The sequence below is a fragment of the Watersipora subatra genome, chromosome 3 (assembly GCF_963576615.1).
Source record: "Watersipora subatra chromosome 3, tzWatSuba1.1, whole genome shotgun sequence".
NCBI classification, from domain to species: domain Eukaryota; kingdom Metazoa; phylum Bryozoa; class Gymnolaemata; order Cheilostomatida; family Watersiporidae; genus Watersipora; species Watersipora subatra.
In genome coordinates this window covers 50,009,236-50,148,735 of record NC_088710.1, presented here as the reverse complement: position 1 = coordinate 50,148,735, position 139,500 = coordinate 50,009,236, and the positions used below count along the sequence as shown (strand labels likewise).

At 35.4% G+C, this 139,500-nt stretch overlaps 4 protein-coding genes and 1 long non-coding RNA gene across 10 annotated transcripts; 4 read left to right on the top strand and 1 right to left on the bottom strand.

The window, feature by feature from the left end:
- The first annotated feature begins 11,679 nt into the window (after positions 1 to 11,679).
- LOC137392305 (serine-rich adhesin for platelets-like) lies at positions 11,680 to 21,396 on the top strand. The gene is made up of 4 exons (XM_068078976.1): positions 11,680 to 11,815; positions 11,912 to 14,443; positions 16,412 to 17,810; positions 20,431 to 21,396. Exons 2-4 carry the CDS (start codon positions 12,109 to 12,111, stop codon positions 20,798 to 20,800), a joined length of 4,104 nt encoding a protein of 1,367 aa, XP_067935077.1. The 5' UTR covers positions 11,680 to 11,815; positions 11,912 to 12,108; the 3' UTR covers positions 20,801 to 21,396.
- Positions 21,397 to 25,203: 3,807 nt separating this feature from the next.
- Positions 25,204 to 28,045, bottom strand: LOC137389628 (uncharacterized). Its single transcript, XR_010978075.1, has 3 exons — positions 27,781 to 28,045; positions 27,170 to 27,328; positions 25,204 to 26,370 (listed from the first exon to the last, which is right to left on the bottom strand). It is a non-coding gene; the product is annotated as an uncharacterized lncRNA (long non-coding RNA).
- Positions 28,046 to 28,080: 35 nt separating this feature from the next.
- On the top strand, positions 28,081 to 54,390 carry LOC137391662 (diacylglycerol O-acyltransferase 1-like). Of its 4 annotated transcripts, none has more exons than XM_068078177.1 (14): positions 28,081 to 28,303; positions 29,110 to 29,197; positions 29,358 to 29,398; positions 30,426 to 30,514; positions 38,385 to 38,437; positions 41,397 to 41,499; positions 42,593 to 42,736; positions 43,892 to 43,915; positions 44,222 to 44,281; positions 45,385 to 45,488; positions 45,757 to 45,882; positions 47,126 to 47,238; positions 51,888 to 52,041; positions 53,721 to 54,390. In XM_068078177.1, the coding sequence occupies exons 1-14, from the start codon at positions 28,197 to 28,199 to the stop codon at positions 53,943 to 53,945; spliced, it is 1,431 nt and encodes a 476-aa protein (XP_067934278.1). In that variant the 5' UTR covers positions 28,081 to 28,196; the 3' UTR covers positions 53,946 to 54,390. The 4 variants fall into 4 exon arrangements, with proteins under 4 accessions (XP_067934278.1, XP_067934276.1, XP_067934279.1 ...); XM_068078175.1 differs by lacking the exon at positions 28,081 to 28,303 and adding an exon at positions 28,564 to 29,026 and having other exon boundaries at positions 43,895 to 43,915; XM_068078178.1 differs by lacking the exon at positions 28,081 to 28,303 and adding an exon at positions 28,564 to 29,026.
- Positions 54,391 to 66,557: 12,167 nt separating this feature from the next.
- Positions 66,558 to 98,211, top strand: LOC137391533 (splicing factor 3B subunit 3-like). Its single transcript, XM_068078037.1, has 22 exons — positions 66,558 to 66,668; positions 69,238 to 69,521; positions 69,909 to 69,985; positions 72,173 to 72,439; positions 73,761 to 73,902; positions 74,695 to 74,945; positions 75,140 to 75,243; positions 75,328 to 75,493; positions 75,676 to 75,771; positions 76,186 to 76,258; positions 77,661 to 77,812; positions 79,430 to 79,741; positions 81,327 to 81,458; positions 82,480 to 82,757; positions 85,975 to 86,155; positions 91,706 to 91,905; positions 93,370 to 93,646; positions 93,795 to 94,007; positions 94,934 to 95,176; positions 95,426 to 95,530; positions 97,053 to 97,148; positions 97,822 to 98,211. The coding sequence occupies exons 2-22, from the start codon at positions 69,296 to 69,298 to the stop codon at positions 97,864 to 97,866; spliced, it is 3,636 nt and encodes a 1,211-aa protein (XP_067934138.1). The 5' UTR covers positions 66,558 to 66,668; positions 69,238 to 69,295; the 3' UTR covers positions 97,867 to 98,211.
- Positions 98,212 to 99,165: 954 nt separating this feature from the next.
- On the top strand, positions 99,166 to 120,761 carry LOC137389552 (SNF-related serine/threonine-protein kinase-like). 3 transcript variants are annotated; one of them, XM_068075592.1, is made up of 9 exons: positions 99,166 to 99,300; positions 99,614 to 100,319; positions 103,225 to 103,366; positions 103,709 to 103,924; positions 104,695 to 104,835; positions 113,481 to 113,618; positions 116,463 to 116,571; positions 119,062 to 119,343; positions 119,611 to 120,761. In XM_068075592.1, exons 2-9 carry the CDS (start codon positions 99,725 to 99,727, stop codon positions 120,403 to 120,405), a joined length of 2,418 nt encoding a protein of 805 aa, XP_067931693.1. In that variant the 5' UTR covers positions 99,166 to 99,300; positions 99,614 to 99,724; the 3' UTR covers positions 120,406 to 120,761. The 3 variants fall into 3 exon arrangements, with proteins under 3 accessions (XP_067931693.1, XP_067931692.1, XP_067931694.1); XM_068075591.1 differs by having other exon boundaries at positions 104,695 to 104,883; XM_068075593.1 differs by lacking the exon at positions 119,062 to 119,343 and having other exon boundaries at positions 104,695 to 104,883.
- Positions 120,762 to 139,500: the final 18,739 nt, after the last annotated feature.

Here is a 139,500-nt window from a genome sequence, read left to right as displayed (position 1 = left end):
AAATATTTTTATTTTACTTTATACTAGAGATATACAGTTTTTTTTTGCATCATCGATCTTGCTGTATGGAAAAAATGAAGCAGTCGATTTTAATTAATATTGACGGTGTGCGGTCCCTTTACTTTAATGTAAAATCAATGTAATCATAAACCCTAAACCAAGTGAAAGTGATAAGAGAAAAGTGGAAAGTTGTAAAACTAAACCTATAATGCCACAGTTATTGTACAGTTCTTTTTAACGAGTTTTTTCCTTTTTGAAGAGCCAAAGAATGGATTATACAATTTACATGTGTTTCACTGTTCGTATAATGTAAAATCCCTATAATGTAAGCATTCTCAGAATGAATTATTTACGTTATGGAAGTTCTATTGTATATCATTTTATGTGAGTCAATAATAGGTATGCAGTTTTACAAATCACATGCTACTAACAACACTGTTTTCTAAAAATACGATAAAACTGCTAACTAGGACTGTAGAACTAAAGGAATCTAACTGCCCAAAACGCATTACTGGTGTTCAACACTTAGCCAACCGTTTTCAGTTCAACTGGTCATTGTAGCCGTCATTACTCCTCTGCACCACACGCATGTTCTATTCTCAGTTCTCAAATTGACAAATGTGTTTAACATTTCATACCTAGTTTAAAAATTATGTCAAGTATTGATTATATGATCTTATTGATTATATTGATCTTGAATTTATAATTGGATGAGTGAATCTTTGGCGAGTTATTCAATCTGTAAGTACAACAATATGAATTTCTTAGCTTGATACCGAACCTGATTAAAAGTCAACATTTCACTGAATGTGACAGTAATGTGACCTTTGCAGTCAAACTAATGGAGTTATGCCTAAGAATCCTAAAAAAATCAAACTTTTAAAGTTATATGCATATGTTTGAGCTGAGATACGCGATGTTTTATTCCACCGTATCAGTAAAAATATTCAGGCGCAATAGACATTCATGGTGAGTTTTAACCGAATTTGGTATATGGCTAGCCAATAACTTCAAACCGCTTTCATTGATAGGTGACTAGAATAGCTAATTGGAAAGAGCAGAACTGTAAGTTATTGCAAAAAGCTGCTGTATGAATCAAGAGAATAAGCTAGCCTGTCGCTCGAAAAAAATTTCTCGTTTCTGTTTGAGTTGTTTTTGAGCGGTCCAAGTAACAATGGTATTTCACTGTTATACTGTTAATAATTGCATAAGAGTTGAGTATCAGAACATCACTATGCTTTTAGTAGCTGCATACACATGTAAGATATAGTCAAACTAGGATTATGAGAATCTATTCAGTATCGAACAAAAATGTCTTCTGTTAAGTCAAGACTTTTGAGTGAATGAAAAAATATGCAGCCCAGAGCTGTTCTGGTCAACACTTGTGACTCTACTCAAAATGGTTAACTTCTTAGATCATTAAAAAATAAATTTGTGACACATTTTTTATAACCGCATTGGCCTAGTTCATTGTGTTTGAGAGGTATTGATTTATCACTTGCAAGTTGTCTGATGACAGTCGGCATGGTAAATAATGATATTCATATTTATGCAATGTGTGAAATGTCAAATGCAGACCCAAAATGCTAATTGATATACAGATGTCAAAGTGTAAAGGTACATGTATGTCAAAGTGTAAAGGTACCCCAGTTATAGTATAAAGTTATAGTGGTAAATTTTTAGTAAGGATAAATTCGTTTCACCGATCATCTGAACTCACGGGATGCAAATCCCAAGTCAACAAACAAGCACGCATAACCACTAGGCTAAGCCATTCCTTATCGTTCTCAAACCTTTATCTGTCCTTATCACGATTCTAAATATATACTTCTTTATTATTAACTAGTAATACCTTTTGCGCTTGTTTTTCTTTTGAATCTTTTTTAAAAGCCATTCTCAAGTCCATTACCTATTTTTTTAATTTGTAACTTTCAATTGTGCCATTTAAATTTCAAATGTGCTGTCAGTGTACGGCAACACGTAACGATATTTTCGTTGATTTTGACCGAATTGAACGAAAACAGAATTATTCGGCCGAAATGCACAGAATTGTCAGAGCTGTGCATGCACACCAAAACTGTCGACGAAACGCTTTTAATTGGCTAAACAAATTATTAGCGTGCACGATTCTAGCAGCTTTTACAATTTATATAGTCCAAGACGTGTATGACGACACACAATAAAAATACCAGTGCAATTCGACATAGTACATATGTTGCAACTGCTTAGGTTGTACTATTGCTGATTCTTTATTGTTTGGACACCATAGCTAGAAATCGTTTCTTTTTTAATATTAACAATTTCTTTTTAGAAGCAAAAGTTCCGTTGTAGAAAGAGTTGCCATCTTTAGTGCAATCAAGTCAGTTGCATCGTATTTACTGTGGCAAATAGCGTTAGTATTTTTCTTGCGTGTCGCATCATCTGCCTCGGACTATAAAATTGCTAAAGCTGCTAGAAACGTGCTCGCTAACAATTTGTTTAGCCAATTCAAAGCGTTTCGTCGACGATTTCGGTGTGCACGCACAGCTCTGACAATTCTGTGAATTTCGACCAAATAATTCTGTGTTTTTCATTCATTTTGTGATTTCAGTCGGAATCAACGAAAAAATCGATATGTTTGGCCATACCTTTACAAACCCATTTCCAGCATTTCCTTAAACCGATAGCTGAATCTACAAAGCACAAAGACAAAGTACTCTCATGTGCTTCACCGCTATACATTTGTATGAATATTGAGAGGTACCAGTATCGTCCATCAAAACTTTTGAATGCAATGAGCTTCTGCTGCAGTTCAGTAACCTTTTTTATACACTCACTTCTTTGTAGTCATTGTTATTATTAGTTCAACATATTCAGGATTTTTATTTTGTTTTCTCAGTTTTTATTAATTGCATTAGTATCAAATCATTTTTCATTGTAATCATTATAATTATAGCAAAACAGACTATTATAGCCGTATTACTTGCTCATTATTTCACATTTAAACCGTTACAGCTGTTTTATTTTTCTCTCAATTTATCCGAACTACCCGAAACATTTTTCTCATGATTTGAAGTTTAAAAGTTAGAATGGTAAAAGTTGTATATGTTAACTAAAATAAAATTTTTATTACCGGTGCAGCATCGGGCATTTACCTAATACAGTAATAAATTGAATACAACATTCAAGTCATTTTTTTCAAGTAATTGTTCTTGTACAATAGCAACAGTTTAAACTATGAAAAATTATCACAATGTGAGACAGTTTAAAATGAGTCACAATAACTTTTTTCAAGTATATCGTAAAACCTCTAATTGAACGCCACCTCTATTTGACCGCCACTATGAGAGAAGGCTTGAAAAATAAACCGCCACCCACTATTTAAACGCCATCTCCATTTGAACGCCACTGACAACCTTTGATTTTTATGAACTCATAATATCAAGGGATCAGTAAAGTGTCCACAAAATCATATTAATAATGAATTGTTTACATCAATAACTATCAATTCTCTCTTTGTTCAACTCCAAAGCTTTTAGCTTGTTTTTTGTTCAAACTTGGAGAGTAACACCATAGAAATAATTAATATCTCTCTCAGGCTAATAGTAGTTCCTTGTTTAATGCGGTCTTTCTACTTCGGAGTACACGTACATATATAAAAAAAATTATTTAAATTTACGATGCTAGATGAACTGTGAAAACAACCCTATAAAAATAATTACTGTCTCTGGCTAATAGTAGTTCCTTGTTTACCGCGGTCTTAATAATTCGAAGAACACGCATATATGAAAAACGGTTTGCAAGATTTGGGCTAAATGTTACGTTTAGCGAGCAAACTTTTACGCGATGCATTTGTGCTAAATGTAGCGCCTGAAAGTTTTGCTCTGCCAAAAAATTGTTTGGACGCAAATAACGACTAGTTCAGCAGTGTAGAAGAGAAGTTGAAGCCAGAAGATATTGTGGAAGATATTGGACAACTAGAAGATATTCGTTCCATTAAAAGCAACAATCAGAACACAGCTATCCGAGCAAACAATGGAAATATTTTTGTTTTAAAAAGTCAATTTTTGTTTCTGCATGTAATATAAGTATGGTTTGTTTATGTCACTTGTTCATGAATATATATTTGTATCATTTGATAGATTTTTATTACATAACTTATAAATATGCAGATTTACAGCATGTTATTTAATAGCATCTTTGTGGCCATCTTAACACGACTTACAATGGAACGATGCTCATAACTCCACTTCTATTGCACATAAAAAGCTAGTTTTGGCTGCAAATTGTAGCAAACATATCGATGAGTGCAATGAGCTTTTATGCAACATTGTTAAATATAGATATAAAATAAAAATATGTCTTAAACTTTAGAATGAAATAAAATTGAAAATGCCACAAATTGCAAAGGACACAAACTATTAAATCATCGCAGGTCAGTTGCAAGCAAGGGATATTAACTGGTAGAGATATTTCTCAGTTTCTCGATGCATATTTATTAAGAGATCTTTGACAAGTTAGCAGATTTATTGCATTTAAAAAGGTGTGATATCGCTCCACCAGAAAAAGAGCAAATATAGGCGACTTTCGCTTCGCCCGTAATAGGACTAAATTTATCTTCCAAAATTTCTGACGAGCCATTTAATAAATACAACGCCAGCCTCTATTTGAACGGTTTCTTCAATTGACCGCCACTATAGAGGAAGGATTGAAAAATAGAGCGCCATGGCGTTCAATTAAAGGTTTTACGGTAACTTTTTTGTTATGGTTGGAGGAATATTTTTGTAATTTCAAGGTCGTGATAATGGTGCACCTAAAATCCTTAGCAGTTGGATGGTCGCACTCAGGAGCAAGAGTGAAAAATCGTTTCTCAACAATCGCTATTACAAATAGCCTGTCTGTTTTCCCGCTGGCCTTATGCTATCAGCCATCAAGACACTTGCTAAATTTGTATTCTTTGGTATCTAAGTAAGCCACCTCGGCACCTTTGCATTATCCTGATTGTATCTGGCTTTTGCTTGCCTGTCCAGGACCTGTCCAGGACCTACAACACCTCTTGAAGAAGATGAATTCAAACTTTTTAAAGCTTCTTCATAAGCTCTCAATTCTCGGCGCCCAATTAAGGTGGCTTTTCAGTGAACTAGTATGAAACATCATTTCATCTAATGTGATAGTTTATCACTTGAAATGGAATGTGGCTGGCTACACTCCTTTTGTTCACCTTGCATGGCTTCCTGGGCATGAGCGCCCAATCACTTTTCCTTCAAACCTGTAAACTTTTTTAAGATCCTGCTAAATTTTTGCTATCATTCCAGAAGACTTTAGCGCTTACTTCAAGTTCATATTTTCTTGCAATGTTTTACTCTAGTGTTCTGAGTAGACTTTTGGTGCCTCATCATTTATTCCAATCACAGTACAGTCAAACCTTAGTATATGTCTGTTTAACGTGAATTCGGACATGTGTTGTTCGAAATGTTGCAGTGCAGCCGTACACAGCTCTTTCTTACATTAGTTTGGTACTACAGTGTTCCAATCATATTAAACTGTCTTTTGTACTTTTTACAGTTTTAAAAATACAAATTCCAAGAAGACTAGCTACCAAAGTTTCTCAAAACATAGCAGTTCTGTAAAGCAGTACATTTGTGCGCTTTACAGATGTTTGGTTTTTCGTGCGGCTTTATTTTACCTTCACATTATCAATTGTTGTTTGGCGCTGTGTACTGAAGTCATTATTTTGTGATAAATGATTACAAAAGATATAAACATCCTGCATTAAGCTTCCATCTCTGTGGTTTTATATCCAGTAGCACTTCCAAATGAGATGAAACAAAGAAGTTATTTACCATTTAGTTCTTAAACAGCATTGCATTACTCATGGGTTGTTTCAGTCTTCAGTTACTATGTACAATAGTAATAAGGTCAGGCTTGCTCATATTTAACTAATTATACAGATTACCTCCTTTGGCTTTTTTCTATCATCTTAATGCAGGCTCATAGCGTTTGCAACTTACTATTTCTTTTCTGTTTTAATCAAAGTTATAAATTTTTGGAATTTTGAATCTTCAACTTCCTGACTTGTCGATGCTATTGGAAATATTGCAATTGAAAACTATATTAGCATTGCAGTAACCAGCTCAAATAACTTCATCATTCCTTTATTCGAAAGTATGACCAGAGTACGCTCTTGCGATTTCCCGTTATACTGATGCACTGGTGTCAGCTTAATTATTGATATAGTATGAAACACTTCAATGCAAAGAAATAAACAATAGAGCATTTGTATAGCCTGAATAAGCTTTAACGTTAGTAGTAATAGCTTCATGAATGCTATTGTTTGCTTATAACCTGTGCTGACAAACCCAGCTTTGTTATAAATAATGCAACTATTATGTTATACTGTGGCTAATTCTCTTCTGTAAGTTGTGATGTCAAAATTACAGCTCAGCATGGTCAAATTTCACAAGGTACATCAATAAAAAAGGAGATCACATTAGTATCCTTTTTCATAAAAGATACAAGTGCATGGAATAAATTTTTTAATATAGTAAGCAGCCATCTGCTTCAATGGTGCGTCAGGCTCTCCAGTGGTCTGAGGAGCCTGACCTAACAACTGCAGGCTGCATTTCATCCTCTTGGAAAGAACACTCGTAGTAACAGGAACGGCAATCATCCAAGTGTTTTTTCTGCCTGCGGTGTTGCGGGTCGACACGATATGTAGAGTATTGTCAATTTTTCATAGCCGATAGGCAAGCCATTATTATCACACTATCTTTATATTAGAGATTTTTATTTAACACAAACTAACACTCAAGAACCTGTGTCTCACAATGGATATCGTTTTTGTACGTGTTTTGTTATTTAACCTAATTTTCCTAGACATATTTTGCTAAAGAATGTAAGTTGTCTTTTTCGGTTGTTTCCCATGACTGATTCAGACCAATGTCATATATATGACGTGTGAGGTGCTATTTAGTTGCAGTTGTATTAGGTGCAGGATTTAGTTGCGCCATCTTGCGATTTTTAGCTATGGCAGTTCACATTAATTGCACACCTGCATAAGTTTGCATAGCAAAGCGCAGCACCTCGCACACGACATTGGTCTGAACCAGGTATAATTACTTATTATATGTCATTTTCTATCATCCGTACAAAGGTTTTAAAGTCAGCCAACTAGTTGTGTCTTCATCAGACTAAAACCAAAACGGCAGTAAATCTCTTTTACGTTGTTCTGAAAATATGAGTCTAGGTTTGTCATATAAGTATTTATGAATTATTGTGTTGCTCAAACATGTGTGAATGGCAGTTTTGGGTAGTACAGTTGTAAAAAGCAGATCGAGGGAGGTAAGTCCAATTTAGCTTTAGCATAAATCAAAGCATGCGAGTTTTATTAGTTTTTGAATAAGAATTCTGGAGCCTGGATGTGTCGTTTTAATGACCAATAAATTGTATTTATGAGTAACTACTAAAAACCAGACAGTTCATGATAAAAGAACTATTTGAAGCATTTGAATTTAATAAAAGTGTAAAGTGGTTATTTAAAAATGTCAGTTTTTTTACAGAATGCAATGTAAAAAGAGTTGAAATGTTTAAAAGTTTTTGTTTTTATCCAAACTCACGTCCTTGATTGGTAGCTGTGTCCTGGTTTTACTGGTCACCTAAGAATAATGTTGGACATTAGCAACAACTTTAGACTTTTAGCAGGCAGCAAGAAGCATGACCGCTTGTTCAGGCTTAACTTGGTATTTGCTAGAGTTTTAAAGTTTGTCACAGCATTCCAATCCATAAAACTACAAGATAAAAAATTCCAAAACCTGTCACCACAAACCAGCTTGATGTGAGCCAGTGTTATAGTAGAATAGCACTTACTATATATATCAAATAAGCTAATAACCTGTAATGCTTATTTATATATATATTTCTCAAAGTTGTTTGTATCTTTCATCGTTGTATGCGTCCATTTATAGCTATTAAAATTTTGGAAAAAAGAATCCGTAGCGCAAAAGATTTTATCCCAGATCCTCCCACCTGCCAGTCTGGCACCGTACCAATTCAGCCACACGAGATTGATACATTTGATGGCGATATATGTCGTTATATGGGGGCAAATACGTTCCGCTTTCTGTTACTATGCAACTTGATGGCGAAACGTCACGGAGAGGAGTAGCTCTTATTAGTGAGCTTACTCAAATTATCTATTGACAATGTGCCAAGCTAATAGCAAGTGGCAGGCAACTCTGATTACCTGTCATTGTTTATATACTGATTTTAATACCCGGCAACTCTGGGTAGCACAGCTAGTAAATATATAATTATTAGTGAAATTTCCGGCGTTGCACGGGTATTAAAAATCAGCTTATAAACAGTGACGGATAATGTAGTTACTTGCCATTAGCCTCACACATTGCCTTGCCTACTAATAAGTAGGTAAAATGTCAGTACCTACCACATCTCAGTACCTACTAATAAGAGCCGTAGAGCAAGCGTAAAATGACGTTGCATCGTGCAGAGCAGTATGCGTATTTTCACCCACATAGCGACATATATCGCCCAGTAAGTTCATCAATTTCACGTAGCTCAATTGGTAAGATATCTGCCTAACAAACGGGAGTTTCCGAGATCGAATCCAGCATAAAACAGATGTTTCATTCCTAAATTTTAATAGTGATAGCTGGACAAACCCAAACAGGCATATACACACACTCTGAGGTACATATATATAGATTAATCTATTCTGAAAGTATTTAATAAATTTACAGTAATAACTCGTTGATAGCTTTAGTATTATAGAGAAATGCAGAAGTATTAATCAAGGTAAAACAACAGGCTTGGAAGTATTTCTGGTTTAAAGTTTATTGATAAAAAATAATTGAACAAAATCTCTTGAATGTTGTTAAATTCTGAAATGTTTTCTGAGTGCAAACATGCAAAATACAAGTTAATGTAATTTGGAGTTGTTTACCCTTTTTTCAATAAAGGGTTTAAATGTAATACATTGTTACATAGTAGATGTCAATGAAAAACGTTTAATTCAGCATTTATATTACTCTATAAATAAATATTTTGATCAGAAGATTTTTGCTCTAAAGACAGCTCAAGTGAAGTGCACGTGCAGTAAAACATTCGTGAAAGTATGAGGTTTTGTTGAAGTTATTTCAAATTGAAAATAATTTTCTGTTGATGCTTGCTGATTTTAAAAAACTCTAATAATGAATTTGCTTTTTAAATGACCAATCTTAATATTTAGAAGTAAAGTTTTAGCTTTGTAAAAAAACCTGCAAAATATATTAAAAAAATTTCATTTGGCAAAAAAGCAATTCGTAAGAGGTGCTAATGAAGATTCTATTCAACTAGCTTATAGGACATGGTATCATAGAAGTCTTTTGTTTATAAGTCACAAAATCGTATTTACTTTGTTGTTGGAGTTGTTTTTTCTTGATTCAATGACTGATTACCTCATATTACAATTCTCTGTCATTAATTATAACTATCAGGATATAACATTTTCCTAATACACTGTATGTACTTACATGTATCTGTATGTACCTCAAGGCTTCTTTCTAAAAACTCATCTTCAAGTTATGCAAAAGCATAAAATTACAGCATTACTTATAATATTTAATGCAAACATATTTCTGATTTGCGGTAGAATGTATAAATGTATGAAGAGTTTTATCTGGAAAACATAGGGTTATACTACAATCACGTTACAATGATGCTGTTATATTATGTGCAACTAATCATGTCACAGTAGAGCCAAAAGAATAAAGCCGTGCAGTGAATGACTTTAATTTTAAAGAGATTAAATGTATTGAAGCTAAGTGAGCCTACATAGCTAGAATTAAGGTGGGAAATTTAGGCCTTATTGAGTTGGCTCATGTACTCAGTATAGTGTAGTTTGTTTGACGATAATTGTCTTCCTAGGGTGATTGTAGACCCATGACTAGTTGCTGTTTTGCATGTCTTCAACTACCATGCCAATATACAAACATGTTTTACTGAAGGATTTCGCTATACCTAAATGCAGCAATTCGTCAGTCTCTTATTGGCTATCGATGTGGAAGCAATTATAGAAAATTTTTTGAGCTCAAACAGACAACTTTGATGTCTCCATATAATGGCAATTATAGCGGTATGAGATTCTATCTTAGTTCAGTAAGTAAAGCTTTGGCTATCTGCCACACAGTCTACTGGCTGCAAGTGTTAGTGAAGCATGTGGGTATTGAGTTACTAAACATAAGGCTAGATACTGATGTAGGGCACAATCAACACTCTCAACCTTTGTATTCAAATTCTTAATAGTTGACAGAAAGAATTTTACGCTTCACTGCTTCGCATCTGTATGCGCTTAGTTAGTAGTTTGTGTGTTATCTATCATCTCTCCCCTACTCTACGCTCCCTTTACCCATGAATTTTTCTTGTAAGCTCTCGCTTGTCTGAAGGCTTGGAGACAGATAAGTAAGGGTAAGAAAAACCGCATTAAGATAATCTGTCTGCATGTATGTACTGTAGGCCTCATATCTCGACATACTCAGTCAAAACTTTTGTCGCTTTTCATTATAGTTTTAGCAAGTCTCATTGGGATAATAGAACATTTTAATGCTGTATGGTCATCTAAGAATGTGTTGCGGCGTCATGTTTTGCAAGAGTAAGTTATTAAGAAAGTTTATTTGACATGAGTATGAAGGCAATACAAGCAGCTCAGTTGATGACAGTTAAGTATTCATTTTAGCTTGATTGTGTTTTGCGTAAGAGAGCAGCAAACTTGTCATCTGTTAAAATGTATCCTAAATTGGTCACCTAGTAATTCATAGCCCACCTAGCACCTCACTAATCTCGGTGCCAAGAAGCAATCGAATATAATAGTCAAGTACAAGAAGCTAATGAGCTGTATCAATACAAACCAGCTTCTTGTAAGCTGCATATATTTGCATTCTACAGTACAGCTACTGAGAGTAGGTTGTTATATGGTGAGATAATATTTCCTGGCTGCTTAACTATTTGTATAGCATTTTGAAATAGTGATCTTCTGGAACTACTAGTTTGACAGTATGTACAGAGTGCGCTATATGACTAACTAAGCAGCCAGGAAATACTGTCCAGCTATAAGCCTGACTTACCCAAGCAGCTTTTGTTGAAAGTAAAGAATATTACCTAGTCACATAAGGTTGGTATAGACCTAAATAAAATATTAGCGTGTATTGCTTCACCATAATCTTTGATTGTTGTGGAATATCTAATAATACCAAGAGCTTGTCACCTTTGTAAAGGCGTACTTGAGTCTTTTGTGTAGTTCAACAATTATTGACTGTTCTCTTTCTATCATTACTCCACATCATATTTCACTAAATCCATTGCTGCCAAGCTTTGTTTTCTGTAGTTTATAGTTGATCAAAGACTGAGTTACACACTGGAGCATTTGTAGCCTGATTCTCATGCTAATGTCTTACTTGTTGTAAGGAAATCGCATAGCAACCACTTGTCTAAACAGCAGGTGATAATCATTGATGACTTTTAAAGACGCCATGTAACCTAGTGACGAACTCGTCAAGCTGGCAGCCTTAGGCATAATCTGTTTAATAAAAGCCTCGGCTAATGAACCCATTGAGTATCGGTTTTCTTTTTGTATTATTAGTCAACTGGTTTCTTTACCCCCTGATGCTCTTTGTTATTGAATAATTCTATGTCAATCCTTTATATTTGCAGTACAAGGAGCTTTCTGATTAGCGGTCACGTGAATAAATCCTGCGCTTAGTAGTAGTAGAAATCCATTGGCCATTGAACAGTTGAGTTGCGGCTCAGCCCAACAACTCATCAGCACGTATACGTTATCAGTTAGGTAAGTGTCATTTTATATGGCAACTAGCTGATTGTAAGCATCAATTGCCGCTTGATCGTAAGCTCCTACTTAACAATTCAACATATTCTCTTTTAGGTCTATACATTATTTATAAGAAGTTGGTTGCGCCTAATGCAGAATTCTGCCAATCATTTCTGGAGTCGCTCAGGTATAAATTTGTGAATAAAGATATGAAGGCAAGGCCATTGAAAAGAAAACGACGCTGTATCCATTTTTAATTAAGCCGTACTCTGTGGCTTCGGTACATGCATTGACATTGAAAAACATATGGGATGATGCCAGCTTTACCTGATACCAATCATGCACTTGCACCTCGCATGCCAGCATACCTTATTTCACCAAGGATGGCCATGTATTCAAGACCGGCTCAAGAGATGTTTTCACCTGTTCCCAGTCCAAATGCCTATCCGATGGCCAATGGTCTTGTTCTGGTTCGTCAGATGCTGAGTAGTACTCCAACTCCTACTGAGCAAAGGATGGTTCAGCCTATAAACGTTGGTGACTCTTGCCAACAGAGTTTAAAAGGAAAGTGCCAAAAAATTATGTTACCCATAGTGCAGAGCCCTACCCCAGCTACACTAGTAGTACAGAATTCTAAACCTATGGCAGTAACAGGCCAGTCATCAACCCCTTTGGTGACAGCAGGGCAATTTCAAGTTCCTGTAACAGTATCAACTTTTAGTCAAAAGCCAATGTCTGCAACAAGGCAGCATCCATTGCCCGAAACAGTAGCGCTGCCGTATGCAAAATCAATAGCAGCAGCAGGGCAGTGCTCAAGGGTTCTGGATACATTACGGCAGTCACCAAAGTCTGAAACAGCAGTAGGACAGTTCCCAAGTATTGCAAAACTAATTTGCTCTGAAAAACCAGTTGATCTCTCAATGAAGCCTCCAAAAAATTCTTCCAGTAAAACAGCCGTAAAGCTGAACACGGACAAGATTTTATCAAACCAGTCTTCATTCAAGCTACTGCCAAAATCTTCAGCCGGGATTACACCAGTTTCTCAACCTGAAACAAAAATGAGAAAGACCACGTATCTTTTGTGCCGATATTGTCCATTTAAGGCCGTTTCAAAGGAAGAGATTCAAAACCACATACTGGGCTCACATCCTCAGCGGGTTGTAGTGGTGCCAAAGACATTTACATGCAACTATTGTACGTATGTGACATCTTCCGAGCTCTGCATGGTTCGCCATCTTTTATCATCTCATAGATCTATGATTCTTCCTTCTCGAGCGGGCACTGAAAATTTGTTTTCATGCTCTGTATGTGTTTTTTCAGCTGATGAACCAACAATGATTCATCATATGTTAGATCACTACAAAGATAGCACACCTTGCAATTACTGTTCATCATGTGTAGATAATTCTCAAGCTTCAGCAACCCGTAAACGAAAAACTGACAGTGCTCACAAAACCCGACTTCGAAGTGGTAAAAAAAAGTTCTCAGATTTGGCAAAGCCGAAGAGTTCACAAAATAGTTCGCCTTCATTCGGAGAAAATCCAGAGTGCAAAATATGTCATATCCAATTTTCAAATAAAGTCGAGTTGCAAACGCATGAATTTTCTCATGCTTCCAAAATATCTCAGTGTAATGATATCACCAAATCCAGCACCACAATTAAAGTTTCACTAGTGGCTAAAACTCTACCATCACAAGCTCCCAGTGGTATGGAAAAAACTGCAGCAGTTGGCACAAAAGACTGTACAAACCAAGTTGTTTCTCCTCCATATACAAGGTTAGCATCACCGATTGCAGAAGAACGTCATACACAGCTCTCAGCTCTTTCCATGCAATCTGACTCACAATCGATTGCAGTCAGTAATAACGTTACGTCTAACATATCTCAGCAAACTGAGGCAGTCACTGTGAATTCCATCACATCATCTACATGCACTGCTAGTATTTTGGTATCATCTACCTCGTCTCAGGATTCAGTTTCTGTAAGTACAGCCATGCCAGTTGCAGATCTAACACCAGCTGCTAAGAAGAGGAAGTTGGCAATGAAAATCTTCAAAAATAGTTCTGGTGTGTACGAGACCGAGCGATCTGATACACCAAAGTCAATATCTGAAATTATGTGTTCAGGCACACCATCTAAGGATTCATTAAAATTGTGCATTCAAGTTCCACTTGAGGCACTACCTTCTCAGGATTACTTGCCCACCACTATATCAGAGGACCATGAAAGGGATTCTCACTTGCCTACCACCATACTAGATGATCACGAAGCAAATACTCAAAAAGTGATGCGTTTACAAATACCTTTGAACCTTTTACCTAAGCAACAGTCATCTGTCAACCAAATTGATTCGCCCTCAAACGTCGCTGAATTAGCTGAGAATGTTGAAAAACCTTCACTGAACAGTAAAATCAATGGTCGAGTTTCAGAAACTCAGATAATCACATCTATCAATAATATACCACTACCTTCAACTATATCAGTGGCTAACTATACTCAAACATCTCAGCGCAGCAGTAGTTGTGCGCTAGTTAGAGATGAGCAGCATGTTTCCAAAGAGGAAGGACACAATCATTCCAGGAAGAGGCCAGAAGATGCAGAGAATTCTAGTTCACATAGCAGCCGGCAAGACGACGTTGTTGGAGGTAATGTGATAATTATATATCTTTTTTCACTGGCTTAAGATAACCATGTTATACGCCGCCTGCTGTGTGTAAATGTGGCATTCTCATTGATTTTCCTAGCTATAATTTTCAAAGTTTATAAAATGTTTCATTTTCATACGTTATTGAAAATAAATTATATGAACTCTTTAAACAAATTAAAATTAGTGATAAGTCTGATGAGTAGCAGTGATTTTGGATCTGGAGACAAAGCATTTAACATAACTGTGTTGTTGACAGAACATCATTGCAGGCTGCTAATCATTTGTGGTTATAGGTTTTTACTTACAAAACATTTCTTTTTTCTATAATGCATGGCTTTTTTAAGCTAATTCTTTAAGGGCATGCTAAGTTATAATTGCATGACCGTCAAAAGTTCAAGATAGCAAAATGTTTTATCTGTAAGAAGTATATGGCAAACAAGATTTATTTATTAAAATTTATATTTTAATGTAGTGTTTATATTTAGAAAGTGTATCTTAATGTAAAAAGCAATATAACTGGCGATTGTCATGCGCTACTAATTGGTATAAAGCTGGTGAATTATGTTTTCTCAATATGAAATGGCATCAAATTTATGGCTTGAGCATGCAAAAACAAAAATTTACCTACATTGCTTTTTACTTTGAACTGTTTGATGTCAAGAGAAAAACTACCAAGCTTTAACTAAGGTTTTCGACAATGCACTCTGGTCTGTGCTCATCGTTCTGTGTGTCTGATGTTTAGCTAGCTCAGTGTGGCTTGTTGAGTTCAAGTTTCATGGTGCATTCATAGAAACTGTCAGTCTTGTTTTTAAGATTTGGCATGATGTTGCATTTGCTCTGCTATGAAAATGTCAAGAATTGGTGGGATATGGCACTTGCAATGCTTACTTGCAACTCGTGACTTATAAAGATACAGTAGACACTCGTATAACGTAAATAATCCATTCCAGGAACGTTTACGTTTTAGGGAATTTACGTTATATGAACAGTAAAATACATGTAACTTGTCTAATCCGTTCCAAGATCTTTCTAAACTCACCCCTTTGGCCATGCAAAAGGAAAAGCTTTACTCAACTCTTTTAATTTGTGGGTTGTAACGTGACTGCAGAATTATTTGTTTCCATCAACAACTTTTCTCCTTTTTATGATCACTCTCACTGGTTTTATAGACTGCTTGCGATAAATTACAAGTTGATAGGGACTGCACACTTTCGACGTTCATTTACAACAATTTGCTTACTTTTCTAAACAGCAAAGTATATTCTGCAAAGTAAAGCTAATAACAAATATGTTGTACGTCTACAATAAGGCAAAACAAGAAAACTTTTTTATTCACTTTTTAAATCACTATCCAGGGGTCAAGGTTAGGATAAAGATAATTTTTTACGATACTCTAACTCGTGACATTAAGGCTGGTAGACCGACGCTGTAATACCTGCACCAATTGATCGCCTCTGTATTTGTGAACAATTGTGCAGCTTTCGTATTCGCCTTTTTGTCGACACACTTAACGATCTATTGTGACGAACTAGAATGTTGCGAAAGTTATATATATATAATTGGCGGTAAATGCATGGTGTGTTTTCTTCTGCAAGTGCGACAAAATAAACTAACATTCAAATCGATTTTGAAAACTCGCCCCACTTTACGTTATATAGAATTTTTTACGTGCTAGGAAGCAAATTCACGTTATAGGAGGTGTATGTTATAGGAGCTTCTACTGTATATCTATAATATTATCACAATACAGTTGTCACAATGCAAACCATTCAATATCTTTTAAATTACTTACAAATTGGCACCATTCAAAGTATTGACTCAAGCAGTGCCGAGTATAATTATAAGAAATGCATCTTATAAGGGAATTTCTCTTCGTGTCGTTGTGGTCAATAACAAGAACTTTTCTAAAAATCAATGTTCTACATGCAATACATTGTAATAGTTCATTTGCCCACTCTATCTGTAGAAACCTACAACGGTATCAAACCCGGCAAATTAATGGCAAACATGCTGAAACAGAAACTGTCAAATATCTACTTGAAGCACAAACAGGGTGACTTATCGTGCAACACGTCTGACCCATCAAAAACGGTAGAATCTCTTGACTCACTGACCGAGCATGTAAAGCAACATTCAAGTCCCAAGAAAACTCCTCCACCAAATGGTACCATTTCTGAAACTTTGAAGGATGGAGATTTTATTGATCTGACTTTGGAAGATTCTTCAGATGAAGAATCTCATACAGAACAATGTTGTTCAAAAGACCGTCAGCATAAGAGATCAAATTGTTCTGCAGATTTGCTGAGCAACAGCAAGAGGAAGGCATTACCAGCCAAAAATATATCTACAAAAATAACGAAAGTTACTGGCGCTCTTGGTAGTCGTGAAATCGATATCAATCAGAATGAAAAATCGAAAACAAACAGTTATTTAGGAAACTCGGAACAGCTGAAAGAAACCAAACTACTGGAGGGGAACAAATCCAATCATGAAACGCAATCTGTTACTGTTGTCAAAAATGTCATTAATACAAGCAAACTTGAAGCAAAGCCAATGGTTGCAAAAGAATCATTTGGCATTAATTCAGTAGAAGACTCTTCATCAAAAAATGATCTGAAAATACATCAAGACAAGTTATTGCCAGGGACTACACCAGAAAAAATCACAGCTTGTACAAGTAGTATACCCACAGATGTTCTGTCAGAGAATCCGCTCAATTCATCAACAGAAAGGACACTCAGTTCTATGGTGAACAAGCTGTTCAATTCAATGCCGGAAAAGCTGCCTGCTTCAGTGGAAGAAAAGTTGCTCAATTCAACAAAAGACAAGTTGCATGGCTTATTAACAGAAAAGCCACTCGATTTACCGGCAGAAAAACCGCCAAATTCAATAATAGAAAAGACATTCGATTTGGCGACAGAGAATCACCTTAATTCCATGACAGAAAAGCCACTCAATTCAATGACAGAAAAATCGTTCAACTCTACAGCAGAAAAGCCACCGAGTTTGTCAGCAGAAAAACCTCACAGTTCAACATCAGACTTGATGGTACCGAGCAAAGATGCAAAGCAAGGAGACGAGCCAGCAGCAAGTGTGGTAACAACAGCATCTGAGACACATCATGACCCAGCAGGCACCCCTCTACCTCAGCTTCCACGACGACCAAAAAACGTGAGGAGGAGTACCTTGCGGTTACCATCCATGTCTGGCACAAGTACCCTAAATGCTTTGGACTCTGAAGATCTTGTTATATGTCCATATTGTCCGAAACGCTTGTTGTTTCGTCTTCTCCCTGCACATGTGCAGTTTCATGACAGCAACTGTGAACACAAGTGTCGAGATTGCAATTTTGCTACCAGTTTCAAGTAAGTACTAAAGGAATTCTGTTTTGATACCGTTTACAGTGATTCATAGGTAAAAATATCCTGCTTCGAAAATCGGTCGCTGAATACCATGAAGGCTAGGTTTAGTGAAGGTGTATTCAAGCCAAATCTAAAGGTTTTATTGATCATGTTGATATAATACATATAGCTTGTTCTTTTTGGTCCCGCATCGCATGTCTTCCGAAGCCGAGACATATCTCCTATTTACACTTGCATGTCGATTTAGAAATGTGAAAGTGGTACATGAATTTTTAAATCAACTACTGGTGAGTAATATTTTGAAGCAAGTTAATCATGCATTCATCAGTTTTCATAACTTCTAGATGTCAAAGGTTCCTTGGTAACAGAAACTCATATTATGATATGTATATGTATGTGAGTACAAAGAGATTGCTGGTGAACTCTACTGCATGTTATATGTTGGTTTTCCAGTGTATATGCGTTTTAAAGCGTAAAAACTAGTTTTATTTTGCAAGCTTTGGTTATTCAGATGATACATGTTTAATATTTCTCTGTAAAGTGTAATTTGAATAGGTGCTTGGTAAGAGGATGGTAAGAGTCAGTGATAACAAATGCGTTATTTCTAGCAACGATTTTAGCGAAGCATTTATGTATTTGACCGAAAATTTAAGGGTACCTGACAAACCTTTTCATTCGGTAGTTGTAACTGACTAACATTTCACATGAAATTGTTGGGAAGGGAATATATGGGTCAGAATATTTATTATGAGACAGCATTTTTACAAAACTGAAAGATTTTTATAATTCAGTAATATTAAACTTTTTCGAAAAATGTTACTTATACACCGTGATGTTTGTCTTTTAATATATACCTCCAATATCAATAAAGTAATAAAGTATTTAAATGTTGCTATAAGATGGTTTTCATGATGATGAAAACCAAGGAAGAATCTCACCACACTGTCCGGCATATGCAGGTGGTTCGCAAGCGCCTCATATAATTTATATTTTAAAATTAATTTTGGTGAATAGTCTACGACCAACCAATTATCAACTACACAAGGTATGTATAATATATGTAATATCGTTTTATTTGCCTATATGTTTTATCAGTTATGTATGTTTTTGTAAATTCAACATGAACATTTGCTACACAAATCTCATCCATTGCATGTATTTTGCTTTGGCTACTAAAATGGCGCATTTATTGCAGGTTAGTTTACTACTTGACAGTCTGACAACATTCAGTTCATTATTAGTTCTATTGTTAGATACAAAGTTCATCTATACAACAATTGAGCACAATGGAAGTTAAATTTGTCAGTAACTAATTCAAATAATACATTATAAAATTCTTATAAAATTGGATCAAAATTAATGTAAGACTATATTCTTGAATAAACTTGTTCGTTTTAACCAAAAGTATTAATTAACAAATTTGGGTACGCTTTTAGCTACCAGAAAAATATTTCGGAAATTGAAAAAAATAAAATCAACTCTTATCCCATTTATGAGTCATTTACTAGAAACTGAGAATGAGATGCTAGCAGGGAGGATCAGAAAATGATGAAGTTGATAGGCAAGGAAAATAAGTAGGAGCTATCTTGTGAAAACGTTCATTGTAAACATTCACTGCTTGAAGTTTTTGTTCGTATTAACTTTATCTATGGAGATCCTTAGCTGAACCCAACTCATTTAAAACATTTCGTTACAGAAGGTTGCCTCTCTAACAAGGAAGTTTTTTCCTGCCGATCTCAATGTCCAAGTGTCTGACCTTGAAAGCTTAGATAAAGAAGACAAGCGATTAATCCTCGTATAAAATTGTCTCCCTTGTAATTTTATATTTACTAAATATATACCAGCAACTTGATTTGAAATTATGTAATTATTTACTAGCATCACTTCAACTACAAAATATTAGGTAGGTCCTGTTAGTGTCGCATCAGTCAGCTATTTTTAGGAGTGATGTGATTAATATCTTGTTAGCGATTCCTTAGAAAATACAATTGCCAGCTTAAATTATGATAGTCTGTTGAATTTTGATGTCAATTTTGCACTTTTATCTTATAATAAAAAGTACTTTAAGTAAATCATCAGCTTATCATCAATAAACAGAGGTTAGGAGTTACAACACGCTGTCCCATATATCATTCTAGTCTTGATGGATAATGCAATTTGAAAAAAATTGTTTTGCTGGTTGTTTGCTAAAACATGTCCATAAGCCATATTAATACTAGCAATGTGGTTGTTTTTAGGCAATTATTTTTACTGTGTCTCATAATAAAAATTTTGACCCGTATGTAATACAAGTAAATTATGACATTGAATCCTGACTTTTCAATATTTTGTCTATCATTGCTTGAGCAATTTTCGCCAATTTCTTTCATTTATGAAATAATGTGACCACCATTATGCTGACAATGGAGAAACGTTATAGCCATAAAATTGATTAGAACTAAAGGTTGCTGTGTATGTTCAGATTTAAAAGGAGCCTCCACATTGTGAGAGTAATATAGGGGTGGTACTTTTTAGAATTTTTCAATTTTTTTTTACGGATGAAAGTGAAAAATTTTGAGACTAAATATTTTTGCATGAAAGTTGAATGTGTCAGGTGTAGTTACATTGGTTTTTGCTGATGTAGATGGGTGTTGGACACCCATGTCCAGTGTCATAAAGAGGTACTCCATGCCAGTGCCAGACAAATCACTGAAATTGAATGGACGAATATAAAAGATGGACGATTCCATGATGATGAGGAGGTAGAAATGACACAGAGATTGCTTATCAGAGAGGAGCCTGCATCTCTGACATGTAAACGCCAGATTGCGCGAAAAACTATTGCAAAGAAAAGTATTTCACTGCCTATTAGTTCTACGAGAAAAGCCAGTTCTAGTTCCAACCCTGCTGCATCTTCTGACATTCCTGCACCTTTACCTGTTAACAAGACTAAAGCACGCTGTATGGAGGATTTTTTTGCCCAGATTTTAACTGATCGGGTTAAGCCTAAATAACAGATGCTAAACGTGTGGTCAACATACATTCATACATGCATACATACATGTAAGGTGTTTGTCTTAACATATTTGAATGAGTAAATATTTTCAAAGATTGCGTTATTGAATGTGGTAGATGCATCTTTTACATAAAAATTAAGTTTAATGCAATCATGTATTGTAAAGTTCTTGCTTTGTGTACATATGTAATGTACTATATTAGACATTAATTATGAATTAATTAACGAAAGATGTTTGTGTGCAGACTTGATGTTCAATTAGTAGTAATTCCATTATTCATTTTCGCATTACCTAATATTTTAAATGTCATCAATATGCGCAAGGTAGTTAGTCTACCATAAGGTGTTAATGATAAGTGGAAATTACTTTTGCAGGTCAACTGTATTGCCTCTCATTTTGGAATCGTATTAGGAATTTTTCAGGTGGACAAATAAGGAATAAGATGCTAAACTGTATATAAATAACTATTTTGAACTGAAACAATTATTGATGTGTACAGCAACAGAAAAGAGCACAGGTGTAAGTATCTAACCGTGTACAATGAAGCCAGTATTCAGCAATTATTTTCTTACATAATATAGTGCTTGTGCTTTGCCAAACCGAGTTGAGTTACTCCGAGACTTTCTATTGCATGATTTTCTTAAATGGTAGAAGAGAGCACATGTACTTAGATTTTTGTGATCACTGATTGTAAAAGATACACATAGTTATAATCGTTTCCATTATTTGTGGGCAGACGCAGTTTGTCTTTGTATGTCATAGCTTCTGAGCCAGTCATCACTGTCAAAGTCATTGCATGAGTGTCCTGTCAGTTAACAACGACTGCTTGTCAAATATTTGTTTTACCAGTAATCGTAAAGCAAGTGATTCATCATCATGTTCATATCAGAATACCAAACATTTTATAGGCTTTGTATTGAGCTTATTGATTGAGGTTATGTAACTACCAGCCAACAGATTAATGGTTTTGCCTCAAGTAGCCTATACTAAGATATTACTAAATCAGCTGAGAGGGCAGCTGAGGCGACCTAGTTGTAGTAACACTAAATAATTGGAAAAATAATGTAATGGAAAAGCTTACTACTAAACTAATGGTTTGCTTACCTGTAGCTTTTGAATAGCGTGAGTGATGGTTCCTATGCAGACAATAATTATACCGCGTGCATTTTGTAGATTATCACATGAATGGCATTTGCATCTAACGGCTTTCATTTGCCTTTCACTCTGCTTAGGATGGCATTCATGGTATAACATAGAGCAATAATTAAAAAGCCTATCATCATTTTGTGACTGCATGATGGCAGAAATTATGTTGATACTCACTTTCTATCGAGGAATGTGTTTGCTGCAACAGATATGCTAATAAATGATGAAATTATTTTAATGAAAATCTAATAATGAGAATCTCTTGTCAAGAATAGCATCACATTCCTAGTGGGACCAGGCCTATCTAACAAACCATGTTCGGCCAATCAAATTTGCAAGTGTGAGCTGTTTTAGCTCAACTAATCAAGCAGTTTGATTAGAGTGCTTATAAAATGGTTAGCAACGAATAAACTGGCATGTCAGAGCTACACAGGTAAGCAGTTTCGCTTTCCCCAGACTAATGTTTCTGTTTGTTGAAACATGGATACAAAAATAATTAAAACGCAAGTGATTTATTGCTCATGCCAGGATAATTATCTTCCACTATTTCTTGGTGGCAACTGTCTACTTCGTGTTGAACTGCAAAAACAGAAAGGAGACGTAACACTTTGTGAAGAAGTGTGTTCGGCATAATATAAGTTGTGCTTGTTGATTTAATGAACCAGAGATAGATTATGAGGTAGTCATTGACTAGAAACTAATTATAAACAGTGCAAACTGAGGAGGTGAGATTTGTAAGATAGGATAGAGAAATGGCTGAAAACCTGCAAATCTTGTTATATAAGATTGACAAATAGCTTAAATCTATGCATGACAAATACTTGATTGGATTTTTGTTCCATATATGTTTGATCTTCTGTAAGAAATATATTGTTTGCTCCAAGAATGTACACTTTTATTTTGGGGAAAATAACATATGGTAACTTTGTTCATTAAAGCCATTTTTGATTTCCTAGGCTGAATTTAGACAAGTAGCCTAAGTGAATTGTTTAGTAAGTATTCTCTGATTATTCGCTCAGAGATCTCAAGTAGCTCTGGACTAGTAGAAGCTGAGAGTGGAGACAATCGATAATCAGTCCTATCTTTGTACAGGAGAATAATAGTGCCTACTGATAATCATGCCTGGTAAGTATGCCATGATATCGCATCAGTCATCTTGAACTGCTCTCCAAATGCCTAACTATTCAATGAGTGATAACTTGGTGGCTCATTGTTCACACACCTCTAAGTGATTTGACAAATCCTCTGTAAGTCAACAAACATGTAAGTGATTAGACGATATCTCTGTTGATTTAATGATGACCAACATGATTAGCAGACTCAGTCTTCAAGAAAAAAAACTTCAGCACTGCTTACTTCTTAGCATTAAAATTTTTTTTAGATCTATGGCCAGTGCCATCAAATCTGTCTACTGTGATTTCTGACAGGAGTTTCTATGTATGGTAATGGTTTATGGTAAGGTCATCATTGGTCATGCTATGTGTTATATCACTACACTTTCGAAGCTTTCAAATCAAGCAATTGACACAAAGCTTTTTTCAATTCGTAAAAACAGTGAATTTTGTTTCAAGTTCCTCTTCACTTGTGCTAAAATAATATGGCGCTCTTTAGTACATAACTTTCTAGTCTTTATACATGATTAATCAATTTTTTTTGCGCCAAAAAGAACCAGTATTATAGTCTATGTTCAATTATCGGATTTGTCACAATCGATTTTAGAGTAACTATGATGCCATTAAATATAAAGCTCCAAAACAGAGCTGGGGTTGATACCTACCGCATAGTAGTGACACGTACCGTTCTTGACAGATGGTGACATTTAATCTGTTGACAAATGTATCACAGGTTATTTTAACTTTATTTGTTAATAAATATAATAATAGTTTAATAATAAGAGTTAATAATCATAATAGTAATAATAATAGTTTAATAACAGTTCATGCTGAATATGAGAGTCTATGTGCATGCAAAACTTACCATCTATCCAAGATTATTTGACTAAAAAATTATCATAACTTGCCAAGGTGTGTGCTTGTTCTTTTGGCACTTGTACTAGCCCCTAAAAATACTTTCTTACTCTGAAATTCTATGAAACATATATTTATGTTCTATCTTGGCTTCTAATGCTATATAATTAATGTGCCTTAGGCTTGCCTACAAGCAATGCTATGAAAAATATCGGAAAAGTAAACTACAAACTTTTAGAATAAGCACAAGATCAAAGATTTTCACCATTAGTTACTTTAAATTCTATTAAAATTAGATTAGTCTTTTTAATGTTATGCCACCACCATTACCACCACCACCATTCTAAACTTAAAATACACATTAAAATACAATGTAATAAAATATTGTGCTTGTGGCAGCTAAATCTGAATATAGAAAATCAATACTTGTTTGATTATTGTGGCAAAAATTCCATATGTAATGTCATAACCGCTATGTATATCTATATGACCAGCCTTTGTTGACATCATTTCAATCCAAAGATATGATGGATCTTTCCCTGTGTTATCATTTCTCTTTCAAACTTATTTTCAGCCTTCAAGCACACCGGCTTTGCCTTACTTATGATACATTGAAGTAACTGGAGTGCAAAGTTTTGAACCAATATATAGGACTTTAGCACATTCACAGGTAACGGCTTATTTTAAAATAAAATACTTTAAAAACTACTTTACAAGCAAATTTGATCCGTGATCTGTGAAGCAAACAGGGAGTTTGCTATCCATGGCAATTAATGTTGGTCACGAGGACCCGACTCCTGCTGGATTTACGTGAATTAAAAGGAGTTATCTTACTTTACGCTACTGCGTGTCAAAAAAATAATGCTCAACTCATTACGATTAAGAGAAGGCAACTCTATATTAAAATATAAAGTCGTTTTTATGAATTCAATAGAGAGCATTACCGTATGCGCGTAATAGTAGACTTAATAGCGATGAGGTAGACATGCGCACTGAACTTAAAACCCCTGGAATGGCAATCACGTGACTTTTACGTTGATAATAATACGTAAACGTATGCGCCATATTGGAGAGCTAATCGAATGCTAGTTCCGTTTGTAAACAAACGGTGAAAAATGACAGAAATGTACATGTTGAATAGTTATTTTCCAGCTGGGTGTTAATGAAAGCTACTCCTACACAACGTTTAGAGTGCCCTGATAGAAGAAAACCTATTTATAACATATGGAGTAGGATATATCAAATGATAAGTAGATGTATAATAGATTTTTGTGGACCATGTTACTCATACAAACTGTTGTATTACAAATGCATAAACCCAGCAAATGATATATTCAGGCAAATAACAACTGTTCCATTATATTAAAATTTATATTACATATGCATAAATGCATATGGAAAAACTTAGCACATGAAGTATTTCGATAAAAACAACACATAGGTATGCTGCCAAAACAGACACTGTTTTCAAGATTTAAGTGATAATAGCGTATGAATGTATGATATGTATAATACAGTATCTGTAAAAGATGGAATGAACTACTGCAACAACTAAACGGAAATTAACAACCGTTGTAATAGAGAATAATCAAAATAATGCAAACAAGGAAATGCAGGAATTAGTGTAATCAGATGATTAAACTTATACATACACGTTACAGAAACTGTGTAAAAGGAGATTTGTATAGAAGTGGATATTGAGCCAAGGTGCATCAGTTTCTTAGAACTAAATTAGATTAGGAATAACAGCACAACAACAGCTGCAGATGAATATTACAGTGATTATATTATTACTGGCCTTTAAAAAATACTACTTTAGTATTGTATGCCACAAAGATGCACCTTGCAGTTTGAGTGCAGGATTTTAGCATAATGATGCTGTCGGAGATCATAAAACGACTGAATAAAGTTTTTCATCAATGACGCAGTGGTTGGATATGCCATCTGCCGTATCCGTAAGGTGTTTCCCAAAGCATAACACATCACTAGACCTTACACTACTGATAAAATACACCACACAATGGAGTGGATCTGGCTTTGTATGAATACGAAAGTGTTGATCTGCAACTAGCAGGATCCTGATGACATCGTCTGATGGACGCACCAATCCTCCATTGTTTTGTAGCTTGAGTAGAGTATAGAGATGTCGGTACTGGATATTTGACTTAGTGGTAACCAGCAACTGACGGCCAATGTCACGACAGCACTTTAGTTAGCTTTTGCACAATGTAGCCAGCTATATAGACTATACTGTTACCTATAACAGAAATTTGACATCTGAAATCATTGAGTTCCACAAACTGATCAACTTCTGGAGTAGCCTGTATGATGAGAATCTCGTTTTGAGCAGTAACATTACCTGTCTTACTAGCATCTGATTCTGCACCACATTTGATGATAAGTCTGCGAAGGTAGCCTTAAACTGAGTAACAGTGGGATTATTATTCCAACCCCCTAAACAAAAGCATCAATTATAACAATTACATAAAATCAACAAAAATGAATGTCTTATTCACATAAACATAGTACCCTTAATAAACAACCATACAAGTAATAAAATAAATGAAAATAAAACAGCTCAAAATGCTACCATATCGCTATGTAAAATGAAAATGTAGCAATTTTCACTGGAAGTCATTCACACCCATCTTAGGCATAAAGCTTAATGGTTGACTTGCAACAAAATTCGCATTACCGTTATTTGATATGAAAAGATTCACCATGTCTTACCCTGCTGTGTTGTAGGCAGGGTTGTTAAAAATCGATGATTTTTTTTAAATCAAAAAAATCGATTTCTATTGTTTTATTTGATTTTTTTTATTTAAATCGATTTTTTTGATTTTTTTGTTCCAAAAAGATGTTTTGTGTTCTAAATTGCAAGTTATTGCTATCAATTTGGAATTTATGATTTGCAGGAGTATTATGTAGTTTTATTACAACAACTAGGAAATGAAAAAAAACATTTACACAGTTAACATTTGATAAAAAGGACAGCATAATTTATGCGTTGGACATTAAATCCCAAAAACGAAGATGAAGAATCACAGAGAACAGATCACACAACTGCTAAGCTGCAGACATATTCATAGGCACTTGCTGTGGCAGCTGTCACTGTTTTGGGTGCTGTTTGAGGTTTCTAAAATTTTTTTAGATTATAGCTACTTTAAGTTGAGCAACCTTGCAGCACTGTGCTTGACAATATGGTTTTAAATTTAATCATTGAAAAGTATCATTCAACATTGAAAAATATTACCTTTAAATGGCTTCAGTCGAACGTTTTAACCTGCTGTTAAAACATGGATCATTGAAATGTTCGTTGCAGATAAGTGCTCAAGGATCAGGCTTATTCACTCTTCTGCGGTTGCGATACCATTGTAAATAACGAGAGTTCTCAGTTGCTTTGTTTGGAAATCTAAAAATTAAAATGAAACTGTAGTAGTTAATTAGCAACAGTAGTAATAACAATAGTATTATTACTCTTATCTCCTTACTGCTAGCTAGATCCAGGTACAACAATAAATAATATTATAAGCACGACAAACACTTCCTTCAAATATAAATATTTAGAAATAACCTAATGGGTTGTAGTTCTAAAATATTAATATAAAAAAAATTCAAAATTTAAATAATAAAAAGCCTTCGTTCTGAAGGAAGAACATTTCACTCACTAGCTTATAAATTTATCTAATCACCGACAAAATACAGTCAAACTCGTACACTCAGTAGTGACACTGATCGACTCTCACTCACCCAGTGACTAGTGTAGTAGAACTAACTAGTGGCAGTACTAACTAGTAGTAACACAACTATTAGTAGTCGTAGACTTGAGCAATAGTAACAGAACTAGTAGTAGAAGTGACTCACTTGTGAAATGTCATGCCTTTTCCTTTAAAAGTCCATTCTTGCAGTTTTTGCAGTTCATGGAATAGCAATAGCACTGTGCACCTACACCCTTATCTCTCGTACATAAATTATTAGTAGCAATCTCAGTAGTCTGTTCCTTTGATTGAGCGGTGTATTCGTGACCTTCCATAGCTGTTAAATCTGAAATTAGATTTCTTTCTCACATTGAACACAATGAAATTAACTTGAACATTAACTGATAATGGCGTCGACCGGATTTCCGTACTCGCGAATGACCTCTTGCCATTCCAGGGGTTTTAAGTTCAATGGACATGCGTAAACTAGTACGTACACTATCTCATAAGCGTTTATAATAGTAGTCCAACTAAAGTAGCCACTCGAACTAATCTACACAATTAGGTTCTTACGCTATAACAATGTCGGACTCTTCAAAAACCCGACTACGTAGAACGTTTAGCACAAATAGAGTTGTACAGGAGCAAGAAAACGAAAGAAAGGAAAAAGCTCAACACGTTGACAAGCCGTTAGTAGACGTTATATAAATGAATTATGTGTTCACTCGTATGTGTCAATATGAATGAAAAGTGTCAAAGTTTTTGTAGTATGCTTGCTAAAAAGTGGTGAGAAGTTGATAGTTCTCGTATAGCGAAGTACAAAGGTCAATCACAGCCGGAATTACCCGCGCAAAGTGATTGGTTAAATGAGCCAATACAGGAACAGGCTCACCGGTTTCGCTTTAACCGTGTTCGATGTACGCCTGACCGATACTGCGAATGAGTTAAAATTACGCACGCATGGAGTGCGCAGCAAAGTCAAGTCGGTTAAGCGTTTGTGATATTCAACTTTTCTGCATACAAACAACGTGGATATTGTCCGATTGTACATAAATCTCGCAGACAGTTCGTTACTACTGTCAAATGCTGCTGTACCGGGGATAGAAAAATGAATTTTGCTTGAGCATATATTCCGATCACGCTGTTTAATAATTTGAGCGTTTTATTGTATTTGTTCAAACTCGTGCAACTGATCAATTAATCAGTTTTCACATGAACTCATCTACCATGTCATCTGATGGTTGGAAAACTTGTCCGACCGCTGCAGCAAATTCCATTTCGACACATGACACTACAGCTACAGAGAGCGACGTCATGTACACTCTGAGAAAAAAATGGATCCAGTTTTGGAATGAGCCCGAACACATCACTGTCGCAGATACATCAAATAAACAAGGAAGAGATGCACTCAAGTACTAACATATCATTTTTTTTCCTTGTACCCCTTGACAATTGTGTGAGTTTACTCAAAATTACAAAGCCTGTATTTTTTTAGATGCCACCAACACACAGATTCTTTGTTCAGCAGTACTAGTGGATTCAGCAACTACAGAGGATTAATCAATCTTTGCATTGTACTTTTAGTAAGTTTTCTTCTCATCTTGCTTAAACTATTCCAAATGGTTATGATTTTTTTCTGTTTAGATAATTTATTTTATAATTATGCATGATTTACAAAAGTGTCTTTTTATATGACTTTGCACGTACTTTAGGACATAGATAAGATACTCCTTTTACTTGCAGGTACTGTCTAATGGTAGAGTCGCTTTAGAGAATTTAATCAAGTAAGTGAGAATAATATGTTCTGAATATTTAATCAACGATAATTGTGCAAACAATAACTATAATATTTCAGGTTTTGAGGCTGTTCAAGCATAGAATTCTCAAAGTTTGTCATCTTTGATAAGATATTATCGCTTAATAAAGTTTATTACCTCTCGATGTATCTTTGCTAAAAATTATTTTACAACGATATAAAAATTTTAGTTAGATTTGAGATGTAATCCTGTTATTTCAAGCTTCCAATTTTGCACATCTTCCCGATTTTGGTAGCGATGATCTGAAAACAAGTAGGCTGACTAATTGTTATGAGGTATGTCCAAATTCACCTCAATGGCACCAGCATAAGATATCTGTAAAATGAATTACTACCTGCGAAACCTTGTGCAAGTTTGTTTACTCTTAAAAGTGACGATTCTAAATTCTCAATTTTATTTCATATGCTTATGATGACAAGTACGTATGAGTCTGCTCTATAGTCAGTAGAGGTTTAATTTGAGAGACTTTCCTACAAAAACCATTCACTCAATTTGAACGAAGCCTAATGGGGCTCTTTATGCATGATTCCTGATGCATGTTTTTAACCATACCTGTGCATGGTTAAAAAACATGCACGATGCCTGTTTTTTTGATAAGATTTTACATGACAAGAAACATTCATCAGACTTTCGTTGCTACCAAATAATATCAAAAATTTTCTCGAAGTTTTGTCATTGGTTTCATGAGCATTATTTATTTCCTCCAATCTACAAGGTGACACTACCTTGACTGCGACATATATTATAGGTCTTAGCTATTAGATATATATGCATTATTAATATCAGCTGTGACAGCTTATCTCATTAAATCAATACTCAAGTGAGACTGGTCCATAAAGACTCACTATTTATTCTAAATCCTGTGAGGGTTCAATAAGCTTTTAAAACAAAACCCAGCAGTTTAACAATTGCATGGGCTTCATGTCAACATCTCCCAAGGATGCCAAATGCTATATGTGTGGCTTGCAGTGTCACAGCTTTTGCTTACTTGCAGATATGGCCTTTTGGTGAACCCTATGTACTGGGTTCGCTTGTTTGTCTTCCAAGGCCCGACTGACTGGCCCTGCGCGGCTCTGTTTTTATGTGAGTATAGGCACACAAACTTCTTCCACATAATTGCAGCTATGTTACGAAAATGGTATTCGAAGTCGATTTGGATACACAGACTTTGTTCAAATACAGTAATACCTTGAGATACGTGTGTCCTGACATGTGAAACATTTGAGATACAAGAACAATTCTGAGCAAATTTTTGCCTTTAGATATGAGACAAATTTGAAATACAAGCACATGAGACAGTTCTTGATGCGGCAGCTAGGTGGCCAAGTATGCGAGAAGCTGCCTATGGAAATAGTATCACTCGGTCCTTTTCGTTGAATCCGTTTGACAAATCTTTAAAAAAGCTGACTAAAAGCGAAGGTAAAAGCAAGTCAAAAAAAGCCAAACCGGTAAAGGAAATGAATAAATTGAAACACAAATAGACATTAAGTTTTTATTGAGTGTGTGTATAGTAAGCGTAGTCTATTTAAGTTAAATTTAAAGTTTGTAATCTTAGGTAGTATCAAGATGTAGCATACGCAACATCTTGCCATCAAGTCTTTCTTACACTGCTATTAGCTGCTATCGTCTGTCTTGAGGGTAAGAACTCTATATGGTACTGCACTTGGTAACGTCACATGTTATTGCAGATCATAACTACTATATAGGTCTTAGTTACTTTGTGAGCATAATTGGAAAATTAGAACAACTGAAAACATTTTTCCATTGTAATATCCTGTTTTTAAGGTTTTTTTCAGAGGTTGGAAGTGGATTAGTTTGTATTTGATTATTTTATTTAGGAAACAGTGTTTTGAGATACAAGTGAATTGACACACGAGCTAGGTCCCAGAAGCATTAAACTCGTATTTCAATGTATTACTAAGGTTACGCTCCCTAGTAGAAACATCAAAATTTTGTATTTGTATGTATTATATTTTGTTTAATAGTATATTAACCTTAGTAACTATAGTTATTTACAGTAATTTTATTGTATTTGGTGGTAATGATCTGCAATAAAATGTAACATTACTATACACGTACAGCACGTATCGCATGGGAGCTCTTACCTTCGAGACAGACATAGCATGAACTTTTGAATTTAACTAAAATGAATTTAGCATACTAAACACACACGTAAAGCTAAGTTTTAGTATGTATTTTACTGAACTGAACTTTAATTTTGTCATCGTCTTAAGCTTTATTACCTGTTTCAGGTTTCCTTGTCACTATAACTTACAATGAATAATGCTGAACTGAGAGAGAGCTAGCATCGTATCTCTTTCGAGCGTTGTTAGAGGGATTTTGGCGAATAGCATATCGGCATTTCTGTTATTCCGACATATTCAGCACACCGACCGGCAAATTGGAATTTCGAAAGAAATTTTTGTTGAGATTGTATGGTAAAAAAAAGCCATATGGAGGGGATGAAAAAACATCGAGTTCCTCATCGTAAGACAAAAAACCGTAAAGCAGAGACATCCTAACCTGAGGGTGCACCCCCAGGTTACGTGTATATATATATATATATATATATATATATATATATATATATATATATATATATATATATACATATATATATATATATATATATACATATATATATATATATATATATAGAGCGATATATTTCTATAGTATTTTGAGTAAATGTGGCACACACTTAAGTTTTATAATTGAGATATGTTACATAGTATGTTAAGTTAGTACAGAGATCGGCTTTGTTCATATATGGGAGATATGTTACATGATGTTTTAAAATGCGGCGCTGGAACCATGTCCATAGCGTGTAGGCCGCATGCTATGGCCATTCATGGGCCGCGTGTTAGCCCAGACAGATTAATTAGTGTTAGTATGATCATGCATGGGACTCGATGTTATTTGTGGTCTTTCATGTGTGTACAATAGCAGTAGGCAGTGCTTTGCACGAGTGAAAAGGCTGATGCAATAACAAGGGCCGCGAAAGTTCACGTGTAGAAGGGCTGATGCAATAACCCCTCCTATGAGCCTGGTGGGTGCAGATGAGTGCGTAGACTAGCAACCCTCAGACAATTGCATCCATATCCATCCATAAAGTCTAATCAATGGTTAAAAGTACAGCAACCAAAGACACTGCTTGTCAGAATCTTTATTATTTTCTCTAATCCAGCAGGTGTCAGTCTGACATAGCATATCAATTTTGGTATTTAACAATATCAACTTCTAATTGGTGTTTATAAAATCGATATGCTTTTAGAATTTCCAATTATTGCAAGAGTATATAAGGATTAAAATATTAAGAAAATAAAGCTAAAACTTGCGTTATCATCATGATGTTTTACTGTGCATATTGAATTAGTTTAATTTTTATTTTGTTAGTTTTATGCAGCATATTTTTGCTTTGTTATAATCAGCTAGAAAAGGGGTTTCTACTTTATGAAATAGTTCGTAAGCATAAGGCCTTAAGTGAACTATCTTTAGCATCTGTTGGTTGACCTATTGCTTCTAGATAACAGATTCAACTATGTTTCCATGATGCGCAGTGCTTCGGAGTTGCGCTATCTCCGAATCATGGAAATGGCGTCTTCACACTGAAATGACTGCGCACTGATCAGTGCGAAGCCAGTGCAAATTCGCAGCAAGGAAACAGCGACTGCGCAGTGGCTGCGCATAGCTCTCATGCCATGGAGACGGATTCTTCGAGGGCCATAAACTATTACAAATGTTATCCCGCTAATCTTGTTTTTTTCTATTCCGATCTTCTTTCGCCTAAATTTAATTATGGTCTGCACCAACGAGGATGATGAGGTGATTACTTTCCTGGACTTTGTTATCGATGCCAACACTTCGAAAAATAGGTGGCAAGTCCTAAAGTAACGTTTAAATGATATATTACTTAAAAATACTTATTAAAAATATATTACTTTGTAAAAAATGTGCTAAGGTTTGTAAAACCTTGTGAATGTGTATTGTAAATACAAGTATAATGACGACAGAATCATAAAAAGACCGTTTATGATGTTCGGTATCCGCGATCGATTCTATTTCTCCATCAGGCGATTCGATTTATATAATTTCTCTTCTCTGGCTAATTTGCTGAAAACCACTGCGCAGCATGGAAACGTACAATCCCCTCGACTTCGGAGGGGGCTGCTTCGCAGTACTGCGCACCATGGAAACATAGTGATTATTTTCTGTCAACGTTATTTTAGTGGTCACTCAGCCAATAGTTTTTGAATATCTGAGTAGAACGCGCTGGTATGTAATTAATATTTTAGTATTTTTTAGAGTGTTTTCTGTCTGTTTAGATAGCCGTTTAACTAATTGGAGTGTGTTAGCTATCAGCTCTCCATAGTTAACCATTTTAAAGGTTCTATTAGACCATGTTCAGTTAAGACGATTCGTTAACGCCTGTTAACAATCTGTGTTATGAAGAGTCTTTTATGTAAAATCACCAAACTTCAGGTAATTCGAAGCTTGATACCTTTTGTAACTAGCTAAGATATATACATGTATATTTAGCCACTGTTTGATAAACAACTGGTGTCCACCACTAATTTGATGATGTATAAAATAAATAAAATTGTACGTTATCATTTGTACAGTCCGTGTAAGTTTCTTAATACTTCAACTAATCACTATCTTTTTCCATAGTAAAGATCTTTTCCTAGCAATATTTATAGAACATTTCATTGATATTAGCACTGAGGTACGGATAGTTTCGTGGAACTTGCATGAGCATTAACTTTGAGCGACAAACTCCGCCTATACATGTACATTGCTAGAAGAATATTTTACAAACTCATTGGAAGAGTGATGTTATTAGTAATGATCCAAGGAAAGGGCGGTGAAGGTGATCTAGTATCTGCTTCAGCAATAATGTACCTTTATTCCTTAGGATAACTGAAAAATTACGCTATCAGTTTTTGCATGATCGTTCTACATGGAAAGTTTGCAGCTGTCAAACATTCCTGATAATTTGTCGAGCATCTGCGACAGCCTGTATAACGTGTCAGCGAAAGTGATTGGCGATCAGGGATAACTGATTTATTTATTTTCGTTTATGATAGTTGTTGCGGCCTCATATTTGATTCGAACACGTGAAAACAAAGAGGTTTTTCGCAAAAAAAATTGGAACACTGCACCACGGAGGGTTTGCTGATGTGAACGAGGATGGGTTTGCGATAGTCTGAACAGCGTTATCATCGACGATTATCGAAGTATTGTGTGATTAACACCGACATACGGCGATGGTGTGAACCAACCTTACAGTACAAACCACGTCAATTTATTGGTCAACCTTTCTGAACAAAAACTCATAATTCAAGATCGTGGTTGTTTTCAAACTGTGTTCTAATATGGCCAGATACATGGCTGCTTCAAATGACATGAAATTTGGAGAATCTACCTAAAAGACTGCTTAACACATAGTGTTAAGAGATTGGTGTTAAGAGATTGGTGTTAACAGATTGGTGTTAACAGATTGGTGTTAACAGATTGGTGTTAACAGATTGGTGTTAAGAGATTGTTTTGTCTGAACACAGCACAATAGGAATGTTTATGGTAGAACAATTTAAAAATTATGTGACCAAAAAATGTGAAGTTATAGCTTATCCTAAGGCCCAGCTCACTGGGATCATATGCTGATCAGTTGAAAGCTATAACTCTATCTAATGATATACACTTTCCCACTACAAAATAAAGTGATATGGAAGACAGCGTCGATGGAGTCATTAGGTTACGTATGTTCATGACAAACAGTTTTCTGTCGACTACTATGGATTGGATATGATGGATTGGATATGGTATGGATTTCAATAGTAAAATGGGCAATTTATTTGCTTTGTAGCTCATTTATTTTATGGAATATAAAAAACTTTTATCCATGATGTTAACATCTGTTTTTGGAAGCTGTCATTTAATCTTTTGTAAAACTACCTTGTAATACTCAATTGAGAACTGCGTGGTCCAAGGAAAGACAATAATGCATTACAAAAAGATTTCGTCGCTTATTAGGGGTAACTTACAGAATTTCTCATAAACAACTTAACTGTATGATCATAGAGGAAGATAGCTTACTTGAAAATTAATATAAGAAAATAAACTCTTTTAATATATAGTTCCAGAGGTGAATTAAGTCAAAAATAATAAAATTGTTTTTTAGTTTTGGAACTAATTAAAATTATTTACATTATTTGTAGTGAAAAACATAATTTCAGAATTTAAAACAACTTTTCGAACAGACTTTTAGATCGGATAGATTCTACTATAGTTAAAGCCTTTGTTTCTAAACATTTTTGATTACTCTAGGACACTTATGTATTCGTGGTATCTAACTTTCGCGTTTTCGCGGTGTCATCCTCTCGCGAAAGTTTCATGTGCGAAACTAAACTATCATAACAAACGAGCGAATAAGCGAAATTAAATAGCTTTGTTCATTGATACTGTAGAATGGAATTTTGTAACGACATTTATTTTAACGTTTTTAACGACCACTATATAGCATCGTTAAAATATAAACCAACAAAATAATTTGACTGTCAAAATTTATTACGTTATTATTTTGCAATTAATTATGATTATTTTCCCATTAAGAATGATTTATAATGATAGGAATTTGATGTCAATGCACATGCATTAGTAGCATTATCGTTTGCTGGGACATCAATCAATGCAGTGAGCACCGTGTGTTGAAAGAAAATAAGACACACTGACACTCGCAGTACTACACAAGCAGCATGGCTCTGGAAAGGTTTGGATTCACCACTGACACCTCTTCAATAACTTGTAATTTTTTGAGATTTGTTTTGTTTTAAGTGATGTGACTGATGAGACGTTTTTAAATTAAAATAGGCAAAACATGGCCGCAGTTAAAACGCTCAGAAAAAAGACATCTTTTTCTTTTGAGCGTTTTAACAAAGATCAATTTTGCGGATTTTATTTTAAGTTCATTCGGAGGCTTTTACGCTTTCGATGGGACATGGCCAAGCGGGTGTTTGATAAAACTTAATCTTCTGCAAACCTTAATAAAAGTCGTTAACAAAAATATTTTGCCTCTGATGATGATAATAAAAATGCCTAAGAACTACTAGAAGTTGATGTTTGTCTCTATGGCTTGGAATGAAGTGATATTCTACAGCGATAAAAACCGCGTCCATGGCCGTTGGGCAAATAACTTTTCGAATAAATGATGTTGAGGTCGAGTTATCTGAAGGAATTTATCATTGCGTTGGAACTGACCAAACAAATCCGTTTGAGTTGACCTTGTGTTTGAGATGAAATGTTACATTTTATTTGAGGGCGAGTTATCCGAGTTGGACTGTACTTACCGTAAAAAATTCCCAAAAAGTTGGGGCGGCTCAGTCGGCCCCAGTGAAAACGGGCCTGTTGATAGTCCAAGAAACAAATGGCAGCAAGCAATCAAATTGCATTATTGACCTTGCCCACACCATTCTACCTGCGGTTCACAATTACAGACTAGTCGCAAATTGAATTTTTTTTATCGGTGAACCGAACCTGAGGAATCTAATTATGTTTGTTCCACTGCATTTATTTTCACATCACTATATTTTCGCACTCATCAGAGCTGCGAAATTAAGTTGCTTCGAAATTTTACTCTGTGAGCTACTCGTGAAACTAAATACTAGCGAAATATAAGTGTCCTAGGGTATGTAAGCTAGGTATATCCTCTGTCATCTATTTAGGCACAGTCAGTTGCCCCAGGTTACACAAGCTGCAAGGAACTCATTCTTCTTTGTTGTGTAAATGAAGCTTGGTTTCTGTTCACGGCGTGTCAGCTTAATTAAAGAGGCATTCTTAAATCTTAAACCACTTTGAAATCATTAAGGGAAGCTTAAAGATGAATTTACACAATACCAACTATCACAATAACTAGTGACATCATTTCTCATGTAATTTTTTCTGAGTGTTTTAATCACAATCAAGTTTCAGATCAGATCACCTTAAACATCAAAAATATTCACAAATTATAGAAAAATACCCATACTTTCTGATAAAACCTACAAAAAATTGTACAAGTTCAATTTTAACAGTTGTGCGTGCCACAATAGAACAATCCTTTGTTATTAATATCAGCAGTTGCACTATTACTACATGGCTAACACATGGCTAAAGGTGCTCATTAAACTGGTTCATCACTGGTTACTAACTAGTATTGGGCCCTCTTAACAAGCCCCTTTTGTAGACGTGTGTTTGCTTAAGGTCTCAGGCTTATCGTATTGTCTGTTGCAACATCTCTAAATGTTTTCAGAGATAGGCAATTGTTCTTATTTACATTTACAAAAATGTACAATATTTCATTCTATCTGATATAAAAGTATAATGAGTTTGATACAATTGTATAATTCTTACACAATTATTGAAATAGGCAAATTATGGTCTATAAACAATTATGTACCATAATTATGGTCTAATATAGTGTATCTTCTTATTGTAAATTTAGATTTACGCTTTTTGTAAAGCTCTTCTGAGATGAGTTTATGAAATTTCTGACAGCTCCTCTATGAGACAATAATACTTGAGATCTCATTGGCAGAGGAAACCGCATGAGATGTTATTTTTTATCTTATTTGTATATAGTGTACACACTTTAACGCTTATCTATAATACATGTATATTACATACTTGACATCCAGTGTTTAAAGCACCTGCAAGTACCAGAGTGCTGAAACCTTGAATAGACATCTATCATTAGGCTACTAGATGGATCTAGACTTAGAAACTAAAAACAGTTGGCACTTAGATAAGCTGTTTCTGTACAAGCCAATCCAGCCAAATAGGATCTGTTACTATTTCTTATGTAGCTACGCAAGATGAGAGGGTGAGAGCGTGAGAGCGTGAGAGCGTGAGAGTGAGAGCTCTAGCTTTAAAATACAAAATGTAACTATTTGTCTATCTGTCTTTTTATGCATTTTAGGTATAAATGTCTTTCTATTAGGAGCCTTTTTCTTGGAGAAGCTACTGTCAAAGGTAGGATATTTAGCATACACAGAGGCTTTTCTATACCCTACAGGATGAAAATATTCGTTGGTCATAAAAATTCGCGATTTCGTGAACAGTCAATCCCGCGAATTATTAAATTCAGTGAATAATTAGTTCCATTTTTAATCACAAGAGAGAATAACTACTGCGTCAAATTGAAAACTAGTCGCTAGCCTAGTTTTTAATGTAAATACTAAACGTAATTGAGTTCCAAAACATTTTTAAAATCATTGCCTGAGCTTTGAGCTAACACCATTGGCAATGCATCACATTTATTTACAAAATTATTCAAGGTTGTCACAAGATATGCAGAATGGCGTCATCGCAAAAATAGCCGCGAGGCAGAAGTACTAAACGTAGCCGAGTTCCAAAACTTCTTTAAAATCATCGCCAGGCTTCGAGCTTTATTGCCATTGCATCAAACTTTACAAAATTATTCAAAGTTTTTACAAGTTATTCGGCATGTCTTCAGCATAGCAAAAAAGCCTTCCTAGTCTTTCTACATTAGAATCAACTTCATCAATCTCTAATAACGAAGTCAAGGACTATCATGATCTGGACATTATGGTATGTATTTGATTTGCAGTGCAGATACGTTTTTCCATGATCAACTGCATTAGTTAATTATTTTGTTTAAAAACTGATCGCTTTCATCAAATACTTAGGCTATTGTTTTTGTACTTCCTCAACACTCGCTAATATTTTTTCTTTTTTGTGTTTACTGCAGATTGAGAATGAAACAACCTACTCCGATTACGAAAACTAGAGACAAGTAGTAATATTCATCAAGGCAGGAGTATTGGCAGAGAGGCAACCAGTCAACCTAGACCTCTTCATCGACAACAACTCCTTGATATCGCTGTAGCAAACATGATTAAATTATATATTTTATTTCATGTATAGATATATTATAATTTATTACAAACTTGAGTGTACAAATAAAATATTTCAAATACAAATAAAAGTTTACAAACGATGAATGGAGTAAATATAAACAGTTTAGTCCATATGGCGCTTGTCTAGCAATAAAATTAAACTCGTACTCTTGATATGTGAATAATAGCGTGTAATGGTGCTTTCTGACTAGTTATTTTACTAATAGCAGATCTGTCGCTGTCACTGTCTTGGGTAGGTGTTGAAGGCGATTCTCTCGCTACTACATGGCTGGTAAGGAAGTTATCATCAGAACTCTCCTCGTGGCTTACTATTGCAAAGTTCTGCCGGTTGGCCAAAGATTTGTGCTCGTAAAGGCGTTTTTATTCCTTTTTAAAAACAGATATATTCTTCTCGTAAGTAGCTGCGGTCACTTCAACCTCAATTTCCAGACCTCCCTGAATGATTGGTGATCTTCTAAGAATGACATCTACCACCCTTGCAATCATTGTTCTTCGGTGTATAATAAAAAATCTCTCTCTCTCACACTAAAACAAATAATGAAGCAGTAGGGATGGAAAAAAATACGGTAGTATTGCGTTTTACCGAAGAACCAAAGTAAAATTCAACTAATTTAGTAAATGTAAAAACTCATTACTTACCGCAAGTTGTTGGCTTATCAAAGGCCTCCAAAGCGATGAATATTCGTGAAAAACCTCTGGACGCATCAAAAATTGTTTTCCGTATAATAGCATGATCGCCTCGCAGTTGTAAGCTAAATATAAACCGGAACACGCGGTGTGCGCATGCGTAGTAATAACTATTAATAGCCGCAATAGAGTTAACTTTTCCTAGAGAGCGGCAGTTTTCAGCCGCGAATAAATTCATCCGCGAATATGCATGAAAAGACAATTTTCACGAAATATAACTCCGCGAATAAATTCATCCTGTAGGGTATATGGTTGTATATTCTATATATATTCTATGTATATTATTTTTTATATTCTGGCTGTATTTTGCTGTTGTTTTAACTGCGGTCTCCCTCCCCTTTGGTAAATCTCAGGTTTTATTATTGTCCACAAGGTCGAAGGTCATCTGGTTTGTCTTACAAGTTTGCAAAGTTTTCTATCAATAATATTTGTTAAACAGAAAAATAGTGTGTATGTCCATTTGTCTATCAAGCTGTTTGATAATAAATAATATCTTTATAAGTATAAATAATATACTTTCTTTTCTGATGCCTAGCATTTAGTAGCTAGTATCTGAGTCAACAGATGTGTGCATTATTTTGCAATCTGTCACCGTAATTACAGTCTTACAGTGAACTATGCTAACCATGTATTTTGCCAGACCTGCAACCCTCAATTCTGTACTAAATTAGCTGCCAAAACGCTGCTCTTTTCACTGGCTCATAACTGAGAAGGTTCTTACCAGCATGTGCCGCTGCTGTTATATAATAAGCTAAGTTTGGCGCCATTGTGTTCAACTGTTGAAGGAATTTTCCAGGCAACTAACAGAATATCGGCTTGGCTAGGGGTTCAAAATTCATCCAAGTATAATCTCAGTTGGTATTCACAAACACGCTGTGACGAGATGTTCCTACTAATATCAATGAAATGAACAGAATCTTTAGGACTATGTTAATTCTTTCTAATCTGAGTGATCTCTCAAGTTAGATAACCCATTTTTGGATATTATCATTCTGGCTTATACAGTAATAAAAGAGTTCAAATTAAAAACATTTTGTTAGTTTTACTAGCCAAAGATGTGTCACTCACTGAAAAGGCTGTCTGCAGCTAAGTATTGTTATCAGTTGGTTTTTGGTCTGTTGAATATGTGTATTCCTTTACGTTCATCTAATTTGTATTTGCTGCGACCCAAACCCTCCCTTTGGCCACCCTCCTGCACACCCCTCTCTTACCTTCCTATATACAACCATATACATTATACACACTACATACAACTACATACACTGAACACAACTATATACACTGTATACAGCCATATACACTATATACAATCATATACACTATACACAATATATACAACTGTGGTCTGATATAATTGCTTTTAGAAAACAATATCTGAGTCAACAGGAAATGCATTACACGTCATCAACCTCGCTGTTATCATTTGTCTTCCAGCTGCCATTGTTCTCTCTGTTCACCCAAATCCAGGTAGGTAACTTGATAAGGTATACGGCAGTATGGTAACTATTGTTGTGAGTTCTACCAGCCTGTATCTAATCATGCTATTGTTGAAAGCTTTGCTTCAAGTGTTTACTCATGAGGGTAATCAACCTATAGGATAGGTAAATACTTTAGTTATTGCTTCATTCTTAAAGAGGGAACAAACTCTTGGAAACACGCTGTTTGAGCGGGAAGAAATGTAGGTGAATGAAGCAATAGGTGAATGATATATCACAAAGTACATGTAGATTGTTTAAATTTGATAAAATGTGCATTAAAACAGAAGTAAAAACTAAACTTTATACTTTCCCTATATAGTTATCGTTAGACAATTATAACACACTTATTTGTGATGTCAGCGCGGCTTGCTACCCTTACAGCTATGTCCAGTTTGTCTTGTCACTTTAAACTCCTGTTACTTCTACGCTGGGTTCACTAGAAATTTATGCATCAAGTAGAATTTGGTGTCAGCTCTATTTTTTCTTGTGGAGTTGATATAAACCCTGAAAGGCTGACTTGGTATGTGCATATTTCTGCTTGGTCTAAGGATCTGTGAGTTTGTTGATTCTATGCGATTGAATAGCATTCTTACAGACAACAACCTTGCTCAGAACTTGCTCATCTTGTAAAACTCTGCTCTAATACTTACGTTTAAAGCACGTGCTAAACTTTAGTCTTATGCTGTACTTATATGATGATCATATTATGATCAGATGAGAATGAAAGTCAAATCATATTGTGTCGCTTGTGGCTGGCCTATGATACATAGCAAAGACAAATATCTCCAACTAAGCTTCCTTACTCGTGTTCAATTGTCATTCGATCTCGCATGAAATATGCTCAATTCCTAACCAAGGGCCTGACCAGCAACTTCTATACAGAAAATTTCTTTCAAGGTTTTTGGATTGAATTAAAATTGACACAAAGTATATCATTCTCATTCTCTTGCCTACACTACTCTGGATGCATTTCTACAAAGATGAGCCATTGTAGATTGTTACAGCATCGAGTATGAACATTGCTGGCAATGCGCTTGTTGCTAGCTTATGTTCCATAATATTCATAACATTACTCTTTGTAGTATTCTCCTCAATGGTGCTCGGGCTTCATACAATCGCGTTTCTCAAGCTCATCTCCTATATAACAGTGAATAAGTGGTGTCGAGAATATCTCCAATCTAAGAAATTCAAGAAAACTCGTCTCAAATCAACATCTTGTCTCAACAGTAAGTCCTAACATACGGCCTAGTATTTCAGTATTTTTGTTTTATAGTAATATTTGTTAACTATACAGCATATACGTATGTCTAGTCCGATGTAAGTGTACTTACTATTCAGTATTTTCAAAAGAGATGTGATACAAGAATTTTAACATCTTCATTTAGTAATCATTTTTTCATGCTGGGATTTATGTCCAAATCAATGGTAGATTTGGCTCCATTGATATGCCCTTTGTTTGATGGGATGTATGCATTTCAACTGATGAGTGTGCAAAAATTCATATAGTGTAACAATTTATATATAATAAAATATTTGACTGTTTTCATATTTCTAGCGTAGCTGAAAATGGGAGATGTTGCATGTGATGTAATAGATAAGTAGATATGAACTCTATTTATACCCGGTCATTTAAAGCAAATTATACCATTAGACAAAAATTACAAAAATAAAATAACGAATAGTAAGGTAAAAATATGCATATTAGAATAATATTGAAAAAAGTTTTGTAATAAAAGAATAAAATTTTAATCAGTAGCTTTGTGCTAAAGTTTAATGGAAACTGAACAGTTGCAATAGTGGTATAATATTGGTTGTATTGATTGACCCCGGCATGCAACATATATAAGCTCTTTAGCAATGTGTATTCTAAGAATTAGATGGAATTATGATACATTTATAATTGCGTTATATTATATTAGTGGTAAGATTTTTTTTTCATGGTAAATATTAGAATCTCTTAGTTTTTTGTAAGCTTTGGAGAACAGACCACGCATGTTAGTAATGAGCTGCTGGAACACTAAATTTAAAATTAGTCGATTGTAAGTCGATGGTTGAAGTCAATAAAGTGATGGTGATGTGTCGATGGTTAAAGTCGATGATAGGCTGATTATCTAAATTCTAAAGCGATAAGACTTGGTGGTTGTCACTGGCTTACATAACTACACATGCAAAAGTACTCTTATTGTAAACTTTAATATAATAATATATTTAATATAAACTGTTTCGCAAGAAAATCCTTCGTTATTAAAGTAAAGTCGTCCGTCCGCTTACTCATTTTTGAAAAATGCAGAGACTTTGCCTCTGTCATGCCTCCTTCAATTCTATAGATCTATAATTTGGATGTGTCGAGTTTTTTTCATTTCTCCACTGTCTATTGTTAGCAGCAGATGATAGTAAAGATGAAGGTAATATTTGTTGGTGTGCTGCAGGAGGTACTAGTGTTTTATGTCACTCACCTCTCTAACATTTAACACTTGCCATTTTTATTTCACTCTCACATCTAACTTTACCGATTGCTATAGTTTCATGGTTTACTGTGCATCACGGTGTGTACTAGCTGGTATGTGACCTTATTCTTGTTTGTCTTGTGTCACAGGCTGACCTAAATTCTCAGGGGTCACTGTACTGCCTGTTCATAGGTTCTTGCTCTCTGTATAGGTCAATGTACATTTATTACCCTTCAATCCTACATGCTTATTGTATCATTACAGCTCCTAATGGCTTCGAGGAAAAGAAATATGTAGAGTATCCAAATAACCTCAACCTGAATGGTGGGTCGCAGTCAATATAGTTGATTAATTAGGAGCTTGTTGGTCTGACCACTGTCAAATCCGTCTACATGCAAAATAATAGATTATGGTATTTGCTTTGTAAGTCAAAACCATCATATGTTGAAGCGAATATTCTTATATGATTTCCTTGAGTTTTGTTTGATTCATTCCAGAGGTTACAAAACAAGAATAAATACTTCAAGTACATCTAACATCAAAATTTATGCATTACACAAATCTTGAAAAAAAACTAAATGTGAAAAGCTAAATCATACGCAAAACTAAATTAATAATGCAATAATCATTAAAAAGTAGTGTTTATTATTACTCTACCTTAGCATTATGTAAACAGAATTTTAGATTCGGCTCTGCATGAGTTCAGCTCAATGGTTAGTTATAGAAGTATGAGACGTAACTTATTCCAATGTACAGTTTAAATGACATTTATGTTTTTATCATTATTACGTTTCAAGTTCATTTTTGAGCTTTTAAAAGCTTGTAATCACATTTCCACATATTTTGTACCTAAAACACAACAGAGTGAGACATGGTGAATCTTTTGAAACCAAATAACTGTAATGTGAATTTTGTTGCAAGTCAACCTTTAAGCTACTCTTCATTTCTGTTTCAACATGGAGGTTTGTTAATCTAGTTTTACTAGATTAACATAGATCTAGTCAACTAGATTGCATCAATGTCTGTTGAAGGGCTTCTCATGAGCAAAGGCAAAACTGCCAAATTGGATTAAAAATATTGCATTATATATAAATGAAATTTGTCTATTCGGCTTTCTAATCGCTTGCAATTTCACTGTTACTTTTTTGCTTGTAGTATATGTTTTTCTCTCATTTGTATACAAAATGTACATGTTTTACTAGAAATTAAAATGGAAAGTTGTTTGATGCTTAGGAGCTGATAATACTAGACTACAGTATTTAATGGTTTTAGATTTCAAACAAATCAGTTTTATAACACAAGTTGATAGGATCATAATAGCAATCTAAGGTTTCCCCGTGTATTCATAATATTATCAAGGACATGATGCTGAATATCTCGTATTTATATGCATGTGAGACTGTTCACATGTAATCATGCTTTTGTAGACTTTTACTACTTCATGATCGCCCCGACTCTCTGCTATGAACTTAACTTTCCCAGATCTGCCCGAATCAGGAAGAGATTCCTTATTAAAAGGTTACTGGAAATGGTAAGATTATAGGCTAGAAACAAATTGTGAGATTTGAGGTTATGAACAGTTGATAAGATTATATGCTAGGAACATATAGTCAGAGTAGAGACTGCAAACATATAATAATAATTGAGACTAAACATATGATTAGAGCAAGGGCTACGATCATATGCTTAATAATTGTGAGATTAACGGCTATGGACAAATGGGAATATAGGCTGCCGACATATATCAGATGTGCCACCTATTCATATTATTATGCTATACTTTTTGTCGGCTCTTGCAGGTAATATTGTCGCAGGTTCTTCTAGGGCTATTGCAGCAGTGGATGTTCCCCACAATTAATAATTCTATGAAACCATTCCACAACTCTGACTATCTCTCCTCTATGGAACGGCTGCTAAAATTAGCAGTAAGTACTTCAGGCTTCTTCATTACAGGTATCACACATACATGTATGTTTGGTGCAGGGTAGAGACTGTCAGCACTCATGCAAACTTAGTTTGCCAAGGTGTCACATTTGCTGAGCTGTCACATTTGCTAAAGCGTCATATTTGCTAAGGTGTCAGTCACATCTGCTAAGATGTCGCATTTGCTAAGCTGTCACATTTTCTAAAATGTCATATTTGTTAAGATGTCACTTTTGCTAAGCTGTCACATTTGCCAAAGTGTCACATTTTTAAGGTGTCGCATTTGTTAAGGTGTCACATTTGTTAAGGTATCACATTTGCTAAGATGTCACATTTGCCAAGGTGTCACATTTATTAAGGTGTCGCATTTGTTAAGGTGTCACATTTGTTAAGGTATCACATTTGCTAAGATGTCACATTTGCCAAGGTGTCACATTTATTAAGGTGTCGCATTTGTTAAGGTATCACATTTGGTAAGGTGTCACATTTGCCAAAGTGTCACATTTGCCAAAGTGTCACATTTGCCAAGATGTCACATTTGCCAAGGTGTCGCATTTCCTAAGATGCCACATTTGCCAAGGTGTCACGATTATTAAGGTGTCACATTTGGTAAGGTGTCACATTTGCCAAGATGTCACATTTGCCAAGGTGTCACATTTGCTAAGGTGTCACATTTGCTAAGGTGTCACCTTGCTAAGGTATCACACTTGCTAAGGTGTCACATTTGCAAAGGTGTCACATTTGCTAAGGTGTCACATTTGCTAAGGTGTCACATTTGCTAAGGTATGATTAGAGCCCAAATCCTCCACTACATGTGATCAAATCGGTAGCAAAAACCTTTCCTCAAGGATAGCTTTTAACAGCCAAAGCCAGAAAATGTACTGAACAATACTGGTCCTGCTCAACTTGGTTCAGTCAGGCATGACAAGACCTCAAGATTGATTGATGGTTTTGCATTTTTAATAACTGTACTCTGTTAGAAGTTTATTTGAATGATTTATTTTCATCAAAGGAAGTTTTTATGCGATTCTTCACAATTGTGTGTATTTGCTGAGATGTTCTCCGGCTTGTGGTGCAGTTTCTGTCAGTTGTGTGGCACCATCTTAACGTACTGCATCATCTCATTTTCAATAAATGTTTTACCTTTTGTTTATTTTTAGCAATGTTTACTGTGTAATAATTTATGCTTATTCTATTATTTTTGTAAAGTACTTGTTCAATGTTCAATTGTTAATTCTGTTACAGATTCCTAATCACATCCTGTGGCTGATATTCTTCTACTGGTTCTTCCACTCCTGTCTCAATGTCGTTGCCGAGCTGCTATGCTTCGGTGATAGAGAGTTCTACAAGGACTGGTGGTAGGTTACTCAGCGCTTTGTACTTACCGGTAATAACCTCCAGCTTATGCAGATATATTCATTATTAAAATTATGACCGATTTTAAAATGGATACGTGCAAACATTCATGGTTGTTGGTCCGAGATTTCTTTAGCTATTCGAATGATGTCATACTTGGGTACATTGTACATCACTTAAAAATGCGTTTGGATATGCTAACAGCGATGTTTTGACACATACTAGCTGTCTCTAGACAGAGTTAGTACAAAGATAATCTGTTCTGATATTTCCTTTGTGTGTCAAAACCATCGCATGTTGGGCAAATATTCATTTATGGCACTTCTTGTTTTGTTTACTTGGTTCCGCAGCTAAAAATCTTAACAGATACTTGAGATAACTATGTCAAGCGCTAAAACGAATAAATTATATAAACTAGGTGGAAAACTAAATTTCATATATGAAGTTATAGGTAAGCAATTAAATAAATTAGGTAATAATAAAAAGTATATTATTGCCACTGCACCTTTACATTAAATTGGGCATATTTAGGTTTCGCCTTGCCCACTACAGGAGACCAACTGTGTTCAAGTGTAGGTTTTACTAGAGATATGAAGCTAGTCTGGCTTGGACGGTGCAAACTTTAAATTAACTTAACTTATTTATTCAATGTTTTGTATTTAATTTTTTGGTTTATGTTTTAATTATTATGGCCAGTTCTCCTCTTTCAATGGTTTTGGGTTTTCGTTGTTTCTCTTACGGAATTTTTTAGAGAGTTGATCTGAAGATGTTTGCTAGTGTTTTTTCTATCATTTTTTCTTTAGTTCTATTAAAAGCATCGTGTTCATTTTTCTTTTCAACTTCAAGAGGCTTCTTAAGATCTTTGATTTTAAAGTCAAAGAAAGAAACTATGATGTACTGTTAAATATTATCCGAGCAACGTAGAACCAAACTTGCTCAAGAGCTAGCCACATATGTACTGATTTCCAAAACTACAGTCTAAAAAGAAAACTTTACATGTCATGTTATGCTTAAAAAATGTCAAGCCAAACATTTTTGGAAAGATTTATAAGGTGAGTTGATCATCTGTGAAGGTTTGACTGTACATATGGTGAGGTGATCGTCTGTGAAGGTTTGACTGTACATATGGTGAGGTGATCGTCCGTGAAAGTTTGACTGTACATATGGTGAGGTGATCGTCTGTGAAGGTTTGACTGTACGTATGGTGAGGTGATCGTCTGTGAAGATTTGACTGTACGTATGGTGAGGCGATTGTCTGTGAAGGTTTGACTGTCCATATGGTGAGGCGATTGTCTGTGAAGGTTTGACTTTACTTATGGTCAGGTGGTCATCTATGAAGGTTTGACTACGTATATGGTGAGGTGATCGTCTGTGGTTTTATTGTACATAAGTTGAGGTGATCGTCTGGGAACGTTTGACTGTACTTATGGTGAGGTGATCGTCTGTGGAGGTTTTACTGTACATGTGGTGAGGTGATTGTTTGTCAAGGATTGACTTTACCTGCTTTCGTACTGTGCAAACTTGACGCAAAAGGTTATCTTGGCTAGCGTAACCAGTTAAAGCCGGTTTCAGTCGGCGTTTAAAGTGCAGCCAGATTGTAAAGGATAGTGTAGCGCCAGGAAGGGACACAGAGGTCATTGTACTATCTGCTTGATAGACAGCTATGATCCATGCTGTCAGTTGTAACCATCCTAAAATGAAGTTAGCATCTCCAGCTGATGAGCAGATCAATTTACTTAGTTAGGAGCCTCTGATTATCAATAATTTATCAAAAATTGATAGGCACTCATCACTTGTGAGTATTTATAATTCTAATACAGTAATTGATTGGATAAATTGATGTCTTTGAAATGTTTGTGCCCAGTCATACTATAGGTTGTGACTGATAGCTCATTTATTTATTAATGTCTAGCATGATTAAACAGTAGATTAAACATAAACACGACTGATGCCTATCACATCAGTTGTGTGATCACGCATCAGTCGTGTGATCACGCATCAGTTGTATGATCGCGTTTGTTAGCACTACCCAACTACTGCATGCTCTTCAGTCTTGAGAGCTAATAGACAGTATTAGTAGTATTATCTGGATAACGGTAGACTTCACAAAAGCTGTCCATATTATCTGGATAACAGTAGTACCACAAGAGCAGTTCAAGTATGTGCATAAATGCAGCAGTTAGTTTTGAAATTTGTCAATTCCTGATGGTATTATTTGCTAGGGTCTTCTGCATTTTCATGTCTGCTAGTTTAAAGGACATGAAGGAGTGTAAATAGGAGGTATTGGAGTATGGTCCAATGAAGTTGAAGGTATCAGATTAAGCACTAGCACAGTATACATTAGCAGTTCTTCCTCTAATAGCAAAGGTCTCTATACAGTATTCAACTGCGAAAAGTGAAAATTCCCAGCATAGAAACCATTTTTTAAAGTATGTGTATGAGCCAAAGTTTATCACCAGAACACTTGAACTGCTTTGTAAACAAACTGTATTCATTTGCTATACGATAAGTAAGTAAATTGAAGTTATCTTGATCAACTGTCAGTTTATATTTTAACACCAGGCCCAGTAGTTTAAGCCAGAGAATGTGCTTACGTAGTACGGGCGTGGTTTGGACATCATCCGGTATGTATATTCGCACTTGCGATTAACTGGGTTTGTTGTGAGGAGTCACATGTTTGTAAATGTATTTTATGTGTTTAATTTCTTGAATTAGTTTTCTTTTATTGAGCGTTTTTTACCACGAAGTACTGAAACCGCGAAGTAGCAAAGGATTACCGTATATAGAATGCTGTTGAATTGCCAGGTTTTTAAAATATGCCTTTTCCTTAGACTTGTTTAGTGTGAAGTATTACATCATCTGAAGGTTTTTGTGTATCAAGCTGGTATTACTCAAATGTAGTGTTGTATTCGAGTCGATCAATAAGAACTATTTTAGGTATTGGTGGAGCACAGGCTTTGTCATAATATCACTTAACATAATAGCAATATGAAGCTGGGTTTAAACGTTCAGTACAGTCAAACTTCCACTTATGATCATCATTGCAAATTAATTTTTTGACATGTCAAAAGACTTAGGCAAACATTTGTTTCGATATACCATGTAATTTCCAACATGAAGTTTGAAATACTTCAAAATATTGCAGTTTTATGAATGAGTAAGTATGTACGCAGTTTTTCGCATAGTTTGGTTCTACATTGCTCTAATAGCATTGAACAGTGCTTCAGACTTCCTCTCTTTAGTTTTACTATCATGGATAAGGCTAGCTTGAGTAAGAGCGGATGTGCAACAAAATACAAAGCAATTTTTTTAGAATTGAAACTAGCAAATAATAAATAGATTTTTTCAAAAATCTGAAGCTGTCTAGTTCCTTTCGAAAAGAAATTGAAAATAATAAAAAGGATGGAAATGAGCGAAAGTGGTTGGGCTGACGGCGGTAATTAAAGATAATTTTTGATTATAAATTGAAAATATATAGATAATTTATGTTGATTTATAAAGCTCACACAGGTTAAACTGAGACAATGCGACCTACACACCTTCTGTCACCTGTCTCCAAGGCTACACCTCAATTTACCTGTCTCTAGCCTAATGTAAAGTCTATGTGACAATAAAAACTTTGTTATACTGATTCTTATTTTAATAACTTAAATTTTTGCATATAATTCAGTTTTTGATGTGTGTTTTTACATAGTTTTACACAATTCTATATGTAATAACCTTAAGTGTTTATCACAACTTTATGGGAGATGGAAACCAGTTGACTGACTCTCAAGAATAAAATGAACTAGATGCATTACAGAGCGCTGCACTTGCAGGCATGGCTGTGCTAAGTGGCATGTGCTAAGACACTGCAAGAATCAGAGATTGCAAACTCACTCTGGGGCATACACTTGTTGATCAATTTTATAACTGTTTTTTTATTATGTTATATGAAATCTGGATTTGTCATTAACGTTGACATAGTTTCATATCAGCCAGCCGACTTACGTTTTCAAGGACATTTTCTACAATCACATTCTAGTTTTATTGGATATGAATAATTTCACCATTATGACAACAATTGTGAAAAAGCTCTTCCATGAGACAAAAGTCATGCCAAAGCTTTTCAAAAATGCTAATGTGCTGTGTTATTTTCCATGCCATTCAATTGAAAGCACATTGCGAGCACATCAGTGGTTCCATCGAAAAAACAGCTCTATGCTGCCAGACATGGAGCAGCTTTGAACTTTTGTAGAGGTTTAGCGAAGTAAAAATTCATCAGTTTTCATCAGAGTATAGCAGTTTGCTGAATTGTCATTGAACTGTCTAAAACGCAATTAAAAGATTGTGTTGAACCTTCTAGACAGGCGTGTCTCAAGTGCTAATGGAAATCTATCAAAAGCTATTCTACTATGGAGGGAAATTAGATGCCAGTTTCCGAGCTGCCGCGCACCTTGTTTGCATAGAATGTTTTATACAATGGCTATTGTTGTCACAAGAGTTGAACAATTTGCTTAAATCTCTACTCTATTGTTCTTTCCAAGTCTTCACCGAGATTTATGGTCTTTTTCCAACTTGATAGATTGCCTCTTAGAGTTTTTGCTCCAACTATATCGTACTAGTGAGTTCAAATAGCCGACAATCATCACTTGCTATGCTGATTATACAGGAATTCTCAAAGTATAACAGCATTTTGGAGCTCGTGGAACATTCCTGTTCATAAATGGGCGAGAAGGCATCTGTACTTACCGATGGTGAAGTCTGGATATGACAAGACTATGAGCTCTGTTGCTGTATTCTTAGTTTCCGCTTTCTTCCATGAGGTAAGCTGGTGTCATTGGATGTCTGTTATCAGAGACGTTTATAAATACGCCTCCTTTTCACAATACATATGGTGCTAAAGATTTAATGGAAATTCAAGCTAATATCAGATATTTAGAAATTAAATATCAGTTATTTGAAGAACGGCATCTTGTTTAACTTTATTGCACTAGAAGTGTTAAGAAACATTGGGCTTAAAAAGGCATGACTATGCATATTGAATAATCTATTGACAGCTATATTAATTAGAGCATTGATTACTGTAGATTACTGTAGATTGCTGTATTTTTCGCGCTATAAGGAACACTTGAAAGCCTAAAATTTTGTAAACGGAAGTTACTGTGCGCTCTTTGTCTTGAGCGAGTTCTAAAATCTGTTGTGTGCTTTTGCTACGGTCACTGCATCATTTCTCTCTAGAACAACAAAAACTCCTGCTAAGTATACAGAAGAGTTGAGCCCAAACCCTTTTTAATTAAGTATTATTTTAATGCTCTAAGCTTTTAGAAAACAATAAAAAACACAAAATCGAATAGACTGAATAGTTCTTATTGCACAACCTCTCTCATAAGGTGAAGTTTTAGAGTTAACTGAAAAACATAATGATTACAGCACACTGAGTCTGATAGTCTGTATATTTGTTATGCACACTGAGTCTGATAGTCTGTATATTTGTTATGTACACTGAGTCTGATAGTCTGTATATTTGTTATGAATAAAAAAACAACTAGTTTTAGTGTAAAGTTCCTGTTGTTGAGGAGAAGAAGCTTTCTAGCTTTGCCTATATTTAAGTCTTCATTACCAAGAGTTTCAGTCAGTGTGTCATTAGAAACTAATGCTCTGTTAGCAGCCATTTTTATTTTTTGGTTAGTTTGAAAGACCCTCAGTATTTCAGCCAATATATCAGGAATTATCAGTACAATTGACTTGAAACTTGGGAATTTCACTGAAAATTTGTTATGCAAAAATTGGCGAAATTTTTGTAATTCCACCCTATCCGGAAGTAGAAAACAAGATGATGAGAAAGCAACTCCTCAATTTATCTTGAACGGTTTTAAGAGTGTTTTGAGGTATTATGATACGGAGTCCCTTAAAATGGCATCAGTAAAGCGGTGTGCTTTTAAGGCTCTGCTTAAACAGGGGCAGCGGCGGGCAAGTTATTCCACCATATGTTGGTGGACTGTGTATGCATGGGCGAAGGTAATGTCAGCGTCTATTTTTAGAGCTTTCAAGAAAGTCGGCATCAATGCTGACAGTGAAATAGCTCAGCTGTTTAATTCGGATACCGAGAATGGAACCGTTGAGGGTTGAAGAGCAAATATTTTATCCAATAAAGTTGACTAAGCTCAGTTTTGCCTTTGTGTTTTTTACAAATGTTTTAAAATATTTATTTTAATATGATGTGCCATATACATTGATTGTACAGAAATAGACCACGGAATTGAGACTGGACCCTATGATATGGTGCTTCCTATGATACGGTGCAGAAAATATGGTACCCAACCCAAAGTTTTGCTGTATTTTATCGCGAATTTATTTAAAAATTGAAAACTCAAAAACCAAACCATCCTTTTGTCACAAAATTTTATCTTTGCAGTAAGACATGATGTATAGCTCAGTACTAACCACATATTCCTCAGTACTCTGAGCTCGTCTTAACATGCCTGTACATGGCTATTTGCAGTATCTCGTGAGTGTCCCTCTGAGGATGTTTAGAGTCTGGGCATTCATGGGCATGCTGGGACAGGTGCCCTTCGCTATTATTACCTCCAAGTGGCTAAATGGACACCTCTCCAATATGGCTCTTTGGTTGTCTCTGATTATCGGACAGCCACTCGCCACTCTTATGTATGTACATGACTACTACGTCATACACCATTTGCACGCTGATGTAATACCATCAACATAACTGGATGGCCTTTGTCACTAGTAATAACGTTGTGTATGCTCAGTTTAATTTTTTAAGTTTTGTCTAAGTTTTTAATTAAATGATTGTTTGTCAGAGATGAGCCTAAATGTTTTCTGTGTTATCAATTTTATTAAATTTCTATTAGAAACAGTTTTACTCGATTTTGTACAACATATATGCTAGAAAAACTCTGTTTATTGCTAACTGTTAACACTGTAAAGTCCACAGAGTTATGTGGTTTTTGATGATGCATCAAACACTTTCTCCATTTGTAGCATTTCTAAAATTTTTGCTCAATGAAACAGCTACTGCAGTCCTGAGGAGTCTTGCTAATATAGTGCTAGAGAATACTTCTATTGCTACTAAAATATGTATGCGTGTACAAAATCTTGCAATGGTTTCATATAATATACTGGTTCCTATAATATATCGTTCATCTTTCATACATTGTTTACTAGCATGTGATTCACATTTGGGCCGGCCGGCAGTCTGGACTGAGCAAATGCAGCCAACTTGTTTGCATCCTAAAATCAATCGTAATCTATTAATGTCAAGTCTAGGTCATCTAGTTTACTTAAGGTGTCAGTTGAATGTAATACAAGTGTTTTTGCATTACTCCTTAGTGTTTACAGCCAAAGGTGAACATGAGCTGTTATCTTGCAGCTAAAGAAGGTTAACACATTAAGTTAGGGAGTTAAGAAGGTTTTTGACTAAAGCAAAACTGAAATAGTTAACAGGCAGTTCCAATTAGAAACTATTCGCTAGATAATGTTGGTACTTTCTGAATTATTTGTTATGTATGTATAGGTTTTTATTGGCATTGGTGATCATCAACAGAACGGTGTTTGTCATTACATGCCAAAAGAAAAAAAATGAAAGACGAAAATCAAAAATTATCAAGTGAGTTGAACAAATGTGTTTTAAAAGTTGGTAATCCAATAGTTTTGCGGAGGAGTCGGGATAGTGAATTGAAGGTTGTAGTAACAAAAAGTTGATAAACTGAAATATAGGATGGTGGTTTTAGTACGTTGGTGTCTCGAAATAGAAAATAATGTTTTGTCATATATAAAGTATGCATAGTTTATGCAGAATTTGGAAAAATGTAATACAAATGCAGAAATGAGCAAGTTTGGAAAAAGGCGAAATGTTCAAAGATTTTGTGATGTGATTGGTGGATTCAGAAACTTCAAATCGGCAATATTCGACCTGACAACCAGTGATGTAGTGCAGCAACCAGGGGTACGCAGGGGTACGGCGTACCCCTGCGTACTTCCACCCCCAAGTCTGGGGTCTGTGTGGACTGTCCATAGAGTTTTTTGACCCACTCACATCACAACCTGGAGTCTCCATAGTCATAGAGCACACAGGTCCTGCAGCTAAGCCCACTGTTAATTTCTTACTGGACACAACAGGGTTTTAAGTTATGGAAAACAGCATAATTTAGGGGCATTCATGCTAAAAAAATTTCCGGGGAGTACCCCCCGACCCTCCTCTACTGAGAGGGCGCTGCGCCCCTCTCAGACTCACCCTGTGAGCGGCGAGCAGGGCCGTTGCCCCTGGACACTACCCTCCTGGCATGACAGAGAGTACCCCCAAGAATCTCTCTCCACTTCAGACACTGGATGTAGGCGACCAAAAGTCGCAAAGCGACTCAGTCGGAACAGCTGGAGGGCGCTGTAAGCCCCCCAGTGGGGTCCAGGAGAAGCCCCAGCCGCCAAAGCCTACAGGGCTTGAGAATCATGTATATGATATGAGAAATGAGCGCATCTGTAGTAATAAACAAGTTGAGAAAATAATAAAAATCAATGCTTTTGACCTTTGTTCTTCAGTACAAATGCTGACTGCCATTGGTTGGCTGTAATCTGATCTTAGCCTTTGTTGTAGACAACCAATTAGGATCACAATCTTGTCATGTTACATGACCATTACATCACTGTATTGTACTGTATGCTGCTTTTATATTGAATGGCCATTGAATGTTGAGTATAATGACATTAGTGTACTTGAATCAATGCAATAGAGCTATAATTTACATTGAGAACTGGCAGTCTAAAATTTTTTAACCATAACTATAGTTATACTTAAAAAACACAACTTTTTTAACCATAACTTAGTTAGGGAGAGTTAGGGTAGCACTACATCACTGCTGACAACCTTCTGCAAATTTTTAAAGTCAGATTTTTGAGCTACCAAGTTTTTTTATATTTTAGCCGTAGAGCACATGTTATGTAAGTAGATGGATGGATGGATGACCCTATCAGTAAGTTTAGCCTCTGTTGCCATTAAGCAGCTTTATGAAGAAGGCTGGCACGAAAGTACAAAGTAAAAAGCACAAATTTTGCAAATCATTCCTTGGCAACGTCAGTTGTCCAAACATTGAGGTCACATTCTTTGATTTATGCAGGAGCAAAAGTAAATATTGTTCAATAACGATTAGTTTGAATTCAGCTACATAACTACTAACCTCTATAATAAGGAAAAGCTTTATCACAATCTATGGCAGCTAACAATGCAATGGTGAGAAATGGTTTATGACATTGTTTATGGTATTTTTTACACTCTGCTCCTATTTCACCTAGAAATTAGTAGTATTTAAAAAAGGCTTCTGCTCCTAGCAAAATTTGGTTTCGAGAGCTTCTACTTTTTGCCCTCACTGTTTCGAGACAAATCCATGGTAAAAGACTTCCAACCATGGTCTGTTGTTCCAGTTGGTGGCAACACACACCCCTCCCTGCACCTGTCGTTGCTACATACCGGTAGTTGAGAGTTTCATCCAAAAATAGCCTTGCGTGCTTTGTTGAGGAAGTTATTTTGGTAGCTTTGTAGCTATGATGAGGTTGTTCACATTGATAAGACCAGACTAGACTAGATTGTTGACTCGCGGACACTGCTATTTGGCTGATAGCCATTTTATGTGCAAAATATCGAAAACACATCTCCAGGTATTCTGCAGCTTGCAAGCGATGAAAAGCGAACAGTTGTTATATATATATACATGTGCAAGTATATATACCTGTAAGTAAGTGTAAGTATATGTATATATGTCTATACTGCCCAGATCTGATCCAGAAACACAGTCACTCAAATTTTCATTCTTTCCACTATGATGATTTTTTCCTGCTGTCTACACTGTTACAGTAGCAGTGGCATTTTGCAATCTGGATTATAGAGAAGATAATGTTGCAAACACACATGTGGAGTTAAAATTTGAATATATTATGTAATAATCTATAATTAATTAGGCCGTAAAATACTAAAAAAGTAAAATTTCACAAAAATTTAAGTTACTGTGTTTTTATATATACATATACCATATAAACGTTTTTATTTATATACCATATGAATTGTTATATATATAATATAAATAATAAGTATATATATAATATGTACTATAATACTATATCTAATACATATATCGATAAAAGTATATAGGCCTATATAGTTTTATTGGGCAATCCAAAATTATTTTTATAGAAAAAATGTTTTGCATATCACAAAAAATAATAAATAAAACAATTGCCATGGACAATTAGCTAATACTGTATATCTCTATGAACTAATGATATTTCTGGTTTGATTCCTATGTGGTAACAAGATATCTACCTATAAAACATTTTTATTATTTTAGAGCTCTGAGTTTTGCTGTAAAAAATGTTCATATATTCAGTAAAAATATAGTTAAAAGTTTTTCACATGGTAGTGTTTTATAAACTCATCGATGATGAGTATTGTTGTTTTCATCAAGGCTTTATGCGCACCGCAACTTAGAATAGGAATAATAACAGTTACAATGGTTTGCAATTGTACGTACAGTGCACCCTCGAGATACGATTACCCTGATATACGATTTTTCACCTAACAAAGTCAAACATTGTGATATCTTCACCTCGCTATACAAATTTTATTTCACCATACGATTTTGAGAAAAGTTTCGCCCGAGTTAAAATTTGGCTCATAACGCACGCCGAAATAAAAAACACCGAAATATAGTTTGCCGAAAAACTTTTCAGAACGTTTAGAAGAGATACGATGATCGACTTCTCTCATGTCAGCATTCCGCGTGGAAAATTTTGTGTAAAATACACAAGCGAGAGCAAATATTCATTTGTAGCGTTATTATATCTTTTACTATAAACTTTTAAGTCAGCATACGTATATAGCTACAAGTATCTACATTTAATTCGTTAGCTACGGAATCTGAGACCGATACAAACGTTACAAAACGAAGGAAAAATGATTTCTATGTCAACAAAGTTGGATGTCGTAAATAAGAAGAAAGCACCCATATTATTAACATTGTCAAGGAATATGATCGCAACCAATCAGCATTTGCAATTATTATTAAAACAAGAACTCCATTAAAGCAAGCACAAGAAAGAGCTTACGACTGAAGATTTGAAGGAGTTAGGTCATGCACGTGATCAGCATTCAAAAGGAGCAACCATTTAGTAAAGGCGAGGAAGTAGAAAATACAGAAAACCCCACATTGGCAGAAATATTTTAAGTGTTTAATTTACTGATTTGGACTGGTACATTAAAACAATGCAAGTGTAATATATATTATTTATCTCTTGTGTGGCATGTTTTTCATATTTTATTTGTTTCCTTTTGATTTTGTTTTATTTTCTTGTTTAACCATGTCTTTGCAGGTGGGCTTGTTATCTCCTACGTGAATACAATTCATCGTATGTATGTAACTCATATAACTAGCTACTCAAGATAGTTGACGGATTTACATTACATTCTGAAACTTGTTAAAGCTCTTTCCTATAGGGTATAAATACGTATAAACTTTGTACGTATGGTTACATTGATTCTTGTGCACATTTCATACAAGAAAAACTACTGTAGCACCTTCTCTGGATCCTTCTACAAGCTTTAGCTAGCTAACAGTTTTCTGCGTTGCACCAGCATTTTTTTCTTTTAAACCAGAAGAAAAATTGAACAGGACTAGACAACCTTCTTTAGCTTGCTAAAAATTCCATTTTATTACGTATTAAATTAATCTTCAAGTGTACAGCAACATAATTAGCATTGATACGTTTTTTCCTCTTCTCTGCTTTATTCGCTACAATATACCAGCTTAAGCCACGTTACTCCAAAGGTATGTGCGTCCTGTATAGTAAATAGGGTAATTTTATAATGAAAGTGAAGACAAACTTATGAAGGATAAAATTTCGTGATAACAGTTGAAATTCATTAAATAGTTCAAAATACATACTAAAACTTGGTTTTAAGGGTGAGTTTGGCAAGCTAAACTTGAAGTGAATTCAACGTTTATGTTATGCGTACCTTTTGAAGGTAAGAACTTGTTACCGTACGATCTGCATTCCGTACACAGATTACAATTTTACAGTATTGCAGATTATAATCACTGCGTGCATTTAATACAATGCAGCTACTGTAGGTAACTATAGTTACTAAAGTTAACATACTATTTTGTTACTAATTTTTAATATGTAGAGCATTTTTATAAAATTTTGGACGATTTTTACTTTCTTTTTTTTTCATTGTATAATTACAATGGTTTTTATACCCCGATATACGATTTTTTCGCCATACGATGCCAGCCTTGGAACGGATTAACATTGTATCTCAAGGGTGCACTGTACATGCTTTCTATTAGCAATGATACAGAGGCCATGACACCTATAATGCGGACAGTCAGACACGGAGGTTACTAAACAAGGGTACAAAGGGATACTAATAATAGCCAATGATAAATTAAATAAACCATGAAGGAGCCAAGCAGTTAGAATAATGACTCAGCAACCGTTGCTAGGAGAATCATTGTACTCTCACATACAGTTTTTATCTACCGTATCTGGGAGTTTTATGTGTGGAATATTGATATAGTTGTTTGCTAGGCGTAGGAGCTTTTGTTGCGTGTGTGTACGTGACTGCACACGCAAAACAATCAGTGTGCAGCCGTGCAGTTGATAGCTGGTGGGTAGTTGCCTGCTAGTGTATAAGGAGAATTGTTTCAATCAACAAATACCGTAGCTTGAACAGCCTAAGTGTCTGTCTGAGGATCTTAAAAGTTTTGGCTTGTCAGACCAGGATCCAGACCTACCAGGTCTGGTTGATAGATTGTATCCAGCATGCAACTACATAGTGTACATCTGTTTCAATCGCCGAGAGGAATGTAAGTCCATAGAGCGACAGAGCTGCCCCTTCGGCCGTGTGACTCTAGATGCAAGGCTAGCCTAACTTGAAAATCAATTGTTACCTAGTTTCATAGAGCTATAACCGTGTTGAACTGACAATATATGAGCTCGCTACACTACCTACCTTCTACTACAAACTACTACAAATAAATAAGAACCATATTAATTTCCGTAACATAATGGCTATAGATGAAATATTGAATGTCACGAACCAACAGCGGACATGATTGGAAAAATGATAGGCCTACCTATTACAGCAAAAGATGCATCTGAGCATTTGCGTACAAAAGTCGTAATACTTGTGAAGAACTTCAAAATGTTAGATTTTCTTGCTTAGATGTCATCTTTACACATTCTTGGCACAGCAAGAGAATGAGATGCTGCTTCAGTAATACCTAGAGAATCTGTGAAGGAAACTTACCGGCAGTCTGAAGATCTTTGCTAAAAATTTAATAAATCACACATTTCGTGTAAAAGACTGCATTCTGCAATGAGGCTCCAAACACATGCCCTCTACTATTCTCCCCCCCCCCCTTCCATATTCAGTATACGAAATGCAAAAATTGCTGTCATACCATGGTAATTAACAGGAATATATTGAACTCCAGATTTTAGTTCTAATCGTTTCTATAATAACAAAAGCTGTGTCAGTCCGCTTGTCAGAGTTTTCATACAGGGAAATATTGCACCATCCAGAGTACAGATGGAATAATTGTATATATAACTAATGCATTGTGGAATAGTTGTGCACTTAGTTATTACACCTGACAATCTCTCACGGCACACCGGGCTGCCAGGGTACTAATGTGTTTTCAAAAGCATCAAGCTTCAAAACATTTTCAGATAACATTCTCAACTTGCACGTGACTCAGCTAAAGAATCTCATGATTGACAGTGTAGAATGGTAATATTAACAGGTGGAGCAATAGGTTTAGCCTATTCCGCAATAAAACCAAAAATCCTTTGTGTATGTTTAACATTTCTGTTTTATACAATTAACCTTTTAAAAATTACAAATATATCATCGTAATTTTTTCCTTACGAGGTTTGCCAGCGTCATTGTGGCAAGAAATAGATAAAACCGCTTGAGTTTTCTGTTGAAGTAGAATATTTAACAAGTTGCTCTGATATGTTCAGATATCAAAAAAATAGTTTCAGTTTTGGAAACTATGTTTTCATTGGAAAAGTTTGACTGATAAATGTACCAAAGAATATTCTCAAAATTGCAGAAGCATGGCTCAAAAATTGCTACAACTTGGGTCAATATTTTGTGTTCTCAGTTCTAATTATGTAATACATCCAGGTTGAAGTTTGTTTCTTTAAATAGCCTTTGTAAATTCAATCTGATCAAATTGAGCAGCATTACGTTCTAAGCTATACAGTTTGTTCCAATTTTGTTGGTATCAGCTAACGAAGAATTTCACGGCCTTCTGGTTGATAAAATATTTAGCTATATACATGTAACGAGGAACAATCTGAGCCAACTTTGAACTAAATATTTATGAAACTCGGTCTCAGTTATGAACAATTTAGAATTCTTGGCCTCTGAACAACAGGTCAGGAAGTCATTCCTAAAAATGCTACTTGTGGGTATAAAAAAGCATTCTATCTTAAATTTCTCTGGACATGTCTCATCTGTCCAGGTTCCTATACCACTGTGCTTAGGTAACAGTTTGCAGCAAAATGCAAATATCATTCTCAACCTTTGAGAGATTTCCTACAACAACATCATCTAAAAACTATTTTGAATGTGCAAAATTTATGGCGAATCTGAGTAGTGTAACAGTTTATTCAAAATATATGTTATTGTTAGTGATAATACAGTAATGTTATCTTGTACTATCATATTATTCTGTATATATTCGTTTATGGATAGATATGTTAGAGACGTCTCCTTTATGGTAAACTATAAATAAATGTTTGCAGAGAATCTTAATGGTGGTGATGATATAACAAAGACCAACTCTATTCTTTCGCACTTTGTGAACACTACAGTAGAGTAGTATAGCAACTAATTTGATAATAATATGATAATCGATTCCATAGGAAACTACAAAAATATACATTTGCACAGTTAATAAAACATGAATTAAATGTATCAAATACATGATGCATGAGAGATTTATTTTTCATCACTATTTTATAAACATAATTTAAGAAAAACTAAAGGAGGAAGCTTCAGTTACCGTAAAACCTCTAATTGAACGCCACCTCTATTTGAACGCCACCTCCAATTGACCACCACCCTGAGAGAACGGTTGAAAAATAGACTACCACTTTCCAATTCAACGCCACCTCCATTTGACCGCTACTTTGACATTATTTGATCTTTACGAGACCATAATATCAACTGAACTCGTATTAACTGAACTCGAATCGAACTGAAATCATATTAATAGTGAATGGTTTATATCAATAACAACTAAATCTCTCGTTGTCCAATTCCAAAGCTTTTTGTTAAAACTTTAAAAGCAACACCATGGCAATAATCAATAACTGTATCAAGCTAATAGTAGTTTTCTGTTTAACGCGGTCTTTCTACTTCGAAGTAGCCTACATATAAAAATCTGGTACATGAACTTTCAAAGCAACGCTATAGAAATAATTACTGTCTCAGGCTAATAGTGGTTCTTCGTTTAACGCAGTCCTGATACTTCGAAGTACATGTACATATACAAAAATGGTTTAAATTTACGATGGTAAATATAACTTTGAAACCAACGCCATAGAAATAGCTACTAACTGTCTCAGGCTAATGGTAGTTCCTTGTTTAACCTGGTCCTAGTACTTTGAAGGACATGCATATAAAAACCAGTTCACTCGTTTTGGACCAAAGGTTATGTTTATTAAGCAAACTTTTACGTGTTGCATTAGTGCTAAATGCAGCCTGTGAAAGTTTTGCTCGGCCAAAAAATTTGTTTGGACGCTAATATTGTCTAGTTCAGCAGTGTAGAAAGAGTTGAGGCCAGAAGATATTGTGGAAGGTATTGGACAACTAGAATATGTTCGTTCTATCGAAAGCAACAATCAGAACGCAGCTATCCGATCAAACTATGGAAATTTTTTGTTTTAAAAACGTTAACTTTTGTTTCTGCATGTAATATAAGTATGATTCATTTATGTCACTTATTCATGAATATAAATTTATATCATTTGATAGATTATTATTGTATAACTTATAAATGTGCAGATTTATAGCATGTTATTTAATAGCATCCTTGCGGCTTTCTTAACATGGCTTACAATGGACCGATGCTCATAACTCCACTCTATTGCACATAAAAAGCTAGTGGTGGCTGCAAAATGTAGCAAACATATCAAAGAGTGCAATGAGCTTTTAATCAACAATGTTAAATATAGGTATAAAATAATAATATGTCTTCAATTTTAGAATGAAATAAAAATTGAAAATGCCAACAAATTGCAAAGGACTATAATATCATCGCAGGTCTATTGCAAGCAATAGATATCAACTGGCAACAATATTTCTCAGTTTCTCGATGCACATTTATCAAGAGATCTTTGACAAGTTAGAGATAAGTTAGCAGATTTATTGCATCCAAAAGGTTTAATACCACTCCACCTAAAAAGGAGAGCAAAATAGAGGCAACATTTGCTTCACCCGTAATCGGGCTAAATTTATCTTCCAAAACGTTTGACGAGCCATTTGAAAAATAGACCGCTAGCCTCTATTTGAACGACTCCTCCAATTGACTGCCGCTATAGAAGAAAGGTTAAAAAATAGAACGCCATGGCGTTCAATTAGAGGTTTTATGGTAATTAAATTATTGCGTTATAAATGACTACATGGTTTACACATATCTGAAAAAGTAAACCTGATATTTTATAATTGAGAGTTTTCCCACCACGTTTATTCCAAAAGGGAAAACGATTCAACAAGTCAGTTTGAATAAGTTTTATCTTTGTTTGCAGTTGAATAAACAAATAGTTTGATAAAATTGATTAATTAATCACCAGTAAATATATCTAGTATTTACATAATTAATAAAACCTTCCATATAAAGTTTGTGAACATGATAAGCTTTTAAAGTCTCATAGCTGCTGCTTCGCATGGTGAATATGAATCTCACCTTCTTTCAGAGTATGTACTCAACTGTGATGTTAAAAATAATCAAGGAGGACTGCTGTGTGGTAGCGTACTCATATATGGTTAGAAACTTGTTTGAGTTGATCATGAGTGCACATTTGTGAACAAAACTGGCTAAGTCATAAAATCCCTCACAAAACAGAACAAAAATTTAATTCGACAACAAATAAGGTTGACGAAGTTTAATTTTGTAATGAAAGACTAAAGTTAAGCTGACCGACATACTATCAACTCGGAATTGTTCATTGACATGTAGTTTTAAATGATAACATATGTTGAGCACAAGACTAAAAGTATGGTGGTTCATGTTAGCATCACATCTCTACAGAAATTATTGCAAAACAAACTTGCGCTGTACAAATACTCTATAAAGTTTTGTAGGAAAAGCAACTCCTAAATATAATATTGCATAACATCAGCAATTAGTACAGATAGACTAGTTTCTGAAAATGCCAAAAATTGATTTATTTAAACCAGCAAACATGAAAGTGTTTTGACTTTTTGACTACTAGCTTTTGTTTTTCTATATGTCTATTTAATAACTTCAATAGTTATCATAACAATAATTTCTAACTTTATGGATGACACATATTGATCAGAAGTTAGAAAATAACAAGATGATTTTGAAATTAATAATTTTATTAGTTTTCCAGATGGTGTATCAAAAAGTATATCAGGATTATTATATTGTTATTATTATCCTGATTATATATCAGGATTATTTAAACTTTTGGGTATTTTGTAACTTTTGGGTATTTTGTAACTTTTGGCCCATATTTCTATTTATGTAAAGCTCTGTAATTGTTAAACGCTCAGTAACTAAGGTAATTACTGGCCATTTTAGTGCATTCAACTGAAAACAGTACGAACCAATTTGGAGTTATTTTCCCATATACAAAGTGTAAGCAACTATCTACATAGATACATCTGGCTATAGATTCAGTTAGCAGCTGGATTATTAGTAATGAGCATATTTTATAGAATAGTAAAAAAGGTAGGTTAATTATAAGCCATAAAATTATGTAAATACCTTCATTTATATAAATGCTTTTTAACAAAATTTTGGCCACTTTCTAAATAGCCTATGCTGCATATAACGAAGGTTGTGGTATAATAGTATTTACAGATCTACTGTTTCAACTTTTCTGCACTTCAGTTGAGTTTTTCAACTATTTTGTTGACAGTTATTTTTAACGTGGTAACTCCCATTCATGAGAGTTTTTATCTGTGCTATTCCTTTACCAACTTATTTTACAATAGTTTTGCGTCATTTCAGTTTATTTTTATGCTTTTAATATTTTCATTTTTACAAGTGCTTTTTAACAAAATTTTTGCCATTTTCTAAATAGCAAAAAATTAATATTTTTTATAATTGTTCCAATTGTATTCCAAAAAAGTCCCATTGCATGTTTCAGGTACTTTTAGTAGGTATATACCATATTGAACGCTTACTAGTCTAGAGTAAATGGATATATTTTCCTTCTTGATCTTCAATATATTTTGGCTAAAATCAACAAGTTTTAGCTACAATATCACTGACTGTGTCGAAGCAGCATTGAATACAAGTAATATCTCTAACCCTGTACAGCGGGCTCACGGCAAGCTAATGCCTCATAATTACTACCACATTTGTATAATCTCTACAGATTGAATTTTATTGTAAATTTCATACAAGCTTGTTATAAATAATCTTAAGATTCTTTGATAAATTTTTTAAATATTCTGTCCAATGTCGCTCAAAGAACAATGGGTTCAGCAGAATATAAAGATATTTGATGACTATTACTATAAACTTTTGTCAGTGTGCTGCTGCCCAGCATGCAGTTTGTTTTATGTAGTTGCATTCATTTTGGTTTTATTTCTATCATAATTCTTTTTATTTTACTAGCACCAAATAAGCTAACGCTAATGAGCCTATTATTTGTTAACTTCTATTGCTACCAGACTTATTTGGCTCTGCTATTAGTTTACACAGCGACACTTTTTATGGTTTGATTTCACGCCTAGTGTGCTGTTGTTCTATGCAAGAAAGTTAGTTCTACTCTCATTTCTTTTGTCTTTTGACTATTTAGGCCGCCACAGGCCCACAGCATTTGAAATGCTATTTAAGTTAATAGTCGGCTAGCAATGAATATTGAGTATTTTTGGTAATTAAGGAGTTGTCTATCCAAATAATAAACTCGCAACATTTTTATGAGCTTCAACGGTGCAACGCTTAAATTGACGTCGATGACATTTTGACATTTTAACTAACAAAGCTGGTGTTACGCATGTCTATTGTAATTTCTTCTGGTGTCTGTCTAAAAAATAGTTTTGAGGCTACAACTTACTACTGAAGGAAGAAAGAAGCCATTCGAATCAAAACACAGATACCTTTATTTGATCCTTCCGTACTCCTTCGCTTCTAATGCATCCAATATTTCTTCGTTGCAAAATATAAATAAAGAAGTATGTTTGAATTTTTAGGATGTTTTCAACAGTCTCATATTATGTCATAAAGGAATTATCACAGCCGCACAAAGTATAACCGGATTGCGCGATAGCTATTCAAATAATCCACAAAAACGACGCTACTCGTATTGCTAAAAATGTGTTGAACACTATTTGAAATATGTTGGTGACTGGATTGTTTAAGATGGTTTGTGGTTGGAAATGTGTTTAACAGTACGTCGCGTTGCTGTACTATGAGTTGCGGATTATTTTAGTTAGGTGTTGATATGAAGGCAGTGTCGTTACGAAAGTTCTGGAGCGAATCTTTCATTATTTCATCTACTGTTTGCTAATAATTGCAGTGATGTCAAGTAAAAACTTAATGTTTCTGCTTAACTGTAGTGCCTCTGATTACGCACCATCACTCAGCTTCACATTTAACATTATGAAGGTGTTGTTGCCCTTTGAAGTTGTCTACATTAATCTTTGTCTCAAAATCACTTAGGTATTCTTTCTAACTTGATTAACGTTTATGAAAGTCTGATTTGTTGTTAGTCTTAACTCTTAAGATTTATTAATAGAAATATGATAGGAAACTGAAAACGTGCAGGGATAATGTGGTCGGAAAAGCTGCATATATTCCTCACTCAAATTAAATTTTAGTGTCAATCTTATGGATTTGTAAGCATGTGACTAAGCTGTAATGAAATGCTTTCAATTTAATTAAAATAACTGAATTATCATTTAAAGGTTGACTTGCAACATAATTCACATTACAGTTATTTGGTATCAAAAGATTCATCATGTCTTACTCTGCTGTGTTGCTGGTGCAAAATATGTGGAAATGTGATTACAAACTCTTAAAAGCTCAAAAACGAACAGTTAATCGCCGCCATCACGTAACCGCCGTAGATTAGAATCTCTAGAATTTCCAAAACAGCTCAAATGGAACCTAGTTGAACGAGATGGCTTCTGTTTACACTTTCATGCAACATCATTCGTCAAAATATTTTCACAAATATACTTCACGCATTCAATAAAACCATGTCTATTGTCTATCGTCTGTTTTGTCATCATTGTAATGCTGTCACTTTTAGCACATATCTTATCACCTACTGTGAAAATTCGTTTAATTTTTTAACTTTGGTTCAAAGTAGTACATATCATTCTCTGATAAACATGACGAGCCTGTTAGTCACCCGTGATAATCAAAAAATGCTGCAGGAATTATTTGCGCTGTTTGGCAGGAGGTATGGGTCACAGGGTCTGTTAACTGTTTGTTTTTTAGCTTTTAAGAGCTTGTAATCACATTTCCACATATTTTGAACGGTCTACAACACAGCAGAGTAAGACATGGTAAATATTTTGATACCAAATACTGTAACTGTAATGTGAATTTTGTTGCAAGTCAACCTTTAAGGAAGACATCACGTGAACAGGCCTTTGTTCATTTGTGTATTTATATGTTACAAGTGTTTCATATATATGTTATATATATGCTAGGCGAATGTTCGACATTGCACGGGGTTATAGAAAAACAGCCTATAAACCGTGGCAGGTAATGTAGCTGCCTTGGCTAAGTTTTTACCCAATGAATTTGAGCAACTTGAACTAGTAATATAAGCTAGTCTACACCTTAGCTATAAGAGCCGAGTTTATAATTGTGCTTATAACCATTATGTTGTGCCTCATGATCTCTCATGTAATCATGATCTTTAAGTGTGACGTAGTAACCAATAGTATTTTTGCAAACGCTTCAAGCGTGCGTATTTTAACCGGTGGAATAAGTATGTGCTCAATTGTCTCATAGTATGGTAAGTAGGCCATTTGGTGTAGTTGATTGCCCGTCTGTCTGTGAAACTGGTAATCTGAGTTCAATTCCAGTATGAAGCATTTTTCATACCTAGAACTTTATCGCTCTAAGTGGACATTCGAATGGCTGACACTCACATTTATATACCCTGCAGGATGAAACTATTTAATGGATTTAATAATTCGCGTACTGTCAATTCCGCGAATAATTGGTTTTATTTTTAACACATGGGAGAATAACTACTACCTCAAATTGAAAACTAGTCGCTAGGCAGAGTGAGTAAACGTAGCTGAGTTCCAAACTCTTTTAAAATCATCGCCGGGGCTTTGAGTTAAGCCCATTGCCAACGCATCAGACTTCTTTACAAAATTAATTCGGAATTCGGCACGGCGTCATCATCGCAAAAATCTCTCCTGCAGTCTTTACGTTGAAAAAACTTACCACAAGTTGTTGATTCACCAAATGCCTCCAAATCGAATCTTCATGAAAACCTTTGGATTCAGTCAGAGATTTATAGCTTGGCATGATCGACATAACTTTCTTAGCTAAATATAAACCTCAACAGGTGGTATATGCATGTGAAGGTTTGACTCTATTGCTAGCTGCTTTCATGGATTAATTTATTTGCGAACGTGTTCATCGGTGAATAATTTAGTCTGCGAATATGTATGAAAAGACAAATCTCACAAAATTTGACTCCGTGAATAATTTCATCCTGTAGGGTATGTAGATATAAGATATATACATATATATATATCCTTTGATGGTTTATAGATTTAATCAAGCTCTGTTGGAATTTTGTTTGGAGCCACCAGAACTCTTTTTCTCAGTCATGCATCTCTACAACCTCACCCTTCAACGTGCCACAACTGTATCACAAGCTGTTCATGGTAACTTTTGTGGTACAAAGCAACAAGAACTCTGTGTTGCGAGAGGAAAAATTCTGGAAATTCTAAGGCCTGATCCAAATACAGGAAAAGTCTACACGCTGCATGCTACCGAGGCATTTGGAGAGATACGGTCTCTTATGCCTTTTCGATTAACAGGCGGTAGCAAAGGTAAGGATTCTTCAATAGTCACACTTTCTTGTAGATCTTTTGAAGAGCATTGTGCCCAGTATTTACAAAGGGCTGATAGCGCAGACAAATGTTGCGGTCTATTGTTTTAAACCCAATCTACCTATGGGTTGGAAGTTTTTTAACAAAATTTATAAAAGTTTCTAACAAAATTTATTTTTTCGAAGCCAAATTGTTTGGATCTTTATGAACAGTGCCGTATAATACTAAACATTGGAAAGAAAACGTTAACTCATTTCATTGTTCTGTTTAGATATTCTCTTCAATACTATCTTGTTGTCAACTGAGTATCGATAGAAAAAACATTCCATGTAGCAACACCTCTTAGTAGTGTAAGTGTGACTCAGCTTTTTGTTTGTTTCATTGTAGATTACATTGTGGTTGGATCTGATTCAGGAAGGATTGTCATTCTAGAATACAACACTTCCAAGAACTGTTTTGAGAAGGTTCATTAGCTATCACCTAGTGAATTTATATATACAGTAGACGATCTTATAACGTAAACCTCTCAACATAAATTCCGCTTAACATAAAGTATTTATGAAAAGTATTTGCATCGTATTACATAAGAAATTCCATATCATGTAAAGCGTGATGTCTGTGTGAGCTTCAAATTCGATTTGAATAACAAGCTTTAAAATATAGTTTTCTCTCTTTCTGCATTTAGGAGAGAAAACGGCATATAGTGGTGTCTCCATTACATGTACTAGAACCCTAGCAGTCTAGCGTGCCATATGAGATCGATAGGTGTGATGATAAAGTCTCACATCTCATATGTGGATATCTTATTTGTTTAAATTTAAATAATAAACCCATACATGGAAAAGGAAGATAAAAACCCTGATAAGCTCTGAAACCCTAAACATATCTGCTTAGGGTTTCAGAGCTTATCAGGGTTTTTATCTTATATATTATATATATATATATAAAATCTGTCACCGAAAATGTGATGCAACTTTTTTTCCAAGTTTTATTTTCAAAACACTTCAGGAATTTGCCAACTTAATTGACCATTTAAAACCAATCAGACTGTTGCAAATTATAACAGAATTTGTTGTTTAAATCCGTTACTAAGCAGTGGTTAAGAGTTAGAGGTGGTAGCTAATGGAGGTTTGTTTCTCTTTGCGATTTGACAATTGTTCATTTCAGGTAAAATAATATTTTTAAAATCTTTGTTCGTGGTCAGTAGCTTACATACCCATTTCTAAGCACTTTTGGGCAGCCGTTTAGAAGTTTACATGACACACCGATCAAGCAGATACACACAAACATAATTTTGCTTTCTAGTATTTTCATAGCAATCATATTTGTTATCTATCCATATCGCATACTGCTGGTACTTCTTGGCTGGGTTGCACAAAACCGCGATTGCTAAAATAAACAAGAGATTTTAATGTAAAATGGTGTGCGTGATTTGAACAAGTTTTTGGTTTAGTCCTGCGTGTTATTTATCATGTGCCTTGTTTGTGCATTCGAGGTAATGCTCCCAAGGTAGCACAACTTCTCAAGGTTTTTCTCACCGTAGGAGGTACGTGATTATGCATAGGAGGTACGTGATTAGGGTGCATGTGCGAGATTTATATCTAATCATGTACATCTCATTGCAGGAGAATCATGGTAGTTTTGTCTTGGTTAATGGCCAGGTAGATTCTGTTAATAGTGGATCAGCACATATGTGGGAACGTATCATCAAAACCCATTGTTTTTATAAATAGTTTAATGTTTGTAGGCTGTGATAACTAAACATATATATAACAAATTCGTTTTGAGTTTGCTAAAGGTTTTTATTGGATTTATCAATAGAGTAAAAACTGTAACTGGTCACATATCGCTAAAGGCGTTTTGAAAATATCGGTAACTGGCGTTGTTTAATATGTGATGCTGATGTCTAAACGAATATTGATTGCAGGATTGGTGTTTTTTCGACATTTGGTCATGGGCACCCTGTAGGAATCATGTGGGCACATTTGGTCAAGGGCACCCTGTAGGGAATCATGTGGGCACCCTGTAGGGAATCATGTGGGCACCCTGTAGGGAATCATGTGGGCACCCTGTAGGGAATCATGTGGGCACCCTGTAGGGAATCATGTGGGCACCCTGTAGGGAATCATGTGGGCACCCTGTAGGGAATCATGTGGGCACCCTGTAGGGAATCATGTGGGCACCCTGTAGGGAATCATGTGGGCACCCTGTAGGGAATCATGTGGGCACCCTGTAGGGAATCATGTGGGCACCCTGTAGGGAATCATGTGGGCACCCTGTAGGGAATCATGTGGGCACCCTGTAGGGAATCATGTGGGCACCCTGTAGGGAATCATGTGGGCACCCTGTAGGGAATCATGTGGGCACCCTGTAGGGAATCATGTGGACACCCTGTAGGGAATCATGTGGGCACCCTGTAGGGAATCATGTGGGCACCCTGTAGGGAATCATGTGGGCACCCTGTAGGGAATCCGGAAACTCTTAAATTACTAACCCATTTTTTGGCATATCAATGTTATTTCTCCTTATGGCAAACCTTTGAATATATTTTCTCTCAATGACGAAACAAATTTTTTGTGTTTTGTACAAAACTGGGTTTGTTGGCCTAATTTAAAACCTGTAATAGTTAAAGACTTTCTTTGCATTCTCAGGTTCACCAGGAAACATTTGGCAAGTCGGGATGCCGTCGCATAGTCCCTGGTCAATATTTGGCCATGGATCCAAAAGGGCGTGCAGTGATGGTAGGGGCATGCGAGAAGCAGAAACTTGTGTACATTCTTAACAGAGATGCTCAGGCGCGCCTCACAATTTCCTCACCATTGGAAGCTCACAAAGCAAACACCATTGTTTACCACATGGTTGGTGTTGATGTCGGCTTTGAAAATCCCACATTTGCGTGTTTGGAGATTGATTATGAGGTTTGTTGCTCAAATCATATTTGCATGCAATTGTTTGACTGCTGTACTACTTTGTTCATATACAGTGCATCCTCGAGTTTTGGCGTCCCTGTTTTACGGTTTTTTCGCCTTAAGATGTGGAACATGATGTTTTCCGTCCTCTTCATAGGGCTTTATTTTTGCCATATGACATCAACAAAAATTTCTTGAAGTGTTCAAATTTAGCAGTTGGTGTGTTGAATACATCGGAATAACGAAGATGGCGATATGCTATTCGCCAAAATCTTTCCCACAATGCATGAACAAGATATGATGCTCGCTCTCTTTCTCAGTTCAGCATTGTTCATTATAAGTTTTGGTGAAAACAAAACGGAAAACTGGTAATAAAGAGTGAGACGATGCAAAAATCGAAGTATAGCAAAATACATACTAAAACTTAGCTTTAAATATGTGTTTAGTAAGCTAAATTCATGTAAGTTCAATTCAAGGCTTATGTTATACATCTGTCTGGAAGGTAAGAACTCCCTACAGTACGTACTGCACATAGTACAGTGTAACGTTACATTTTATCGCAGATCATAAATAATAAATACACTAATGTTACTGTAGGTAACTATAGTTACTAAGGTTAACATATTATTTTCTTTTTTACTAGGAGATGTTTGCATTAGATAATTACTATGGGTTTCTATATCCCTTTATATGACATTTTCGCCTTACGATGCCAACCCTGGAACGAATTAATGTCATATGGCGAGGGTACATTGTATTACTATCTTATCACATTCACTCATTTGCTAATCTTTTAGTTGATCCGGGATGGTTGAGCTAACAGTTCTAGCATGAGTCATTATATTGCGTTTTTACACATAATATTGTTCCTTCATGGCAGTTTTTTTAAACAAGAAACTGGTCTAAAATATGAAAATCTAAATATTTAAAAGAAGTCTCTTTCTCTAAAATAGTTATTTTTCCACATATTTCGTACAAAAAATATTTTTATTCAGGTAATTGGAAATTTTGGTGTTCAAGATAAACTATTGCAATTTCTACCTTGGTATTTCATCAATAGGATGTAATATAAATTGATGCATTGCACGAAAAAAAATATGCATCCCTAAGCGTATCATATGAAGTGTGGTTTGAAATGATGGTGTTCCTTTGTCTTATGAATCATGCAGCATATGGATTTATGAGAATATGGCCAGGATTTACTGATTAAATTCTTTTTGTATGATACAACTGTATTTTATGACATACTGCTATTGATGCTGTGATGTTGACAGGAATGTGATAATGTTGATGTTTACAATGATCTTGATATGTTTGCTACCTTCCGCAGGAATGTGACAATGACCCGTCTGGTGAGAGTGCACAAAAGGTCTCACAGATGTTAACATATTACGAGTTGGATTTGGGTCTCAATCATGTGGTGAGGAAATACAGCGAGCCATTGGATGAGCACGCGAACATGCTGGTCGCAGGTATTCTTTTAAACACATACACAAACTTAGGAACTCACTTATGTTTTTTAATGTCTGCATCAGTTTTTCAAAATGATACCTGAAGTTTTTTGCTGGCTTCATTTTCTCTTGAAGATATCAGGCTTTCATTATCTATTACATTTATTTCTAGATATTAGTTTTAGCAAAAAATTTCAGTAAGAGATAAAGCTATTTTCAACAGCGGTTGTTTTAAAACAAGAGGTGACAACTCTAAAATGAAAGTTAATAGAAACTCGTTCACACAGACATCAGCTGGCCTATTTAAGATTAGTTCAGAATAATCAATAAAAACCAAGTGATTCTTGCTGCTATCATGAATAATAATAATTGTTGCTATTAACCAAACGCTCACATGGATGGACGACTACAATCCATGTAAACTCTCACTACAGATCTGATGTAGGCATACCAAATTGATACATCTTAGAAAAATTCAACTCACAGACATTGACTACATTTTGCCAATAATTGTTTGTTTGTTGTTACTATATTGGCTCTAAATCATTGACCCCTTAACATCTACCTTATCTTAAATTATAAAATATAAAATGAAACTACATTTCCAAGAATAAGCAAACAGAAACAACTCTGAATTAAAAACATTTTCCTATATGTTCTCCAATCTATTCTGGCCAGTAAGAAAGGCGTATGCATGGTAATGAGTTTCTTATTAGTTTCGCTACCACGTATCAATCAGGAATGCATATAGGTTTATGCGCATGTTTATTATGTCTATTTATTATGTCTATGTCTAACCTATGTATTATCCAGTGCCTGGTGGTACAGAAGGACCAAGTGGGGTTATCATCTGCGCGGAAAACTATTTGACATACAAGAACTTTGGTGATCAGCCAGACATTCGTTGTCCCATTCCACGAAGGAGGCATGATTTGGATGATCCTGAAAGAGGAATGATATTTGTTTGCAGCGCTACACACAAGACTAAGAGCATGTTCTTCTTTCTCGCCCAAACTGAGCAGGGCGACGTGTTCAAGATCACACTCGAAATAGATGAAGATATGGTTCGTTATGCCTTCGTGTTTAAACTTAGTCTAAATATGCTTAGTTTAAATATGCTTAGTGTTGCCATATCACTGCAGTTAACATCACGTCCTTTGCAAGTGACAATGTCTTGTCTGGCTCAGTTATTTGTTCAGTATTAACCCATAGGAATTGGCACTCGTGCATTACTCATATATTGGTTTACATTTCATAGGTTACAGAGATAAAGTTGAAATATTTTGATACCGTTCCTGTCTGCAGCTCACTTTGTGTCCTCAAGACTGGCTTTCTATTTTGCGCTTCAGAGTTTGGTAATCAGTAAGTATTCTATTTTATTCTTTTTTAAACTTTATAGCCATTTTCATTTCAGTCATTTTAGTTTTTGTATTTCTGTCTGTGTAGCTATCTCTACCAGATAGCTCACCTGGGAGATGACGATGATGAACCAGAGTTTAGCAGCAGCATGCCTCTAGAGGAAGGAGTCACATTCTTCTTTGATCCTCGAGCTCTCAGAAATCTTGTGCTCGTTGATGAGCTTGATAGCTTAGCACCGATCATGTCCTGTCAGGTCAGTTGCTCCCACAAGCTTTTCGTTTTGTTTAAATTTGTTATCTCTTTAGATCTCTTCAAGATCCTTAGTAAGATTGCTGCTTTTACTTTATTTGCTAGATAGTCATTGTTCATTTTTTCTAATTTATTTGTCTCGAACTGTTAGTTGTTCAATTTGTTCTTTCACATTGTTCTGGTTAGATTGCGGACTTGGCTAATGAAGACACTCCACAACTCTATACCGCCTGTGGACGAGGCCCACGGAGTACCTTCCGAGTCTTGCGTCACGGTCTTGAAGTGAGTCCTCTACTAGTCTTCATCAAGCTGTTATTATCTTAGTCCTCATTTTCTTTTTCAGTTTAAATAGGGGCTAATACAGTCAAACCTCTCAATGTGATGGTTAATCCGCTCTAGTAGTATGTCCAAGCCAATGCGCTTTGAAGAAAATATTCTTTGTTATAAGTATGCATTATGTTTCATTTTGAAAACTTATAAAAAATGGTAGGTAAAAACTTAAAACTTGTGTGAAAACAAAATTTAGCGGCAACATTAATCAAGAGGTATTTATTGTTACCTCACCTTAGAGACATGGGACATTGGTTTAGGTTCAGCGGCCCGTAGGTTTGGAAGTGCTGTTATGAATGCTATTATCATATAAAAGTGAGTATGCAGCTGGATTGTGATGGCAGCCTCTCTCTCTCTGTCTCATAGGTGTCTGAGATGGCTGTATCTGAGTTGCCAGGTAACCCAAATGCAGTCTGGACTGTAAAAAGAAATACAGAAGGTAAGCCGAGAGCCTACATGTTTTCTTTAGAAAACATGTAACAACATGTAAAAACAAGTAAGCTCCGCATATTTTCTCAAGAATTTAGCTAGCAGCATGTAGCTTTCAGCTAGGTTAGGTACATTTTTGTAGATGCTACGATACAATAAATGCCATGCTGAATGACTTCCTTGAAAAAAGAGCAACCCTTTTGTATGTAGTCTAGCTCTGCATCAATCCATTGTTCAGACCAGCCTGCAATGTACAAAAACCATGTTTCAGCGCTGTGGTTATGCACCTCTGAAAGTTTGTACCAACTGGATGGTTAGATCACCAGTCCATTGTTAGATGAATATGAAGTTGAGTGCGTGCAATAATATACTAGCTACACAATTAATATGTATAAGTCTCAAATTTAGCTAGCGTTAGAGAAATATGAAACATGTTTCCTGTGTGCTTATATTGAACTGGGATAGATATCCAATTTGGAGCAACTATATGGATCTTTAACCTCAAATTACTCTGTTCCTGATTTACCGAAGTTATGCCACAGTCAAAGCTGGGATTTCCACTCAATATTGTTTGCCTTTAGCTCCTACATGTGTTTCTGACGCCGTAGCTAAATAGTAGGTGTCTCTCTTGAACACACTAGACCTATATTCTAATGATTGGCATGGAGTGTAATGTTGTATTTCAGAGTAACATGGACAGACCATGAAAGTATTTTAAAGATAAAATGCTCGCTGCTAATTATTAGAATTCGAATCCATATAAGAAGAACACTGCCTTAAGAGGAGTATAGTTTTGGTTTTTGAAACTACTATATCCATCATGCACTGCTCAATAGCAAAATGAGAAGATATGACCTCACTGCAATGAGTCATTAACTGCTGCTTGTTTTGATTGATTTTATACACTTAAGAGTCAGACAGTGGGCCCAGCTAGTCAGTGAGAGTTTGCTTCTGATCTATAGCATTACACTAGACATGTGTGTCTAGTATGCTAAATCATTAAATCCATCAAACATTTAGGGGCAGAGCAATGTCTTAAATGTGACAGATACAACCCAGCTCTCCTCTCTCCTCCCATTAACAAGGCCGGCGCTTAGGTTTCACCTAACGCCAGGCCTCTTCTTTTTGTAGGTGGGATTGTGTGTGTATTGAAGTGATGCTAAACAGTCGACAAGATGTGCAGGTTTGTATTGTTGCACCCTCTAGGAAATGTCTCAAACGTCTTGTTGTCCTTAGCAGATGGCTTTTACCGAAGAATCAGGCTAATTCTTGCTCAGACTAAACTCTGAAGTTAGCAAAATTCAAGCAAACCTTGTCGGACTCAGGCAAAAATTAGCATGATTCTTGATAAAGGTTTAGTTAGGGTCGTCTTATTGCCTATTTCACTGCATAGCAATGGTTGTCTGTTGTAGAGGAGTATGATGCCTACATTATTGTGTCATTCGTCAATGCTACCCTTGTACTGTCTATTGGAGAGACTGTAGAGGAAGTTACAGATTCCGGCTTCTTAGGAACAACACCTACATTATCATGCTCACAGCTTGGCGAAGATGCACTAGTACAGGTACATTGCTTAGTTCAACTGAATACAAGTATGGATCCTTCTTTCCCTGTCCAGAGGAATGGTTATCAATTGTCTGGTTTTTAATCAGTCCTTTTTAATGTTCATAGTTTTGAGAGGAGTTGTATGTTTCTCGCTTGAGTGATAGCAAGTTATAGGAACAATTTTCACCATAAAAGTTATATCCATCTGTTCGTAGCCATGGTTGGAGGTTGGAACAACGATTACATTGTATGGGGCTCCAACTTGCGACAGTCGGCATCGCCACCCGGCACACTGTCAGCTGCATCATTCATTTGCCTTTTAGAGGTTTAGAAGTATTGTGCGCATACATATTCTCTGTGCTCTATTGGTACACCTGATGATCTCTCATAGCGCACTAGACTGCCGGAGTAACAGTACCTAAAATATTGGAAATCATGTACTTCGGAGTCGTCTGTTCACCTTAAACCTGTCGCATTAGAATTTTGTTAGCGGTGTGCTTTCAGGTAGTTGAACCTAGCCCTTCAGTCTGGCCATGCTATAGCTAGGTTAAAGTACATGCAGCCAAATGCCTTGGAGTATGCTTTACATTTTGGCTTCTTACATTGTCACATTATTTCTATACATATAGAGCTGACAGCACTACGAGTCGTGTGTTGGTTCGAAGGATGTATTGATTGTGGCTTCTGTGCTTGTATATTACACTCTGCTCAGCCATATTTTAGGTGTATAAACTGTTCAGACAAATCCGCTGTCTATGAAGTAGATGCCAGAACATTTGCTAGACTTTTATTTCATGATTTTTTATGGGTTAAGGTTTATAATTGCTGTAATACTCAACTCATCATAGTTTATTCAGTTGATTTTCAAACAAGAATTGAGGTTATAAAATTATCACTAAATTTCTATATGTATGAATTTTCTGAGTCAGCCCTCTTTGAGTTAAAGTCTTAAGTGGGCAATGCCCTTAGTCTTGGGTCAGCTTTTAGCCTTTGGTCAGCTCTTAGCCTTTGGTTGCACATGAAGTCATTTATATTTTATAATTGGGTGCTTTCTGATATTGGGCGTCTCAATTTAGCTCTATTTGGTAAAATTTGTTTCACAATATTCTTAGTATATGAAACCCTCAAATCTAAGGGAGTTTTGATAGTTCTCTTTTGCAACTATAAGTATGAAAGCATCATTAGTGTAGTGTACTGTCTGTAAATGAGCATTTTAATGTAAATATTGTTACTCTGACCAGCCAGAAAGTATCAAACTGAGCCTTCTGTTTTTTCTGTTAGTTCAAAAGTCTAACATATTTGCCAGTGGCATTACACCCATCTAGTCCATCCAGTACTCATAATTCTGGGAGTAAAACCATAATTCCTTACATATATAATTGTGTTACATTCACCATATGCCAACATAGTATATAGTTCACTTTTTAACACTATAAAACCTGCATGCCATTCCTAACTTACCCCTCGTATTGTTCTCATAACCAGCATATTACTTTGTTTGACTCTCCAGACACACATTTAGTTTGTAATTTATACATTTTGTGTGTCCAATTGTATAATGCAAAATACAACCATAATACATTTGTTTTTACTTGCTGATTTTAAATGCTAAATACCCATGGCATGTCTCTGCTAGGTTTATCCGGAAGGAATTCGTCACATCAGAGCGGACAAGAGAGTAAATGAGTGGAAAGCCCCTGGCAAGAAGCTGATTGTGAAATGTGCTGTCAACCAAAGACAGGTGGTGATTGCATTGACAGGTGGTGAGCTGGTATATTTTGAGATGGACCCCTCTGGTCAGCTGAATGAGTATACAGAAAGCAAGGAGATGTCCAAGGATGTAGTCTGCATGGCTATAGGAAGGGTTCCCACTGGAGAGCAACGATGTCGTTTCCTCTCTGTCTGTCTCTCTGACAACACAGTGAGGATTCTCTCTCTGGACCCATCCGTAAGTTTGCTCAGACTACAGTACCTTGTTCATGAAATCATTTTCGTAACCTGATGATACTTGTCTCATTTTTTTGTCCTAGTTTACAGTATTTTTCTGCTCTCAGAAGCTCAATAGATTTGAGAGTGAATATTAATGAAATATTTTATTGAAAACCTTGCATATTTTATTATTTGTTGTGGCTGTTGGGCAGATACTGTTGACATCAGTATAGTTCGAGTTTCATCCCATCTCCACTGTATTGATACTGTGTTCAACTGCATTCCTAGTTGAACACTACTGCTGAGCCTGAGAGAAAACCATAGTTCTTCGCTTTTCCACAGATAATTCGCCAGTCCTATAATAGCATGATGTACACTTTAACTGTGCTGTAAGGTTTATGCCTACAGAGCTCATTAACAAAATTACTTGCGTTCCAAACTAGTAATGACATAGGTTGTGGCTACACAGGCTGATATTTAGCATCTACATGTATGTTTGTACGTGTCTTGCATGTAAGCTATTATTATATCCATTTCATAACAGTTCTGTGCTGCTTATACATCATTCCAAAAAATCTATGCCAAATAGATAATGTATGAATTTTTTTCATATTAGTTTTATCATGCTTCAGACATCAAGTTTAAAGATATAATGTTCATCTTTAAGTGGCTCCATAACTCGGAAGGATAAGGTTTCATGTATGTTTAAAAAATTAGAAAAAAATAAAACAAGTTATTGAACATCTGTCCCTCGGTGTATTTTCATTGAGGCAAAAAACAGCCTAAATATTATGTGTATTTGTTTAGAGCAAACCTTACCAAGTTCCTCATCAACCTCCTTAACAAAAAATCTTTTAAAAAAAATAATATACATTTACCACAATATGAAGTGATTTATAATTATGAAGGCATTTACAAATATATTCTTCAATTTTTTTGTTTTTCCTGTTTGAACTTAATAAAATTTGGAATTCTGATTCCTGAGATTTTTTAATTTGTTCTATTCATTTTTTCTTCAACGTTATAATGCTATTTGCTTTACTTTTCTATAGAGCAACTCCGATTGTTTAACAATCTAACTGGTGACTCGTGGAATGCATACACATCTTGACTGCTGATAACAATTCTCGTAATGAATAACATATACTACCGCTTCAATAAGATAGAAATTTATGTTGTGTGTTGTTTTGTAATTGTAAATGTTGTAAATTAAATAATTTAAATTTACGATATTATCCTTTAGGAAGGTGAATTTTTTAATAATTATTTTATAGTAAGTGCAGAAGCTAAAATTAGCCAACATCTCTAAAAAAACAAATGTATTATATGCTGGTAAGTAGTCCAATTTGGTTATGGTTAGCTTTAGCGTGGCTTAGTTTCCTTTAATAATTCTTGCTTTGCGAAGGGGTCTGCAGCACCCCCGCAGCACCTCTACAGATTTCTCTCCCTACTCCCTCTCTCAGCCAATCGGATTATATACAAAAATGGTAGCAAGCTAGAGTACCAATTTGTTTCCTTTAAAAAAGACAAATTCTTCAGTTATAATTGTTGATTTATCGTCCAAATGTACAACATTTACATCAGCTCTGCTTTTGGGTATTTAGGACTGTTTATCACCACTGAGTATGCAAGCACTGCCAGCCCCTCCCGAGAGCCTTTGTGTTCTTGACATGTCGGCACAATCGGACAGCAAAGAGGAAGCTGAAGGTGGCCTCTATCTCAACATAGGGCTCCAGGTATGCTCATTTTTTGTCTACATGTAGTTGCTATGTCTGCTCTCTGAACTCACTCTTAACATGTATTACTTTCCAATTCTACTCCCTTTATAAAGCGCAAAGCTTCAACTACAGAACTCTGATTAGTTATTAAAGCAGTTGTCTAGTCTCCGGCTGAAGGTGATAATATATAGGCTAAGTTTCCAGGGCTGTGAATAAGAGCGCTTTCATATTCTATACGTGTCTCGAGCTCTTGTCCTTAAAAATGGATTGCCCATCACATAGATACTAATTTAGAACTAATGGTTTTTACTAGCTTAACATGATCACGATTCAATGCATGAGTATGAGATGCTTAGAAAGTGGTGGCTATTCAAGTCTATATTGAAATTCCTTCATCTCATGAAAAATTTAATATTTTAAAGACATGTTTGTGGCGGTATGAAATACGTGGCAGAATTTATGAATGTTTGCAAGTAAACTGAAACTGTATATGATAAAACTCACAATATAAACACATAGGCCTACCCGGGACAAGAAGAGGGGAACATCTGATTAAATTTCATTAGTGTTTGAAACTGAAATGTTTGTAGTTGCGATATTGATAATAAATTCATGACGATCTGTGAGTTTCTGTCACCTGATATTAGTAAAGACTCGCCATGACAGTTGCTTGTGTATCCTTTTCGAGGCTATTAAAATAAAAATAAATTTTTTTCATTTTTTTAAACAACAAAGTATTCGAACAGCGTCGTTGACCATTTTTTAGATTATTTTAGGGCACATCTATGGAATCCAAAAGCGGGCTAAATTGAAATTTACATTTATAGCTGAGTAAAGTAACTTATCGGAACGGGACAATCTTTAGCTGTATGTCGGTGACAAATATGTGACTGACAAGGGATTTACCTCATTACTCCAAGCTTTGGAAACATACTAATTTTACCTCTAGTTTTAATAGTGATGTATCATTGTCATGCCTGATTTGAGACCTACAATTTAGTTGCAGTGACTTGTAAAAGTTTAGATGCCATGTTTTTAGAACGGTGTGTTGCTGAGGACAGTGTTGGACTCGGTGACAGGTGACCTGTCAGACACGCGTACAAGATACATTGGCACTCGTGCAGTCAAACTCTTTAGGATTCACATGCAAGGGTCGGAGGCTGTGCTCGCCATGTCATCTCGTTCATTTCTAAGTTACTGGCATCAGAACCGGTTTCAGGTCACACCTCTGTCTTATGAGTCACTCGAGTATGCTTCTGGTTTTTCTTCAGAGCAGTGCCCAGAGGGTATTGTGGCCATCTCAGCTAACACTCTCAGGTAATTAAATAGAGCTATTCTTTTTTCTTGTTCCGCTCCACATCATGTTTGTTTTGAGTAGACTATAGAGATTCATGTAATCACCTGCAGTGGCAAGTTAGAATAAATAGTATTTAACCCTGTGGCTGACCTTTTCTGCTGAACTTCTTTTTCATTTTAATTATTCTCATCATAGTGTCACTTGTTTCAGATAGACTAATTCCTTCAATAGTGCAATATATGGCCAGCATATGGAAATCTTGATAACCGGCAGCCTAGTTGATAGAAGTCGTTTACACAGACCGTTTGAGTCGCAATCAGTATATGGTTGCTAGTTGATATCAATAACCAAACTAAAACCAACCCCTCTGAAAAAAAATTTATATAACTGATTTTAAACATGAGACCTCAAAATACTGTTTCTGTATTGAAAACACACAATTCAATAATACTGTGAACTCCCAAAATGATGGCTGGTGCAGCAGGAAGTTCAGCTTGATAGACATAGAAATATTTCAGTCCAAGCTGAGATTGAAACGATAAAACATGACCTATCTTGAGCGTCTGCACTTTCAAGCAGTACTAAATACGAAGGGAAGATATGTAGCTTTTTAAAATTGTTGAAAAGAAATATATGTCTATATATAGTTTTACAAAATTGACTGAAAATAAAAGTCGCCTGCATTCATCTTAAGTGTTATATTAGGGCTAAAAGTCCTATCAATTAACAAGGTGAACAATGCTTTTCTATATTGTAACATATTGGGACAACTACAATAAGTTTGTTTATCAGTTATCTATCTTCATTAACACAAACTGCTTCTGGAATGGGGTTGTGAAAGCCCCTAATGGCTATGTTCAACAATTTCTTGTGATTTTATAAGGTTTTATTTTTACACTTTAGACTTGTATTGTTTTTAGTGATTAGCTTCTCGCTTCGCCTCTGTGCTATGGCTAAAATCTGAAACTATTGTGGGTATCCCTTCTGTGCAAGGAGGATAGTTAGTACTAGCGCAAAATTTGTAATTTAAAATTATCTATCACGTCGCTATTGAAAGAATATTATTGCAATATGCATCACAAACGATATAAAAAGACATCCTTTTGAAACTTATTTGACGCCTTGTCTCAGAATTAGGTGAGTTGTTGCGCAGTAATAGAATAATCATAGCACAACTTTGGAGTTGCGTCTTCTCTTCATAATCCATCATTAACATTGATACTTTCTTCAAGACTTATTCTTCGGAATAGATTATAAATATGGAAATCAATCACAGGGAACAATCTGTGGTAATTTAAAAAGTGTATTTTGCCTAATCTGAACCAGAATTGTTTTTGGAATCTTTTATGAGTTCAGTATAATTGGTAATAATTTGCAGTTTTTTTCATACTAAAAATGGATATTTTTAAACAGGGTTTTTTTGCAGACTAAGAATAAAAAATGCCCTTTATTAATCTAATATCTACAAGCATGCTAGAATGGTATAAGATGGCATTTAAAATTTGTAATATAAATCGTTTTCATTTGTGGAACATCTGAGTTTCTGCAGATATTCAAACTGCATGCTCCAGTTTCTAGTTCAGTAGGAGAGTAAGATTTTTGCAATATTCTGCAGATTCTAAATATCTTGCAGCATTAAGGGTCATAGAGTAAGTGGTGCATACGTATGTCTGTAGTGACGATTATGTGGTTATAGTGTAATTTGATTTCACATAAACCTGTGAGACATCTAACTTAAGTATTGAGGATCTTTTACAATTCATTGTTTTGTATGAATTTACTATTCTACAATAAAATTCTTTAGCAAGTCAACATTGCAATACATTTGAGTGTTCAATATTGGTCTGTATGAACACCTTTCTGTAGCAGGCAAAATAGAAGTCCCATTGTTACAATGCAAACTCGGGTTTCGTCAGGTGTCATTCCCCTGGTCATGCCACGAATTTAAAAAATCTTTAAAGACATGAGCCACTCATGTTTTCAGCTAGTCATGTGAATAACACAGATATATTCTTATTGCATATATTAGACCTTGCGGGTCATTGCTTCTTAGCCTGTATTCTATTCCAGTATGGTGGTAATGCTATTTATACTTGTGTTTTTGATGTGGAGCTTGTTCTCTGATGTGCTAGATGGCTGCTTAGCTCTAAAAATGTTTCATAATTTTTTGACTGGCTTATTTCTGACCAGGCTCCGTAAATAAGCGGGTTGAGGTTACAAGGAAAAATAGTTGAGTGGTAGTTTATTCCCTTTTTAAATCTCGTCGACCAGCCCATTATTTGTTATCTTAACCCTTTCACTACCACCCATGTACAAATTTAGCTATCGGCCAAGTGCCAGCCATTTTACCAAAAATTGCCGGTATTGCTCCATAGGTATACAATATTTTTTTAATTTCAAACTCTATCTAGAACATTTTTGTTACATATTTTATTTTTCCAACATTTTAACCAACATTGCTATGCAAAAAATTCAAGGTGTCTATACTTTGTGCGATGATAAAGCTATGTAAAGCTACGGTCACTTCGAAGCTAAAACGATCTTCCACGATGTTCCTTACCCTTACAAAACTATTACTTTCACCACAATCAGAGTCTGTGCTGCTACTTTAGTTATCTGTATAATCACGAAAATCTGAATTTGAATGGGCTATAATGTCATCAACATAAGTAATTACCTGTTTTCTGACTCGCGCGGTACTTAACAAAACTTACACAAAAAATGTTTGTTTTTATGTTGGAAATTCTCAAACAAAAATTTTAAATTGCTTCATTATTTTAGGCTAATTTTATAGATGAATCTTCAGACAACAATGTCAATATCATAAATGTCAATAATATACGAATAATATAATTAAGTTACTACGCAATTGCTGGGAAAGTCGCAAAAATGCGTAAACGGCACTCGACCATAGAAAACGCATAAATTTGTCTTTGGCATCGAAAGGGTTAGGGTGTTAACTGTACAATTGTGTTCTAGAATCCGTCTCATTTTTATGAAAATATGTGGGTTTTGCTTTTGCTGCCTGCGAATTTGCAGTATGTCTACATTCTACATTTTCATTACATATTCACCTACATTGTATAAAAATTTGATACAATATATCACTTATCCTGTTTCATTGCCCGATACATATACCAAGCCTACAGTTGCACAAGCAACTCATAGTTTGTCTGACTATCTGGTTGAAAATTGGATGAATGCATTTCTTGGCATCCAATGTTTTTTTCTTTTCAGAATTTTGGCCCTGGAGAAGCTTGGTGCAGTATTTAATCAGGCCTCCACATCGCTGACATATACTCCAAGAAAGTTTGTGATAAGCCAAGACACAAATAGTCTTGTTATCATTGAGACGGATCACAATGCTTACACAGAAGAAACCACTCAGCAAAGGAAGCAGCAGATGGCAGAAGAAATGGTGAGATGAGATTTTCATTCGTGGTTGTGTGAGCGTATCTCAAGCTGATGCACCAGCTAGAGATGGTACTGTTGTTGCTGAAAATAAATGTAGGCAGTGCAAAGGTTGCTCTGGGCCAGCTACCCCTCCCAGATAAGTCTGACTTGTTATCTCGATTACGTTAAGCTCTTAAACTTTGTCTATTTCTTTAATTGTTTTGTAGCTTACATTTGAGTGATAGCGAGGCTTATTCTTGGTACTTTGAATTGACAGCAGAGCTTATCATACTAACTTTTTGGCTCTTAAAATGTGTTCACTTTTGCCGCCCTACAACACCTAGTTAACAAGTTCTATTTTTACACTGCGTTGGTTTGACTGTTCAGAGATTCCATAAACTGTTTGGTAGGAGTAAATTAGATGCTATCAGTCACAGTCATTCAGTATGGTGTAGGGATAGCATTTGTGGTTGGGAAAGGTGTTATCGACATCGTTGGAGTTGTTCCACCGATAGCGATAGCTATCGAATTATCAATGAGCAGACAGAGTTCACCGATAGTTATCGTGTGACTTGGCAGCTGGTAAAACTATCGTATTATTGTGCCTGAAAAGATCGAGGATTGTGGGAAAGAATAGGAAAAGGAAATGCTGCAGAAAAAAATCTGCAGAAAAAACAACAAAAATTACAAGCAAACTCGGATAACTCAAACTTCACGAGACCGAACGGAAGTGTTCAAGTTATCAGAGCACTGTCACAAGTCCATGTCTTTATTAGTGGATAAATGTACATATGCAAACTATATATAAATTAAATGCATAGATGGGCTTGTTGCAAATTAAAAGGCTTCTACTGTAAAGTTTAAAAAAATGTCATCAGTAAGTATAGAGACTTTTCTATCACTTGAGATTGGTTTGTTGGTTTAGGTGTTGTGATTGCCAGGACGTTTTCAGATTAAAATTGGCAAAACTTGATCGCTGTTGAAATGCTCAGAAGAAAAGACATCCTTTTCTTTCGAGCTTTTCATCCAAGATCAACGGTTCGACGGTTAGCTCACTTTTCCTTGCTTTCGGAGGGCCATTGCTAAGCGAATAGTTAATAAAATGTGATTGTTGCAAACCTTTAAATAAGTTGTTAACAAAGATATTTTGCCGATTTTGGTAATAACGACGTCTAAGAACTATTAAAAGTTGAGGTTTATCTCTATGTCTTGGAATAAAGTGATATTCTATAGCAATAACGACCATCGCAGTAGCCGTTTGGCAAAAAACTGTTCGAGTTAACCATGTATTCGAGCTATCCAAGGGCGAGTTATCTGAGTTTGACTGTATCCGCAAAACCATCGGGTTATATTCTTTTTATTATTCGATAACGGTATATAAGTTTCGAGTGTTTTGATAGGCTAAAAATAAGCAACATCGAGAAGACAACTACCGACTATTGCAGTCGAGCTATCGTGCAACCCTAGTATGGTGCAATAGTTTCTCACAGACTGATGCTGCATACCCTAGGACACTTATGTATTCGCCTCATCTAACTTTCGCGTTTTCGCGGAGTCATCCTTTCGCGAAAATTTCATGAGCGAAACTAAACTATCATAACGAACGAGCGAAAACGCGGAATTAAATAGCTTTGTTCATTGATACTGTAGAACGGAATTTTATAATGGCATTTATTTTAACGTTTTTAACTACCACTATAGCATCGTTAAAATATAAACCAACAAAATAATTTGACCGTCAAAATTTATTACGTTATTATTTTGCAATTAATTATGATTATTTTCCCATTAAGAATGATTTATAATGATAGGAATATGATGTCAATGCACACGCATTAGTAGTGTTATCGTTGGTTGGGGACATCAATCAATGCAGCGAGCACCGCGTGTTAAAAGAAAATAAGACACACTGACACTCACAGTACTACACAAGCAGCATGGCTATGGAAAGGTTTGGATTCACCACTGACACCTCTTCAATAACTTGTAATGGTTCAGAAGATGAGGCAATAGAGAAGGAGTTAGCTCTGATAAATAACACTAATAAAAAAGGAAGAGAAGAAGTTATAATAACTACACACTGTGCTAGTATCTGTAGCTGTAGTATTACTAGCAGCTGTATCATGTATGTATTTGTATACAACTTGTAATTACTGTAATAAAGATGTTCAGCAATTATTATCAGCAGTTGAGTGTTTGGGAAAACGTTAAAATTAGTACCTATACACAACACCGTTGATCGTTAAAATTAAAATACGTTAATATAAAAACAAGCTAAATTGTGACAAAAACGTTAAAATTTTTAGCGTAATTAAATTTCATTCTACAGTAGTCCAAGAAACAAATGGCAGCAAGCGATCACATTGCATTATCATCTCGGCCATACAATTCTACCTGCGGCTCACAATTACAAACTAGTCCCAAAATGAAAAATGTTTCTTACCGGCGAACCGAACCTGAGGAATATAATTATATTTGTTCCACTGCATTTATTTTCACATCATTATATTTTCGCACTCATCAGAGTTGCGAAATTAAGTTGCAGCGAAATTTTACTCTGTATGCTACTCACGAAACTAAATACTAGCGAAATATAAGTGTCCCAGGGTAGACTAAGAGTCAGTCAGTACAATCGGTATAAACAAAAGCAAATGCATTAGCTACTCTGGACTCTAGATGGACTGGTATTTTCTCGCTTCAACCAGTCAGTGCTTAGTTCTTTATGTATCCGAGTAATGTACACAGTTCAGGGTTGGGAAAAACCATGGTTTTTATGAAAAAACCAGGTGTTTTTGGTTTAAACCCGTTTTTATGGTTTAAACCGGTTTTTATGGTTTTTATAATTTTACCAAGGTTTTTACAATTTCAAGTCTAATTAACATCACTTACTATAGCTGCATGATTGAGTATTGAACATACATTTGTGGAATTATCTGTTAAAGATCGTACTGTGGGAGTTGTTATGGGGAAAAAAGAGAGAAAACATATGGAAATTTCAGAATGAGTCTTAGATCAAACATGATCGATGAAATACAGAGCAGAATTCTTATCACATAAAGTGAATATTTTACATACAGCTCTATGTATAAGTAGAAACTTTAATCCCAGTGATTAGTCGTGTGGTAGTGTAGAGCAGAGCATAATGCAGATGCATTGCTAGTGTTTGGAGCTGTGGCAGATGACTCAACTTCTATCACATGAATATTAGGCCACTCATTTTTGATTATTAGGTTCACGGATCCGCTGACGCGAGATAAAAACTACCGCTGAAAAAATAGAAAGTCTGTGTACTTTTATTTTTATTTGAACCGCCGAAACTTGCAATTTGTTGATTAATGTTTTTTATTTGAAAACGTAACGTTAGCTTTCTTGTAACCAGGGCCGTATTGTCCTATGAGGCAGCCTCTGGCTGCCTCATAGAACAATACGAGGCAGCAAAATTCTATGAGTGCGTTCTATGAGGCAGCAAAATTTCAGCACCCAGAACGGCCGAACGGTGATTTTCTCGTTGTTTAGTGTCGACAATGCTCGGACGAAAGGTGCGAACGTATTGTGCAGAGCCCGTTTTCAGAATATTACTAGTGGTTGCAAACCTAGTGAATCCATTTCGACACCATTTTTACTGCTAAGAAAGGAATGGAAAACGGACTTTTTGGTTTTGTCTGTTCTGGATTCACATATTTAATGATAACGATTATGTTGAAATGTGCTAGACGCTGTTGAACTGACGAAGAGTTTTGATTTTGATTGCCATAAATTCTGGACTTTCAAAACATTTACTTCCACTTAAGATGAATATTTTGATAGTTATGGGAAGCCAATTACGGGATAATGTAGAATAATTCTTGGTTGGCTTTACTAGCCTTATTGCAGTTTGACGAATTATTCTGACGATAGTCACTTGACTGATTACAATTTGCAAATTGTATTTGAAATGTTTTCTTTATCATTACTATTATTGTTATATCGACGCTGCGCGAAGCAGCCGTGTTTAGAACTATCTTGAAACTTTCAAGAAAAAAGGAAATTTGTTCGCAGCTTTCTTATTGCTTATATATCGAGTATGCTTGCTTATTTCTTCACACTATTTTTACGTGAAAACATCTACTTCATTGCAAGGAAATCAACTCAGGATTTTCTGGGGCTGCATACATGTAACAGCTGATTTAAACTTTTTGTAATTTTGTGTGTTTTTTTTTTTAATATTTGCTTGACAAGCTCTAGTCACGTAGTATATGTCTATAATTTGTTTGTTTAGTGAGCTATGTTATTATCTATATTTGCATGGAAATATTTGTATAGTTGTTTGTATATATATATATATATATATATATATATATATATATATATGTGTGTGCGTATGTATGTCTATTTCATTTTCTAATTTCGACATTGAAAATTTGCCATTAAAAAAAAAGAAAAAAACAGACATTTTTATTTCGACCGACATACTCTAAAATGTGTTGAAAATATCCGTGAACCTAAAAATATAAAATGAGTGGCCTTAGCATCTCTGTCTAAATTGGTGTTTTCAGCTTGACATTTTGTTACGTGAGCTTTAAGCCTATCTGTGTGACCTCGCGTTACGACAGCACACCTATTACGTTTTGCCTTAAAACCTTTGCCTTTCAAAACTTTTCAAAACACAACAAACTTAATAAACTGAATTGTAACGATCCAACTACTTTGGCTTGTGCCCAACAAATAAAATATTAGTTTGCAAACTTGAAGCTTTTGCCCAAAAGGGTTTTATTGTTTTAATTTCTAATTATAAGTAATCCTTTCTCACTGGCCAGACCTGAGAAAGTATTTATTCATTATTAGAGACGATGATTGGATTAGTATATTTCACATGGTTTATATATTTCATCAGTAAAGAGATCATCATATCACTTAATAAAACCAATTGAAAATGAAATTCACTAATTCATCGTTGTGCTAGGATTTCATGTAGTTTCAACTTGAACTCTGCCATCAATTTACTACTGTGTCCTAAATAAACTTTCACAGCTGATAATTACATATAATTGCATTTCTACTGCACATGAACCACTAGGAGCTTAAAATATTATGTTTTCACAAAAAATGATGAAAAAACCATAAAACCCGGTTTTTTGGGGCTGGTTTAAACCACTCGGTTTAAACCATTTGTTTAAACCGTGCCAACCCTGACACAGTTGACTATCGTTTTACAATTTATGCCAGCTGATCTTACTGGCGTTATAAAGTGCTGCCTCTAAACAGCCCTATTCATTGTAGCGTAAACGTGTCTTTGTTCAGCGATAAATGATATAAAATATGTTTTGCTTGTTTTATTAGTTGATCTATTAGGTTGCTTTAGTTTAGAACGTTTTTGGTGTTGGCCAGTAAAATCATGAGTTTTCCGTAAATTGACAAAAAAGCGTAGTCTTTTTAACTAGCTACTCTTTATTCCTTTGGTAAAACAGTACATTTTCTTAAACCCGTGTTTTCACACAGAATATATAATAATACCAAGGTTATTTCATATGCTATTATTTTTTGCTGATATTTACCAGGCAATAAAATTGTTTGCAATAACTTCATGAAATTCTAGGTGGAGGCTGCTGGCGATGAACAGCAGGAGCTTGCTGCCGAAGTAGCTGCGGCTTTCCTCTCCGAAGACTTGCCTGACAGCCAGTTTGGGGCTCCCAAGGCCGGCAAGGGTCTGTGGGCGAGTAATATTACCCTGTTGAACACGAGCTCTTGGGAGCTCTCACACGTCATCAAGCTTGAGCAGAATGAAGCTGCCTTTAGGTAGGTGTTATTGAGCAGTTTTAAGGGGGTTCCTTTTTACTGACAGGCTTCCAAGGCGTAACGGTCAACATTGCAGTTACATTCAATTTTTCACTTGTCATTTGATATGTGCTCTGTCTAAATACTACTTAAATATATATGCATACTGCAACACTGCGGGCTGTGCTAATATTAGCTCATTCAAGTGGTTTATAGCTGCACCGCTGCTTACCATGGAATATTATAATATCAATTCCTGCTACTGTGTTTTGATATGTGTATATTTCTATTATCGACGTGTAGTCACCCACATATGCAACATACCTTCAGTATATTTTATGCATCATCAAACATGTCAGCTTTTGTTACTGTTCTGATAAGTTCTTACAAAGGTGTTACTTATTGCGGTGTTTGTGATGCGGACTGTCTCTAGTTATATCATGGCTGCTATTTAATCTATCCTGAGCTTTTAGGGTTTTAAAACATTGTCATTCTTTTTTAATCACGTTATCCTATTCACTTACGTTCAAATATTTGTTTTGGATTAAGATTGCCATTTGTCAAATTTCTATTATTCTTGATGCACTGCCATATCTACGAACAGCTATTGCGTATTTTGAACAATTTTGTATTTGTTTAAAGTTAATGATATTTAGTAAATAAACAAGTATCGATATTTATTAAGTTTCAACTGTACGTTCTTATTTATAGTTGTATTGCACATGTCATCCTATGTTAAACCTCTGATCCCTACAGCTTAAAACTCTACATTCATATGTCAACTGTTATATTGACTAGTCCTATATTCTAGTCAGCTTCTTCAATCTATATAAACATTCTAGATGGTTTTACGTGTTTACAAATGTTCATACTAAATCTGTTATACTAAGTGAATAAAGTGTTATCTTGTTTTCATATAAATAATAATATTAAGTAATTTTATTGATCTTATAATCTGTTTGGAGTTTTGTATATATTTCACTCTATTTAGATGTCAATCTGTAGTGTTGAATAATGATGAGATTAGAGACGTTCGCGGTAACTAAATGGTGGAGTGAGAGAATGTTTCACTCTTCAACAGGTTTCATTTAAATCCCCACACCTAAAATTCGTTGTATAATTTATGTTGTGAAATACAAAAATCTATGATATGTCGATATATCATGTGATGCACATCGATGTGCAGGTTTGTTTTCTTTGACATAAACAAAGCTTACAATTGGTTTGTCAAATTTGTTGCATAATTGCATTACTTTTACTGGTCAGTTCAAATTATTTACATTTCCATATTTCCTAGGGTAGCTATCCTTCAGGTTACTATTTACTAACTTACCTTGGGGCTTGTTAGGCATGTCTGAACAGGCTTGAAAACAATGTGTTATATACCACTGGGAAATGCACCAAATCAAGGTACCACATAGCTTTCAATTTCATGTCTCTATATCAGCTTTGTCCTGATTCTTCACAGTCATCACTGTCTTGCAGCATTTCTTTGTGTAAATTCACTGGGCATGGAGAGCAGCAGTTTGTGCTAGTTGGTGTGGGTAAAGACCTTATCCTCAACCCCCGATCACACTCGGGTGGCTCCATTCACTGCTACAAGATAAACAGCGGAAAGCTCGAACTTGTCCACAAAACACCAGTCGATGACATTCCTGGCGCCATTTGTCCATTTCAAGGCCGCGCGTTGATAAGCGTTGGCAAGCTACTCAGGATCTATGATCTTGGCAAGAAGAAAATGCTGCGAAAGTGTGAGAACAAGGTATGGTCTGTTACGGCCTCTTTGCAGTCTTTGGTAGCTAAGTGAACTTGAGGTCAGAACTTATTATTATCCATTATTATTATAATTTTTCATTGTTATTCATTATTGTCCAGCGCACGCAAGGCTTATTAGCATCCTTTTTTTGCAGTCGATTCCTAATTATATTACCAACATCACCAGCATGGGCCACCGTGTTTACGTCACTGATGTTCAAGAAAGCTTTCATTTTATTCGATACAAGCGACAGGAAAACCAACTCATTGTCTTTGCGGATGACACATACCCTAGGTGGATTACAGCCGCTTGCAAACTGGACTATGGCACCATGGCAGGCGCTGACAAGTTTGGCAACATCACAGTGGTGAGTGTTTTACAGTCACAGGGTCATATATGCATGCGGCCGTCGGCAAAAATACTTTAATAGCTAGTCTCTCCTGTCTATTCATGTTGCGAATAAAAGGCAAAAGGCCGACTGCACATTATATAATTGGTGTATTCGCATCAGCGGATTTTCTGTAGGAAACTTCGGTTGTGCAATATTTCCTAAGGATAGCTTATGTTATTGTTAGACACCCAAGTGTTTTGATGCAGTGCGTTGGCACTCTGCTCATACGATTATTTGTGGCTATTTGCTTCTGTTGACATTCTTTATTGCATATACAGCTTGGCCACGATGCCTCATCTTGCCCATCCTTGGCTTTTTGCACTCCAGTTCACTTTTCCCACTGCTGTTATTGCACAGCGCAGTTCAATACAGGGCTTATTGATTTTTGTTGATAATTAGAATATTGATGGAGCCGTTTTATTAATAATTACCAATGAGTGAAGCACTGAATTTGTTGTGTTATATAATGGCTTGCACTTCAGCATGGATGCGTGCATTTCCCCACGGAAAAGAGTGTCATCTCTCTTCATTTTATACCCCTTTCTTATCGAACAATGAAGGCTCATTGTAGATGTTTCAAGTGATGACTCGAATGGTTTTGCACGTGTGGCTTTGGTAGTAATCCCCTTTTGTTGGCTAGCCCTTCCTGTAGAGGAAGGTCATAACCCAAGCTATATATAGCAGAGCTTCGCTTGTTTTGTTCACAAATATTCAGCGTTATGACTCCTTGTATGGCCTGGCCGCTGTGCTGACGGCGCTTAACATGCTTTGCATAGTTCTTGGTATATTATGGTGTTTGTGTGTTGTGTTTTTCACTCTTAGCGGATGTCATTGGTTAGCCAGTCATTTACTAGCTGACACTGATAGACTTATGCTGACAACAGAATATTTTTCTATCACAGATACGACTTCCAACTGATGTTAGTGATGATGTGGACGAGGACCCAACTGGTACCAAAGCCCTATGGGATAGGGGTCTCCTTAATGGTGCCACGCAAAAGGCTGCCAGTGTGGTGAACTTTCATGTAGGGGAGGTGATAACCTCCCTTCAGAAGACCACATTGATTCCGGGAGGTTCAGAGTCTTTGGTGTATACAACTCTGTCTGGTGGCGTAGGAATGCTCGTGCCCTTTACGTCCAATGAGGTAAGAAGGTCACAGTTGCTCCATTTCGCTCAGATTACTGTCAAATTGTTCCACAAATGTTGAGCTAGGTCAAGAGTTGTCATATTGCTGTTTCGGAGCCTATTCATATATCAAGTACTAACAACATAAAGGTCACGTGCAAATGTTGCTGTTCGGATCGTTTTGTAGCCATGTACGCTTATGACCTTTGTAATAAATAGTTGGTAGTTTGCATTATCTATATAATGAAGTATTTCGATAATTTTATAGGATTATGAGTTTATGCAACATCTGGAGATGCACATGAGGTCAGAGCTGCCTCCATTGTGTGGGAGAGACCACATGTCATACAGATCAGCCTATTATCCCATAAAGGTGTGTAGTCACGGCTATAGGCAAAGCTTCATTTAACAACAACAATATGTGATGTATTTGCAACGCTGCTAGGGCTGGTTTAACAACCACTGTTATAAGTCATACATAAGTAACACCCAGTTAATTGCATTACACCTGTTGTGTGATTGGAATGGTTCCAGTATTTAAAGTCAAACCTCAGCTGAAGCATTTCGGCATAAGATTTAATGTTTAAGCAGGTATATTTCTTGACGTAAGAATGTAATTTTAGACAAAAACAATAAAAACGTAGATGATAAAGCCAGTTTAGAAAGTTGTTGCAGTTTAAATTTGATTTGCTCCATATCTCTATTGCGACCTTCATCACCTGTATCCATCACCTGTATCCGTCACCTGTATCCATCACCTGTATCCATCACCTGTATCCATCACCACGCACCATCCATCACCTGTATCCCAGACTATCGCTAGATTCGCCCATCTTAACATACCAGACAATAAAAATGTTAGTTTTGTTATAATTTCATTTTAGTTTTTCACATACAATGTAATTTTTTCACATTTGATACTTTAACCACTTTTATGTAAAGCGTTTATTTACTGCTAGTTAATAAATGTCACGTGAAGTATTTATCATTAAGTTATGGGATGTGGAGCCAATTCAATAATACAATGTGTTTTTATAATAATCTGCTCCAACATGAAACGGTCTCAAAATGCGAAGCAAATGTTGGAGTGAAATAACTCAGTATGCCGTATTGGCAATATTAATGGTTGTGCAGCTAGCATATTTCAACACGGATGAGTGTAAAAATTTCACCTGTTTCTACATGTGACGACCAAGACAAAGCAGGCTTATGAGCGAACAATACACTATCTGTTAGTATTAGTAGTGCATTGTCCAACCAGTTGCGATTTTTACAACCTATCCCATCATAAATAGTCTAATGCCCATGCATGGCAGGATGCAATAAATTGTGCTAGACGACAACAATTGCTGTAAAAAGCTTTGGACATCGCTCATTCATTTTACCAAATGCAGTGTTGTTATTCTGACGACCCCTGTCTTTATCCGTATCTCATCGATTTAGTTTGTTCAAAATCTCTTTTTGTTTATCTAAAAATATTTACGATGGCTACTAATCCCTGGCCTATGTTCTCGTAGTTTTATCAGAGCTGGTTGTGCCCACTAGTTTATACTCTTAGCTGTATAGTAATTTCATTTGAAGGGCTGAAGTGTTTGCTATAGGGTAAAATTATTTTTTAAATTTTCAAATAAAAATGACAAAGATAATACCTCATGCAATCAATGTGTAGAGATAAACCTGATTAGGTTTTCTGTCTAGCATCTACTGCAACATTCAAACGGCTAAACTTCTGCACTTCACCCTTGAATGACCCCCTCAATGCTATGCTGCTATAAAAAGATTGACACTCACTTAATTTTTGTAACAGCGTCAACGGTTGCAGTGTGCAGTAGCAATTTGGAGAGATTTCTAGATTGTTGAATATAAACCCATTTTACTGGCATATCCATTTGCAGAATGTCATTGATGGAGACTTGTGTGAGATGTTTTCATCATTGGACATTAGTAAGCAGAAGAGTGTTGCAGGCGAGCTTGACAGGAACCCCGCTGAGGTAGGAATCACATCTAGCTCACCCATTCCCTTGTTCATGTATGTGGGTGTGCAATCTGAAGGCCATGTAATGCAAAGTGCCTTCATTTGTAAAAGAACGATTATAGCATTTACTGCCTCTTGCGGAAGTTGATGAGCGCATAAATGTATTAGTACAGCCTTTTATGGTTGGAAATGTTCAACAGAGTTCCAAGCGAAAAGTATATCATGCCACATAATTGCTATAACATTACACTACAGGGTACCATTAGTTGTTACCGAGTTTTATAATGCGACATTGCCAAGCACTTGCGCAATTCTCATTTCAAGTCATCCTTATAAAAGACTCAAAATTGGGACAGCTATTCTTTACTATAATAAGAGCCGTGTCCGTCTGTCCGAAGCCAGACTAAGACCGTTCGGAAGATGATGCATTGCATAGAAATTGAACTCGGATATCCTGCTTAACAGCCAGGCACAATACCAACTACGCCAGTCGACCATCTTGCTGCATCATGGAATAATTGTGCACATACATATTACACATGATGATCTATTTTGATGCACGGCATTGCCATTATATTGCCAGTATACTAGTTCACTAATAGTTTTCATGGCTAAGAGAATTGAAATGTGTTTCCTTAACTTTTGTGTCTATCCATTTATTCAGCTGCTATATATTGTTTGTTTTGCAGGTTTCAAAAAAGCTAGAAGACATCAGAACAAGATTTGCTTTCTAGGAAGTAATGGCAGCTTCTTGCTGATTAGATTTGGGTTTTGTACATACTAAAATTTCATGTATTAACATTGTAAAGTTTGATGTATGACTATAGTTCATATGGGACTTGTTTACGTTCTTAAATAAATTGAAATCAACTCATATATCCAACTATACACTCACTCTACTACATTCACTATTGTATATCATGCCTTTTAGCTTTTTCAAATGAAAATGATGAGTACATGTACGTAGATGTATTTTCCCCTATGAGCTTCTAGTACATTTCCTTGCCCTGAGGCTGTCCAAACCTAATCTTTTGTTGGATGCCTCTGATTTTATTTGCAATAAATATCACATTACCATAGTTATTGTTCACACATCCAGAGGGTCTGTTCACTGATGAGTTAATCGATTGCTTATGATTTTGTTTGTTGAAATTCTGTCATCAGCCACTTGAAGGCTTCTACTCGGATGTGCCAGTGCTGTAATATTTGTATTGCAAAGTAATTTACCATGCATGGTTTGGATGGTTTCTACATCAGAGATGTGTTGTTAGGAGCTTTGAATTCACGGTCATATATTGCTAAGGCAATCGCTTTTGCTAGCTCCCTGCTAGCTATTGTTGTCAGCACCATTTTTGTACAAATACTCTTCCTACCGTAATTTCACTGTTTGTATTTTCAAAACATGACTTTATATTAATAATGTACACCTACATAAAATTCTCTCCATGAGGTTTACCAATTGCTTCAAAGGCTTTGTGCTTATTGTCTAAATATGGTTTAACCCTTCAAGAAACAAGTGTGTGAGTCGTATACACATCCATGCTACTTGAAAAAAGCGATGTCGGTTGCAAGGAGAACAGACAGGTTATAGTTGAGTTTGAGCAATCAGTTTGATCTCATGCTTATTGTTTTATAGCCATATTTTGATAAAAATTGTTAATAATGAAAAATTTTGTAACCCCTAACAGCTCCAACAAGAAGAACTCTTTTTGCACATAGCTATTGTGCAGTAGAAAGGTTATAGGTTAAATATGGGTTATGGTTGTCTGAACTGAGGTTCGTATGATTGAAATGGGACAGATATTAAAAAGGTTCTACAGTGCGTACGTTCAAACAACACAATTATATTTATATATGTTTTATAAAGCTTCTCTGTTTTCAATTGCATGGGAGCCGCCTCAAGTGGCTCAACTACTTTACAATGCACGATTATATTTTCCACCAATAAGATAACTCAGTTTCGATTAGACCACGTGACTCCTTGCATTAGAGCCTGCGCATTGAATCAAACAAGTTGTACCGCTACTACGAGAGTAGCATCTCTTTAGTTATAGTACAGATTTGTTATCTCTTCGCATAAATATTTTAACGAACTTGTTGGAAATATTGCAAATCATCACTAACATTGGATAAATCATCAATGCTGTTTTACTCTTCATAGCTGTCACGTAAGTTGTACGAATTTACTATTCATACATTTTGCACGCATATAAAAGTATTGTATCGATAACATGGTTATTTATAAGGGTACGAGTCGCGCCATTTGAGTTGTTGGTGTCTATCTGGGGATTTCGTAGTGTGGTTAACTATTGCCAGTTTAGCTTGTGCTACAATACAGGTGTTAAATTACCTTGACTCCTTGTAACACCAACGATAAGCCATAATCTAACGTACAGATAAAATTATTTTGCTTTACTCGTTTGTTATGTTAGGTGCATTTGCACTTGATTAGGAAACTTTTACGTTAACTGTTCATTTTAGGAAACTGAAGTTGACCATAATGTCTTAAAGAAGTCCTATCGTCTAACTTTCTCCTCTCACTCAACAAACCTTTTTCTTCACCAGCCCTTCATTGAGCCGAATTAGTTCGACATGACTGTTCATCAAAGAAAAGCAGATTCTGAATGTACAATTGCTGGAATGTATGACCTAAGTAAAACCATCGGAAAAGGTCACTTTGCTGTTGTGAAGCTTGCAAGGCACGTATTCACTGGAGAGAAAGTGGCTGTAAAGGTTATAGATAAGGCCAAATTGGATCCAGTCTCGAGAGACCATTTATTTCAGGAGGTCAGATGCATGAAACTAGTTCAGCACCCACACATAGTGAGACTTTATGAAGTTATTGACACACAAACCAAGCTCTACCTCATTTTGGAATTGGGCGATGGAGATATGTATGATTATATAATCAACAATCATGGTAGAGGGTTGGACGTGGACACTGCTAGGGTTTATTTTACGCAAATTTTAGAAGCGATATCTTACTGTCACGACCTACATGTAGTACACAGAGACTTGAAACCTGAAAACGTGATATTCTTTGAAAGGTTAGGTCTAGTGAAATTAACAGACTTTGGATTTAGCAATCGATTTGAACCTGATACTAAGCTGGATACTTCCTGTGGTTCTCTGGCCTATTCAGCACCTGAGATTCTGTTAGGAGATTCTTATGATGCTCCTGCAGTGGGTAAGTGATTTTAAACATATCTAGTACAGCTTTAAAAACTAATATATATATAAAGCAAGTTCAACGATCATCTAAAAATATTCATAGCTGGTGAAAGTCAGATGCCGAGTTTGCTAGCACTATCTGACAGCTATTTTAAAGTGTAGGCTATTCTGCACAGAAGTAAAAATATTTCATTGTTTTAAAAACTTTTAATTTACTTCACCTTCAAAAATCAGTGTTTGCTGCTCCTGATGTGATAGATAATGCTTAAAGGTTGACTTGTAACAAAATTCACATTAGAGTTATTTGGTATCAAAAGATTCACCGTGTCTTACTCTGCTGTGTTGTAGGTGCAAAATATGTGGAAATGTGATTACAAGCTCTTAAAAGCTCAAAAATGAAAAGTCGTCGTAGATTGGAATCAGTTTATTTCTCTGATGTTGTCATTACATTTGGTTATTGTTTTGTCACGTGATGTTCTCACATGAATTGAAAGGCCAATAAAAGGCTCAATAAAAAACTTCTCGTAGCACTAGTTTATGACAAACACTTCGGGTTTTACCGGAGACCCCGTATCAAATATAGATGTTCGCTACTTTACAGCTTTGTTTCGACTCGATCTAATCGTCTAGTCGTAATCTGATCATGTGACCCAATACTTCGCAAATAATTTCTGTAGCACTTTTTAATTATCACAGGGGACCAACAGACTCGTCATGATTATCAGTCAATGATATGTACTCCTTCGAGCTAAGGTTAAAAAATTAAACGAATTTTTACGGTAAGTTATAAGATATCAGTGCTGAAAGTGACAGCATTACAATGACAATAAAACAGACGCGTAAGAACAATAGACATGGTTTTATTGAATGTGAGAAGTATATTTGTGAAAATATTTTTACGAATCAGGTTGCATGAAAGTGTAATCAGAAGCCATCTTGTACAACTACGTCCCATTCGAGTCGTTTTGGAAAGAGATTCTAATCTACGGCGGTCTCGTGATGGCGGCGATCAACTGTTCATTTTTGAGCTTTTAAGAGCTTGTAATCCCATTTCCACATATTTGGCACCTACAACACAGCAGAGTAAGGCATAGTGAATCTTTTGATACCAAATAACTGTAATGTGAATTTTGTTGCAAGTCAACCTTTATTGTTGCAGGTATACCATATAGCTCGCTGGTCACCCTATGGTGGATTTTGCAAAAAGTTATTGAGGATGTATGTTTTAGGGAAGCTTCTGGTATCTGTCTTTGTTAGGTCACATTAGCTCGACATCGCAAAAAGTTTTCAACTATCTCTATAGTTTGTTTTATCATCATGTAGTACCGTTTGGTTGTTAGTCTTTTCTGTATTTTTAAAACTGAAAAGTTTACTTTTCACCTGCTATAAGATCACATGGTTCTGATTTAATAAGGTTTTGATACTTTACTTAAGGTTTTGACCATATTTAACAATTAACCAGTGTCTGAAAACTAGATGGCATTATATTTTATACAACCATCTTTCAGAGCTTCAAGTGGAAACTTGTAAGGATCTTTTTATGTTATTCACCTATTATAAAGGGAATTTTGGATTTTCAGAAGAAATTGTAGCTGTTTTACCATTGTTTTTTCCACTGTGCATCTGAAACAATTGTGCTATATCAAAATAGAATGACCTTTGCAAGCGAAAAATTATAGGCTAAAACTGCTCAAAGATTTGTGAAACTAATCAGTGTCTTCGATTTTGATTGACTTACATTATACGCCGTTACATGGATAGTTTAATAAATGCCTTGTGCGCCTTTCGGGCTAAATATATTGGTTTTTTAGCCATGTCAGATTGTCTTGCTTCGGGCAGATGTGATATTTCTTAGTTGTTTTGAAAAAGTAAACTGGTTCAACATTGATTTATTTTACATTTGACTTGACTGCAACATAAATAGCAAAGGTAAATATCTTACGGAAAGATAATGTAGTACTTAGTAGCAAGGTGTTGTCAATAACTAGGTCTCTCACGCTTCATACATGGGAGAAAAATTGCATGTTTGATTTGATCATAATCTTCAGAAAATTTGCGGATGTTACTGAAATTGCGCAGCCCTTCCGTCAATATTGACACGTTAAAATGTTTGTGTTGTGGTAGAAATTACTTGTGTTCACAACTAGTACCTCAAATTATATCTGAAAACAGTATCAAGGTTACTTTATGCCAATTATCTTAACACTTGTTTCTAATCATTCTCAAATTCTTTTTAGTGTATATTTTGCAATTTTACTATCGCTGTGCAAATACGCATTATAAACCTACAAGGATTTGAAGTTCATACAGTGACCTTGATAAGGCTATGTCAATCTTCATCAGATGTTTTCACTTTTCATGTAATAACAAACAATAAACTCAAAAACGATACAAACCAAAATATGCTTATGTTAAACAAAAGTACTCGTTAAAAGCGCCATCTGACTACTGTAATTACTCCATTTTTAACTGAGTTGTTTGTAATTTTCGTTTAAACAACAATTTTGTGTATGTTAATAATTGTCTCACAATAAATGTAATGTCACTGCTGACAGGTAAGTTCAGGCGCTTTTTCCTTTCTTTCTTATCCTTATGTTATTCATATGCTGACTAGGCCTCAGATTAGATTATTAGACTTTATGGCGCATGAGATTAGATGATTAGACTTCATGGCGCATGAGATTAGACCTCATAGCGCACGATATTAGACCTCATGGTACATGAGATTAGACCTCATGGCACATGATATTAGACCTCATGGCCAATGATATTAGACCTCATGGCACCTGATATTAGACCTCATGGCACATGATATTAGACCTCATGGCACATAATATTAGACCTCATGGCACATGAAACTATGTATATGTTTGCGCAAGTGCAATTGACTTGATAGTCGTACACTAATATTCTTTTAACAGATGTCTGGAGTCTAGGGGTACTACTCTATATGCTTGTCTGCGGGGAGCCACCATTTCAAGAAGCTAATGACAGCGAGACTCTAACCATGATCATGGACTGTAGATATAGAATACCTTCCCATATACCACCCGACTGCGCAAGGTGATTGGATTACTATCTTTAGTGTGGGCAAGCTCAATTCCTTATCAAACTGCATGATTACGTATGGTGTTCTTGTTGTGTATCTAAAACTCTACAGCTTATAACTATATGACTAACAGACTAAGTCTCTTTACTGCATTCATTCATTAGAAATACAGCAGCATCTGACTGTTCTTCACGCATTCCCCATAATCACAGTCTTTGTGTGGTACTAATTGATTAATTGAATTAATGCTCTGGATGAATCCATGGATGAATACTTGGAGGAATACATTGAGGAAAGGCTCTAATGAATGCACTCACACGTATAACTGGTCAATCACTCTACATAAATTGTTGTAGTCTAATCTCTGCCATGCTGAAACGAGAGCCAAGGGAAAGAATGAGCTTGAGTAATATTGTGAACCATCGGTGGATGATAGCCAATGGTAGACAGTGCTGTGACAACTCCCTCTGCGTGTCTCTGGTCGGCCGAGAGCACCTGCCCTCCGAAGACCAAGAGTCAATAATACAGAAGATGGTAGATGGTGGAATCGCTACTCGCGCTGAAATATACAGGTTTACGATAATAGTGTTTTCTTTGCATCACGATCACTGTTAGTTGTTGGACATATTTGATTTTTATTGTTCAAGTTGAATATTTAAATAACTGTAACAGCCTTGTCGACTACAGACCTTGACTTGTTCTCCATTTCTGTCCCTGTTTGCTTGTACAATTGGATTGGCTCCATTTGAAAGATTGTAAACACAAAGCTTTTAACCTCAAAACATTAGAGAGTTGTTTTAATATTCTAAGACATGTTTAACTTATATTAGAAATTTACATTGTGTCTATTGTATATATATCCTTAAATATTACATTCATTTGTCTTATTGTTATATACATTGTATCTTTAATTATTAAATTGAAAAACTGCAGCTAAATATTTAAATAATTTAGTTGCATGTCTTTCATTTATAATGGGTTTTAGCATAAATCCGCTTACCAAGGAAGGATCTTATTTTTTCACTCACTGCTGCCTGCTTGTACTGCTTGCTGTTGCAAGAGTCACTTGTTCTCATAACCCAGCTAGTAAGGCTGATTGGCGGTAACCCAGATTTTGGTGACTTCAACATGTGAGAAATTAGGGTTTATGCTTAGCTTCAGGGTGTCTTTTTCATGACATCTTAGCGCATATTTTTAGCACATCTCTGCCACCCTCAGTTGAAACTGTTTTGTCTAGAACACTTATTAACATCTAACAGTTATTGTGCACATCTTGTACAGTTGTACCCTATGTTATTCAGACGCCCTGTTTCTGCTATTAGCTTATGTCTGTGTGTACCAGAGCTCTGGAATCGGATGAGTATTCCAATGTGACGGCCACCTTCTACCTGCTTGCCGAGAGGAAACTGAAAAAAAACCATGCAGACGAGCACAAACCAGTCATGAGGTCAAGACCATCGACGACTAGTCACTGGCCGCCGAGGTTAGAACACAGTCTATCCACTCCAGAAGAGGCGGCATGCAGCGCTAGGTACTGTTACAGTGTTGTCAGTTGTGTCAGGCTATGCCATCAGTGCGCTGTCAGTACTCCACTAGCATACCGACAGCGCACTGCTCGCGCTCAGTAGTAGCACTGTTAGTAGATGCAAGTTTTTAAATCTCTATCTTACTTTCTTTCGTCCTGTCAGCCATTGTGATCTTTACTTGTGCCGATCAATGTTGCCTTTGCGCTACTATCTCAGTAAATTTCACATTTCCATTGATTAACTCAGCTAACATGCAGGCCTGCTGCCAACTTCACTCCGCTTGCCTACGAAATGATATTATTTTAAGATTGCTCCAGGCCAGTATCACAGCATGCAATCTGCTTTTCTTTTCCAGCGCTTCCTTCTCATACAGTATTTTTTTCACGTTGCTTTTTCTTTTCACTGCCATTCCCCGTCCCTATCATCTCTTTCTAGTTCTTAGTTTTGCCCGACAAGACATTGAAATCTTATTCCATCATTTTTACTCTTTCCTGTTGTATCCAATTCTTGTCATATTACACATCACATGGTAGTTCACCACGCTCATCTAACTTGGTCATCTAAAATTCTCCCTTTTTCTCAGCATTTCCTAACATTTTCTCATCTTTGTGTCAGCACCAGCTCCTCATACCACTCGTATCACCCATATCATTAGCATTTTATAACATCTCATAGTAGCCATAGTAGCTCATGCAAGCTCTGACATGTTACTAACTGTGATGGAAGCCTGTAGCATGTACTGACACACAATTGTACCACCAGCTCTGTCTGCTGCTGCCTCTACTATTTAATTAATTGTTCTACTATCATTATCTTTCAGAGAGATCACAGGCTATTTTGCTGCCTTTGTTCAGGATAGCATTTTCATTTTAATGGTTACACCGGAATATGTGTGCTCTTCACTAATCATCCTTCCACTTTCAGTTTCCTATTTACTTGAAGTTAGAGATACTTCACTCTATATCAAGGCTGTATATGATTTATTGTGAGTTGCAACCAGATGGTTTTAGTCTCACTAAATACATTACTTTTCATCCGACTACCATGTTTAATTTCATTATTTATTATTGTTACGTACTTTTTGATGTTTGTTATATTACTGTGGTCTGTTCTATGTCATCAGCATTGTATTCAAAACAGTCATTTCCGCTAAAGCTTTAGAAGTTGTCTATGAGAAACAATGCCTGGTATTACTATTGTCGTGTCTCATAATTTCCTGTACATCTTCTGCTAGATGAGTTACCACCATAAGTTGCGCTGATGTCAATATGTTACAGTTGTAACAACAATTATAGCTCGAATACTGAGGCGCATCAGGTGGTGATAGGCTATAATTACGTATGGTAATTCGCTGACACGGTGATTGTTTAGGGCCTGTAATTGTGCCATGGTATTTGTCAGCATCAACAGCTCAACTTATTTAGATTATGGAAAACTAGAGTCATCCGTGTTCCGTAAAAAACCCTTGCGCTTCCATCAATACTCACTATTTCATATGTTAACTAGTGCTTCTTTGTTAGTCTTTATTCACTCTATTCACTGGCAGGGCTAGTTTCTACTATACTACTCTGTATTCACTGGCAGGGCTAGTTTCTACTATACTACTCTGTATTCACTGGCAGGGCTAGTTTCTACTATACTACTCTGTATTCACTGGCAGGGCTAGTTTCTACTATACTACTCTGTATTCACTGGCAGGGCTAGTTTCTACTATACTACTCTGTATTCACGGGCAGGGCTAGTTTGTACTATACCACTCTGTATTCATTGGCAGGGCTAGTTTCTACTACTTGTGCTTTTCATTCTGTTTTGACCATTTTATCTTTTATCGATTGGTTTATGGTATTTAAGTGTGACCATGGCAACCAAACTCGACAGCATTTAGTCATACAAAACTATCTTTTAGTCTAAATGTTGTTGACTATCATTTCTCGAAGGACGCAAGAGAATTTGTGTTGAACAAATAACAATATTGTGGTTTTTTAACCTTGCAGTATTTTACTTGATTGTCTTGCCATTTTAGTTTATGCGATGATCTAACTTGTTTGTTATCTCTAGATGGGAAAGTAAACTGAGCAGCTCATTCTGGGTAATGAAAACAAACCAAACATTTTTATTAAGTAACTTCAGTAGAATTCTTTTAATTAAATGTAGAACACTTTGTACCTATAAAACATAAATCCACCAACAAACCATTTTAACTATGGTTGAATATCATGTTTTTTTTGCCATAGCATGTCTTTTAATACCCATAGCCATTTTGATAAAATAGTTGATTTGCACATTTTTATTAATTTCGAGTATCTTCAGGTTGTGATTGTATGCATATTTCTGTACACAAGTAAGCGCGTGCTTGTAAAATTCCTACTGTTGTAGGGCCATGATTGAAATTTTTTGACGGTTTTAACACAGTGGACCCTCATCATAAGATTTCAATTCATTCCAGTGTTGGCATCGTAAAGCAAAATTTTCAAATAGGGGGTATAGAAACCCATCGTAAATATCTAATGCAAACACTCCCTGGTAAACATCAAAAATTTATATACGAACTGTGCATATTGAAAATTAGTAACAAAATAATGTGTTAACCTTAGTAACTATAGTTACCTACAGTAACGTTAGTATATTTAGTGGTTATGATCTGCGATAAAATGTATTACAATATAATATGTACAGTACACACCGTAGGAGCTTATTACTTACGAGACAGACGTATAAAATAAACATTGAATTTAACTTACATGAAATTAGCTTACTAAACACATACTTGAAGCTAAGTTTTTATGTATTTTTAACTATTTTACAGAACTTCAACTTTTTCATCGGCTAAAATTTATCATCTGTTTCCGGTTTTGTTTTCACAATAACTAATAATGAATAGCGCCAAACTGAGTGAGATTGAGCATCACATCTCTTTCGTTTGTTGTTAGAGGGATTTTGGCGAATAGCATATCTGCATTTTTTCTTATTCCGTCGTAATCAGCACACCGACTGCCAAATTTGGATTTGGAGAAAATTTTTTGGTAATTTCATATGGCGAAAAGTATTTCATATGGAGAGGGCGAAAAATCAGCATGTTCTACATAGCAGGGCGAACAAATCGTATAACAGGGTCATCGTACCTTAAAGACCGCACTGTATAGTTTTACCCCAGATTATTTGTATAGAAACAAGAGCGGGTCTCTGGAACAATTTATAAAATATCACAAATCTGTGTAAATTATAACCAAGTGCACTTTTATCATATTAAATTACGTAACCATGCATTGTAATGGGGGTCACCTAGAATTGCTAGCAACAAGGAGAAGTTGAGTAGCGGGAATAGATTCATAGCTGGCAATAGTTCAACCTGACAATCACCTATTTTGTGTTGCCTTCAACTCCTTGTCTCGCAAAGCTTCATTCTGTCATGATTCTCACGTATTTCTCTCAGCACTCTAACAGCGTGTTGAAACATCTTAAACATTGAACACCGTCATCATGCATTGACAACAAAATGTTTTATTTCCTACACATAACAGCTGCTACCAAGTTTAATCATTTGCTTAAATTGGTGCTGCGTTTCCATCTTCCAACGCCTGGTACCTTGTCGCATCATTCTATTCTCAAAAAGTCCAAAACCACGAAAATATGCTCCTTCATAGGAGATTTTTTCTTACGCGTGTCCTTCAAGGAACGAATCATATGACGAATAGAAATAGTAACCTTGAAAGATGTCAATGGTCATGTACAATATCCAGATTGTAATTTCTAATGTGATCCTTCGTATCATTTCAACTTAATATAAAATCACTTTATAACATAATTTTAATTTGAAACCAAAACCTTAAAACCCGATCACTACTGAACATTTTATAAAAATAACCTCAAAAACTTGTTGACAATATAAATTAATAAGAGTAAACCAACAAAAATTTCTAAATATGAAGTTATTTCACTGGCTCGTAAGTTAATTTGATTCAAGAGTAATGACAATCATATGGCAATTCAGTAGTTTTTTTTCAACACAACACTCCACTGGAATTTATGAAACTTAACTACCTTTGTGACTGTATAAAGCCAATCATAAGTAATTCTTTCAGAGTAATAAAACCTCTTATTAAGGATATCTGAGAATCATACGAATGTAGGGTCGGTCATCAATAATCTTTTAAAACCGCCCTTTAAAAGTGCATCAAGGGCTTTTGGCTTTACCAATCATGAAGTTGGTCTGCGTTAAACATTTGTCTATTCGGTATGTTTTCTTTTTTGCACTTATTTTTACATACATTAAAGATGAACTAGCACAAAATTTGAGTAGATTTTATCAGAAAGTATCGGTATTTTTCAATCATTTGTGATTGTTTTTGATGTTTGAGGTGATCTGACTGCCAGGATGTTTCAAGATTAAAATCGAAAAAACTTGATAGCGGTTAAAAAGCTTAAAAGATAAATATGTGCGAAACGATACGACTAGTTGTTATTGTTGCTATTATTGATATCAGATATCTCATTCAAGCTGCAGCATTGTTCGCGTTTATTCTGTCAGTCTCTTTGCAACTACTATAGATGTCATCATTGCATTTTTGTTTGATCTGAGTGTTTTAATCACTTTCAAGTTTTGTGAATTTTAATCTTGAAACATCCTGGCAGTCAGATTACATCAACTATCAAAAACAATCGCAAATGATAAAAAATACTGATACTTTCTGATAAAAATCTTCTCAAATTTTGTGCTAGTTCATCTTTTTTCAATCAAATGAAAAATATTTTGATTAAATCACAGTATTTTTTCTGACATGCAGCTAGATGTGCTCCGACCTTTGGGAACAGATACATGTAGTTAAGTTCACCGCTCTTTTCGCTTAGTCGGAATTTCCTTTGCTCCAAACCAACTGCTTTATACCGTGTTGTTGTGACAAGACCGTCAAGCCAGCTTGAGTAATGTGAAAGCAGTTTGTTATTGCAAAGGTTTGTTGGCAGTTTAGTCAGAGACTTGGCTGAACTCACGTTGAGCAAGCGGTAGGGAGCTTAGAGAAGTTGATATCAGGCAGTCTAAAGATGTACTTGTTTTTATGTCTTTATTTCCCATCTATTGATTTAGCCTTTTTACTCAACATCCGCTTCGACTCCTTGTTTATCAATTTTTTTGAGATTTCAAACCCTTATTCAATTCCAAGCAAGCTTTTACCAATGTTTAGAAATGAATAGGTATGCTATGCTGAGCACTATGCAGGTTTTACATTTTGCATTAAGTGTACAAATGAACAGCTGGTCGTGAGTTTAAAAATGATATCCATATCATAATAATATCAAACTAATATTATACCAATACCAAATAATATCGACTCAAAATAAAATAATTGTGCTGTTGGTTTACTCAGCTTTCATCTTCGAGTTGCATAATTTTCAACGAATGTTCTTTCAAGGTTATGTATAGCGGTGCAAAAAGATTGTCTTAATTCATCTACTGACGTATGATATTATTTAATGACATGTACTCGGTTCTGATGAGCTCTGTCTGCAGACTATTCATAGATCGCTGCTAAATGGTATTTTATCTACAATATTAATAGCAACTAGTAGCAACTATACACATGAGCGAATCATTAGTGCGCCGGGATTTCTCAGGAGCTACTGCTTCTAAATCAGTTTGTTTTAGGAAATATTTTACCTCCTGCCAGCCAGGAGGCAGCAAGGCTAGAAAAAGTGCCAGCCAGGCAAAGGAAAAGTCGAATTATTTGCTTACGAAAACTAAGAATACCTAATGAAGTATTTGTTGAAACTAGACTTACCACAGCCTAACACATAGTGAATTATATTCATATTTTCATTACATCCATATTTGTTATAATTATTGTTACGATAGTCAGTGCATGCATACCTATGCTATATAGTACATATACCTATGCTATACAGTACATATACCTATGCTATATAGTACATATATATGCTATATAGTCCATATACCTATGTTATATAGCACATATATATGCTATATAGTCCATATACCTATGTTATATAGCACATATATATATATATATATATGCTATATAGCCCATATACGTACCTATGTTATATAGCATGTATACCTATGCTACATAGCACACAAACCTACGCTATATAACATGTATACCTATGCTATATAGTACATATACCTATGTTATATAGCATATATATATATATATACTATATAGTCCATATACCTATGTTATATAGCATATATACCTATGCCACATAACACACAAACCTACGCTATATAACATGTATACCTATGCTATACAGTACATATACCTATGATATATAGTACATATACCTATGTTATATAGTACATATATATGCTATATAGCCCATATACCTATGCTATATAGCATGTATAATACCTATGCTATATACTGTAGCACTTATGCTTATGCTATATAGCACTTATGCCTATGCTATGTAGCATGTATACCTATGTTATATAGCACATTTAACTATGCTATAGAGCATATATACCTATGATATATATATACAGTAGCTCCTCCTATAACGTAAATTTCAGATAATGTAAAGAATGTGTGTGAAGTTTTTGCTTTGTACAACGTAAAAATTTCCATATAACGTAAAGTGTTAAGTCAGGCGAGTTGTCTAATTCCATTTGGAGAGTAACTTGTCTCGCCGCATTTTTGAGAGAAAAACGACGTGTGCATAGCGTTATATCTATTATATCTACAACTTCCATGACATATTAGTTCGTCGTGATAGATCGTCAGGCGTGTCGACAAAACACAGAATAGGTAGCTGAGCAATTGTTCATAAATACTTAAGGTGATCTATTGGTGCAAATGTTACAGCATCGGTTTACCGAACTAAATGTCACGAGTTACAGTATGGTTGAAACTTATTTTTTATCTTAACCTTGAGCCTGGATACAGATAGACTACAAACAGGTAGTATCGCTGTTTTTATAGTAAAAATATAATTTGTTGCTTTTTTGTAGACGTCAAATATTTGTTATTAGTTTTACTTTGCTGTTTACAAAAACTAAGCAAATCATTGTAAATAAACATCGAAGATGTGCGCTCCCATCGACTTAGTGTATAATTACCATAATCATGGACCCTAAACTGGATTGAATAAGATTAGAGAAAAAGAGAAAAGTTGTCTATGCAAACCAATAATACCACAGTTAATGTATAGTCATTAAATTAAAAAAAAAAATTTTAAAAGACTAAAACGATGAGTTGAGAAGACCTTAGAACGGATTAGGCAGTTTACACGTAGTTTACCATTCATATAACATAAAATCCCTATAACGTTAACATTCCCGGAACAGATAATTTACTGTTGAGCAGCGCCTGCTGTACTAGAATATTGCCTCACTTGTCCTTTCAGATATATGCATGTTGATGCAAATTCTTTTTACCCGCTAATCATCATTGATACTGTTTAGCATTACTCACAGGGTAGACTAGGTCAGCCGAGATTCATGATAAGCCCTAGCATTTATTATCAAAAGCAATATGTTTTTAATACTATCTCATCTCTTGTGTTAACCTACCGTTCAACAGGGACTCTTTGCTGTTAAATATGATCGACCTCGCAATTGTCATAGTGGATGTTTATTTTAAGCTATTTGAAAATTGTGGGGATAGTCCAGGTTCCCTTGTAGGATGTTGCTTAATTAAGTCTGCTATACCATTCTGACAGCGTAGTTTGTGTTTATCAGGCCATTGGAAGGATGATCCATTGGTCATCCTTCCAAAATTTCCTATTTGCATTTAGACCATATCGGGAAATATTCTGCTGAGTGCGAGCAAGGAAATTAACAGCACGTGTTTGTACTCAGCTGATAGCTGATAAGATGACCGATTTACTACCAAAATATGGTGGAAGCAACTTGAAATAAAGCCGTATACATTGAGCATTTGTATCTAAAGACTTCATCGATATCGCTCTACTGCTCCAATGTTCTTATATGATGGTAGTTAATAGTGTAGGTACTAAAGCTAGCTTATTGCTAAAGTGGTGCTATTTAGTTAGAAGGGAACACAATTTTGTGTCAGCGTGTGATGGTTCTGTGGTGACTTCTGTTTCTGATTGATTTCTATTAATAGAAAGCCTATAGTGGTTAGACATTGTGTAATATTAATGATTGACGTATATGTTCGTATGCTCTCATTACTGATGAATGACGTGTGAAACAATTAAAGTAATTTTTGATTTTGATCCAGTTTGACAATTGACACACTTTGACTGGGTGTATTGAACATTTGGGATCCTTGCAACCATATATCATAGAGACTTGCAGAACTGTTGAAAAAGTTATTTGATTTTGTTAGATTGTTGGCTTCGATAAAAAACGATCCTATTCTCATTAGTAATGTGTGGATATACCAAGGCTTTTTAAAATAGAAAAGATCTTGGGCCTGTGTGGTCACAGTGGAAAAACTAATGTGTAATATGATGCGAGCATAAATGTACTCTCTTAAATCAATATATGGCTATTTTACAGGCTCCTAAATTTATTTAATTCCGATGTAAAGTTGTTTCATTACAATCATGTCTTTTTGTTCTACGCGATGAGTCTATTGTCATAAAATAGTCATTGGCACAACATGCAATGTGTTAATTTTTGCAGCGAGCAGATAACTCTAGAGCCTTCACCAAAGAGCGCTCCTTATGACCAATCAGATAATGTATTTTCTTCAGACAACACATTTCTAGGTTATAGCTCTGCAGCTAGCAACATATCTACTGAAGTTGATCATATACCGAGGTATGTCAATCATAGTTTCCTCAATTCATCTTGGTTTCTCTTTGCCATACCAAATAGCAATATTTTCGTCTCACAAGCTGTGCTGTCATATTCAATGTTTTATAAAATTGTGTAATTTTGCTGTTTTTTCAGTTTTCTGCAGTCTGGTCAAAACAAGACCAAGATTGTTATAGAAATTTGTTTTGCTCTTTTTAGCTTTTTTAAAAACCTTTTGGGTCATGTTTTTACAACTGTAGCTCATCGCTATAAAAAGGTATGATCTAAGGAGGACAGGTATTTAGTGCGAGACCGGAAAATGTTTTTTTAGAAAAGTGTTGTTGAAGTTGCAGTGTAAAAGTATTGCTGAGTCTCCATAGTTGCACCCATAATGCTCTACCTTTCTAAGAGAATTCTTGTGTGAAGATGATTAAATCAAGTAAGGGTTTATTGCTTCCTGATATAATTAAAACAGACATAGTAGCTGAGCAAAGGTTGATAAATATCCAAGTAGTTGCACACTCTTGTTTATAAAGGAACGTATGACAGACCAGGGTTTGGAATAACATGGCTTGGTACATAGAATAACGAACTTGTTAAATTATCTGCACCAACATAATCTAAGGCCAGCCATAATTGAAAAGATGAGAATAGAACAGTATAGAACAGCCTTGACATTTAAAAGGATAATCCCTAATGAACTACACCGCTTGATATATCAAAATGAATTTACCAGGTTTTAAACTAACATGCAACAGGTTGTTGAACTGCGGAATAAACAAATAATGTCAACCTTAGGTCAAATTTGGGTTTATACAAACTTTGTTCTTGCTAGCCAAACTCTAGAACCTGGTGGTACGGAGGCCATTTTCTTGTCATTGTTAACTGGTGGCACTAAGGCTATGCAAGCATTATGGGAAGAGTCTATTTATGCTAGCTTTTTTCTAGAATTCCCTGAAGTAAGCAAGACTAGTGTTATTATACAGCTAAAAATAGGTAAGATAGTCATGGTATTTGTGATAATAATGTAAATCATGGTTTTACACTGGTTTACGCTGCCTGATCATTTGTTCTCAATTGATACAAGATGCTGTTCATTCTACCTTCAACTCTCATAAAGCAAACTCACTAAGCTTTTTCTAAGTTTCATGTTTGTAGTTTGGCAGCTAGCAGAAAGGAAATATTTTTACTGATTCGATTTTATTTCATCATTAGAGATCACTCAATTGGCTGGAAAATGTATAAAGCAAAGAGTAAAGTAAAAGCTAGCTGTATTATTTTAATAAAAGAAAAATTTTTGAAATTTCTTAAATTAGAAAAGGTTTTTAAGTATTACGTACTAAGTGCAAAACATTTTAGTAATGAGAAATTGAAACCGTACTAAGTATTATTTATTATGCATGTAACCACAAATATATCATAAAGTTATAATATATATCCATACTTGCTTGGCTCCAGCATTACTAGTCCTAGCAAATGGTTACTAGATCAAAACTAGGCACCTTCACAATTACAGCTGCATTTGAATAATTGTAAAATAAATACAAAATATTACGCATTGCAAAGACAAATCTCTATGGTCACCTAAATCGAATTTCTACCAAACCTGTACTAGTAATTCAGAGAACAAATTCTGCTATATAGTGTTCCGATTGATTTAAAGGTTTGCTCAATTGGTCTGATTGGATTAGTAATTCCTAAGCCACACGATTTTGAAAATCAGTGAGACAAAATGTGCAACAATAATGTTTTTTTATGTTTTCTATGCATTTTATTGCTTCTGCAAAGATTTTACAAATTCTATGCTCCAGGTGCTGTCGTATTGTGTCTCATATTCTCACATCTTGTCTGTAGTGACCATGTGCTTCTTTAGCATGGTTTTTCCTTGACAATCTGGCACCCAACTCTGTTGCAACAACTGGGAGGTTTTTCTCACTCGCGTATCTCCAGTTATTCTAATTTAATGCATTAGCCTTCACACATATTTCTGTAAAATTGCTATCAGCTTATACACTTTTCCCCATAGTACGCTTGCTGAAGGACACTTGACTGTCATAGTTGTCAGTTTAGTCGTTTCCTTTATAACTTAAGGGTGATCTCTTCATCACTCTTCACACTCATCATCTCTTAGCTCATGTCACTTAAGATAACTTATAAATATCTATTTTTGGTTTAAACAAGCGTGGGATTGCGTGGGGGCAGGTTGACTTGACTCGAGTTGCTAGACTCCATGTTGTGCAGCTCATCAATATTTAGCCACAATGACAACCCTGCAACTCCAGATTTGACTAGAAAGATTGTTGAGAACGCTTGAACACGTGTGGCTATAATTATGTGATGCCATAGCGCTGCTATTCACGCTAGTTCTAGGAAGGGTGGCCTGATAATTTTACTAGCTCTGTGCAGTAATGCCTTTTTCATGTTTCAATTTTGTTAAAAACCAGTTTTGGATTTGGCTCTCTCGGTCTGCCTTTTTGCCTTTTCTGCCGTATGCATTTTTTGCTGCTACCCATGCAATCTATAATATAGGCATATATATACAAAAAATACTTTTTGAAGCTCAGCTGTTTTCATATTTTTAGAGCAGCTAAAAATGGGAAATTTTGCATTGCTGTTATTTTAATTGTAAAGCAAGTCTGATACGGAACATAATATAAAAAATTAAGTAATAATAAAATTTGTCAGGTTTCGATTTATTTTTATAATAATATACTGCTTGTTGTGAGTGACAAGGTCATTTAGCAGACTTGAATTTCTTAGCTATCCACATCTTACAAGCTAACGGTGATGACAATGCACTTCTACCTATTTTTAGTTAGACCGTTAACCTTATCCATATTAGCTGGCAGTATATGCTCTGAATTACAGAAAGTTTTCCCTGATCAATGAGGAAGATGAAGAGTCTGATACAGATGACCTAACTAATGATGTGCAGAATGTGAAGGAGTCACGATCTGTCACTGGATGGCAACAGCAGGTGGGTAGATCCCTTTCAGTAACCTATAGCTGCTTCTCCTTGTGAGAGGCATCTTCATTTGTGGGAGCTGTTAACTTGATTGAGAAGCAACAGGGGAACATTTACATGTTATGAGTTCTTTTGCACGATCATCTAGTGTTTGCACGATCATTTCCTTGTAGTTTTAAATATAAAGGTTGTTTTGGACAAATGAGCTAATTTACTTCAAATATGCATGGTTGTGAGTCAGGTTTATTTGTAACCTTATTACAAATTTCAACCTGAACTATTACGAATTGTAACCTGAACAGGTTTTCCTGTTCTGTTAAGAATGTGAGTGTTTCACTATGAACTTTTGTTGTTGTCAAATATAGCAGCTATCACACAATTCTTTATGCATACTTCTGAGCTTTAACACTTTCTTACCCATCAGCTGATTTAATAGCATTTGCATAACTTATCCAGGGAGCCGACAACATATGTATCTCTCTCCCACTTTTTGAAAAAATTGGAAGATCAATATTTACAGCCTAGCTCATTTAGATTTAATGGCTTTTTATCTCGAGTACAGTAGTTTTTAGAAATGAAAAACTAGTCTTTTTGGTTCCTATTTTATGCATGTCCTGTTGCTATCTTTTACATCAAGCTAAACTTGAAAGTATGATTAATTTTTTGACTTATTAGTTAGGTAGGCATCAGGGAAACTATCTCTTTTTTATTGAACTATATTATTGAAAATATTGTTATTTTTATAGTACACACAACTCTGTTTTTAACAATATTTGGTTAAAGTTGTGTGAAAAAAAGTTGCCAGTTTTTCCTATTAAAAGCAAAACTGAGTATATAGAACAATATTCGCATGACAATTATTGATGGAATTACTACAAGTGATAGTGCGAGTTTGGATGATGCACTGCAGTCATTATTTTATGTCTATACTTTGTCTCATGAATGTGGCTAAAACTAATCCCATTTCCCTTATTTCCACCTCCATATTGTCTTAGTGCTAGCTAATCCTCATGGTGCGTTTACACTGGCCGATTTTGTCGTGCACAGACAAATTTGATGAGTCGGTGTCGGTAGGTGTGAACAGAAAAATCGGTGTCGGCACCGATCTGAAAGTCGGTGTCGGAGCTACCCAGCAGTGCCCGGTTGCACCGACAAGTCGGACGCTCATCAGCCAATCAGAAGCTAGGAGCCTCTGGTTAAATGAGCCTAGGCTTTAATGACAGTGCTAAGTTTATGAAACGAAAGGGCTAGGTTTAATGAGAGGCTAGAAGACTGTCATTAAACTTTCCCTCGTTCTCTTTTTAATAGTGAACCAGCATGGCTAGCAGCGATGTGAACGCGAGAGTACCAAAAAATCAAGTTTTTTTCTTTAATTTCAATTAAATAAAAGTGTATAGCCAATTGTACGACTACTACTAGTTCTACTACTAGTACGACTGTAAATACAACTGTCAAGAAATTTGCCGGCCCTTACTTGGCACGATTTAGATTATGTCATACAGAAATAAATTGCGTGTGATTCCATTCAATTCTGTCCACTAAGTGAGCGTTGCTCCCTTATTTACAATAAAATTGCCCGTTCCGGCTAACGGGACCGAGTGAGAACACCGGCTAGCAATGTTTAAATGGCCAATTATTAGGCCCGCTAGTGCGTTGATATGACAACATAAACGACGACAATTGATAGCATAACGAGTAACAAGACCAACAATAAAAAGGCAATAAAGAGAGAATAAAAGGGACAACTCATATAATAAAATATTTACAGACATATAAAATATATACCAACAAATAATTACAAGAAGTGTAAAGTGTTGGCCCGGCGTCCATCGCACTACTACTACCACAAATATACATTCACCATTCAATCTTCTTCATTATTCATTTTATTTATTGTAATTACTCGAACGAAAGAACTGCACGTACAGTTCTTTGCTCGGATTTTCATTGCCTCATCATTCATTCATTGCTTGGCATTCAGTAGTTGCTTCTAGCAGTAGTAGTAGAAGCAGTAGTAGTAGTGTAGTACTAGTATATAATTTTCCACATCAAGCGCGTTGATTTTTATGTGTAATCGTCTTCGCGTGGTCGGGTGAAGGTCAGAACGGCGAAACGCTGTGATTGGCTGTTGGTACCGACAAAAATCGTTTGATCGTTGCAATGTAAAGTGGGAGTCGGTGTCGGCACCCATACGTGAAATGTCGGAGGTACCTGTCTGAGTCGGGGGTATTGGCACCTAATCGGAGTCGGTGTCGGCCAGTGTAAACGCACCATCACGCTTTTCGCTGCCTGCCAAGAATAACATTACCTTTTAGCTTATCAACTTCGAATGCATATTTAGAAGGCTTGTCGTCTTAATTCCCATTCTCAATTTCCATGTTCTGTCAGATTATTTCCGGCTATGCCAATTCGCTACAACTTACCCTCTAGCATGTTCAAACTGTTAAAAATAACGCTTTAACAAGGTTACTGCTCGCTTGCATGGCCTATTTGTTTTTGCAGCAATCCATTGTCTCTAGCAGCTCTCTGTGCTCAGAGTTTGAACAGAGTTTAAGTAACATGTCGCTAAGACGCTCTCGGCCTCCCATTCAATCAACAGCAGCCACTCGGCCGATTCGAAATGTTGGTTCTTCACCTCAGCTTCTACCTCTCAAACAAATTCATGAAGAGCAGGAAGTAACTTCCGATGAGGATGCCCTCTCCACCCACAGCCAGACATCAATGGTCCGTCTGCGTCACAGCACACTCTCCATGGCTTCTCCAGAATTAGCTCGCAAAATTTTGGTCAGTACAAGTTTATAAAACCGAATATGTTGCATTTTGTCTATCACTTCTAGAATGAACTTACTGTTTAGTTGCTTTGCGCGCTGTCTGGGTCACGGCAGGCGTGCAAGGTGATAGGTATGTAAACTGGTTTATGATGGGTGCTGGCTTTGCATGTTACCTTAGTGCCCCAGGACCTTCCTTAGCATCATTTGGTTCCCTTGGCCATGACGTGAGAGCATGAGCTGAGTAAAACTTAAATTGATAATCAAACTGCTCTGCCTTTAGCATAAAAAGAAGTTGATGAGGAATAAAACTCAGAGTGGCTCTGATACTAGCGATAACGATGAAGACAGCAAGCACACACCAAATGGTTCCAGTCTTAACCTTCCTCACAAAAGAAAAGACAGTGGAAATTCTAGCGACAATGATGGTCCACCAGGATCAGGATGCGCTAGTGGAACACACAGCCACCTGAGCGTCTCCCATGTTCAAGGTAGTAGTTCAAAAGCAAATACAAGTGGTACAAGTTCGCCCTGTGCTAAAAAGAAATATGGTGGAACATCTCGTTCAAGCTCTATAGACACACCCCAGGGCACTGACCAAGGTAGTAAAACGACATCTGCGACCACAAACTCGTGTGATAAACTTAACAGCAATGGCAACAACAAGGATTGTGATAATAGCCTGAGAGTGCTGACCAGCAAATTTGTCGATAGCTCTCTTTCTCGGCTTAGTAATTTTAGTCTAGCGTCACTGAGTTCAAGTATTAGCAGTCGATCTAGCAATAAGTATAGCGCAAATACAACACCTCGTTCATCACAGCGACGGTCTAAGGATGCCAATAAGTTTTCCAAGACCAGACTGATGCAACAACTGAAAATGGACTTTAGTGAATTGAGTGATAGAGAACTAACCGACTCGGATTGTGGAAGTTTGCATAACTCGCTGAGAGTTAAGATATCCACGTGTACAGCTGCAGGGAGCTCAGTGAAAGAGTACAGCGTCATTACAGAAGAACAGGGCTCACCTCCGATACACACTGCTAGCAAAAAAACTACAGATTGTTGCTCCATAATGTGAAATTATGGTTTGATTTATTATTAAACTTAAATGATTGTGAATCCAATCAAAGTATAAGGTAGTTCCTTTTGAGCTGCTACAGGTCTGTGCTGGTCATGGACACGCGTAGCGTTCATCTTGATGATGCGTAACCTGATTCGACACTTTCGTTGTTGAAATTCTTATTTTTTTGTTTGAAGCCTACATGTAGCCTTATTTATTTTCTTCATTCATTTTCTATAGAACCTCAAATGGTACTATTACTATAATTTTTGCCATTTGGTATTACCTGTGGATATGTACTGGGTTCGCTGTACATCATTGCCATGCCATGAGTATTGAAAATAATTTAACTGTAATATATGCGTTGTGATTTACTCTGTTTTCTAAGCATGTCAAGCAATTACCAATCAGTTGTGTGCGTTCTATATTTAGTAGTGTACACTTTCTGCGTTCTATAGTTCACAGCAAAACAGGCAATGTGCCCAGCACATCTTTCCTATTCTTCAGGAAAGTTTGCCTAAATGGCTTGTTTTATAACAGTTAGCAACAGAAGAGCTAAGCTTAGCAATGTGCAATTTTCACCATTACCGGTTTAAAAAATATCACCAAGTGTTATAAAAATCTAACACCTATTCAGGTCATTTTAAAGATGAGACAATGTAACCAATAAATTTGATAGTGGCTCTTTTACAGGTAATACTGGGCTGCAAGTGTGATACATATTGCTCTACAATCAATCACATCTACGCCTTTTTTGTTTCTACATTAACTAACCAGTTGAGCCAAACAAAAAAGCGTACTTGTGACTATCAAAGCATGCTTCTTTAAACAGTTTAAAAACATGTTGAATTTAAAAACATGTTGAATCTAAAAACCAAATCTGTGACAGAGAGCAGTTGTTATGTAATGGTAATGGCAACTATAACAACGAAAATGTTAACACAAGTATTAAAAGTGTACACTACTATTAAACAAAGTCTTATGTTGGCATTAAACAAGGAAAAATATTTATACAAAACAGAGTCATCAGACAAGGTTGAAGGTCGAATTGTTTATTTTCTAAACCTATCACAAGACCATAACACCTCACACTGCAGCTCTTGCCATGCTGTTTTAATAAGGTTTTTGGCAGAAATATTTCAGCATTAGATATAGCAAGCTAATTTTATATTAATCTTTTGAGATTAATGATGTATTTATAGACCAGCTATTTATCACTTACGCTACTAACTACACAACAAATTATGGAAAGCAACAGGTTGACTGCCAGAAAGAATCATCAAAAGCAAAAGCTAAGTTGTGTTTAGAATTTATGATTCAGTCATTGACTTCATCTTGTAAAGGTGCAATAATTTTACTATTAAGGTACAGTAAATTATACAATAGTTCAAATTTTTTTACAAATAATAATTTCATAACTGAAAAATAGTTTATTCATTCAAAACGTTTCAAAATTCGAAGATTTGCTTATAAAATTCAGGTCTCTTCAGTGTAGAAAGAACACATTTTATAGTCTAATATAACTGATGATCTGTGAGTTATCTGATATTCTGTGTCAGTCTAGTTGCTTTTCAGGGTTACAACTACATGTATATAAAAATTTATGTCAATTGTTAGTCTGGACCCATTATGTAGTTAACATCTCTTTTAAATAAGGAGACAACTCCAAGTTTCATTAACATTCTTACAGTAAAAAAATTATTTAACGGCTCCTTTAGGAGAATGCAGCAAAAATAAAGATAGCTATTGATTTCAGATCCATATTTTGTGGCATTTCAGAAAAAAATGTTTTATTTCAATTCCTAATTACAAACATTTATTCAAAGTGTTTTTAGATGTGTGTTTTTAGGGTTTAAAAGTTTTAGATCAACAACATTTTTGGCTTCCGAGACATGCTGAACATAACTACATCGGGTGTATTTTTTAATGTTATGTTCAAAAGATGTTAGTTGCTCATTTTACTACTACATACACCAAGGCCACAGAGTCCACAGCCAATAAGTAAGTTTCTTAAAATTGAGATGTTTTTATATAACTAGGAATCCAGATTTTACATTTACATACTGTAATTCGCAAACATGTATCATAAAAAACTATGAACCATTGTAGTATAACAAAGTCATTTGCATCATGTTCATTTAAAAAAATGAAAACAATGAATTGATTAATTAATTGATAATTAATTAAATTCTTAAAAATTGCATCAAACAACACTGTTTAAAATGCTTTTATACACGTTTTTAACACAATCATTTGCTATTGGTTGAGGGCATGAGATCATTAATTTCTTGGTAATTTTAGGATTGATAGGTTGACTGATTGCAAATTAATGTTGCTAATTGCCTGTATCATGATTTTGATTGCAGCCACTCAACTATGTAATGATGAGTAATAAGAAAGAGCTATCTTTCAAGGCAGGTATCTTGTCTTTGACATGTCACAGAAGTTGCCAACAATTATACGAAGTGGAAAAGCAAAAAGAACAAATCATGCGGGTAATGGAAGAAAGAACTTGTGACACCTTCACAGAAAATTTGTTTTTCCTAATGATATTAGCGAATAACTTATCCCATTTAGCGGGCAGACAATTTGTTACCCTTGACTAGAGTTGTCTTGGAATACCTAAGCGAGAAGTTGTCATATTATACAATCAAATACAATACTTTATGGCTGCTGCAACCGTATAAGCAAAAATATAAATATCTGACTGTCTAGCTCTACAGATATGTTAAAACCTGGCCTCAGACAAATCCTATCTAAATTACTGATGAACTTTAGAAGTGACAAGAATATTAAATTCATGGATTATCCATAGTAGGGAAGACAGAAGACGACTCCGACAAGTTCTATAACAGATGATTAACAAAATAATCAGCAGGCTTGCTAATCATCAAGAGATCAGTTTGATATAAGATTGGTTGAGTTTACATTATATGACTACAAAATGACTTTATATGCAAGAACACTGATTAGTGCTACACCAAAGTTCATGCAGAGCATCCAGATCTAGTATTAAAACCTTAAGAAGGAAGTTCCACAAAACTAATAGCCTCAGTCTCAAAAATGGATAGCAGCAATGCTAAAAAATAAATGGCCTAAAGCTTATAAACCAGATAGCGTAAGCCTTATGAAATGGAGAACCTATGCCCTACGTACGCGGATGGCCAAATTCCGACAAAACAGATAGCCTATATAAACATTTATGAAGTTTTCAATTTTTGTTGATCCAATCTAAAAATTATGACATCCCTAAGTGCTCCACAGTGACACGAGTCAACTAATTTTTTTTAACCGACGCGGACTTCACAATCTTCCACTCCGCTTGACCTCCGACTAACTTTTTGCTCTGACTAAAGCTCTGTAGCCTACATTATTGAATGAGAACTAGAGCATTAAAGCATTGAGTCGAAGGTGAATTGAAAGCAAAGTTGAATTTAAAAAAATGTTTGTTTTTAAACTGCATACAAAGGACCAGATTAGTAGTAAGTAGCTACTGACAGTATACAGAAGTTAGTTCTAAGTCACTTGGTTACATGTACTTTTGAAGGTAATCAACAGCCCTTGCGCAGGTTTCAAGAGTTGCCTGTAAAATTCAAACTCAACAGAAAGTACACAGCGAAACCCCATCTAACCTATATCAAAGAGAAAGAGTTGACATGTATGGAAGCTGAAAGAGCCGACCAACATCAGAACTTGATCCGATAAAAGCGTGCAGAAGGTTAGCACAATAAAACTTTGGATTAACAAGGCACCAGCACAAATCATAAAAACCATTGGGTTGATACAATTGTTGCAATATAATTTTCAATATTGATTCTGTTAAAAAAGTGTAGCTTATAGAAAAACAGTCCGCTTTAAATTATCAGACAAAAATGTCAAGGTTTTGCCAAAAAGTGACCATAGCAGCATTTCCTCACGGACAGTAGTTAATTGATCTCTCCAATGCTTTAATATTGCAAGCTTTAACAATGTAAGCTTTAACAACGTAAGCTTTAACAAGGTAAGCTTTAACAAGGCAAGCTTTAACAACGTAAGCTTTAACAACGTAAGCTTTAACAACGTAAGCTTTAACAATGTAAGCTTTAACAACGTAAGCTTTAACAATGTAAGCTGTAACAACGTAAGCTTTAACAACGTAAGCTTTAACAACGTAAGCTTTAACAACGTAAGCTTTAACAACGTAAGCTTTAACAACGTAAGCTTTAACAACGTAAGCTTTAACAACGTAAGCTTTAACAACGTAAGCTTTAACAACGTAAGCTTTAACAACGTAAGCTTTAACAACGTAAGCTTTAACAACGTAAGCTTTAACAACGTAAGCTTTAACAACGTAAGCTTTAACAATGTAAGCCTGATCACGATACAGCATTCAGTTTCACCAATGTGATAAGATACGAGGCAGTATGAACTACTAGATTACAATACAGGAGTTACTTATATATAAATTTTAAACAGCCGTGAATGATATTGAAATAACCTTATGTTGTTTTCCAGCAACAATAGCCCACTATTATTACTATTTACCGTGAAACCTCTAATCGAACGCCGCGACGCACTAATAGAGGCTGGCGCTGTAATTTTCAAGTGGCCTATCAGAATCTTGGGCAGATAAATTTAGCCCGTTTACTGGCGTAGCGAATGTTGCCTATATTTTGCCCTCGCTTTCTGGTGGAGCGATATTAAAACCTTTGGATGCAATAAATCTGCTAACTTACCTTCAACTTGTCAAGATCTCTTAATAAATATGCATTGAGAAACCGAGAAATATCTCTACTAATTGATATCTATTGCATGCAATTAACCTACGATGATTTATATAGCCTGTGTCTTACTTTGCAGTTTGTTCGATTGCAACTTGTGCAATTTTTATTTCATTCTAAATTTGAAGATATATTTTTATTTTATATTTACCAATGTTGAATAAAAGCTCATTACACCCATTGATATGTTTGCTACAGTTTGCCCCAAAAAATAGCTTTTTATGTGCAATAGAAGAGGAGTTACGAGCGTCGATCAATTGTACAATCATATTACCGCAATGATGCTATCAAATAATATGCTATAAATCCGTAAATTTATAAATTATATAATGATCATCTATCAAATGCTAGAAAGATATATTTATGAACAAGTGACGTCAATGAACCATACTTGTATCTGGTCTAGTAAAATGCGTGATGAATTTCATGACACTGCGTAGTGGCTAAAATCATGCCAGATCATCATAAAATTGCTCCCAATTGCTTGCCAGATGCATTTTAAGTAGTAATATCTCAACAAACCAATGGTTTTCTTTCCAAGTTAAAATTATTTTCAAGCTAATACAGGTCAAAACTTTTTTTCAAGCATGTGTGAATATGACTCCTGACCATTTTTGCTTGTTTTAATATATTTTGGACCAATTTTGACCCTTAAACATTTTTCTAATTTGAGAAAAATCTCAAACTAGAAAAATGTGTGTGACGGTCAAAATTGGTCTAAAATGTATTAAAACTAGCTAAAATCACTTTGAAATCTATTAAAAATTGTCAGGAGTCATATTTACACATGCTTAAAAAACTTTCACCTGTATTAACTTGAAAATAATTTAAACTTGGAAAGAAAATCCCTGGTTTGTTGAGATATTACTTAAAATGCATCTGGCAAGTCATTAATGGGCAATTTTATGAAGATCTAGCATGATTTTAACCATCACGCAGCGTCACACAATTCATCACGCATCAAGCGTTATACTAAACCCGTACCTATATTACATGCAGAGACAAAAAGTAACATTTGTAAAACAAAAATATTTGCATCGTTTGCTCAGAAGCTGCATTCTCATCACTGCTTTCGATGGAACAAACATCTCCTGGCTGTCCAATACCTTCCACAATGGCTTCTGACCTCAACTCTTTTTCTGCACTGCATAACTAGTCGATATTAGCGTCTAAACAATTTTTGGCCGAGCAAACTTTTACGCGTTGCATTTAGCGCAAATGCAACGAAAAGGTTTTGCTCGCTAAACATAACCTTTGTGCGATCGTAAATGTAAACCGTTTTTATATACATGTACATGTACTTCGAACAAGGACTTACTATTAGCCTGTGACAGTTATTAGTTATTTCTATGGTGTTGCTTTTAAAGTTTTAACAAAAAATAAGCTAAAAGCTTTGGAGTTGGACAACGAGAGAATTGATTGTTATTGATATAAACGATTACTCATTAATACGATTTTGTGAACACTTCTACTGATCAGTTGATAGTATGGGTTTATAAAGATCAAATATTGTCAAAGTGGCGTTCAAATGGAAGTGGCGTTCAAATGGAAGTGGCGCTCAAATGGAAGTGGCATTCAAATAAGGGGAGGCGCTCTATTTTTCAACCCTTCTCTCATAGTGGCGGGCAAATAAAGGTAGCGTTCAAATAGAGTTGGCGTTCAATTAGAGGTTTTACAGCATTTCACAGCGTTTTACAGCTGACAGAATTTTTGTTTTTCAATCTCGATTAAGATGAAATTACCTTATAAACTCATAAAGATTTTTCATTTGGTACTCCAGTTGTGGTGCCCTTGTTTTGCACAAACCAGATAGCTGGCTTGTTCTCGGAAGCTCTAAAAATTTCTCTTCTCACGATTTCTCTTCTCAGCTGCTATGGGCTAATCTAACTCGCTGCTGAGGGAGCCATGAAACAATGGTATTTATCTATGGTTCTCACATTTAACAGAGCAGGTGTCCTAAATTAATTTATTTGCAAAGTTGCATTGCTGGAAGCCCTTATTTTCTTCTTATTGGCTGGTAAAAGAGAACACAGGCTTAATTATGATAAATCTCAAGTCATATTTAATATTTTCCGCATATACTGAACTTGTTTACAATAACTTCTATTCATAAAAGTCAAGGTTAGATGTGGGCAGCTCTAAAATGAAATAGCGCTAAACTCAAGGGAACGCATTCCATGTTATCTTTTAACATATATTGTCTTCATTCCATAAAAACAGTTATTCATCTCCTGCTACAAAAATAAAGCATTTATAATTGCGATGCTTTGCAAAATGATAGCTGTCCGGGAGTGGCAAATGTCACTGGCACTTTGTTATTTGACAATTGGAACCGGAGTAGACTGGATTGGTTTTAATCCATATCTCTTAGTTGCAGCATTTTGGTCCTATTTACACACTATATCACTGTTTCCATGATGCAAGTTTGTTGCCATGGAAACAGTAGAAATCTGCAAGTTAAGTTTTGTTACTTGCAAACATTTGTTGAATATTTTATGTTTGCGAAAGATGAAAATGGCAATTGCGAATGATGCGCAAAAATACACTGTGCAAGCTATTCCATTTTAAACATTTTTTACACTTGAGTCATTCTCATTTCGATTGAGCAGCTCTGAATGCGCCTCTGGCCTTAGCCTGTCTTGACAAACTGTTGTTTTTGCGGAGTTGCCCTCGGCGAGTGGAGCAAGCAAAACAACAGCTTGTCACAATACGCACTGCACCTGATGCATCAGCTGCACTGAAAGGGAGTTGTTCTCTTCTGTCTATGCGGCTTGGCTGCGAAGTTATGTCGGTCGCACAATTGGTAATCATAACGGATTTAGCCCAAAGCTTTATGTAGAAAAAAATAAGATACCACATTTAACCAGATACCAGTCTCTGCAGTAAACTTTAGTAGAACTTGAGAACTTAACAACAGCAACTAAGCATGTCATTATTTGTACGCTCAGTCAGTTTTATTTGTATTTTTGTATCATTCAGTTTTATTTGTTCTTATTGATTTTATTTTCAATTTATTTTATTCTGAAGTTATAAAGTTTACCGCAGACACTGGTCTCTGGTTAAACGTTTTTTTTTCTAGATGAATTTTTGGGCTAAATCCGTTATAATTACCAATGGAGCGACCAACATAACATCGCTGCCAAACCGCATAGACAGAAGAAAACAACTCCCTTTCAGTGCAGCTGATGCATCAGGTGCAGTGCGTATTGTGACAAGCTGTTGTTTTGCTCGCTCCGCTCAACAGAGGACAACTCTGCAAAAACAACAGTTTGTCAAGACAAGCTACTCTGGCCTTTGACGCAGAAACTATGAATTCTGACGTAGAAATCATCATCTTTTTTTAACAAAGCAACCGCGTCAGTCCGCAACATGTTTGTTGAAACACTTATTGCACGGCAACTAAACATGCCAAAACTCTGAATCCACATCGTGGAAACATAGTGCATGCGCAAGCTACTTTTTATCAATGGGTAAAATAATAAACACGAGATAGTAAAAGAGTGGCATTGAAGACAATTATAGTATATCAAAATAGAAAGAAATTTCCCTTATAACACAAATACATTGATTCTTAGGTATCAGAACTCGCCTGAGCTGGCCTCATCAGAAATTACTAACACATGCATTCCCAGTGCGTGTAAATTCGACGGGTGTGTATTGGAGTAAACAGATTTGCACTTGTTCTAAATAGACTAATTTGCTGGTAGCTCAAGACATTTCATTAATGAGTGTGCTTAAGGAAAAAGGTAAATGTTTGAAGAGTGAAGCTAGTGTAGAGGAGTAATTAGGAAATCATATAATAATTACCAGATATTTATGTTTTATTATCTTATTTCAATCATCTTTGTGTGGTAATTAAGAGCAAATTGTAAAAGATCACCTTAAATTACAAAGCTTTGAAGAAACTCAGCGATATTGCTAGCATCTGGAGTTTTATGGGTCTGCTGCTGCCGTTAAAGAGTTCTGGACAATGTAACATCATAGGCACCCGCCATTAGTCTTACATAAGGACATAAGACCAAACAGACATAGTTTTGTTGGCAAGTAGGCCTACCATGAGGTTTATTAATCAGCAATAGGCATTGCACAAACAACATTCTCTAGAATGTACTAAACCTTGTCTCTCACATTGAATAATGTAACATTTTATCATAAAATTGAGCAAATTGCTGAAAACATCAACACCAACCTTTATCCGTCCATACATATGAACATATAAAAATTGTTTCCATTTTCGATATAATTTTAATTATAGCAACGTAACAGCAATGTGTTCTACAGTGGAATTGTTGCTCGCTAAAATAAAAAACCTTTACAAGCTGAGGTTGAAGGTTGATAAATCTTTGTTAAATTAACTCTAGGAATGAGCAAAAAATAATATTAAAAAGACATGAAAAGCTGTCATGTAAAATTGCTGACACACAAATTCAACCATGAGAGCAAACCAGGTTTGAGCAAGAATCAAGTTCTAATGAGCATTTTTATACATGCATTTATGGAAGCGGACGAGTCTTTGTTGAATAAATGAGTTGAAAATTGGTAAATCGATTACTTGTCTACCACATCAGTGGATATTAATTTTATTAGTCATATGCAATAAATAACCAAGACAAACATACGACTCAAGAGTTTATGGCTGTCAACTTTGCAAGAACATCATAGTTTTGCGTACGCTCGCTGTATCTGTGGTTTCCTCAAGAAAAAATTTCACCACAAACAAGAAACAGCTGGCATGTAGTGCAAATTTAAGTGTGAACTCTCCTGGTTGTGTGTTATACATACTTAGTATGCACTTGGCTAATGAGGTAGCGAAGAGGGGTATAGTAAATTGAGGCTCAGTAAAGACATTACCGTAGCAATTAGCATGGTCAGGCACCTTTCCATTAATATTATACACAGTTTTATATAGGTAATTAACAGTGTTTTCTATTATTTTATGGGAAATCAAATTGGTCTAGCTAGTCCAATGGAAATTGCATAAATGTTACCAGATTGCAACGCAATCGGTGCACCTAACCGCATGAGAAAAAGTTATTCAAAGTTGACAAGGCAGTTTTGATCCTTTGTAAGTCCTTGAGAAACCGTCTGTCAGAGAATTTACAGGAGTTCATCTCCGATTTGTGAATAGATTTGCGTTTTCCCATCAAAAAGGTATTGTAAGCGATACAGGAAAGTAGAAGAAACCTTTGAAAGTCGACACCCAGCGAGATAGATAACGCAAATGGCTGCCATGGCGTTAAAAGAGGCACGTTCACAAGGCGTAATGGTCGTCAGATATAACTGATAGGCTACTGTTATAAAAAGTAATTTGTAAATGTGACAGATAATGAAGCTTTCATCTCTTCAGCAATAAAAGGCCTATTAATATGGGATTATAAGAGATAAGACCGACTATAGAGTCTCCTGAAGCTATACTCTGAAGCCTGTAGTGATGCACCAGTAATGCCATTCATCTATTCTCCACCCGCAGCCCATTCTCTCACACATAGTTTAGAGCACTTGCCGAACATTGTCAATGCTTATTGACTATAAATCCTTATGTTCTGGAGTCAATATAACATTTTAGGAGGGTGACTAGAAATTACGACATTGCCTGGCCACACGAAATTGAGATTAGTCTCGATTCCTCAATATACTTAATGGCAAGTTATCCAGACATCATGAAAGCAAAGACAACTAAGAATGTAATAAAATATGACAACTGGCATTGTGTAGACGCCTGCATTAACTGCAGTTGCTTCGTATCTAAATATCTTCACTGTGATCAACTAACATAGACTTTGGTAACTTTTGACCTTACGTTTGAATCGAGTAATCGACTTAAAATGTCCCGATAGTTTCAGGTGGGCTATAAGATTTAAGGATGAACACTCAAGACATTTTGGTTGACTTTAAGTATCAGCATGTTTCTAACATTTGCAATTGTTTATGATGTTTGAGGTGATCTGCCTGCCAGGATGTTTCAAGGTTAAAATCGATAAAACTTGATCATGATTAAAACGCTCAGATCAAGTAAAAGTGTGAGTATGACGTCTAAAGTCGCAAAGAGACCAACAGAATAGAGACACGTAACGCTGCAACTTGAACACAAAAGCCAATATCAACTATTGCTATGATAACGACTAGTGATGTCATTCTACACATACTTTTTTTCTTCACCAACTTTAGTCGTGGTGAAGTTTTATTTTTTTTAATCTTGAAACATTCTGACAGTCAGATAATCTTAAAAATCAAAAACAAAAGCAAATAATAAAAATACCGATATTTCATGATAAAACCTTGCAAAATTTTGTGTAAGTTCGTCTTAGAGAGGGCACTCTTGACGTCTGGCTGTTACAGCCAACTAGCTGATTCTATACTAACAATGACTACCAACTTACAATTCATAAAATGCTTTTCAAAAATCATCATGTTCATTGTCAATTACCACAATTATCAGCGTGCCAAATTAAGTTACGGTTGCCAATAACTCCAACTTAAATCAATTAACTCCACTTACAACCGCTGGTAGTATCAGTCACATTTGACTACATCAACATTCAACAGAAAGAGTTCTACTCAGATGTGCATCGCCAAATATAGTTTTAGAACTTTTTTATAAAACATAAGAACAATGGTTTTATTTTAAAATGATCGATATATGCTTGCTACAAGCAATATGCACATCCTTTGTCAAAACAAGCATCTCACCGTCTCACCATCTGGTTATTCAGATGGTGAGATTGTAAGATGATAGATAGGTCGGAAGGTAATTGATCACAAGCGCATACAAGTATAGCATACAGAATGCTTTTAAATACTGAATGCATGCAACAAATGATTGTATTATTTAGCTGTGTAAACTTTGCATGTGTTGCCTATAACAGCATACATTTATATTATTACTATTGTGACACAAGAAAAATATAAACATTATATTTTAGCAGCAGCATCTTCTGCTAGTAATGTGAGAAGTCAATAATAAATGTGTGTTTCAAAACTTCCCATTTCTACCCAAACTGGCACAGTGTGGGCAAATAGTAGTTTGACTTACAGCTACATGAACTGTGAATAGGCAGGTTGAGACTCTGCTGAGCCATACACCAACGGTGTGAGTCAACAGGTTGAGTTAATATAGAGAGTTATTAGAGTAAGATAACAGTGTAAGTTAATGAAGTTAACAAAGTGAGTCAACACAGTAAGATAATATAGTAAGTTAATAGAGTAAGTTAATAGAGTAAGTTAATAGAGTAAGTTAATAGAGTGAGTTAATAGAGTAAGTTAAGAGAGTAAGTTAAGAGAGTAAATTAATAGAGTAAGTTAATAGAGTGAGTTAAGAGGGTAAGTTAATAGAGTAAGTTATTATAATAAGTTAATATAATAAGTTAATAGAGTAAGTTAATAGAGTAAGTTAAGAGAGTAAGTTAATAGAGTAAGTTAATAGAGTAAGTTAAGAGAGTAAGTTAAGAAAGTAAGTTAATAGAGTAAGTTAAGAGAGTAAGTTAATAGAGTAAGTTAATATAGTAAGTTAATAGAGTATGTTAACAGAGTAAGTTAATAGAGTAAGTTAAGAGAGTAAGTTAATAGAGTAAGTTAATAGAGTAAGTTAATAGAGTAAGTTAAGAGAGTAAGTTAATAGAGTAAGTTAATAGAGTAAGTTAAGAGAGTAAGTTAAGAAAGTAAGTTAATAGAGTAAGTTAAGAGAGTAAGTTAAGAGAGTAAGTTAATAGAGTAAGTTAATAGAGTGAGTTAATAGAGTACGTTAATATAATAAGTTAATAGAGTAAGTTAATAGAGTAAGTTAATAGAGTAAGTTAATAGAGTGAGTTAAGAGGGTAAGTTAAGAGAGTAAGTTAAGAGAGTAAGTTAATAGAGTAAGTTAATAGAGTAAGTTAAGAGAGTAAGTTAATAGAGTAAGTTAATAGAGTAAGTTAAGAGAGTAAGTTAAGAAAGTAAGTTAATAGAGTAAGTTAAGAGAGTAAGTTAATAGAGTAAGTTAATAGAGTAAGTTAATAGAGTAAGTTAATAGAGTAAGTTAATAGAGTAAGTTAAGAGAGTAAGTTAATAGAGTAAGTTAATAGAGTAAGTTAAGAGAGTAAGTTAAGAAAGTAAGTTAATAGAGTAAGTTAAGAGAGTAAGTTAATAGAGTAAGTTAATAGAGTAAGTTAATAGAGTATGTTAACAGAGTAAGTTAATAGAGTAAGTTAATGGACTAAGTTAATAGAGTAAGTTGAGAGAGTAAGTTAAGAGAGTAAGTTGATAGAGTAAGTTAATAGGGTAAGTTAATAGAGTACGTTAATATAATAAGTTAATAGAGTAAGTTAATAGAGTAAGGTAATAGAGTAAGTTAATATAATAAGTTAATAGAGTAAGTTAAGAAAGTCAGTTAAGAGAGTAAGTTAATCGAGTAAGTTAATAGGGTAAGTTAATAGAGCAAGTTAATATAATAAGTTAATAGAGTAAGTTAAGAGAGTCAGTTAAGAGAGTAAGTTAATAGAGTAAGTTAATAGGGTAAGTTAATAGAGTAAGTTAATATAATAAGTTAATAGAGTAAGTTAATAGAGTAAGTTATTATAATAAGTTAATATAATAAGTTAATAGAGTAAGTTAATAGAGTAAGTTAATAGAGTAAGTTAATAGCGTAAGTTAAGAGAGTAAGTTAAGAGAGTAAGTTAACAGAGTACGTTAAGAGAGTAAGTTAATAAATAAGCTAACAAAGTGAGGCTGTAGAATTGTTGCAGAACTATGCTTGGTTAATGATATTTATCATTAAAGTCTGATGCCATGTTATGACTGACCATAATGTGGCATCAAGCATTGTATTTTATTAAATAGTGAGTACCAAAATTTTAGCTAATGTTTGTACTACCAGCATAAAGTGATCTAATAAAACAACTAAGTATAGAGTGATTTAGTTAAACAACTGAGGACTGACAATCAAGTGTGCAATGTGCTGCTATCATGTTCATAAGTGTGATGAATATTTTTGGTGGAAGCAAATAACATAAAATGGTCACGTCTAAAGTTCTTTGCTCATACTCTTATCAAATTAAATAAAACCACAGACAAAACAGAGCAAATGTAAGTGCAATAATACAGCAGCTAATTTCAGAGAGTTGCAGTTAGACTGGTATAACGACAACACAAGTAATAATTTTCACTGAATCATCATCGCCTTCAATAAAATTGTGTGGCAGCCAAAGTGACGACGTTGTAGCTTTAAGAACGTCAATACTTGTAACAGCACACTCTATCGAAATAGCAGTTAATTTAAAAATCATCTATACAGTACATACCTACGCATCCGCTTTATATGGTAATGTCAAACAATGAGTTGTCTTTCCTATCTGAAATAGTGTACAGTGACTGAAATTTTAAGTGAGCTTGAGCGCTTCTAATTTCAAACCAATTGGTTGATTTGTAGACTTTTTATACAGTAAAGTTATTTATAGCTATAACTCTTCTAGACTATGATTTTTTTCAATAGCATTTTGTATTAATTGTAGATACTACGAGAAAGCCTTAAAAATTAAATTCAAATGTATCTACCAGTCCATCAATTGACAAACCAATAAACTACATCTTAAAGGTTATAAAAGCCAAAATATTATCATTGTGTGAACTTTTGGTTTGATAAACATATTTGTTTTGAGTAGGCCTATAACAAAAGCAATCTAAGAAACTATAGAAAGCCTCCCGGAGCTGATGAGCACAAAGAACTCTTTATGTGACTCACATATGATACTCGCCCAGCTGCTTTAGCAATCCCCTTATAACCTCATTACATAAAAATTACTTCAATAAAAGAATTGAAAGGAACACTGCTTGTATTACTTGGAAACTACAACCTCAACTTAATGGATACATTCACATCAGAGAACACTTCGATTATGTGGATTTCAATATTATTTTATACATAAATAAATTTATTTGTTGTTCTCATCTCATGAGTGTCTGAATGATCTGTTGACCTTACTGTAACTTCACGTTACAGTAAGCCTCTGGCTCCAATATTTCTGATTTTAAATACTCTCTAGACTTCAGTGGCCACAGGACGCTACTTGATGATTGTACAAACACTTCTCACCAATAAAAATTTATAAAATACTCTAAAAACGATCCACTAGTTCATCGTGAATTTTCAGAACGGTTAGCATTCCATATAGCTATATAGCTATACCATATATTGCTGATCAGCTGAAGACTTACAACACACACATTGAAATGATACACAATACAAAATGTTTCACAAATGTGTTAGAATTTCTAACTTAGAAACAGCGCACACAAACAAAAATGTTAATATATAAAATCCAGTGACAGATAGAGATGCATGTGAACGGTGTGAGACATTTATCTAAAGTCAAGGTAAAGAGGTTTTGCCAGTATAATCAGTTGATGAATGATAGTTTTCACAGCAAAATTGTTGAGTCATTTTTATGTTATACTTATTTGATGACCATAGCCTTTTACCTATTTGCCACCGATTCGCTAGTCTTGGAAGTATCTTAGGCATTTCACAGCCTGGTTTCTGTGATGGAAAGGTTTTTACAAACAGCTCAAAATGCTTTACAAGGTAGAACTAATACCGGTAGTCTATCTTGAACAAGTAGGTGCGACTTCAACATGATATTAACCTTTGGATTAGGCACGCCAAGCAATTTAAAGCTCATACAATCCTATACAAGTTGTTGATTGAAGCTCATTAAAAACTAAATTGACACACTTTAAACTGGTGTCATTTTCCATTGTTTGCTGAGGACTCTAAGGCTATTTACTGACTTGGTGTTTATTTAAGATGTACTCGATACCCTATAATAGACCCTTTACTGCATTTAAATGAATTTAAAATGTTTTCGCAAGAAATGAATTGCGGCGGTTATTTCATTACAATGGTGATGAAATGGAGCATTGTGCATGTTATCAAATTCGCTGCTTCCACTGCCAGCCAACTCATGCTTGACCTCAACGCTGAATAAAAAGAATTTTAATCGATTGCAAATATTCGTAATGCATGCCTTTGTTGAGGCGGATAGTACTTAATGAGTGTGCAACTTTGTATCTACTTGTGACGACATAGCCATATAACCAACTAGAGGAGCGGGCAACAAATACAATCATTCATAAATAGACACAAATACAGATGCACGCCAGTGTTTTTATACGTAATTCAGTTTTAAACTAAAAGAACTTAAAGAATATCATGCTATGAAATATAGTTATAGGCGCACCGCAAACATTTTCAGCAACAGATAAAAAGGATTGCCCTCTCTGTGGGTTGCTAGCCATAAATTTACTTACAAAAGTAAAACACTGTCCCACAATGGATGCTCTCTCAGATCGAGTATAGACACAATAACCTTGACATAGCAAGGCTAGTGAAACCAGCTCAACACGTGTTGAATTATAAAGCACATTTATACAAAAAATAACATTTTCAGATGACGAGAATGCACTATTTCATCCTTAAAATATATACCTAATGTTAGACAGCTTCGAACTGGCACATGCAGAAGACATGGGAGAGAATGGTACAAAATACAAATAAATGTATTTTGACTCAGAACTAGGTGACCTGCAAGAATTGTACTATGTCCAAACGAGCTTTCCTGTAGTAGAATGGTTTTTATTAGAAAAGATCATGGAGTGCACTACCCTAGCACACTAGTTATTTACTATAGGAAATATAACCAGGTTCGATCACGTGTAGCCCAAATTCGCCGTCTCACGCCGGGGAGGTTGAACACTGGGAAGCACCTATTTGCTACATGATGGTCCAAGCCCGAAATTAATTACTCGCAATTAATGTTTTCATTTTGCACTCAGTGATTGGGTCAATGAGTTATTTAGCTCATTTGCAGCTTGCCGAAACACTCATTGTTTCTGGGACCAATTTGAGCGTGGCATTGTTGTATCGGCAGGGATCAGCATCACAAAAATTCACTGGAGTGTTTAGCTATTTGATTCTTCTGATACTTAAATGGTGTATTATGTATCATTTTCTTTTGTTTCTGCGCTAGCAGGACAATCATCCAACAACCTAACACAAAACTAATTGTGACGTGGCATCGGTTCATGATATTGTTGATTTGCATTATCATAATGTACATTTAAAGGATATTCAAGGTAAGGTCTATCTAAATTAACAGCGTTGTGAAAGACAGACATGGTCAGTTTTGAGGGTCAGTGCTCTAATAGTTTACCGAATGAGGACCTACCGAGGCTAAAACAAGCAATTAAAAAAGGCTGTAACCAGAGACGACTGCTAGGCTGTCCTAATGTGCTAATGTTCATTAACATGAAATTGCCTAATGATAACAAAAGGTTTTTGGTATTTTTTGAAAAATTTTTCTGACCTACAGCAGCTGAATCAAAAGTTGGTTAGACAACCAGCATTGAGTGTCATTTTTTATTTTCTATGTTGAATGATCACATAGGGATGACAGAGGCGACCATATAGCAAATAACATTGTATTTCTTTCCTTTAAAAAAACAAATGCCTGGCCTTAAAAAATTATTTGTAATAAATATCCCACGAAAGATATTCTGATGCATTGGTGTAACTGCTTTTAAAATGTAGATTAAAAATTCTTATTTAAAAAATTTTTTTTTAAAACCTAAGACAATATTTTGCTTCAACAATAATTTACAGTTGCAAGAATGAGTCATTCATCGTTATTGTAGCAATACATGAAATTGTGGCAAAACATTTTTAGTTTATTTTTTGTGTTGAATGAGGCCGGGTAAGGTTTTCTTTATGGCTCTCAGTCATTGAATCTACCAATCTAATGCTATATGTATGTTAATATACAAATAATAAAATTTAAAACAGTAACAAAAACAAATTATTAATATCATGGGTAATCTATTAAATATCTAAAATGGACACATTGTTACAAATCAAATGCACTTGGATTTGCTGAAACAGGAAATACATGGAGTATTGCCACTGCTAAGAATGAACTTATCGATGCCATCTTCATATTGAAAGAAAACGTATACGAGACTATAGTTGGAACTGCATTATAATGTCCCATAGTTTAATTTTCGAAATATTTTTGTGGAATTTCTGCAAGTTGTGCTTTTTAAATACTTTTTTTCTGTTAGGTTGCAGACTACTGACAAGTACCCAGAATAACTGAAATCTAACTGTACCTTCGGGTACAAAAACGACCTAGACATCCATGATATGACCCAAACTACAAAATACACTCTGGATCCTAATGGGGGCTCAATCAGCAAAATGCCAAAGAATTTGATTTAGCGACAAACTTTTGGTCAGTTTTATGAGTGATGCAGTGTGTCGGAATAGTAAATAAAATAGAAAATAAAGCGAAGCGCAAATTTCACTGTCTTTGTTTTAACGATGTTAGTTCAGTGAGGCTATTCTCATTTAGCTAGCAAAGGAGTAAACAGCCATTGTTGTAAAACATTTGATGTAATAGCAAAAAATGTTATCTGTGAATGTGTAGGAGAGATGAGAGTGAATGGCACCAGCCAGTGCACGGACCATTACCGAACTATTGTTGCCTTTCTAGACAATTGACTGAATGCGGTATAAATGAAAGGGTTCGTTTTGCTCTCTTGGATACGTTTACAAGCAAGCCGCTTTCAAACGATGCTTTGACTTTTATGTGAAGTCACCTCTTTTAATTTGTTTTAAGTTGTTTAGAAATTAGTGATGAAGTTTGAATGAAGATAAAGATCTCTTGTGGTTTAGGGAATATTAATACTGCAGGCAGCACAATCTTGCTTGTGACTAGATAATATCCTGAGGTGTGAATGCTCAGTCGAGCTTGCTCACTCTGGGGACTACATGTCTTTATATATCTCTTGCGTTGGAGATGACTTTTATTGTTTTGTCTTTAACGTTGCTAGCTAGTGTAGCAAAGTGCTTGTTCCAGCGGTAATTGCATAGATGCATAGACATTGTCCGTGCCTGAGTTAATTGTACGCTTGGCTGGTTGCATTAATACGACAAGGTGTCTGTCATGGCTGCCAGTTCGTGAGACAAAACAGAAAACTTTTGTTCATTTCCTAATAAGCTGAAGGCTTTAATACGCTCAATACCAGAAAATTAATTGTTTCTTTTTGTGTTGATTTTGAAAAGTGTTAATTTCCGGAGTGGATATAGTCATGAAACAACAGGGCCTAATAACAGTATGCATTGTGACAATCAACGGCTAATAAAATTCTTACAGCAAAATGGGTTCACCCTTTGAAAGAAGGACGATCATAACTTCCAGGAATCATACTCAGTATTTAGCGGCATCATTTAGCGACAGCGTTAACCAACCCAATAGAATGTTAATAAATTATCATCAGTCAAAAAGGTATCTTCTTCACAAAAATATTGCTACATAATAGTCATGAT

Bases quoted from the DNA above. Each gene is read 5' to 3' on its own strand.
- LOC137389552 (XM_068075591.1), top strand. From the start codon at position 99,725: ATGACTGTTCATCAAAGAAAAGCAGATTCTGAATGTACAATTGCTGGA. The intron at 103,925-104,694 runs GTTTACGATAAT...TGTGTGTACCAG, and splicing joins ACTCGCGCTGAAATATACAG to AGCTCTGGAATCGGATGAGT. The intron at 113,619-116,462 runs GTATGTCAATCA...TCTGAATTACAG, and splicing joins GAAGTTGATCATATACCGAG to AAAGTTTTCCCTGATCAATG.
- LOC137391533 (XM_068078037.1), top strand. From the start codon at position 69,296: ATGCATCTCTACAACCTCACCCTTCAACGTGCCACAACTGTATCACAA. The intron at 69,986-72,172 runs GTTCATTAGCTA...TTGCATTCTCAG, and splicing joins CCAAGAACTGTTTTGAGAAG to GTTCACCAGGAAACATTTGG. The intron at 95,531-97,052 runs GTGTGTAGTCAC...ATCCATTTGCAG, and splicing joins CAGCCTATTATCCCATAAAG to AATGTCATTGATGGAGACTT.
- LOC137391662 (XM_068078178.1), top strand. From the start codon at position 28,827: ATGAACTCATCTACCATGTCATCTGATGGTTGGAAAACTTGTCCGACC. The intron at 29,027-29,109 runs GTACTAACATAT...GTATTTTTTTAG, and splicing joins CAAGGAAGAGATGCACTCAA to ATGCCACCAACACACAGATT. The intron at 45,489-45,756 runs GTAAGATTATAG...CGGCTCTTGCAG, and splicing joins TTAAAAGGTTACTGGAAATG to GTAATATTGTCGCAGGTTCT.
- LOC137392305 (XM_068078976.1), top strand. From the start codon at position 12,109: ATGATGCCAGCTTTACCTGATACCAATCATGCACTTGCACCTCGCATG. The intron at 14,444-16,411 runs GTAATGTGATAA...CTCTATCTGTAG, and splicing joins GCAAGACGACGTTGTTGGAG to AAACCTACAACGGTATCAAA. The intron at 17,811-20,430 runs GTAAGTACTAAA...TTGCTGATGTAG, and splicing joins AATTTTGCTACCAGTTTCAA to ATGGGTGTTGGACACCCATG.